This window comes from Ascidiella aspersa, chromosome 8 (genome assembly GCF_963924565.1).
Source record: "Ascidiella aspersa chromosome 8, kaAscAspe10.2, whole genome shotgun sequence".
In the NCBI taxonomy this organism is placed as follows: Eukaryota; Metazoa; Chordata; class Ascidiacea; order Phlebobranchia; family Ascidiidae; genus Ascidiella; species Ascidiella aspersa.
The window spans coordinates 4,036,171-4,180,349 of NC_139454.1; the positions used below are offsets into that span (position 1 = coordinate 4,036,171).

General features: G+C 35.7%; 6 protein-coding genes and 2 pseudogenes across 6 annotated transcripts; 7 read left to right on the top strand and 1 right to left on the bottom strand.

Moving 5' to 3' along the window:
* Positions 1 to 14,355: 14,355 nt before the first annotated feature.
* Positions 14,356 to 30,236, bottom strand: LOC146135237 (DBH-like monooxygenase protein 1 homolog; annotated as a pseudogene).
* A 7,091-nt stretch (positions 30,237 to 37,327) lies between these two features.
* LOC146135238 (peptidyl-prolyl cis-trans isomerase FKBP1B-like) lies at positions 37,328 to 37,654 on the top strand. Its single transcript, XM_083395314.1, has one exon. The coding sequence runs from the start codon at positions 37,328 to 37,330 to the stop codon at positions 37,652 to 37,654; it is 327 nt and encodes a 108-aa protein (XP_083251440.1).
* A 2,525-nt stretch (positions 37,655 to 40,179) lies between these two features.
* On the top strand, positions 40,180 to 40,506 carry LOC146135239 (peptidyl-prolyl cis-trans isomerase Fkbp12-like). Its single transcript, XM_083395467.1, has one exon. The coding sequence runs from the start codon at positions 40,180 to 40,182 to the stop codon at positions 40,504 to 40,506; it is 327 nt and encodes a 108-aa protein (XP_083251593.1).
* A 13,314-nt stretch (positions 40,507 to 53,820) lies between these two features.
* LOC146135240 (sodium-coupled monocarboxylate transporter 2-like) lies at positions 53,821 to 61,108 on the top strand (annotated as a pseudogene).
* A 4,826-nt stretch (positions 61,109 to 65,934) lies between these two features.
* On the top strand, positions 65,935 to 74,943 carry LOC146135241 (sodium-coupled monocarboxylate transporter 2-like). The gene is made up of 11 exons (XM_083395718.1): positions 65,935 to 66,142; positions 66,435 to 66,574; positions 68,094 to 68,211; positions 69,058 to 69,280; positions 69,819 to 69,959; positions 70,164 to 70,382; positions 71,194 to 71,296; positions 72,155 to 72,316; positions 73,541 to 73,709; positions 74,279 to 74,416; positions 74,663 to 74,943. The coding sequence occupies exons 1-11, from the start codon at positions 65,935 to 65,937 to the stop codon at positions 74,941 to 74,943; spliced, it is 1,902 nt and encodes a 633-aa protein (XP_083251844.1).
* A 2,494-nt stretch (positions 74,944 to 77,437) lies between these two features.
* On the top strand, positions 77,438 to 86,004 carry LOC146135242 (sodium-coupled monocarboxylate transporter 1-like). The gene is made up of 11 exons (XM_083395719.1): positions 77,438 to 77,645; positions 78,006 to 78,145; positions 78,649 to 78,766; positions 79,378 to 79,600; positions 79,913 to 80,053; positions 80,358 to 80,576; positions 81,990 to 82,092; positions 82,645 to 82,806; positions 84,040 to 84,208; positions 84,552 to 84,695; positions 85,724 to 86,004. The coding sequence occupies exons 1-11, from the start codon at positions 77,438 to 77,440 to the stop codon at positions 86,002 to 86,004; spliced, it is 1,908 nt and encodes a 635-aa protein (XP_083251845.1).
* Positions 86,005 to 89,228: 3,224 nt separating this feature from the next.
* LOC146135243 (uncharacterized) lies at positions 89,229 to 108,072 on the top strand. The gene is made up of 16 exons (XM_083395720.1): positions 89,229 to 89,325; positions 89,597 to 89,685; positions 90,004 to 90,295; positions 93,934 to 94,111; positions 94,907 to 95,026; positions 95,199 to 95,349; positions 95,820 to 95,937; positions 96,797 to 96,947; positions 97,603 to 97,695; positions 99,928 to 100,073; positions 101,140 to 101,266; positions 102,468 to 102,656; positions 103,576 to 103,828; positions 104,044 to 104,191; positions 104,985 to 105,077; positions 108,044 to 108,072. The coding sequence occupies exons 1-16, from the start codon at positions 89,229 to 89,231 to the stop codon at positions 108,070 to 108,072; spliced, it is 2,274 nt and encodes a 757-aa protein (XP_083251846.1).
* Positions 108,073 to 127,824: 19,752 nt separating this feature from the next.
* Positions 127,825 to 139,456, top strand: LOC146135244 (uncharacterized). Its single transcript, XM_083395459.1, has 14 exons — positions 127,825 to 128,421; positions 129,998 to 130,131; positions 130,526 to 130,660; positions 131,299 to 131,446; positions 131,833 to 131,978; positions 133,394 to 133,499; positions 133,731 to 133,876; positions 134,213 to 134,295; positions 134,831 to 134,929; positions 135,416 to 135,660; positions 136,291 to 136,449; positions 136,914 to 137,020; positions 138,057 to 138,182; positions 138,920 to 139,456. Exons 1-14 carry the CDS (start codon positions 128,283 to 128,285, stop codon positions 139,154 to 139,156), a joined length of 2,010 nt encoding a protein of 669 aa, XP_083251585.1. The 5' UTR covers positions 127,825 to 128,282; the 3' UTR covers positions 139,157 to 139,456.
* Positions 139,457 to 144,179: the final 4,723 nt, after the last annotated feature.

Genomic DNA, 144,179 nt, shown 5'->3' on the forward strand with positions numbered 1-144,179 from the left:
TGTTCTTAAGACGCATATTTGCGCACGAGTTCGTTTAAATACAACAGGCTCGTTTCAGTTTAATCGTTTTACGACGCCACGTAATAACGTAGGTTTATGACGTCATCGCTAAAAAAATCTCATGAACCCCTAAATAAACTCCCTGAATCCGATCCTGATCGTCGGTAATAGTTCAGAGAGAAACAAGACCGGTCGATTAGCACGTTAAAAAAGCAACACGGTTAGAAATAACGAACTGCACTGACGCAAAGTTTCAAGGAAATTTGCAAGCACTAGCAACGTGTGAGATCCCAATCAACGTTGATAGCCAAATAAAGTAACACTTAATAAAGCATTAGGCGGAAGTGGCTGTATGACGCTTTGCTTGCTTGCGTATATGCGTTAATGACCTTTTATTTACGCGCATTTTCTGTTGTGCCTTATGATATGTTGATAGGCGAATATCTGTTGTCAACCATTTATGGCAATCCTAAAAATAGAGTTAGCTCCACCAGGCAACATATCAATAGTTAAAAATTGCTCTTGTGGTGTACACAAAGTATAAACTGATGTTTTGGTAGCAGATACCAGCTGACCACGATTTTTGGCTAACGCATTCTCGTTTTAATTATTAACCCTAAGGTGGTCTTAACACAAAGAAAAACAACATTTGGTAAAAATGCAAGGAGCGAAATAGGTAAACTACAAAGCACGTTCAGCGTAAAGAAGTGTTTAGGAACAAGCCACGTCCAGTCGTCCATGAATTGATGTCAACAGTTCACGCCAAAATGTATGGTTAAAAAATAGAAATCCCACTCAACATAATTGTTTTCTTATAGTTATAAACGAGACAACGGCAAAAATGAATTGCAACTTACCGCAAAATGTGTTTAAAATTCGACTAGAAATCTTTGCCTTAAAAATAACCAAGTCTAACATAATGCAAAAACGAAGGATTCATCAGTAACTCGTCCGTTATGTACAATAATTTAACTAAAAATAGCAAAAAAATCAAAATGCAGCAATTGAATCGCTTTACGTGCTTTAGATAAATAGCTAAGTTTTATAATAACATGTTAAATGAAAACACTTCATTTCAAGTCATTTGACTCAATGACTAAGACAAAACAGTGATTTAATTGCAATTACTTGACTTAAATCATTACAACACAGTCGCAAACTGCGACGTCACACTTTGTCGTTTGGTGTCTAAATGTGTCTTAATTGAAAAAAATAAAATTAGTTTAAATGCTTAGGTGCTATAAGCCTTAGTTTATGCTCGTTTAGGCAACGGTATTATATATCCGTTACGCTACTTAGAATTTTGAAGCTGTTCTGAGCTATATGTATTTGACTATTACTGTTGTTAAACACGAGCCTTTTTTAAGAACACAGTTCCACAGATGATTGATCATTTCTTCTCTTCAAACCGCAATCAATACAATATTATAGCACCTATTTTTGCAGAATGTCCTAACCCATGCTGTAGTAATTCGTGGTATAAAACGCAAACTATAATTTTAAAACAGTCGAACAGGTAACTAAACTTTATTACTTTTCAACAAGACACCTCTAACAACGAACTATTCTTACTTCAAATTAATAACTATTCTTGCAAAATGAAATTTTTATGCTGTTTTAATTGTAAGCTACTTTTCTAAAACACAAATTAGTTTTAAAAGCCGGTAGAACAGGTTTTCCAATAGACTGACTTCACGTATTGATTTGTAAACACGGTCAAATAGGTATTTTAACGTTATTTCTTCCAAGGAAAGAATCACCAGTTATTCTCTGCAAAATGGTCTATTCTACATGCTGTATGCATTTGTTGTTTACTTTTCTGAAACACACGCCATTGGTTTTATAACATAGTCGAAAATGTAATTGAACCTTAAAGCTTTCCATGAATCCACTATAAGTAAAGCATCAATTAATTTTTATTGAACAGACATATCTTACTGTCGCACAGGACCTAACTAAACGTTATTTCTGCAAACAGTTTTAGTAAGACAAAATTTAGACTTGCAAACCTACTGACGCTCTTTAGGCAACCGTGCTTATATCTAGGAGTTAAAGGCGAGGAAATTTGACGTGTTACACCAAAAACAAAACACCATTGAGTTACGCGAAGCGTCTCGATACTTTTGTAAATGTCTTGCGGCAAAACAGCAGAAATACCGAAAGTCGATGCCCTGTGGCAATATTTCTAAGCCGAAAATAACATAGTAAAACATAAAAACACACGCCTCCTATGACGACGCTTGGGAGTGCTGCGGCCTATAACATTTTGCAGACGATTGCAATCGAAAAAACGCGGTTTACGCCCGAGATCGGTTTCAAGTACGTTATTAGATAGGGCTTAATTTGGCCAACACGCGGCTCGCGAACGGCATGCGGCTCTTTCATAGGATTTATGCGGCTCTTTGGTTCAAGTTGTATTTCTTTTATCTTGTTCAGCACCGGTTAAGTCGCCAATTTACTGCCACTGACTTTCACAAGCATGCCTCTAATTCTAAAGAATATCATAACTGAGCGCTAAGTAAGGGGTATTACACACCTGACAAATAATACAGTGTTTCACAGCCTTTTATGGCTGGCGGCACCCCTATAAGCCTTTTCCGTAGGTAATTCACTAAAATAATAAACCATAAACGGAACTGGAACAACACACATCATCTCTACACAACGTACGAAGTTATGGTTGGTTTTAAGAGTTGAGCAACATAAGTTTTTCAAAGATTTTAAAATATATTTTGGCACCGTTTAGCATTCAGAAGGCACGTTTTAAAACCACTGGTATCACTCTTGTAATTTTTTTTCACTTCATTAAGGTAGTTAACATTAATATAAAGCAGGTTCAAGAATCTGCATTTTTTCAATTGATTTCTGCCAATGTGAATCTTGTGACTCTTCCGTTAACACTGCAAAAATGTGGCTCTTTGGTCGATGACTGGTTTGCAACGCCTGGGCTAGCAGTTTGGCCCACTTGGCTTATTGTAGTCTGTCACGTAATTTGAGAGTACCTCTGCTGAGAGGATAGTTTGCATTTAATTCATTTAGGCCATGCCTTCGTATTGCCTCTCAATTTTAGGGGAAATCTTGCTAAGAACTAATCCCAATGAATCTAATGATGTAAACTACTGTAGTCGGTGAACCAACTAAATAAAACCTGGGCTAGCAGTTTACGCCACTTGGAATAGTCTGTCATGTAATTTGAAAGTACTTCTGCTGAGAGGACAGTTTGCATTGACCCGCGTTATATGACAACCGTTGTGAATGTTTCTGCATACAGGCGACCGCGACCACGATATTGAGAAATTTAAATTCTGCAATAATTCGTCATGAAATGTCATAAGGGTGGCCTCAAATACAGGCAAAAAGGAAATTACAAAGAAGCGCTTTAGCCGTCAGTTTTGGCATTCTGCACAGAACTTAAATCAGTGGTTCTCAAATTGAGGCAAAAAGTCACACCTGTGTGAAAGATGAGAGACTACCTGCAATTTTAGATTTTCGCCCTATATATTAGATAACAGATGATAATATGTTCTCTACCTATCCCCTTACCCGCTTACCAGTGTAGTCAATATATTATAACCAGACAAACCCGTTGCGTTAAAATTGACAAAACAATGTTTAAAGCGTCTTGTAAACAGTGTTTCTCAGCCATTTTTTCCGTTGACCCGAAAAACTAAAGCGTACCTTAAGAACAACTCGAAGCTTTGGCGACACGTTTCGCATTGCTAAACTTTTTTAAGCGAACAAAACATGGGAAACTATAGCATTAGTCGGTACGAATTTAGTTAATACTATACGAAATCCCCGGCGTTTCCAAGGTTAAATAGAATAAATATGCTGTTGCTACCAAGCATAATATATTTAAAATAGGTTCTTCTGGCATATATTTCTTCAACCAACGTTTCGGCTTACTATACGGCAAGCCTTCGTCAGGGACTGACACACATGGCCGACAGGCGAATAAAATGACACAAAGAAAAAGGAGATAAAAATGTGTGAGACAACGTTCAAAATACAAAGCGATAAGACAACGCACAACTCGGCGTTTATCTTTTAGCACCTGTAGGTACGGTGGTGAAAACAAAAATAGAATATTTACCAGTTATTCTAACTTACACCTCCAATAACCACCATAATTTACGAAGTCTACATGAATTTTGATAATAAATTGCAAAGCCAAAAAGGTCTAGTAGATCGACAGCATCTTGATTAAGACGTTTCGATACGAGCTTGTATCATCTCAGTTAATGTGACTGAGAAGCACATTAAGCATCACTTATAAGAGATGGGACGCAATTGTTATCAAGCTACATTACAGATCCGTGCATAGTGTACCCAAGTATATGAATTTTGTCTGGGTAAACAAAATGAAGCAATCCATCATACTGTGGGCTCTTTATCACTATTGCACATTACATAACATGTTATGTTGTTGTTTTTTTTGTAGAATACCAAATCGCTGGTATCTTGACTTATAAGGATTGAAATTAAATTACTCTTTTCACACGTTTTTTTATACACTGCAACAAAATATGTAGCGACATTTATCGATCCAGAATTGCTAACCAACGCCTTGAAAAAACAAATTGCTCAACCGTGACCGGTATGCGACGGCGCTCGCTTGAGATGCGCGACTTTCTCTCATGGAAAGAAACAATTTTTTTTGTCTGGGAGCACACGAGTTTCTTTTTATTTTACCCACTCTCCAGGTGACTCGCTTAAGAGGGAGCAATATGAGCGACGTTGCTCTGTCAGTCGGCCTAAAACGCGAACGTGTTGACCACAGCCGGCAAGCCGACAACATTCCATGTTCTATATATAAGATAAGCTATGCCTTCGTATTGCTTCCACAATGTTCTAAAATTTGGATAACATTTTCCAAGGACATCATCATATGTCTAACCATTTACAGCTACTGCAGTTGGCGACCAAACCAATACAGACAACGACTGAATTTTAAGTCGCCACCCATAGGTTGAGAAGCACTGTAATGTAAAAAATGCGACTATTTGGCTTTTTTAGAGTTACGAAAGCTGCAAAAGTTTAAGAAGCACCGACCTACTCAAGATAAATACAGAACGTGGGGTCAGATCAAAGTCTAACGATATGTTTCATTTGCGTAACGTAACATATCCACATTGCGCTTTGTTGCTGCAAGGCTACAAAATCTACTTGGGATGTTAACGCAATTATTCAGCAAAATATTAATTGTGAACAAGATTATAGCGTACGGTGAACACGGTTAAGCTTATTATTCGGCCTTATGGTTGATGAAAATAAATTACTTTTGAAGGCTGGCTCTGGCGTTTTCCATAAACGTACACTTCTCAAATACAGATACGGAGGACTATATACAGTGACATACTGCACTGCACCAAAGTGATATGCAAACTTTTGTTATAGGTAGTAACAAAACGCAAATCATTACCAACAGCTTTCGAGCCTAACGGCTGAAGATTATAGTTAGATATTGAATCAAAATCAAGCTCATTCAAAGTAGGTAACATTTTTGACATTTCGATTAAGTCTTAATACAATGGCTGAAGGTTGTAGGTACATGTACTATAAATATTAAAGCCCATACAGAAGTAGGTAGCATTTAGTGAAGTTTTTGAATAAATCTTAATATAATGGCTGAAGGTTGTAGTTAGACGAAGAATGAATATTCAAGCCAATACATAAGACTCAATGCTTGATGAAAATGTAACATTAAAACGCAACCTTAAAACATTAAAACGAAAGCGCATTTAGCAATAGAGGTTGACGTGAACTTTTCAACGGTTTTCCGCGTTAACCTCAGCGGTACAAACTGGCTGCTTCGCTGCAAAACTTTAGAAACGTGCTCGGAAATTTTCAAGTCTAGACGCATCTCCAGGCTAAACTAATCGAGCGTGAAAGCAAATCATAAAAGCAAGACACTTGTCACATGTTTGTATTGGACTTAAGGGCGTCGTCGGTTGAATTGAACACATTTCGATGGTTGACCAACACAATAGCTACCTAAATCCTTGTGGTAAGGCGCAAAATGACAAGACAAGCAAGACCCGGCCCATAGAAAAAATAATAATTATTTTTTCATATCTGACTTCATTGTTGGTCTATTTACTGCCCCACCAAAAGGGGCACATTTAGCCACCTACAGTTTAAAAAAAGTTACCTAACGTATTTCTTGAAAGGTTGTCCGAATTTCAAGGAGCCCGTATCCAATTAAAAGCACCTAACCTAAACCGTTTGGGAAAGGTTATATTTGAACGACGGGTTAAACTGACTTTTAATAAACAACGTTTAAAGCGAGTAGGTCGTCCATGGTGGCCATAGATGTAGAACTGGCTTGTTACTCAAAATTTGTACACGACTAGACGCAAAAAATGACATATCCAATGATTTTAAATCGAATGAAAGCAATTAAAATCCACCAAGTAAAGGCACAAATCGCGACTTCTACTTTGACCTGATGAAGCACGCTTCTGCGAAAGCTTGTCGAGAATACAATACAATTTGTCTTATATAGTACTAGACGAAATACCCGGCGTTGCCCAGGTTAAATAGAATGTTTGCCAGTTATTCTAACTGGTTAAAAAATAATTACATCTACAATAACCACGATAATGTACGAAGTCTACCTGGATTTTATCTGGTTAAAGAAAATGAAACAATCCACCATACTTTGGGCTCGTTATCACTATTTTACATTACGTTGTTACATGTTAAACTGATAGCCTCGTGTTATAGCCCCTAATTATGGAAGCTAAATTAGGTAATCAGCATACAACCCGAAAGTAATGTTACGGATGGCGTAGGATCTTCACAAGAGGCATAAATAATACAAACATTTATTTTTTAATGTAAATTCATTTTTTTAAATGTAAATTTTCTTATGCCTAAACGTTTGCACTGCGCGTCACTGAATAGGAATTTTAAATAATGTGACGTGTTTCAATTACGTCATATCGTGCGTCTAAAATCGGTTAACCTAATGCTTCACCACCATCAGAATAATACCCCACAGCCTGTGTAAAGTGGCATTAATTTTAAAACAAATGAAGTATTTAACATCAAACCAAATTGCAACGTTGTGTGTGCGAAATTTTGCTAACTCAGACCAAATGTTGCGTAATTTATGCTCACCCGTGACCGGTATGCGACGGCGCTCGCTTGAGATGCGCGACTTTCTCTCATAGAAAGAAACAACTTTTTTCTGTCTGGGAGCACATGAGTTTCTTTCTATTTTACCCACTTGCCCGGCGACTCGCTTAAGAGGAAGCAATATGAGCCACGTTGCTCTGTCTATGTCGCCCTGAAACGCGAACATGCTGACGACTGACGACGCATAAACTTTCATTTTATATATATATATAAGATATAATGCCACTTAATAACCCTTTTTTTAACAAGGTGATCTTAGTTGGCCTTTGTCAGGGGTATAGCAATATCGGAGCGTGTTCTGTATTCGTCACAAACCACTTATCAACGTTTAGTAGACTATAACAACATCTTACATGCGGTAAAATCAAGGTAGTAAGTGTTGTTTTAAACAACCATCGACTGTTGTAATTCGTTCTACCTCTGGTTGAAACCTTCTAACCCTGCCGTAGCATGCAGATAACTTTTAATCCACTCCATACAAAACAAACCTACCTACCGTCTCGAAAAAATATCGCATAAAGTCTGACTTGTAGCTAAAGTTGTTAGAATGACTGCAAATAGCTACACAGCTTCTATACAACTTATCAGCCCTACTAACAACATTTCTGTGGAAGCGGTGATGCAGCAAGCAACAAGCGTTTGATTAGGCAACCATTTACCAAGTAAACATTAACGAAATTAATTATTTACTACGTTTGGCCAATACCAGGTATTCGATTGCAAGTAAATGAAACGAATTACTCGACAAATTGCAAGCCTGGGTTGGTAAAAACTCTGCTTTCGAAGCGAAATTCAGGCACAAAATAAAGGCAAAAACAAATTTTAGAAATCAAAACTTAATGAGATTCTGTTGAAAGATGGGTTCGATGCGATCAACTTTAACAACCGAAGTTTGCGATGTCACTCCAGGAGCACTGTATACGATCTTCACCTAAGCATAGGACGTCATGCAAATATTTGCCAAGCTGACAACAAAAACCCTGTTTTCCTGGTAAAAACGATGTCCCCCTGCCAATGTAATGGTAATACTTAAAATGTCTGGTCAAACCGGACTCTAAAGCATATGAACTTCAACATCCCTTTCCATAAAAAATGTAGATTCAATCGGATTATATGGTTTGAAAAGTTCGTGCAAATATATAAAAAATACAGATGAAAGTACTGTGGAAATGTTTTATATTAGTTGTGGCAAGCAGGCCTTACATCATATACTGGGAAGGCTATATTGACACTTTCAACCTAGTTTTGAACAAAACGCGCTCTTTTTTAGAAACACTACGTTTTATGTATAATTTAACTGAAATTAGTATTTTTAGTCAAGCATTTTGCTATGTTTACCGCGTAATTTCTAACTTCCGCATGGTATTTTATATTTAAAGTTATGCTGTGTTTTGAATTTAAAAAATCCAAACATGGCGTTTTTCTGAATTCACACGCCAGTTTTTCCAACAATATTTAAAATAGATGAGCTTACATGGAAAAAAAATCTTCCTCCGCGATCCGGAATTATATTAAAGAACGTTGCAAAGTAAATAAATCAATTCCTTATTTTCGATTTGTTAAATGATTATTATTGCCTTATTTTCAAAAATCGTAAATTTTGCTATATAAATTAAATTTGATCAAACTCTATTCCATGGCTGCACTTAAAGAAACGTTATTATTTTGAATAAGCTGAATCTTTTGTTTTGGTTGTAAATGGCAAAGTGTCCGTTTGCGCAGTTTAACTTCTCCCGAAATGAAATTCTTAAATGCACTATAGACACGATTTACACATGGCTGTTTAAAAATTTCAAACACTTAACCAAGTAAGAACATTTCTTGTTGTTTGCAAGATTGTTTAAGTTATCAGAACACAGTGATTGAAATCAGACACTAAGTAAGATATACCTTCTGTTTGTAAATCGTATATCTGTATGTTTATTATTATGTCTTTTCGGGTCCCACGTGAGTATGAGCTTTATAGAGTGAGCGATAAAGCTATATGTTTACAGTAGGCCTATAACTGAAACGCATATAACCATTTGTTTTGCCAATTGAAGGGAACGTTTTCCTTGGTGAATTGACCTTGGTTTCATTTGCAAGGATCTCAATTTCATGACGGCGACTCTCCGATCTATTTAAGTCACCCTATTGTTTCCGATCGTTTTGCTTCCCTTTTTGGCGCAATAGGCATGGGCCAGCTTGAATGCCTTGACAATGCAGTCTCGGTGTAACATTAGCTTTTATACTTGCCTAAATACCTACATACTTCTTTGGAGCATAATGGTTTGGGGTTGTAGTAAGAATATCAAAGCTCATACAGAAATAGGTAACATTGGGTAAACTTCTCAAATAACAGATAACAGATGTTAAAAATAAATAAAGATTTATTCGAAACATTAAAAATGATACCTATACTCCTGTGTGGGCTTCAATATTCTTATTACGTCATGCACTTCGATTTAAACGTTGAAATTCTGTAGGTGAAATTTGTTTATATTTTTATATTTTTTATGCTTGAACCAAGGAGCTGGTTTGCACTTTCTACAAGAAAATATTCAAATATCTGCTCCTCTTATTGCATTGAAGGTTTCTCAGACACGCAACAAATAATCTCTTTAGGTGTGTTGCCCAAAGTTTAGCCTGTTAAAAATAGATGAGACCGGGCAGTCTCAAAATGTTCCCAAATGCCTATGGTAGTTTATAAGCTGTGCTTTCCAGGGAAAATTCTGTTACGATGCCACAACCTATTCGTCTTACAAAAAAACATTCAGTATTTGAATGAACGCTAACTACAGCAATACAATATGGCGTTAAGCTATTTCCTTGCCGTGTTAAAATAGGATAATTGTCGATATTGGTTCGCAAAAGTTTTCCGCAAATACTTTTAATTTCTTAGCGCTCCGCATACTGAAAAAGTTTAAGAACCCCTCACATAAAAGTATATTCGCTTTGCAGGCCTCACAAATATTTTTTTTTAAATACTGCTATAACATAACCATCGTGTACTGACTAATATGGCCTATATTATCACGCCTCTCACAACGTAGTGATATTAAAACTTTCCTACAGCTTAAATCATTCGTTTCTTTCTTACGAAGAGCTGTACAACATCAGCAGCTTGACCGCAGCAAGCCTCGATAAAATCTGACTGGAAGTTGCTGTTTGGAATCTTGACACAAAACACTCTCTCGCTTTCTCAAGAGCTCTATAAGTGGTCCTCGATGACGGTCAACCATTCCGTCTGTTTTTAGGGCATTGGAAAAGAGAAAATAATTTCTTCATGATGAAGTTTAAATTTTATTACCTTTTAAGATAGGTCTACTACCCTTGAAGTTAACAGTAAAACTCAAAGTTTAAAAACCTGATTAAAATCACCTCACCAGACAATTTTCATAGGAAAATATATTACTCCTATGCTGGCATCCTTAGTTCCTATAAGTAAGGTAAAATACGTATATGGCCTGAATAGAAAAATTATTGCTAAAAGTAATTTGGATTCCTTAAAGAAACGCCCTTTTATAACCTTGCAGTTAGGTACACAAAATTGATTTTAAACCCTTAAATATATGCATAGTTCATCTGTAGAAGCCCGAGCCTATTGGTTCTAGTTCAATCTCATTGAAATCAGTGTCGTCACAAATTCCATGTTTAGCTTTATCTACTCCGATTGGAGTATTAGGCTATCTAGTAAAATCCACGTCTGTTTTAAGCCAAACCGAGCAGTGAGTATCGAGTGCGTAATACTAAATTTACATGTGACCGGCTTAGAAAATGACAATCAGGAAACAGACTATGACGACTATGATTATTTTACCTGCATCATTCAGTTAAAGGGGCCTTAATGATTAAACAGTGTTATAACACCATGGCAATCTAAAAATAACTTAAATCATTGTTACAAACAGTTAATAATCTCAAAATAATCTCCAGATAAATCAGGGTTTTAAGCAATATGATAACTTCAAAATAAATTGAAGCTCATGGTAAACCATTTTAAACAGACTCTAATACCTCTATAATAACATAATTATAAACAGGGAATTCCATTTTTCTTATATTATCTGTTTGAACGCTCGCGAATGGATATTTCCGATTTAAATTTGTTGCCAAATTTAAATACTGGACGCTTAAGGTTCTTGAATGAGATAAATTTTTTTGCGTTACAAATAAATGGTCAGTGATAAACTAAGAAATATACAAAGATTAAAACAAAAAGAAGCATGTTTGAGAGAAAAAGGCAAGTGTAAGTGCAACTTGTTTTGTCGTGCTATTGCGAGTTTTAACATTCGTAAACACAATATCTAGACGGGAATTTTTCCCAGTGAACGCTGTTTGTGCGTTTGAAGTTTAAAATTATGATTCTAAAACTTATTTAGCTTGCGGCGGGATGAGAAAAAAATGAATGTTCCGTTACATTCAGTGTGACGTCAACGTTCTATCACGCTTATAGCTAAGCATAACAATATTTGAGATGTTACCTAATAAATATTAGGGTTATAAGGTAGCACTATGTAAATAAAATTTAAATTGATTCTCGGCAAGGTGTTCTTCATCAGGCCAAAGTCTGACTTTGGGGTTGTGCCATAGCTTGTCGAGAATTCAATACAATATGTCTTTATATAACACCACCTGATTAGGGGAATGATTGAAACATATATTTGATAAATAGATATTACGTAGATAAAACGTACGGCCATGTTATTCAATTTTGGCCAGCTAACATTTTCAAAAAGCAATTATAATCATTCTCTTAAAATAATTTAACGTCTATGGTTTGCTAAACTTTTGCCAATTTTACTCGGTAAATTTTTACCATGCCTTGGTCTGAGCAATCACTGTTGAAACAGACTTTGAATCTGTTGTTTCAAAAAATATGCAAAACACTTTTGTGCCTAATATGCTACTTATTAAATGGGAAATTTTGCGAATTTAAACCAAACAAACGCAGTGAATTTGAAAAAATTATTTTGTATGAAGCCATATGTTATGACGCAGCTTAACGTCGTCGCTAAAAATGCATTCTAATTTAGCATTTTGCTTTCTGTGGCCCTTGTAGAATTTGTTATTTGTTTAGGCCTGGTGTTGATATGTTGGTTTGACCAACATGCACAACAGTTGCTAACAAAGAGGTGAACGCCTTCTGATTTTGCATTTAAATTGGCGGCGGAGGGGGCCGAACGTTTTTAGCATTTTTCACCACATAATACTGCTTCACATTCACCCAAGTGGAACAACTGTATGACTGCTAAACACCAACTATACATAACGATGTGGTACTACATTGTAGCAGATATAATTCAGCTGTGTGTTGTGATTTAAAACCTCCTTCTATCTTATACGGCTGAAATAATGCAAAACATATTCAAAAGCAACAAACGTCATCATCTGATCTATTTGTAATTAACGATAATGTTTACCAGAAAATTGAACTTGAACAAAGTTGGGCTAAAAATGAATTATTTCACCTTTATTCACATCTCTCTGTCGGTTCACCCTTAAAAAAATCCTTGGGTGAATAAATTGATTTTAAGAAACACTGGGCCAGTCTCTGTATATTTGTTTAAGGCTGTTACAAGTTGAAACATTGCTTCTTTATGCTACTATTTTAAAATTGGAGTTTCAAAATCTGGTTTGAGCTAGAATCCCAAACTAATAATTAATTAAAAGGTTAATGTTGATTTATTAAAAATAATCGCCTAGATTTCTCTTTGTTATTTAGTCAACAACGTTTAGTAATTCTAGATTTTACTATGATGTAAGTTGGATGACGTTTTTCCATGAAAAATTTCCTGTTATGAGAAAACTTGCCGAAACGCTGACACCAGACAAGCGATTTCTAACTATCATCCGTAATATGACAATTACAAAAAGTTAGCTCCAAAAGCAACACTTTCAAGGCTGGCTTTTCGTAAGTAAAGTTATATTTTAAAAAGCTACGCTTCGCATTTGTTTAAACGAGAATAAATAAACAATGGAATCTGCTCGAACAAGCGTAAATATTTACTTGACGTTTGCCATTGCTGGTCAGCAACTATAAGTTGTCGATTTAAGGTTTAGTGGGTTCTCAGCTTGATAGACAACAACATTTAAAAATGCTAAAATTACGTTTAAATTAATCTAATTGAATTAAATGTTTTGTCCAAACTTATTGGTCGAAGCACACCTGTAAATCAAAATTAAGCTTTTCCCGAACGATTTTTTTGTTTTAGTGCGCGTTCGTAAATTCCATTTAAAATCTATATAACTGTTTGGCACTGGCCAGTTTATATCGAGTTGACTTCAGTTACCGCTAGGCAATTTTTGTTCGCATTTGCTAAAAATAACGCTGTTTATGGGTCAGTAAAAATAGCCATATTTTTATAAGTATTGTTGTATTTTGTAGACATTAGAAAAATTTAAGAGACCGTTACCGCCGGTCAAAATCGCCTTTAAATAAATACTGCGAAATCCGATTTTATGGTGGTTTTGATGCTAATATTTAAAAATTTTAATTTAAAAAAAAATGTTGCTTAAACATCATTCGCGACACTTGGGAGAAACACCTGGAATATTTTTCTGAAAATTTATTTTTCTGTACGGTCGGTAGACCCGAAAAGTATTTTTAACAAATTTTTTTTCTAAAGTTATATACAACCAAGAAAACAAAACAGGATTCTTGGATTCTTTGAAATGCTTTTTGTGCGTCGTTTTAGTAGCTTGGTATTGTGGTAAGGTTAAAATTTATTCAACAAATCAAGTGTCGTAAATAAAGTGTCGACAAAGATTTAAACTTAGTGAACATACAGCTGCAATCATGCCCATATAGGAAACTTATTTGTTTTACTGGCCTGAGATGGTTGCTCTTATACGACCACTAGCGGAAACTGGTAATTTATGTATTTTAAACTTGATACAGTTTGATAGTTTTTGTCGGTTGTGCCTCTGAATAGTAAAACCTAAAGTTTTTTTTGTTTTATTTTGCGAAATGCAGTATTAGTGAAATTTGTGCTATATCAGTTAGAGTTCTATTTAGAACTGGTTTATGCCGAGTATAGACATCGCTAAGCGTGCTAGTTACTTTTTAAGAAAACATTTCATGCATAAAAGTGGCAACTTACAATTGCGAACTAAATGTAATTGTGTTTTGTTGGTCAATACAATGATATCCTATGGTCAATTAGTTATGCAAACTTTCAGGAAAACTTATATTAGTTACGATAATAATTTTCGTCTCGCCTTAATGTAAGCGAATCAGTAATAAGCAAGACTTGCCAAAGCCATAACCACAACAAAAAACGTTTGACAATCAACAATTGAGGCATCACTGGTGGTTTCAATTTGACCAATGGTGCTGGTTTTTTCTGGTTGGAAGCAATTTGCTGGTTGGTCAACATAGGGATGGTCGATTACCAGTGCAGGGTGGTGATAGTCAACCTGCTCACAGAAATAAAACCAACGTTTACAACTTTGGTTCAGAAAATATATAATTTGTAAAGTTCCGAAAATTTTATCTCGAGCTACATCTCGTTATGGAGAAATTCTTTTTTAGGTTGGTTTAGTTTGCACTAGTGCAGTTCTTTCTAAACTTTTTTACTGCGACCCCTTAAATATTTTTGCTTCAAGTGGACCGCGGTAGGAATAAAAATTTCATAGATGACGTCACAAATTGAGGTCAAAATACAAATAGAATTTATAAATCTGCTGATTTCAGGCCGAAATTTGAAAATTAGTCTAAATACATCCAGTGCAAAATCGTTTTATTTTAAATCAAACTCTTTTCTTTAAAAATTGATTACTTTTCAAATATAAAACTTCATCTAGGCCTTCATGGACCCCTAAAACTAGTTCACGGATCTCAAATTGGAAACCCTTGCCTTAGTGTGGTGTACTTTGTTTTGGCTTTTGTAGGAATATATTACGTTGGTACACCTCTTTGTCGCCACCTAGCTGTTGCCGTGTTTAGCTCCCTATCGCTTTAAGTTAGTGGTCGGCAAACGTTTTGGCTTATAGTTATAAAACAAAATAGTTCGCAACCCCTTGTTAGTATTTTCGCAAGATAGTTCACTGTAATGTCACAAGAAACAAAACTGGACACAGCACATCAACTTTTTTTCAATGCAAAAAATATTTTTAATTTGTCAAAAACTTTCCAAAGAAGCGAAAATTGAAACCTGATTATAAAACAGATATTCTAACTGGAAGAATTTTAAAAACAAGTTTTTACTACCTAAAAAAAAGGTAACTAGTAAAACTATTTTGACAAATATTAAATAATGTAAAAATCTATTGGTATTATATAAAACCTTACCATTTGAAGTTCGTTAGGTAAAAGTATTTTGACAAAACACAAAATAACTAAATAATTCATCCCTAACCTAGATCTCACATTTGAAATCTGTTAGATTTGGACCGTTAGTTTTGATGCAACGTATTTTGCCTGCAACGCTGTTACTTTACTTACCCCCGGCGGTTGTTTGAACGGAAGTTCCAGACAGTTTTGCATTCTTTTCATCATCTTCACATCGTCGCTGAATTGTTTACCGGTCACCTCGTTCCAAGTTCTCTGAAAAACACAAGTTAAAATCAGTGCTGCGGAGTTGGTTAGAAACAACCAAAGTCCGACTCCCTAATCCGACTCCGGCCAAAAAGGTACACCCGAGTCCGACTCCGGAGTCCCGACTCCGACTCCGGCCAAATGTAAGATTTTATCGAGTCCCGAGTCCAGCCCTGACTCTACAACCTGTATTTTACTCATTTACGCAACTAAATTACGGTTGATTTTTTGCAATCCACTCATATTGGTGTCATAATTGATCCACCCGCATTACATGGTTTAAAAATATTTTACCATTTGCTATTACACTTTTACAACTTACATTTTGCCGCCCCAACAGTTTTAAAATTGGATACTGCGCATGCGCACGTCGGACTTGGAACTCGGGTAGCTTTACGCGGTCTTACTCAAGTCCCGAGTCCGACTCCAGCAAAACAAACCGACTCCGTCGAGTCCCGAGTCCGACTCTGGCTCGGCAGCCCTGGTTAAAAATTAAGTGCTAATTGGGGATGGTTTGCTAGGCACACAGATGGCTTTAATCCTTTTATTTCTAGATAATCTCCAAATAGTATTGTATTGATTTCAGTCAACAATTTGACTTGAGTGCACTCAAGGAACTGTTTGTTTGTAAATAAGATGACTTGAATTACGCCTTTTGGACAAATGATTTTGGTTAAAATGAAGTAATTTCTTAAGCAATAGTTTGAAAATTGGATAGTTTATCTGAAGTTTTGCAAATAAAACAATTTACTTTTTATTTGTTGCTTTTCATAACCGGAAGAGTCAACGAATTTAAAGTGTTTAAATTTTAATTTTAAGGCAATACCTTGAATTGTGGCTGGGTCAGTTGTTACTTATTCAAAATAGTTTGACTTGTATTGGAACTCTGGTGCCAGGTAAACAAATAAGTAAAATCTAGGCCACGCACTTATAGAACATTTATATTAGTGGAATGTCGGCGTTGTTTTAGGTACTAGGTTGATGTTTAAAGTTAGGAAGTAAAAATAAAATATACCTCAAAAAAATGCGCACTAATTTGCCATTAGCCGAGCAGGTCTTATAAAACTTCAAATTAATCCTTTTAAATGTGTCTGCAATAACAAAAGAGACGTTTCCAGACATTTTTTCCAGTATTTTTTTTTATAGTTTCAAAAGGTTGTTAACCTCGTTTAGTATCTGCATTCCGGTTTTGTTTGCATATTCTTCCGGCTCCAAAACTAGAACATCGCTGATATCGTTGTAGATTGCACCGCTACTTACTCTACAATAAAAAATATAGCATACATTGAGAAACAGCAATGAAAGGCAAGCTTTCAAATTCTTTACGTGAGTTGTCGTTTTTTATTGTGCATTTTCAATTTCGGGAAATATTGTTGTACTGGTGCTCATAATTTACACATTTCCAAATTAGTAACATTTAGTGAGCTCGCTGCTCAAAACACAACCTTTCTCCACAAATATATTGTATTTTGTTGCATAAGGTCTTTCTGGTGATAAGTTTGAAACTTTCTGGTCAATTGATATTTTGTAATGGGTTATTATTATAAATTTGATTGTTGTTCTCTTAGTTTAAATTTTCAATACCGTGAATATTTTAACTTATTCTTCTAACCGATAAGACCAAAACAAAAGGTGTTTTTTTTTTGTAAAAAATCAAGGACGATGCTATGCACATTACACGAGCCGTACGACTACCATTCCAAAAATAATGTATTTTGCAACGGCAAAAAACATCATAAACAAAGTCAACTTTGTCAAAACAAGGATACAAACATTTAAATTTGCTCGTTAAATACTATTCAATGAAGTACTGTTAGGGTACTTAACAAACTGAAACGCTCTTGTGATCTCTTACATTATCTAAAGGTATCTGTGTTTGGCAACTATTGTTATTAGATCAGGGGTTCTCAAACTTTTTTTACCGCAGACCCCTAATTTTTTTTTCATCTCGCGTGGACCACTGTAGGCCAAAAAAAACTATAAAATGGCGTCATATGTTGACGTCACAAAAGAAATATACTTCATAAATTTGCTGATTTTGGGTCAAAAATGCGAAAGTGAAATGGAGTCGAAATACATTCAGTGCAATACCGTTTTATTTTTGATTAAAATGCTTTCTTTAATGATCTGATTACTTCTCAAATGTACACTAATATTTCAGTTAGATCTTCGTGGACCCCCTAAAACTTGTTCACGGACCCCAGTTTAAGAACCCCTGTATTAGATAGATAAAAAGTTGCGATCTTGTTCGGTTACTTGGCGGTCACCAAACGAAACCATTTAAGCGCATAATTATGATTAACTTACTCGTAGGAAATGAATCCAAGGTAGGCCATAAATGTTTGGAATTCTGGCGAAGTCTCGCAAATGCCAAGCGAAAGAGATGGATAATAATAGACGAATGCGTAGCACATCTCTTGTGTAGTGCTCAAGCCACCCTGCAAAGTACACAGTTTTAAAATAAATAAATAAAAAGTGATGCACAAGTAGTCTGTTAAGGTTTAGCTAAATAAAGTTGCGAAAATAAAGTAGTTAGAAGACTGTAAGAAAGAAAAATGGTTTACTCAAAAAACCTTCGCCATAGCATCTCAAACGCATCTTCGATGGTTCTGAATTTAGTTTGATCATAAAAGACAATTACAAGGGTAATTTAATTACAACAACACCCAAATCCTAATATGTAGTTAAAAAATACAAAAACCAAGGGGTGTCCTTTATTAGTTCTACATTTAGTTTTAACATATAGTTATACATAAATACATTTACCGAAAAAATTGACACTTGTAGTTTTAAAAATGAATAAAAATGCCAGAAATTGTAATCTTTTAACTTAAAAAAAAAACAATTCCACTTAATTTTTTATGTTAGGTCCATTTTCAAAGTTTAGCGAAACTTAAGGTTACCCAAATTTAGTTTTTTTATCTTTTTTATTTTACTGAAAAGCTTTTTCAACACCTTACGAAGGCAATTGGCTTATTTTTTCTGTGGACAACACTGGAAATTTACGAAGCTGGAGTTATTTAATTAGTTTCGTTATTTAATTTAAACGTAAGTTTTTTACACCCTTATATATTTTTTGTGGTTCTCATTTTCTCAACTTTAACAGGAAACATATTAAAATCTCAGAACAGCAATTTATTTTGTATTGGCTCCAGTGTTGTAAACAAGTCATTTTGAAATGACTCAAGTCCCAGTCAAGTCATTTGTGAAAGAAATTAAGTCCAAGTCAAGTCTTTAAAAACAACAACAACAAGTCATGTCCCAGTCATAATTAGAGCAAGTCATATTCAAGTCAAATTACTTATGTGATAATAAAACAATAAACCATTAAAATTGGTTAACTCTATCGAATAGGAGCAATAATTTAACTAAAATCTACAAAATGACATGTAACAATCTTATCGTTTTATGTGCAAAACTTCAAACAAATAGCTCAATTTTAGAATGAAATGTTAAATGAAAACAGTAAATTTCAACCCAAGTCATTTGCCCGAAACGACCTACATTAAGTCAAGCCATTGGAAACCAGGGACTAACTTTGTCGAAAATGTCTATACGTTTTACCACTATTGACTTCGGTTTTATTTAGTGAGTTGTTTCGGTTTATCTAGTGACTCATTAGCTCTCTACTTTTTAACTTTGTCGAAAGTTTATATACGTCTTACCACTGTGATTTCGCTTTTATCTAGTGAGTGGTAGTTGCACACAACTTGCATTGCGTCTCCTCTTTCCACTCTTCTTTCATCGCGCAGAGTCCGGGTTTCTTGATAGTTGAAGTCGTAACTCTGATCCTTGGCTAATGGAGCCAACTCGGTTCCGTTTCTGAAATAAGTAATGTCTTTGCAAAACCTTTAAGTTAGGTTTATTTCTAATCCAAGGGCATCCAAACTAAAAACTACCCTTTCGGGTCAATTAATTCGTCCAGCGGCATATTCGCTTAATGAAAATTAAAGTACAGTTGGAATGCTATTGAATGCATTTTCACTAAATTATGATAAAATTTGGAACTGTGCGCCTACGACAATTTATTAAAGCTAAGTTCTGTTACATAGCTTATAGTTTTTTTTGTTAAAAACTACATCTACAGCCGTTGAAAAATCGGTTTCCTAGATATTTAAATAAAAAAAACTCCACAGAATGATAAATGTATGGCAGAAACCTTTCTTGCTTTTTTCTAAGTGGTATGTTGTCCTAACTGTAGCATTGGACTTCCTTAAAAGGTTAATGTTCTGTTCTATTACCATAACTAAAATGCAGCACAAGGTTTCCCAAAAATTCTAATATTACGAATAAAAGGGAAAACTCAATATATAAGCTATTGTTGCCAGGCATAATATCAAGTTTGTAGAGCTCTGGCAAATGTAATTTTTATTCCGACGTTTCGACGTCCTATGCAGGTCGTCTTCATCAGGGTGAATAACACTGAAGTGACGTCGAAACGTCGGAATAAAAATTACATTTGCCAGCAGAACTCTACAAACTTAAAAAGGAAAAACTGTTTGGAACGCCATATGTTCTTCCCTGGACGGGCGTATGCATGAAACATATGGCAAAAATATATTCCGGTAAAAATGTGCATATTTTTGTATTTCGTTTCGTACGGTAACGAATTAAATTATTTTTCCTAAAACATTTCAGACATACCCAGGTTGAACATTAAATTATTTTTTCTTTTTGCCGCTTCTGCCAAAAAAACTTTATTTTCGCATCATGCACACCTTTTATGTAAAAGGCCAAAACAAACAGCTTTTTAAATACTCACCGAACGTGTTTCAAAGTGAGCCCCTTCCCGAGTAAATGGCTGTGCAGTAGAACAGCAAACACCGTGATGCCGTTGACTTGGTCCGAATCCATTCCCTGCAAAAGGAACGGTTTAAACAGAGGTTTGCTTGATTTAAACAACATAAAGTAAAATCCTTTAATGCCAGGTGTTGCATATATGCAACAAATTAATTAGGAAACAAACAATTACCTGGTGACGCTAATTTAACAAACTAAAATATTGCAATGCAAATCTATTGGGGATATTTACAGACCATCTGTGACAAATGTTGCACACATGCAACAAATTGTAAAACATAAGCCATTAGGGGGCAGAACAAATATTTACATTAAAAACACTCATTAGGCCGTATTTAATTTATATTTTGCAAAAAAAAATTTTTTTTCGGGTGTATTTCATAATGCTGTCCTTAAAGGGTTAAATTTTTTTTAAACTCCTGGCTTCGCCTATGGAGCAGGCATGGGTTATGCGAGTTTTGAGTGGAATTATGGAAAAACAGTTGGACAGGTTAAGCGGTAGTTATAAAAAGCCTTGTTTAAATGAATAAGATTGTGTGAGTGTGTCTTAAACTGTTATTGAGCAAATGGACAGAAAATACATTGAAGATTGCACGAAATTCTATTTTTTTGTGTTTAGTTAGAACATAAATGCCTGTTTTTTCAAACCTAACAAACGCGTTTCTTTCTTCAGACTGCATTTTGGTTTCATATTTCCCACGAGTTTTTAGACAACAAAACGTATTTATAAGAATAATTATGTTATGGCGTCACGATTTGACAACTTTCTTAGTCATCTCTAAAACACTCAACTGTCGGCCGTGGGAAAAATAAAACTGTCAAAGCGGCCGTCAAGAGTTGAAAGGTTGAACACCCCTGGTGAATGTGTATTTCTTAGATTTTTCTAGAGGCTGTAACTTTGAAGAAACAATTGACCTCCTAGACTATGGGCCTCAATACTAATCATTCAAGTTAAAGATTTTTTTGATGGGATATAACCGATGAAATAACTTTTTGATCTATTTTTCTCCCCAATTCCTTCCTGGAACAAATTTCCTTCCAAACTGTACAAATTCCTCCTAAAGAACAAAGTTGCTCTCTTTGAGAACCACTAGTTTAATCTTTTTGCACCAACTTACAGCAGTCAGGCACTGGGCCGAGCATTCGCCGTAATCAAGGAAGGTGTTAAGACCAGGTGGAATGATATCGGTGAAACCAGTTACCGCGTGACCAACCCCCATTACACCGGCATCGTATGTACGTAGATCTGGTGTATAGGTCAAGCGTAGACCCGAAGAGTCGATTATATCTGCAATAGTAGGTTACAGGTTAGAAAGTTTGTAAGTGGTAGGTTGTTGAAATTGATTGTTTTGAAGTCTCTGCTCAGGTTGTAAAGTCGATTGTATAAAGTTTAATTTAGGTGTTGTAAAATGAGAATTCCAAATCAAGTTCAAGTCCAGCTTATTAAAATAATAAAAAGTGAAGTACTTCGCTTTTAAGATAAAAGTTATGCAACGCAAATCGACAAATTTACTCGATTTTGTGTAAAACATTAACACATAACTTAACATCTTGATTGCAGACTTTTTTATGCCTCTATATTTTCGAAAAGATAGCTTTCTGAAAACAAACGTACCAGTAAATAGTTTTTTTCAAGATACCTACCAATAAAGCTTTTACCAAACTCGATTTTGTTTTATACTAAGGAGTTATGTTTCAATTCCTAAGGGGGTGGTTCTCAACCTTTTATGCTTTGTTGCCCCCTTTAATAAGTCCTCAACCCTTGTGGCCCCCTGCTTACAAAAACAAAAACTACCGTTGTATTTAACGTGTTTTCACTTGTTTTACTACTCTACGTTAATAACCAATACAGCTTTAAACTAAGTTCAACGACATATCAGTCATTTAACTTTAAATTAACTTAGTTTTTCACTGCAAAGCTTGTTCTTCTATTCCGCCAAGGTATGTTTATTGATTCGGCTCTGTTTTGTGTTTGAGTCATGGGAGTGTAATTACATTCGTCAAGACTTTATTTCTAAAATTCGTTTTATGCACGCAAAATCAGAAAAATATGCTTCGCAAAGATAGGTAGTTGCGACAAAAAAGCAAAATGCAAAGCTATCACTGTCAATTTTACTTGGCGATTACGCTGTGGCGTAGTAACTCGCGAAATATTGGCCTAAAGTTGACCTTGAGTAAACCTGTAGGGTACTTTGCGCGTTTTACGATGGAATGTTTCTTTTGCAACTTAACACCCTTCTCTACACATGGTATGTACGTGAGGTGCTCGCCCAACACCATGTTATGGACAATAAAACGGTAACGTCACACAATTGAGCTACAAGAATTGACACAGTAATTGTTTCGCCCCAGCTAAAGCCGGCGTAAATGCAAACTTGACACTCATTTTTTCAGTTGTTTTATCGGGTTTATTCAAAATTCACCATAATTTTTTCCCATTCCTAGCGTATTATCGAAATAGGAAATCGTATAATTGCAAATTACCACCGAAAAAAGACACAGCAAATACTGTTCAATGTTTATACTACTGTCCAAATCAACTTTACATAATTTTGACATATTTTGACGTAATATGCAAATTTGGACAAAAATACCCAGTCAAAAAATAATCGCCCTAGTATAAAAAGTTCCAAGAAAGGATTGCAGTCATAATAAATACCGCACATTTAGGTTAATTTAAAAATAATGACAGTTGGGTTTTGCAATACTACGACCTAGCTAGAGAGTTGTGCCTGTCCCCCCACCCCCCTCCCCAGGGGGGAGATGGCCACGGTTTAAAAGCCCTGACCTAAAGGATAGTAACAATGTTGTAGCTTAATATGAAACTTCAACAGATTCGATTTGTTTTAAAACTTTTTACTTTTTATTCGCTTCACGACAATGTTCTACCACAAGTTTCATTCAAAATCACAGGAGTAAAAATGTGGAAACTTACCCGGTTTAATCAATGGGTTGTCGTAGTGTGTTTCAAGGACAACGTACTTGGGCGAATTTGTCGTTCCAAGCGGCAAACCTACGTGGTTTGGGAAGTAGAATACCTGTTTGATGACAGACTGTTACGTAATAAATAGGAATTTCAAATATAAACATAAGCAAAAAACGTATTGGGCCGGGAAAGCCATCTACATTCATTGCCAAGGCACGTTAGACAGGAAATCTTATACGAAAAACTACCAGAGTACAAACCTTGTCGTTTAAGGGTAATATTTTTCAAACAAAATATATTTTTCGTCGAAATGAATAGCGTTATTGTTTTTTGTAATAATATTTCTTTAAAAAATACAAAAATTTTGTTTTTTTATGATTGGCAAGAAAAATACACCCCAACTTTGGAAACTACTGGTGTTTTCTTTTGGTTATCTATTTCGTAAGGTAATAAATATCGCAATCAATTTACAACGCGTTTTATACAACATATGTTGAAAAAATCGAATGCAGTCCCCAAAACTGGCCTTTTAAGTGCTGAATACCTTTTCAGCCAATACTCAATCCAACCAACCCCTCCCCTGACACACCCCTTCAGCCAAACCACAAACGTTTATTGTTCATGAAACGTTTTTGTTTAAATTGTTTTAAGGAAATTCGTTTGACTTACACCTCCTCCAACCGCCCAGGCGTGAATCGAAAAAGTACAAACAGCATCTGCGAAGCTCCCAGGCATATTGGAACCGTAGCACTCTGTTTCCGATCCGATAGCGGTGTCATTCTACGAAAAACATCTGATATTCCCTGCTTTTTAACCAATCAATTAAACGTTCGGGCAAAGAGTTTTCGGTTAAGGAAAATGATCGATTTTTTAACAAAAAAAAGTTTCCAAATTTTGCCATTGATTTACTTACAACTTTATCCGGGAAGCCGCACTGGTAGAGGAGCATGTGGTGAACTTGAAGTTCGTTTCCAGGCTGAATTACTGGCTCAATCTAAAAAGGGAAAAAGTGTGTTTATTTCGGAACTTTTTCTGTCAGATTGATATTTTATTTGTAAATTGTAACATACACTCTGACCTTCAGAAATTGCAGCTTACAGTAGCACACGATAAAATATACGAGGTTGAATATTTGTAATTTTCTTTTTTAGAATTTTTTGGCATCTTTTAAAATAATTATAAAACAAATGACTGCATGTGCTATATGAATCATTTCGTTTTTCCAAAAAAAGTAGTTTCAGTTAAATGGATTTGACTTGAAGTACTTTGGTTGAACAATTTAAATGTGACCATAGGCTAGGACGTGTGTATTAAACTCAGTATTCTAAAGTCTAAATATTCGCGAAAATTCGTGTGGTTCTAAGGCTTTAAACAAGTCCTACCTTAACGAGGTGGTGTTTTGTGTCCAGTTCTGGAATCTTGAACATCTTACAGTTGTAGTAGCTGTCTACAGCAGGTATTAGGAAGTTATCGTTCAGAAGATCGAAACTTGAGTTTCTCCAGGAGGTAAAACAGAATCATCTTTCCCGTTGGGATCGAGCAGAAGTAGCGGTTTGGTGCCTTTGAAAATCAATTTTTGTAACGAAAAAAGACCGTTTACACTATAGCTGCACTGAGCTGAGCAAAGCGTAATTTGCATTTAAATTCCATTGTTCGAGCTTTGAATGCTTTGCCAAATTCAAGTCCTTGCAGCCATAGAAAAACTTTACGTTTTGGAGCCATTCTTACGCCCAACTGAGCTCAGATTCTTCAAATTTAAAATAAAAAAAATCTGAAAAATCAATTTCACAACAGTAAATTTTTATTAAATTATTTCAAGACGGACGACTTCAAAATCTTTTAAAGGAAAAGTACGTAAAGTTAATGTACGTTGAAACAATTCGCTATTTTTTCGCCAAACACTATTTCCATTTACTTGCAAAGTTAATGCATCTCCTAAAATTTAAACTCTTTTGCTTAAAAAGTTGATGATAGTATTGTCGATCCAGGCAGAGACAATAATTATCACATGCAGTGCTAACAACCAGATAAAGTCGTAATTGTAAAAAAAAACCAAAATATGATAACTTTGCCAAAAATTGGGTGATTTATAGAAACACAAATGCTGTCCGGGCGATTCCTCAAGGATATGCTTATTATAGTGGTGACAGGAAAAGTAAAAACTAGTAGGCCAGACCCGGTAATGAAGTCTTGGTCAATGTGCAGTAATTTATTAATGACACAATGGCTTACTCATGTGGATTCATATCTGAATCAAGTGTAAGTTAAACATCGTTGCTAAACACACAAGTAATTAAAAAAGGCACGATCGTACCTCGAAAGGGTAGTAACTTGTAACACCAGTCAACAACTACGGCAAAGAAAACCACAATGTCAAGGCACCATTTGCTCCGTAACCTTCGACCGTAAGTAATATAATGCTTACACGGTTAAATAAGTAATAAATACACTAAAAAGGGTTTGGTTAACAGAAAGAATCCAATTTTGTATGGCTAGTCGATAACCAAGTGTTGGCCCTACCCATGTTAACTCATTGAACATTGACCGCTAGGTATAGAATGCTTACACGGTTAAATTACTAATAAACACTGACACTGAAAAAAGGCTTGGTTAACAGAAAGAATCCAATTTCAATGTCTAGTCGATTACCAAGTGTATGCCCTACCTGTTTTAATCCCATGATAACTCAGTGACCTTTGACGTTTGGATTATAGAATGCTTACACGATTAAATTAGTAATATTCACTTACACTGAAAAGGGCTTGGTTAACAGAAAAAATCCAATTTGAATATCTATAGTCTGTTACCAACTTTACCTCTGTTAAGCCCATGATAACCACTTAAATCGTCGCCTTCCGGATCTTGGTCGTTCCATGCATAAATAATAGACATCGTGTCGCCCTGGAAAGAAACAATAAATAGGTCAAACAGGAGTGAAACAAGAACTTTTTTCCACGTTAAAAAACCCAAACGCAGAAGCTTGTTTTGGTGACTTTTAAGAATTTATGAGTTTTAGTTTTGCAGTGAACACAATCGAAGAAAAAATAAAGTCACTGCTGAAAATTCTAGCTAAAAATAGCAAGTTAGATTGCATATCAAAAGCAACCCGTAATTATGGCGTTTAACAATTTGTAAATTTTGATTTTTACATCAGTTTTTCTTGTTTTCTTGTTTTGTTAACAAGCCTAATATCGAGTTTTGGTGATATTGTCCCCTCATAAAAATTAGTTCATCCTTCAGCTTGCATGGTCTGATCAAATTTTTTCCGGGGCCAAATTTTGTTTCAACGTATTCTAACTAAAGGATACACTAAATCCATACAAATAGAAAGTTGTCGATCTTAAAGCTGCTACCTGTGCAATAAGGTTTTAGTTTGGTGTCAAATACAAGTCGCACAAACAGTGCTGTTTCTGGGAGGTGGCCTGTGGTTGCATTTACTTGTTGTGTATATTGACCTTATTTGGCGCTTTACACGATTGCCTACACAAGCCACACATTGATCACATGGCTCTACGCAACACCACGTGATGTTTAGGTCACAGTGCAAACAGTTTTGTTGCAATCGGTCAAAGTTATCGCTTAAATTAGGCAATGATGACGTCTTTCAAGGTTAAATGCACGCGATCTTGTCCGATTTGGAAATAAAGCAAACCTCTAGGTTTTTTTCTTGACGTGACCTTGTTACGTCATAACGTGACAAAGTTGCACCTTAACATGACGTCATAAAAATCACCTTAAAGAGTTCGTTTACTTCAGGGGTGGGTAACCTTTTTAACACAAGGGCCAGATATAAAATGCAATGCTTACAGGAGGGTCAAATAAACACTAATAAATATTTTTACCTTTTAATAGAAAAATTAATAAACTACTAGAATGCAACTATGGCAGTTTTGTCAGTGCTGTGTACTTGTGGATTCGGAAATAACTTTTCCTACAATTCCATGTCGCCTTTCTCGTACGAATCGGCTCAGTACAATTTAACAATTGTAATTGTTGTAAAACAACTCTTTTTTAAAACAACGCGACACAAGTAAAACCTAATGAATGAAGATTGTTTTTTAATTCCCATTCGAGTTTAACAGCATTAGTGTAGCGGTGTAGCCTATGGGTTACATCGCACTTCAAACAGGAAACTCATAGAGCAAAAGTCATAACATGATGCACACTCATAGCCTTATTTAGGGAAAAATAGCTGGAAGAAGGTGAAGGGCCGCACAAAAATTGGAAAAGGGGGCCGCACGTTGCCCACCCCTGACTTGCGGCAAATTACCAAATCCCTCCTAAACAATGGTCGTTTCTATATCACCCCCAACTTATGATTAATTCACGGCGATTCACAAAATACACCCCAAGTTACAGTAGACCAAATTAACCACAACCAACGATTATTGCCCAAAACCACTCTACCTTACAAAATTTTTTCACAAATTAACCCCACTTGCGGTAATTTCCCGAATTTACCCCCGTCAACGGTAATTTACTTAAATCACCCCAAATCAACTGTAATTTCCCCGAAATGACCCCAAACATTGGGTTAACCCACGTGATTTACCAAAGCACTCACATCCAACTGTAATTTTTAATATCATCCTCAATTTAAGGTAATTTGACCAAATTATTTCTTTGAAGTACCCCCAACTTACGGTTATTTCTTTGAACCACCCATAACATACGGTTATTTCCTTAAACCACCCTTAACTCACGGTTATTTCTTTAAACCACCCCCAACTTCCGGTTATTTCTTTAAACCACCCCTAACTTACGGTCATTTCCTTAAACCACCCCTAACATACGGTTATTTCCTTATACCACCCTAACTTACGGTTATTTCCTTATACCACCCCTAACTTACGGTCATTTCCTTAAACCACCCCTAACATACGGTTATTTCCTTAAACCACCCCTAACTTACGGTAATTTCTTTAAAACCACCCCTAACTTACGGTTATTTCCTTAAACCACCCCTAACATACGGTTATTTCCTTAAACCACCCCTAACTTACGGTAATTTCCTTATACCACCCTAACTTACGGTTATTTCCTTATACCACCCCTAACTTACGGTAATTTCCTTAAACCACCCCTAACTTACAGTTATTTCCTTATCCATGCCTTCCTCGTCACAACCGGCCAGCAACCGTGAGAACCTAATGGTTGTTGTTCCGTTGTTTTCACTTCCACTCACGAGATCAACATTCTGTTCAACGTCGATCGGAGGAAACCCTTGATCCGATGAAGGACCGTGGCGATCCTAGAATGATACACAATATTTAGTCTTCATTTCTCATGTTGTTTAATGGGTTTATAAATACATTGCAGTATGAGCTGTAAATACGCAGCCGGGCATTGTATTTCAGCTATACTAAATATTCAGGATCTTGTTTTTCTAGGTTAAAATGCAATTATTTTTAAATAGGTATTAGAGAAGGTGCAAATCAATGAAAAATGCACACACATACGGGTGCAACAATTGTGATCTAGCTCGTTTTGATCAACGATAACGGCTTCTGAATCTTTCCACTCAATGACCGTGAGGTCCTAGTTCCGCTGTCCTTGTGCTATTTTTATGTTGATTTTTTTTTGGGGGGAGGGGGGGGATGAAAGTGTTTTAATCTAGCATTTTTTTTAAACTTAATTTATGCATAGAACAATAAGTTTGTTTTAGCTGTCGTTTTGTGTTATTTTTTTCCTAAGCTATTGCTTATAACCCGCGAAGTTACCAATTTTAGTAGTTTACCGTTTATTTTTATGTCAGGGCTTGAGTTAGACTTGACTTGTCATTCATTTAAAAAGACTTTTACAAACGACTTCAATGAAGCTTAAGTCCTTTTAAATTGACTTGTTTACAACATTAACTTACAGTTATAAAAGCTGTTCCGTCCTTGACCCACCCTGCGTAGATATCGGCATTTATCATTCCGCTGCCTTGCGAAAACCCGATACCGACCCATCCTGTTGTTTGTACTTCCATCTACAAAGCAAACTCTGAACTTCGCCGTTAACAAGATGCAAGCCAGGTTGAATATAGGTCGTTAATTTTAAAATGCACAATGTTTATTCCCACACCGAATGTGCGCCTCCAGCCGATTTTAAAATCTAGACGCCTCAGCTACAATTTATAAATGTTAGGTTTGCAACCAACAGTCACTTTATGTCATTTTTCAGTAAAAAACAAGTCCCCTTGTCACCCTTGTTAGTGCTTAGGTGTTCATTTAGTGGCAATTTAGGAAATGGAAAAAATATTGTGCTTTAGGCTACTCGTGATAAGTGACTCATGATAAATTTTGTATTGGAATTGCCCGATAATATGTGAATGGAGGCGATACCCGATACTAAGTGTTGGTATCAGTAATCGTCCGGTACTAGGCTGGTATCTGTGCCGAACCAATTAATAGAACTTAAGCTATGATTTGTGCACCAACGAAGCGACCGTCCCTCAAAAAGATTTTTTAAATAAGTAAGGTTAACTGAAGATAAATAGTCTTCTTATTCCCGGAGCAAATTTATTTGGAAACATTTTTCATTTTTTATATTACTTACTTTAGTTAGGTCCATATTCTTTTTGTCACGGCATATGTGCGAATGCGATTTTGTCAATTGGAAAAAAATTCGTTAACATAACTAACCGTTAAAAAATTCAACAAAGCAAAAACGAGACTTTTAAAACCAAAACTGTTTAATCTAAATATCACAAAAAATGGTATTTTTTTAAACATAAAAATCATTGACTTAAAACACAATATAGCACTTACTGGACATTTAAAAAGCCTAAAATTCCAAGCATTTGCTACCAACCTCAAAAGTGATGTGGGTTTCATCGAAGTCCCAAGACAACTGAAAGACACCATTTGGATCCAAGAAAGCTTTGTGCGGGAGATCTTGACTTCGCGCCATTGCAAGAACGCAAAGTAACAAAAACGCCAAGAAACCGCTTTTAAACATTTTATGCGTATTGCCTGTACCTGCTACACACAAGTAGGAAAATATTTACTTTCATTATTGCAAGGGTTCACCTTTAGTAAATTATTGACTTACCACAATAATAAGTCTAGGCATGCTTCTCACGAAAAATGGGTTGTCATTTTCTGTAAGATCGACTTAATGCGGGTAATCGTTTTGTTAAAGTTATTTGCCAGCACACGTTTTGTTTTTCTTTTCTTTTTCGCACCACTTTGAAATGCGCCCCAATACTTACGGTTCGCTTTTGGGTGTTTAATTTGAACAGAACAATTTGATTCGAACATTTCGTGTCAAATATGCACGGATCTGTAATGTAGCCTGAAAAAAGGTGTCAAAACTAAATATAGTAGGTCGCGTAAATCGTCATCATATTTATTGATAAAGCTACCGAAAACGTCATCTCAAGACGATGTCGATTTAATAGACATATTAAGCTTTGATAGTATTTTTCAAGTTTCGTCAAAACCCATAATGTAGTTTGTAGAATTATGTAAGCATTTCGAATTAATCTTAGGATAATGACTAGATTCTAGAGGTTATAATTAGACGTAGAATAAATATCATACCCCATGCAGAGGTATATGTAGAATTTTAGTAAACATTAGCTTTGATAGTAATTTTCAAATTTTAAGTCAGCATCAACAAATACTCAGTAATGCCTTAATCAAAATCACTGTCATGGTAAATTGTTTAATGAGGTCCAAGTTACCCATTCGTTAATATGAAGAATTATATAAAAATTGACGGACGTATTACACTCCGAGCACTATTCAACATCTCCACCACAAAAACAACTAGCAAGATAATTGTTTTACGCAGAATATATAATATATGCCACAATGGTTTCGGAAATGTATTCTACTAAAACATCAAGCTCAAAAACATTTAATTAAAAGACGTAATTAAGTTAGTGTTATTTTTAATATGTTAACAAATAAAGATACAATAACAAATACAGAAAGATTTGATTAGAGTTAGGTTATTTAGAAACGAATTTTGAAATCAATATTAGTAGAGACGGTGGTAGTATTAGGATATGCGTTCGTATAACATATACAGTACATAAAGGAAAAATGTTTTCCTTCTTTACTCGTATTTTTTCCAGAAGCTATACACAGCACAAAAGCCAGCACAAATAAATACAAAGGCAAAATAAACATACTTATGACAAAAATTGAAAAAAAAAATTATACCACAATACAAAGAATTGCCTATATATTATTAATTAAAAAAAAAGTTCTTGATAAATGACTTTAAATAACAAATTCGTGTTGCGCAAGGAAATACCTTTCCTTTGATATACAACTTGCTATAAGTTTAAGGGGGGAAAGCATTTAATAGCGTCGATAACCGATATTAATATTCATAACCGATCGCGGCCATGATACTGCTCCGGACGGCTCGATTCTAATCCTAATCGCGGCGATTTTTAAACGCCTCCAGAATAGTCAATTCGACTCGGAATCAAACAAGATTTTTACACGCTTCTTTTGCCCACTCTATCTTGCCAAAGAAAGAAATTTTAAAGAAAAAAATTAAAGTTTTAAAAATTGATATTTACAACTACAGGCGAAATATCGTGATTTTTCATCCTGGCAACATCCGGCCAAAACGACTCGATATTGCCAACTGCCCCAATAATGACCTATATTAAGAGAAGGACAGTGGCCACACCTTTCTCATGTTACTCCATTTGTCATAATTTTTGCTTTGATAAGTGGTTCAGTCGGCGATAGCCGATAATTTGATATTAATATTCATAACCAATCGCGGTTGGTATTTTTGAAGATAGTTCCCACAAATATTAAAGATATATTACACTTATTTCCAAATATAAACCGAAATAAGCAAACATACTTTTAAATTTGGGTTATTGCTATTGGTGTGAAACCAAATGAAATTTTGTTAATATTTTCAAACAATTGTTTTGAAATAATTTATAAAGAAGAATCTGACCAAATATTTTTACATTGTTTTCAAAACCAGGGTTCGTCGTTGTTATAAATTGCTCCTTGAGGAACGTGTGTTTGAACATATTCCCTGTGGAACCATTCCTTACAACTGCTGCGTTCTATTAAGAAAAACCCTCTGTTATCGGCTAATCTACAATTACAGTAAACGCTAGTCTGTATCGCCCAGGGATATCCAACCTTTTAGCAGTATGGGCCACATTGCCACCAAATTTTCGATGGTTCGCAAAATCTCTCAAATTAAAGGGGTGACGTCATCCGTTACGTCATATCATGAAGTCATAAAATAACTTAACTTACAAACACCCGCTCTCCAAGAGTGAAAATATGCAATTAATCTCGACGTTATTTATTATTTTTATTATGGCGAAGCACGTACATTTGTGTTTTTACATCTTTGGGCTGATACATTTCCTCAAAACGGTCCGGAAAAATACACATCTAGAAAAAAACACATCTTTCTTAGCAATGGTGGAGAGGTAACTCTCTCGCTCATCCAGCAAACCTTCAAGAGCTTGAATCAGCACTTTAAGAGAAGATGCGGCTCCACGCAACCTAAGGCTGTGACCAGGGTGAGATTCTAAACCTAAACTGCTCTGAGTATTTTAGGCGGATGAAGTTTTAATATGACTGTTACCTCAGTCAAAAGTCATCAGTGTTTATTTACATAGCATAATCAGCATAACAACGCAAACACTTCAAACGATCAACACGCTTTACTGCTCAACATGCGATGAGCAAGTGGCTAATAAATGCCATATTTTTCGTGATGCCATAGTTTACAAAGCAAAATGTTCCATGATCGTCGACGTTAGTTTGATGTTTCAATACGGCAAAGTGGGACAGGCCATTGGTAGTTAACATTTTCATAATTATACATGCCAATACTAGACCCCTTTGGTGGATTTGTTCCAATATGCCAAAAGACTGCTTGACCCGAACCTGATGGTTTTCCCGGATACCAACGCACGTAAACACTTCCACCAGTTGAACTTAGTAGAACTCCATTCTGTTTAGAAAAAATGTAGAATTTCGATATTTCTAACTTAATTGTGTTTCGTAAATTCAGTGTATTTTATGGCAGTGTTTTTTAATCAGGTGAATTGTTCACCCCAGGGTGAATACAATTTTTGCTGGGGTGAACCAACCAAAAGGGGTGAATAAGGGTGAACCGTCAGAAATGTGTTTTTGCCATTGGTAATAGTGAAGTTGTTTGCACTGAGTGTAAAACTATAAAAATTGGTGAAACTGCGTTTTGTGCTTTTGTAGCTTTATATCTCTGGACTCGAGAAATTGTATATTTGCAATGGTAAAACTTAGCTTGAGTTGATCTCAACGAAAATCAAAACAACCTAAGTCATTTCGTGCTGTTATATATAGACGAGGTAGTTTTATTATATCATAAGACAAGGGTGAATGAAATCTGGAAATATATGCTAGGGGTGAACAAAACTAAGAGTTTAAGAAGCACTGTTTTAGGGTACCGTAATTAAAACTGCTGTTTGCTTTAAATCGATGAAAAGCAAATGTATTACGGATACGTATTTTTCATTTAATTATAATGTAGGTTGCTTTTATTTACTGTCGATAACAAGGAAAAAGCCACCCACCTCGTATCTGGACGCCAACCAAACTTCTACGAAATTTTGATTTGGGTAGTCTATATACAAGTTCCATGCACGCTGAATGTAAAAATACAGCGCCTCGTACATTTTCTCACTTTCAATGTCAACCAGAGTTCCGTTGTGAAACTGACAAAGACGTTCTGCTGCAGCTTTGCCTTGTCCACCTTTCGTTGATGCAACTGTTTGTGGAAGCCAGAAGCAAGATCCGTTGAAAAGAACGCCAGGGCATCGCGACAATTCTAAACATTAAAAAATTGATGCACTGACTATATGTCAATTGAAATCACCTTAAACCTTGTACGATTAATTTGGCCCTCACTCTCTGGTCAGTAACAATAGATTATTTCAGCAAATCTAGTAGGCATAATCCCTAAAAACATAATATACTATAACCATGCGAAAGAATTAAACAATTACTTAGATTTAGGTCTCAACGATCACCCAAATAAATTTGGCGTAGGAATCTACCTTTAATTTTCTGGTCGATTTTCCGTTCAATCCTGTTCCAATCAACAGTTGGTTGTGGTCCTGTGGGGCCAATCGGGCCAGCTAAGCCCCTCGGGCCTCGCCGCCCTGGGGGGCCTTGAACTCCCCTCGTCGTTGTTGAGTTCCATCCGGTGCTGGATTGTTGCATCTCGAACAAGCTGCCAATTGGTTTGCACACCAAGAAGTCGTTGGACTGAACTTGCCCGTAAGCGAGAGAATTGCAAGCTTGCAGCAAAACTAGAAATTCGACGCAAACTTGAAACATTTTTCTCTTGTCGTGCTTTCTAATTTTCCTTGAGATACATTGAGAGTATGTGCAGATGGCTGTGATTTGCTGTTCTCTTTTATAGGCTTTGCAAAGACTCGTTTCGTTTGTATGTGCCGCCATATTTGGTGAACTGTATGTTTCGGTAATCCGCTTGGGCTTGGCAAGACTGTTCATCCCAGCTGAAGTTGTTTTTGCATGTCTTTTGACCCGGCTTTCTCTTATAAGGTTATGGAATGTTGAGTTGCGTAAGGTAAAGAGTCTTTTGCACTGTAAGTGCCACATAGGTTGAATCGTCTAGATTTTGTGACGTCAGCATAACCTGAGGCATTAATGCACTTTCTTACAGGGCTTCAACAAATCAATTTTTCCGGACTAGACAAAGCACTTCATTGTTCTGTAAAACTTCACCAGAACTAGAACTTTGGACCAAAATAAGTACTGCTTGGAAAATGTGTAATGTTTTCAACCATAGTTAACTAAATTTGCTCAATGTTATTTTTAAATACTTACAGAATGCTGATTCTGTATTTTTAAATATTATAGCCGTGTGCACATCAGCTTCAGCCAAACCTGCAAAAGATAGTGTTCGCAGCAAATTAACCTTACAAAAATAATGAATTCAGTGAAACCTGCACACACATACGCGTTCAACAACTGTGATCTAGCCTTTCTGAAGCTGCTTTTTGACCAACGATTACGGCTTACGTATCATTTGCTAACTATTCAGAACGCATTCACAAGGGAATAACACACATGGCCAACAAGACGCAAAGTAAATGACATCAAAAGAAAGAAAAAACGAGGATAAACAGCGAAACAACATTCAAAAATAAAATACGATAAAGTCTTGTGGGCCATGTATGTCATTCCCCGATGAAGGCTTTCTGAATAAACGTCGGACAAACAAACATCTACCAGAAGAACTTCATTTTAGTATGCTAAGCCTAGTAGCAGGAGCATATTTATTGAATATAACTGACTTTAAAATAATTCAAGTTCGCGCACCAAACAAAGGGGTGTCACTATTATTAGTAATAACGCCTGGCGACGGAACAACTTTTCCAAAGAAAGACCAAATAGTATTACACACTACATTGGCACTCTGACGTGTTAAACGCAGTTCGATTCTTTAAGGGACAAAAAAATATATATATTATCACTAAACTAAACGTATAATATCACTAAATTAAATGTAGGGTTAAAATTATTAGGGGAGTTAGTGATGTACTTAGGGGTGAAGTTTGGGGTTAGGTAAAAAAATGTATAGGCCGGATTCTGGCAATTTAAGTCTTATTCCTACGGATTTATGACTTTTTTCAATTTAGACGTTATTACGACTATTTTGGTTATCACCGAACTGTGCCGTACTTCAACGTTGATGTTGTTCTTATTTCGGTCTTATGGCCGGAGTCCTAACCACATACTGATATTTTTTTAACAGATAATGTACACTTTAAGCTGAAATACCATCTATGCATTAAAAAAGTCGCTTATTTTGTCCGTTTTATGAGAAAAGCCTTTGCAACTTTACATTTTTCGAAGATTTTCAAAATGTTAATAGCACTGCGGAATCCATGCAATATTTCAATGCAGCCCGCGATTTAATAAGATTTGTTTCAAAGACAATACAGAGTCAAAGGCAGATTTAAAACGTTAAGGAAATATCAGGTTTGTAGAGCTCTTCTGGCAAATGTAATTTTTATTCCGACGTTTCGACGTCCTATACAGGTCGTCTTCATCAGGGTAAATAACACGGAATGCGACTAGTACAGTGCACGATAAACAAAAGAAAAAAGGAAAAAAGAATGGAACGCAAGCACGTTACAACGCAACAAAAACAAAACGCGATAACGAATGATTGGGCCTCTAAGTTAAGGAAATATCTTTATACATTTTGACAGACGTTATTTTGAAGACCTGTTCTTTGGCAATTTTGCTTGGCCGTCGAAGCATTCGTATTCGCGATTTGTGTCGGATATCGACGCAACTGTAGGCCTATGTGTCATATCCGCTGTGCCAGTTAAACGCGCTGTATTATGAGTATTTCGGCCAATTTTAAACAAACCCAAAAGCAGTTTGAAGAGTAGTGTTTGAATTGTCACAGTTTTATAAAAAGCCACTTTTATAACAAAAATAATTTGTCAGTACAGCAAACCTATAATGAGATTTTAAAATGTAGCTGGAACTTTAATGTTACAACAAAAACTATTTTCTTGGCACAGCAAAAAACTTATTAGGGCCTTTAAATTGTTGTTAAACTTTTGGATATCGTTTTAAGACACAATTAAATTTGTAAGAAAAGCAACCTATTAAGCCGTTATAGTTTAATAATTTTAATGCAATGGTTGATGGCATTTTTACGGCAAAACATAGTTTGTAAACACAGCAAATCTATAAGAACTTAAAAAATGTGGTTCAAATTTTCGATGTCGATTCAAAGCGAAATTTAATTTAAAAAAATAATAAAGCAAAAATACTAATAACGCGTTTCAAAAATTTAATGCAATCGGTAATGTGATATTTACTGCAGAATTTAAGTTTTAAGCACAGCAGACCTATAAGGAGGTTTCAACACTGCGTTTGCAATATTTGCTTTGTTTATTCAGCAAACTCTCATTTACAAAAAAACACAAAATGGGTGTCACAATAGAAGTACAAAGTCCTGGAGACGGAACAACTTTTCCGATCAAAGGACAAACTGTAGTTGTGCACTATACCGGGACTTTAACAAATGGGAAGAAGTTTGATTCTTCAAAAGACAGAGGAAGGCCGTTTAAATTCAAGATTGGAGCTGGTCAAGTCATAAGAGGATGGGATGAGGGTGTTGCGAAGATGTCTGTCGGGGAACGAGCAAAGTTGACCTGCACGCCTGATTATGCTTATGGCGAACGAGGTCACCCCGGTGTTATTCCGGGCAACGCCACTCTTATATTTGATGTAGAACTCATCGCTATAGAATAAAACTTTAAATAAAAAACAAAGCTGTACTTTGCTGCTTTTGTAAAGTTTTATCTTATTTAGAGTTTTCATTTTGTTAAAGATATATTCCTAAAGCGTTCACTCGAAATATAAATCTGTAATAAACTTGTTAATCAGTTAAATATTGTGAATGTTTTTGCCTGCCATCTGACGTAATATTCATTAACTCTATCATTTTTCACTTAGGGAATATATGAACCCTTGAGGGAGTAAAAATACATGACAATTAAAAATGGAAACCCACAGGTTTACGTTTTAGAACAAATAATTTTATTTCTAAAAAAACTCCATTTGATTTATTAAAAATCTAACATGGTACAAAAACCGCCAAGGTAATAAAAGTTCACTGAAAAGTTAGCAAACGCAACTACAAAATCTTGAAATCTATATATGTGGCTGTGTGTGCATGTTTCATTGAACTTGTGAAACAACTAAGATATTTCGTGGATTTTAATGGATGTATTTAGCTTAATTTTAAGTCGAATGTAAAACATACTACACAACCAAGTATACGTGCGTAGCGCGAAAAAAATGTGCGTTAACTTTACATAGTTAAAGTTGGCTTTGATAGGCACTCACAGGGCCACATTTAGCACGCGGGCCACACGCTGAGACAACATAAAATTTCTTACCAGCTTTTAAAATACAATAATATATGTACAGCATTCACGCGGCCCACAACTACATTGATAAAACTCATAAGAGGATGGGATGAGGGTGTTGCGAAGATGTCTGTCGGGGAACGAGCAAAGTTGACCTACTCGCCTGATTATGCTTATGGCGAACGAGGTCATCCCGGTATTATTCCTGGCAATGCCACTCTTATATTTGATATAGAACTGATCGCTATAGAATAAAACTTTAACCAAAAAATACAAAAGATGATATGCATTTTAGGTGATGTAAAATAACTGCACTTTGCTGCTTCTGTAAAGTTTTTTTTATATTTTTAAAGTTGCAATTAAGATATTTTTTAAAGTATTGTAGTCCAAAGTTAACGACATATATTTTGCGTTAATTCGAAATATAAATCAGTAATAAACTTGTTAATCAGTTAAATATTGTGATCATTTCGCCGATCATCTGACGTAAAATTTACTAAGCCTATCTTTTTTCACTTAGGGAAAACATGAGCCCTTGAGGAAGTAAACAATGTAGAACAATTAAAAATGTAAACCCACAGGTTTACGTTTTAGAACAAATAATTTTATTTATAAAAACCTAAATTTTACCTCGTTTGCATTTTCTTATTTTGTAAATTAATTTGATTTATTAAAAATCTAACATGGTACAAAAACCTCCATGTTAGTAAACTGAAAAATTAGCAAACGCAATTACAAAATCTTGAAATCTAAATAACTTTATTGAACATTTAGAGTTATGCAGAATTTAACGATGGGACAAATTGTTGTTATTTTCATAACATGTAAACAATTAAGATATTTCGGGGATTTTAATGGATGTATTTAGCATAATTTTTGGTTGCATAATTGCACGGGATTGAAAACGAACGGTAAACAAAAATATTCAACTTTCACTGTTGAAAAAAAATCGCTAATGAGAACCCAGAAGGTTCTCCCAAAATTTGCGTTTAAATTTACACTGAATATCGTAAAATGAGTCTCTGGTGATCACAGAAATGTTACTGTTGCTATTTCTATTGGACAACACTCTTTGACTGAATATGTGCCTTGGCCAATGATTGAAAGCAAATGTAATGGTAGAGTTAATAGCTAAATAGTTCGCAATCACATTAATACAACATAGGTATTCGGCCCGCGAAAATGAGTTTAATTGTTGTGCCCATCTACCCTTATTTTCAGTAATGCATACCTGATTTTTGGCCATTCTGTTTGGCCGCCAAAATATCCGTAGATGCATTTTTTGTCGTACGTTGACGTAATGCGTCATATCCGCCGTGCCAGTTAAACGGCTGCTCTGTGAGTAATTCGGCAAACTTTAAACAGAGCAAACCCAAAGGCAGTTTTAAAAGTATTGTTTGAATGGTCGATGTTGTAGCATTATTTAAGTTGTAAGCACAGCAAATCTCTAATGATGAGTTTTCAAGTTTTAAAGTAATCTTTACAGCAAATTTAAAATTTTAGAAAAGCTAACCTACAGCGTTTTATATAGCTGATTTCAATCTTTCACGTTATTTTTAGGGCAAAATTAAATTTGTAAGCACAGCAAATCTATAAAGAATGTTTTAAACATGCTGTTTCAAGTTTTGATGTCATTTTCTCACAAAATATTCTGCAACCACAGCAAATCTATACGGACTTTTTGAAACTAGATTTTAAACATTGATTTTATCTTTAGGCACAATTAAATTTCTAAGCAAAGCAAACTAATTAGATGTTCTAAAAAATCTAATGCAGTTGTTAATATCATTTTCACATATATTAAATTGTATAGGCGTTTCAAAACTGTACGAAAGGTTCAACAGTGTGGTTGCAATTTTTGTTTTGTTTCTACAGCAAACCTCAATTTTCCAAAAAAAATACAAAATGGGTGTCACTGTTGACGTAGTTACAGCCGGAGACGGAACAACTTTTCCGACGAATGGACAAACTGTAGTTGTGCACTACACCGGGACTTTACAGAATGGGAGGAAGTTTGACTCATCACGAGACAAAGGAACGTTGTTTAAATTCAAGATTGGAGTTGGTAATGTCATTAGAGGATGGGATGAAGCTATTATGAAGATGTCTGTTGGGGAACGCGCTAACTTGACCATCACGCCTGATTATGCTTATGGCGGACGAGGCCACTCCGGTGTAATACCACCCAATTCCACTCTTCTGTTTGATGTAGAACTAATCGCTATACAATAAAATTTCAACCAAAAAAACAAAAGATGATATGAATTTAGCTGACATAAAATAACTGTGCTTTGCTGTTTAATGTTTTTATTATATTTGAAGTTGCAAGTTTGTAGGATCGTTTTTAGAGTATTGTAGTCGAAATTTAACAACATATTTTATGCCTTTATTTAAAATATAAATCTGTAATAAAACTTAATAATCAGTTAAGTAGTGAGATTATATTTGCTTAGTAAAAAAGTTAGTAAAAGTTTACTGAAAAGTTAGCAAATGTAATTGCAAAATCTTGGAATCTAATTTTATTGAGAATTTAAAGTGATACAGAACTTACGACGGGGCAAAATGTTGTTATTGTCATGACATGTGAACAATTAAGATATTTATTAGGTTTTACTGGATGTATTTAGCATTATTTTTAGTTGCATATTTGCGCGGGATTAAAAACGAACGGTAAACAAAACGATTCAACCTTCACTCTTTCAACATTTTGCAAAACATATGTCGGATTTTTGTTTGTGGTGATTCAAAACGTTTTTTTAATGTTTTTTAGCAAATAAAATGTTGTGTGCGACCTTTTATTCTAAGGCAAATACTGTAAATATGAAATCTGGATGTCTCAATAAACGAAATTTTAGTAGACCAAGAAAGATGAATACACATACGTATAAGTACTAAGACCTAGCACTTCTGAAGAGGTTGTTTGATCGGCGATAACGGTTTACATACCATAGCACAAGGCTTCAACAGACGCAGCTAAATGGATCGACCAATTTAGTTTGTTGAAGATTTACTAGTGTTACGTTAAATATTCAGGACTCTCTACTTGACGGCCTGTCGGATGCCTGAGCACTACACGAGACGTCTACAATTATTGTATTAAATGTAGTTAGCGTAAATAAGAATTATTAAAGGCAAAAACGGTATGCGGTCAGCGGGACAAAGAGAGCTCTGACGCGGAAATAACGAAAGGTTCTCCCAGCCTGCCCAAACCTGAGTGTCATCATTCACCCAATCTTCACTAAAAGTCTAAGCAATAAGAAAGAGGTGTGTGTGTGAAGAAGGTGTCAACGATAAAAAGGTGTCAAAGTAAAACGTGAAAAGATAAGAAATAAACAGGTAAAATGCAAGGTGCCACAAGAGTGAAGATAAGTAGGAAAGCAAGTGAAAATGGACATAGTGAGACGGGGAGATTTACGACTGTTTTTAACGAAAATGGAACCAGATATCAAGAAGCTTATGCAATTACACCAATCTCATCCTTCACACTAGACTAGAGACTAGAATTAAATAAACATTAAGTTGTATCAATTTCATTAAGTTGTATCTGTTTACCTTATGGCAAAGGCTTCCCAAACTTTTTACTATATGTAACGTCTTTTAATATATTAAAACAGAATCCTCCCTAGGATCAGTGCTATATTTTGTTGAAGGAAACAATAGAACTGCTTTTGTGTTTTCTATTTGTATAATGAATAGGATAAAGTACAATCCTTGCAGATAAAACACAACAGTAAAATTACTGTAGCCCTAGCCCAGGGATCCCTCTCTTACTGTTAAAATCAAGAAAAATTATGTTCTGTGCACTGATGAAATATGCAGTGATTTTATACTTTAAATGTAACTAGAATATGTAAAGTGGACAACGAGTAATATAAATTAAATCTACTTTTTACTGTGTCTAATTTACTAAACAGAATGCTTGTGGAAACAGCGCTATATTTTGTTGAAGTAATCAAGAGAACTGTTTTTGTGTTTTCGTTTTGTAGTTTGAAAAGGAAAAAGCACAATCCTTATAATATAACATAATCAAAATTAATATAGGTTTAGTGGCGACAACAAAAAGTAGTTATGCGATTTCCAATTTGGGAAACATAATGTTAAACTGTAACATAGTAGACAATGCAGATCTGAATAACGTGAATTAAAACGCATTAAACAAGAGTTTGGATATGAAAACAACAACAAGAGTAAACTCAATTATTTCGTTATTATTGGGTTGAAATGCAGTTCTTGGGTAACTTTAGCTATCTAATTGTTTGATTCAGGAAATGAAGGAATTGATATTGAAATAGAAGTCTACAAGAATAATAATGTTAAGTCTTAAAAGAATTTGGTAGCCGAAGCCTAAACAAAAAGCAGACACTTCAAAATACTAGAGATCTGCTTAAGAATCCCTCTCAAACTGTTGAAATTAGGGAATATAATGGGTTTTTTTGTATGTAGTGTTGAAATATGTAGTGATTATATACTTCTAAAGTAATTTATATCTGACCAAACCTACTACGTCTAACTAAAGCCTCCAACGATTATGTTCAAACTTATTAGAAAATTGAATTGTTCTTCTGGCATTTAAATACATTAGTATAAATCATTTGTTACAAACAATGTGTACTAGAAAGCACATGGTTTGATCTTAATATTAACCACAATATAACTCACTAAAAGCTTACCATGGATTTTATTAGGCTTAAACAACATAAATTTTGAACAACATTGAAGTGATTTGTTGCACTAAACGCACATTTTCACTACAGCTGCCCTGAGCTGTGCAAAGCGTAATTCGCATTTAAATTCTATTGTGGCGAGCGTTTCACGCTTTGCTAAACTCAAGCCCCGTGCAGCGATAGAAAAACGTTACGTTTTGGAGCGATTTTTACGCCCAGCGCAGTGCAGTGCAGTGCAGCTGTGTAAAATTTTCACGTTTATACTCTCCTGGCGTAATTTTCTGACGTCAACTCTGAAAAGTTGATCAATCCGCTAAGAAGATTATCTTACCTTCACACCCGGGTGTTGGATATAGGGATTACCGAGACTAAACGTTTTATTCCGATATCGATATTCAATACTTCGACCAGAAAGTATAGCGATTCAATTCGATAGCCAATGACGTCATTACCATGCTTATACAACGTCACGGTCATAACCAAGTGTCTAAGTCATATTTTCCAGATTTTCAGAGTTTTGGCCTAAGTCACTCCTTGTTACCATCCCCATCCATAGAAACAATGCCGGAGTCATTTTTTTGCACATGCCATGCGCATGGAAAATGACCTAAAAAGACCTAAGCACTTTTTGTATGATTGGGGTTGGTAACAAGAATTGACTGAAGAAAAATTTGAAAATCAAAAAAGATGACTTTTTGGCTATAAGCGTGACGACAAGCTAAATAGACGAAACGTGCAAAGGAATTTGTTGTTGTTAGGCAATTTTGTCTTCCACGGCATCTTCCACAAATCACGGCCGAAATTCCTACTTAATTTGGTATCGTTTGGGCAACAACACCACTCTAGTATAGGAAGAGTACCAATACTAACATTTGGCATCGGGTGTGGGCTGCGATCCGATATTATCGGACATCCCTGGTTCGATACTTTTATATTTGGCAAAAAATAGGCCGAGCAAATATTAAGACGTTCCTAAAAATTCCCAAATAAAATCAGTCAGATTAAATGTGAACTGTTTTGCCCCGATGAAATTTAAACAACTGTCGATTAGCTCTTTGCGGCGCCACTTCTTGAAAACGTGTAGAACAATTATGACGAAAGCCATCTCCAAGCAACAGAAGCAAAACCATTTCAGAGCTTAGTAGCGCACGTCAGGAAATGAAGCGAAGTAAATTCATCGCGATCGAACGTCACAATGAACTGCTGACAACCTTTTAAAGATCACGATAATACGGTTGACGCCTCTGGCGCGCCCAAACATTAAGTCTGCGGAGCTGGTTGAGAATAACCCGTGTCCGACTTGGGCCAAAAAAATAAACTGGAGTCCGACTCCGACCAATTATAGCCATATATGAACTAAAATAGGGTGGATAATGGATATACAGTAGTCCAGCTAAAGGGTGTGCTTACTCATTCGCCCACAATGCGTGCGTCGGAAATATTCCACCCTATGCCATTTCATCTTTTTAATTGACAGTATGCAGTCTTATCGGTTTCGAATTTGGTAGTACGCATGCGCACGTCGGACTTGGGTAGTATTACGTAGTCTTACTCCTTTGACAACTCGTTTTTATGTAAAAAAAAAGGTTGTAGGATTCTACACCAGCGCCTATATTACTTCTCTAAAGTTTTGGCGATCTATTTCGCTTTTCAAGTTGAATGACGTCCAACGCTCTTAGTACAACTTATGGCCTATAGATCAGTTATCTATTCATTTTCCCGTAATTATTACTAAATCTTAAAAGATATAGAGAGGCCGAGGTGTTGTTTAACATCGCCTTCTTCCTCTATTATTATTTTATTGCTTTGTAAGCGTTAATTAATTTTAACTTCAATTTTTACACGGATGGATTTCTTGCCGAAACGTATGTGAAGAGCGAACTGTTAATTTTATTTAAAATTAGTGATCTGAGATTTTCATAAAAATTGTCGAGAAATCCCGTTTACTGTGTTCCAACATAACCAAAATTGTATAAAGTCATGAAAGGGCCATGATGAGAAATAATAAAACCAAACTAATTAAACTGTAATAAGTAAAGTTGTTTAGCGAACTCCATGAAATTATGAAACCCCATATTGCATATAAAGATAAAAAACAAATGTCATTCCCTTGTCGTTTCATGAGGCATGCATTAATGGTCGTCAAATCCTAATGACTTTGTCAGAGTGCAGCATTCTGCAGCCAGCAATTTATTATTATTTTTTTTTTTTTTTTGAACACGTTTGACACTTAACTGTGATAATGAGAATGGAAATTACGCCCGCTTCTTTGGCATTGCAATGTTTTGCGTGCGAGTAAAATGCGTGTTGGACAAACGTGATCATGGACGCAAACGCAAATTTATATTAAATAGCGAAGCAAGTTCAATCTGTTGCCATTTGTTTTGAGGTCTCAGCAGGAGTCAAGTTGAACTTTCTGGATAGCAAGATGTTGAAAAGGTTTATAATAAAATCTGAAAGATATTTACACATGTGTGTACAACAACTGTGTTCTATTCGTCTTTAGCTGCTTTTTGAACAACGATTGCGGCTTACGTATCAATAGACAGATGTTGTTTACGAAAAATTATTTTGGTGTTAAACATCACAAATACGGAGAGTCGGAGATTGTTTTTGACTGCTTTACGAATCTCAATCTCTCGAACAATATGTTTAGTGAATATTTACAACTCTGGTTGCTATTTCGGCTGTTTAAAAAATAAGCGGCGCGTATCAAATAACACACTCATGTAAACATACTTGTGTAAGTTTGCTTTCCTTAGTCGGTTTCTACAACGTTGGTGTTATGAAGTAAAGCCTTTACGTTACATCCAGTTATATGAAATAACAATCTGGTTTGTTACATAGTTAATCCTCGCAGCTACTTTTAAATAGGTTGTTGTAGTTAAGATGAACAAACTAATATTTGTTGCTGTGGTCTGCGCTGCATTGTTGATACTGGCTCAACCGGCAAAGTCTAGGTGAATACATAACTTAAAATTGAGAAATTACAATGTGACATTTAGTGTCCAATGCATAACGTAAGATTGTATTTAAAAGCAGTTTGCATGTGGATGATTTTTAAATCGCATTCTAGGATTTTTAGCATGTTATTATTTTTGTTGAAAACAAATTAACGCCGTAAGATTTTAAATCCAAACCTTCACTTTATAAACATGGCATAATCTCGTTTCATGTATTGCCTAGTAATAGCTTTTAGGATAAATATAGCCAACATTCATCAAGATTTAATGATCAAACCGAGCATTAATAAATTACTTTTGTTTAGGTACTTCAAGAATGCACCAGGATATAGTAAGAAGTTGGGTAATATGGAGGTAAGCTTTTTTCTAGAAGTTACCTAATGTCTGTTAATGCCACTACAGATGTCGGTATAGGATATTTTTTTAAATATTGAGTGTAGTATTGCGTCACATGGGTAAAAATGTGTGTTTACCAACAATAATAGGCTACGTGGAATTTGGTCTAAATAAAATCGCTTTTGCGACATCATAAAATAATTTGAAAAGGTGTAAACATAAGCATAAAATCTCCTGGAAGAGTTACCCCTTTTAAGTTAAACCAAATTGGATAATTATAAGTAAGCTTAATTTACAAAAAATGGATTGGGACCGGTGCAGGTCCGCGAGGAGTTTGCCACTGGTGCGTGGCACAGTTGCACGATTAAAAGTTGATTTAAACCCGAACTATGCCTAAAAAGTCAAAAATTATTAAGCGGACTTTTATATTCGAAACACACTAATTTTTGTTTACATATAATCCACGGTTGATTGGTATGAAAAAAAAATCGCAAATAGTATCAAGCTCTAGTAAGGTTCAAAACAATTAGTGCGCTGTGGCCATAAAAAGTCCTTTTTTATGTTCAAAAAGTGCAACAGAATAAATTCATGCAAACAACGTTTCTAAAAAATGTCCCACGAAGAAATGATTTAATATTTTAATATTTAAGCAGAAAAGGTTTCGAAAAAACGTATGCAGTTTAATTAGTTTTAGCGAGTATTAGCCTCTATAATATTAGTTAAGCCCATATAAAAATAAAAGTGTCGTGTAGGGCCTGTCCAAGAAAGGGATCTGAAATACGTTATTATTAAGGCGATTATTTTTTGACCTAAATAATGAGAAATTTTGACCTAAATATATATTTTTTGACAAAATTTTGACCTTTTAGAAATACAACATAATTATTGTTATTTGATGTACTGCATTAGTGTTTTTGGCGTCGTCAACCACACAAATGTTTTTCTGAGCATTGGTCGACAAATCAGTATATTTTTTATTTTTTTTCGAGTGTATGCTTGTTTAGTAATTTTAACTGGATAAATAACATTTGCAAAGCATTCTCAACCATTTCCACTCTGATCAGTTTGTCAAGATAAGAATATTTACCGCTTCCTTTATAGCAGTGGTTCCTCCCCTTTTTTTAGCAGCGCCCCTGGTTTTTGAGTATTGCGTTAACACTCAGTTGCTGCTCGAAACGGTTTGCTTACATTGTTATTTGTGTTCGTTACGGCAGTTAATACAATGACAAAAGCAAAGAGCTCGCGTCCCCGGTTATAATAACCGCTGCAGTTTAAAGGAATTTTATGATATTGATATTCCAGATCCCCTTTGTGACACGTCCTACAAGATATTTTTGTTTCTCAAACGGCCCTCTGTCAAAAATAATTGCCCATCCCTGTTCTAAATACGACATACATTTTACAGATTCGTCATGCAAGCAAGAGAAGTTTAAATGATGCATTACGTTCAAATTGGTGCTGTGCTCTTCAACTTCAATGTTGTGCCGATTAATGGTTAATGTCATTTTGTTATATCGTGGAATCTATACCCATTAAACACCACATATAAAACATCAGATTTATATCTTGCAAAAAATTGTGTACATACTTATAACCTGTTGCTTTCATAAATCATGTGGCGAAAAATAAAATTGGAAATATTGTTGAAGGAATAAATCAACAAGGAACACAAAAACACGATTTGTTTAAGTAAACTAACCTGGCTGGAATAAATTTCCTGGAAAATAAACTAGACTGGAAAAAAATACCATGTGGTGTTAAATAATCTAAAAATAATTAGTCGTGGACCTAAATAACAAAAATAAGATAAAAATAAACTATACATTAGTCTTAGTCTGAAGCTAAATAAAGATTTTCAGCGAAGCGAAACATTTTTTGGCTAAGTCGAAGTTTTTTAGTCGAATTGCAATAATATCGGATGGGTTCAATACCCGATGCCAACTGGTATCAGTACTCGTCCTACACTAGGATGGTAGCGGACTAGCGGTGCCAAACCGATACAAAACTATACGAATTTCAGCCATGCATTATTTTTTAGCGCAGCGATTTCCAATTTCAACGGGTAATACAAAAAAATAGTAGATGAATAAAAGTAGGTAATCAAACTTCTATATATTAACGCCCAAGAAAATTTTGTCCTAAAAAACTGATAAATTAATTTTGAACTATTGATTTTTTTGTGTGCAATTTTAATGTTTTGCTTTTTTAAATTTATTTGGGAGGGGATTTGTAACGGATTGCGTCACTTTGTGTCCAAATTATCGGGTATCGGAATTAAATGCCAAGCACCGGACACCCTAATCTCAGTGACAAGGTTAAAAAAATAAGGTGCAAAAAAACATTGCTTTATAATAATGACTGGGGCGATTATTTTTCGACTTAAAAAATAGGAAATTTTTACCTGAAAAATTAAAATTTTGACAAATTTTAACCTAAAAATAATTTATTATGACAAAATTTTGACCTGCTAGAAATACCTTGATTTAAATGAGCTAGGCGTCGTTAATCACGTTTTTTACACCGTATATTGCTCTAATAAAGATATAATACGGTTAAAATGACTTTGAACACAAATCAAAACTAAATTTTTTTGATAAAATTGAACGATAAATTTCAAAACAATTAACGACGAATTTCAAAAAGCTGACTATATATTTTTTTTAATTTTGCAAACGATTTATGTGCATATTGATTCGATTTGGACTTAACAAATTTTTACCTAACGTGTAAATTTTGACAAAATTTTGACTTTTTTTGACAAGTCAAAAAATATTCGCCCTAATAATGACTGATTGTAATCTACAGATATAGCAATATTATAAGCTTAGCCTTGGAACTGCCATCAAAAGTTACAATTGTAGATAATTGGAATTCATTTCAAAATAGACATTTAATCAATTTGTTGCTTAGGTTAGATAACATCCCATTTAGTTTAATTCGGCGTTTGAATAAATGAATTATTTTTAACTCGTCTTGGCGATCGACAAATAGACAACATCAGTAAATATCCCAGACATCCAAGAGAAAACAGGAGGAATTTGTGATGAAATATGCCAAAGACTCCGACAACTTACGTATTACAGTACATTTTTTATCTTCTGACTTTGCGTTTTGTAGACTTCCGAAAATGTCCCGCACCTACGTTTTGTCCAACGGTAGATTTTAATAACCAGTAGACCGCCCGAACCATGTGTATCAAGGATGGCATTGTGCAATATTACAGGTGTAACTTTCTCAACATTCTAGAATATTCAACCTTTTCAGACTATGTTACGTTTCATCGCCGAAAGTCAAGCAATCCAAAAACACCTAATTATTGCTGCAAAATACCCTAGAAATGATTGTTTGCCTTTTTTCTTATTTTTGCAGCACTTGACCTTCCTCAGAATTAGAAAAAAATCATCAACATTTGATCCCAGCTTTATTTCAATTTACTTAATACTACGAAACATATTAAGGTCGTATATCGCCAAATCATGGTTTGCAAACTTCTATTTTATAGAAAATTTAAACAAGATATATTTTGAACAACACCGAAGTGATTTTTGCACTAAAATCCATAAAGTTACTTCTGTGGTGTCATAATGCATCATTTGTGTCTTCAAGTTACAAATTAATGCTATGTGTATAAGTTTAGATAACATATGTGCCACTCCTAATTTCCTACGATGCATAGGCAAAGTTGACGTGTTTATAAAAATTTTGTTGATGACGCCTTAACAACGTCATCACTTGACGTCATACAAGCGGTTTGGTAACAAATACGGATGATGTAGTTATGATATCTTAAACACGATATCTTTCCGGGGACAGTTTTTAGGGTTTTTTTGCACTTTTCTGTCCTGAATCAACAACAACAAATAAACTTTTGCTGCAATTTGTTTGATTACTTATACCTTGTTTAGCTTGTTGAAAGCTTACCATGGATATTATTAGGCTTAAACAACATAAATTTAAACAACATGAATTTTAAACATCATGGAAGTGATTTCACTAAAATCCTTAAAGTTACTATTGTAAGGAGGTTTCTGTTTTATACTTTCCGTTATGACGTAATTTTGTGACGTCATCCTTGAAAAGTTTGATCAATCCGCTAAGAAGATTATCTTACCTTCACACCCGGGTGTTGGATATAGGGATTACCGAGACTAAACGTTTTATTCCGATATCGATATTCAATACTTCGACCAGAAAGTATAGCGATTCAATTCGATAGCCAATGACGTCATTACCATGCTTATACAAGCTCAAAAAAACAAAAACAAATCGTACAAAGGCATTTTTTGTTGTTAGGCAATTTTATCTTCCAAGGTATCTTCCACAAATCATGGCCGAAATTCCTGCATTAATTTGGTGTTGGATGGGCAACAACACCACTCTAGTATAGGAAGAGTACCAATACTAACATTTGACAAGCTGGAATGAATTTCCGGGAAGCAAATTAGACTTAGGGAATTCCATTTGGTCTCAACTAATCTTAAAATAATTAGTCTTAAACCTAAATAAAAAAAATCGTATAAACTCACCATTGGTCTAAAGCTAAATTAGGTTTTTGGCGATGCGCAAAAAAATGTTATTTTTTAGGTTTTTTTTAGGTTAAGTCGAAAATGTTTAGCCGAATTGTAACCAAGGCCATGGTATTGTCCGATAATATCGGATCGGTTCAAGCTTACATTAATGCCCAAGCAGTATTTTTCCTAATAAACAAAAAAATAATTTTGAACCATTGATTTTTTGTGTGCTTTTTTACAGTTTGGTTAAAAAAAAATGAAAATGTCTAGTATAAAAAAAACGGGTGGCTTCACTTTGCGTCCAAATTATCGCGGATCGGAATAAAATGTCAAGTATCGGATACACTACGCTCCGTGATAAGGTTAAACTGTGAATACGTGAAAGGTGAGGCAAAGCGGCAAAAATTGCTTCTCAATTATAGTAGATTGTAATCCACAAATATAGCAATATTATAAGCTTAGACTTGGAATTGCCATCTAACGTTACAAATGTGTATAGTTTTGAATTTATTACAAAATATACCTTTAATCAATTTGTCATTTAGGTTTGACAACCCCATATAGTTTTATACGGCGTTTGAATGAATGTTGTTAAAAAATGGTATAGTTTTAATGCCAGTTGTTCAACATTGCAGATACCAAAATGTTCTTTGTCTGCTTTACGATGCTTAACCTCTCTACTTAGTTTACAACAATATTTAATAGTAGACCTATATGACAGACCATGTGTGTTTTTGAATAAAAACATAACTAAGGGTTTTATGTGACAAAAGGCAAATTCAAAGCAATAAAATATTATTTGTAGTTTTTTGTGTTCATCTCGACATAACGTACAGTTATTTATGTTTGAATTAACGCCATTTGCCGCCGTTCCTCACTCTATAGGCCTATTGGGGTCAACAAAGTTTTTAGTTGAAGGGCCGGATTACTGTATGGCCTGGCATTTGGGGCCGGATAACTGTTAAAATTTGCGATCGCCGGCCGGATATAAATGTTTTTTTAACTTTTTAACTTAATATCGTTAAACAAAAAAATGTAAATCACTGTGTAATAAAAACTATATTGATCCTCATTAAATTGCTGCACAGTTTGAAACTTCATTAAACTTTAGTTTTGAATGCATTCGAAATCGTTTCAACTCTAATTCATCTTCATTTAATATGCCGCTGCCAGAAATAATTAAACCGGGGGTCGGATCCGTATTTGAGCCTATCTTTGGGCCGTAGTTTGGTGAGTCCTGGTCTATAGCAATATTTTGCAACCGGTATATCAAGAGAACATGACAGGTGTGCCGCGGAGTTCCCAGAGGTTTTGCTCACGTTTCGTTCCAGGGTGCATTTTAATAACCACCGCAGTGTAGTCAGGTGGCACTGTATAAAGACAAATTGTATTTGATTCTCAACAAGCTTTCGCACAACCGTGCTACATCAGGTCAAAGTGGACGTGAAAGCAATTGAAATGCACTGAGTACAAACACAAGTGCGAGTTAAAGGCGATTTTAATAACCAGTGGACTTAAAACAAAACATGTATTTCAATGGAGGTATTGTAACATCTTGCAATATTACAGGTATTACTTGAACTTTCTGGCATTTTCGATCAACTTTTTTAACAGCTATGTTATATTTTATCGCCGGAAGTTAATCAATCAAAAACACCTAACTATTGATGGAAAATACCTTAGACTTCTTGTTTTTCTTATTATTGCAGCAATTAAGATTACACAGGATTTGGGAACGTTTATCAGCATTTAATCCCAAAATTAATTCAATTTAATTAGTAGCACGAAATATATAAATATGGTTGTGTATGCCAAATCACGCTCGCTACCAAATTTGAATAACAAGATCAATTTTAAACAACATCGAAGTGATTTTTGCATCAAAATCCATAAGGTTACTACTGTCAGATCATCATGCATTATTTCTCGTGTCTTCAAATTACAAATTAATATTATGTGTGATTATAATCTTGATTTTTTTAACACGATATCTTTGCGGTACATTTTTTGAGAGGAGTTTGTACCTTTCCGTCATGAATCAATAACAAGCAAACTTGTGCTGCAATTTGTTGGATTGTTTTCACCTTGTTCACTGGCCTAGGGAACTAATCGTCAAAGTTTTATGCCTAGTTTTATCAGGTTTTTGTCGGCCTTTTTGCAACTTTACCCAAGGGAAGTAAAAGTTCGTATTGGCGCCGACGCACGATTGCAATCTCGTGACCGCATTGCAAACTTAGGCAACTTGCTTGCGTATTTCCCTAACGACCACCTGCAGCAAAAACAAATGGCAGTTGCAAATATTAGCTCAGTTCTTTTGTTTGCATGAGCAGCCCCAGGATTTACCAAACAGTTGTTTAACTATTAGCGGTATTGTCTTTGTGCAGTCTGGTGAATCCAGCTATGCATCAGTTGGCATTATAAAACCTCAAACAGTGAACATATACTTTGGCAAATGCAGAAACGTCAGACAGAATTGGTTTAAGTTGATAGATTCAATTCAGATTTGAATAGTTTCTGAATCATGAAAGCAAAAACGTTTAAGAAGCAAAAAACATTTAACTTTTAAACATTTTTTAATCTTAGGCTTTCACCGATTTACCAGACGATTTTTCAAGACATTGCAATAGGGCTTGCCTCAATTTGCATTTGTAAAACTGTAGAGAGTGAACATCAACTGCAATGTATGCGATGTTTTCAAATAAATAGCTCGATTCAACTGTAAACGAACATATACCAGGCTTGATTCTGATTTAGAACATAGGTGAAAGCGATGTTGAAAATGAAAAAGAAATAATCAGACGCACAAAAAATGTTACCTACTTCTTCATGGGCTTACATATCCCTACCACGTTTAGAAGTAGGAAATAAATATAAAAGATTTGCTATTTCAGCAAATTAGGGCTTGCAGTAAAGCAAAAAATACAGTAATACAGAGAGATATTTTAAAAACTTAACTCAATACCAGTTTCATTGGGAGTCATTGATTCAAGTCCGTATAACAAGGTTGTTTCAGTTTGACAATATTTTTAGGTCAAAATATCATTTTGCTCAAGATATAAGACTTGGTTCAAAATGGAAGAAATCCAGAGGTCTTTCGGAGTTTGGGATTACGTTGTGTTCGGAGGACTCTTCCTGGTTTCCGCTTGCATTGGGATCTTTTTCGCCCTTAAAGCTCGCAGGAAAGCGGCGAGCAGTGATGATTACTTGATGGGTGGAAGGCAGATGCACGCCGTACCTGTCGCATTTTCACTTACTGCTGGATTCTTGTCAGCCATTACAAGTAAGTAATGTATTTAGATAGCATTACTACTGATTAATAGCTTTTGCTCCATCGCAATTCAAATACAAGTACAGACTGGTATGATCGATAAATTGAAACAGCACTTTAAGACTTAAACAATGTTTTGCACCTGTCGGCCATCTTAAGTTATCAAACCTTTAGAGCAGTGGTTCTTAACCAGGGTTCGACGCAGCTATTTCAAGGGTTCGTCGAGAACGTCATCTGGAACATAAATGCTGTTATTTCAAGCTAAATTTGAATCTCTTTTATGCGCCAAGGTGTCCTGTTACTCTATAGGTTGAAAGTTTGGCCAATTTAACTTATATAAATGCAAGTTTATATTTTGATTTATACCCAGTTTCAGCTGCTAGAAGGAAGAAAGGAATACTGAGCGAAAATTTTGGGTTTGACGAACGCTTGCAGAATAACATAAGGGGGTTCGACAGGTTGCCAAAGGTTAACAACCACTGCTTTAGAGCATAACAGTCACACACATGTCTATTTGCCTTTGTTTAGAATTTACGACTTAACGGGTTTTTTGTCTAAGCTAAATGTACAAAAGTGATTTATAAATTAACTTAGCACACTAAATCTTTTTCCGTTTCCGGAGTCTTAGTATAGGTAGTGCACGGATTTGTTTTAACTCTTAGTTATCGGAACACCTTCTGAGTTTTACATCTACGGCACAATGTACACTTGGTACATCATCTGCTACTTCATCACGTCAATTGTGGCTGCCGAGATTTACATTCCGCTCTTTTATAGACACGGAATCAGGAGCACTTACGAGGTTTGTGAGAAGAGTTATTTACCATTATGCAAGAACATAAACAAAAAACATTTATAATTTGGTTTTGCTTTTTTTTTGAATTAATTTATAAAATAAATATAAATAAAGTGTTTAAAATGATTAAGCATTGATTAGAAATTACCACATAAACGTTTCTTCCTTCGTTGGTGGGTTTCACATTTTTTATATCCTGCTATGCTATATCCTTCAATACACAGAGAAACAGCAAGAAAAAATCTAAAAGCAAATCTGATACCGGTACTGCAGAAAAACACTTACATAAAAACACAATCACAAATATACAAATGCGCCCGCAATTTTCTGAAATAAACGCCTGTAGACAAAGTGAACAAAGCCAAAAATTCTAATCAATCATCTGGCTGCATCATTTGACAATGTTTCTCAGTCTTTTATGGCTGGCTGCACCCCTCAGAAATAATAAATGAATTACGGCACCCCTACAAAATCTTTCCGTGAGTAATTTACTAGAATGTCACAATAAACAGAACTGGAGCAGCATAAATTAGTTATACACAACGTAAAGGTTACGATTGGATTTATTCCGATCTAATGTTACACAAAAAGTTGCATGAGTCGATAAAAATCTTAAAGATTCTCGAATATCTTCCGGCATCCTTGAGTATTAGAAAACGCACCCAAGGGTGCAGTGGCACCCCGGTTGACAACCACTGATTTGGGATTTCTAACCATAAACAAAAATAATTTTTCTGGACTGATACTTCGTCGCGTCCATATGCAGTCGTTACCTTCCTATGGTTGTTTTCTTTAGATGTTAATTCTTTGTCATTTAACTTCTAGTATTTGGAGATTCGCTTCAACAAATCGGTTCGAATCTTGGCTGCTGTAAGCTTCATTTGTGTGCAAGTCATTTACATTGGAATCGTGATATACGCACCAGCCTTGGCTCTTAACGAAGGTGGGTTACAGTTGAATGAATTGGCAGAAATACTGCATTATGATTCACCTTTCTATGCTTTCCCGATGAATCCCAAATAACTGCATCTTTATTAAAACTAAAGAGCTTAGAAAAAAGTTGTATCACCATGTCAATTACTTAAATTTATAACTACCAAGGTCATTCTGGAGGTTTTCCATTAAATTGATCAAGTTGTCTCACGTGTATAGAGACACTAAAACGGCCAAGAACCGCGGTGCAAAAAGTAAAATTACCATATCTTTTAGTCACTGGTCTTGACACCTGGACTTCTGTTGCCGTGACTGGAGTTGTGTGCACCTTCTACACTACATTGGGCGGTTTGAAGGCGGTCATATGGACTGATGTCTTCCAGTGCATAGTGATGGCCGTCGGGTTCGTGGCTGTGATCATACAAGGCTGCATAAAGATGGGAGGGATGAGTAATGTGTGGGCAATCGCTGAAGAACGTGGAAGGATTGACTTTCTACAGTAAGTTAGTGTAACATTTGAGGGTGTGCATACAAAAAGGGTGTTACATAATTAGGTTTGTTTATATCCCAGTTAAAATCCTTGATTTAAAGAAAAAATACTAGAAAATAAATAAATGCCGCAAGAAAAGCATACTGTGCCTGATAGCAAAATCACTATTTATTAAATACTTGATGTTGCCAAATTATTAAAGGCACGTCCATTAGAATAGGTTAGCACTGCATTCAGAATATACTCAACTTTGAAACTTACGATAACTGAAATTTACGCCTAATGGAATATTTAATCGTTGATTTTCAACTTAGTTTTCCAGGATCTTAATTGATGTTCAACTTTAATTTGTTGGAAATTCTAACTTTCTCTAAAAGTCGTTTTTATATCATATCCATTCAATGACGAGTAGAAACCATTCATAAATTAATTTGTAGGTATTTCGTCAGAAGAATTTCACATACCCATGTGGATTCAATAGAATGAAATGGTTAGCAATTAAAATTGTTTCAAGCTAAGTTCGCAATTAGATTGTCTTCTTGTTTTTTCGTAGTTTTGAAGCAGACCCACGCTACAGACACACATTCTGGACGATGATCAGCGGAGGGACGATCCTCTGGGTGGCATCGTACGGTACAACACACACCGTTGTTCAACGATACCTTTCGTGCAAGACGGAAAAACACGCACGAGTGTAAGAACAATATCTCGTTTAGTTTGCTTTCAAGTATTGTGGCATTACCGATTCGTATGCTACGTAACCAGTTTCAAAATTTTGTGTAGGAAGAAGACAATTTGGTAATCGGCGGTCTGACAGATTGAGTGTTTTTACATAACTTAAGATTATGTGATACGTTAGTGAAAAACACCATAACATAAAAGTGTTACACATTTATTAAAAATCAATGCTGCATTGGCATCAACCAACCTTTATAGGAAGTTTTAATTTACTTCAATTTTACATCAAGGAGTAGCTTTCATGTTATATCAATATACATAGCTTTGGTTTTTTAATAGGCCAAACCTTGAAGCAAGACTGTTTTTCCTTAGGGCGGTATACCTGAACGCTTTTGGGATGACCACTATCATGGTGCTGGCAGGCCTGTCTGGTCTTACAATGTTCGCCTATTAAGCCGACTGCGACCCTTATTCTGCGGGCTGGGTGTCAGCTACCGACCAACTCATGCCATACTTCGTCATGGACATCCTCTACTCCACGCCCGGGCTGCCTGGGGTCTATTTGTGCAGCGCCTTTAGCGGAACTTTGAGGTTTGATTTACAAGAAATTCAATATCAGAAGAGAAACTGCCACGTGCAGTCCCCATTCGGATGTGTTTGAAGGCGTTATAACGTTATGGATAGGAATAGCGTACGGCCCCTTCCTTAAAAGTGTCTCGAGACGCCTTCAGAAGAGAAACTGTGTGGATAAAGTCATACACCCGTCGTTGATGCGCAAATTGTGGTTTTACGAAACATTTGTTCAAGTTTTTAGGTGTTTAATCTGTAAGTGGTCTCGAAAATGGCAAATGATTAACGTTAACCTACCAAAGAAAGTCACTGATTACGTGGTTACAGACTCCATTGACACAAGCAATGCGAAAAATTCCTCTGCAAAAACAATCTGACATTGGTAAATCTGCAAGTTTGAGATTAAGGCTGCCCTTATATAGGAGAAACATTTTAAATATTTATTATGCCTTAATATCCTAGTAAAAGAAAAGTGAGCCATATATTAGATATATATATATATATATATATATTAAAACTATGTCTTAATTATCTCAACTTTTTCTCATTACAGCACTGTTTCGTCTGGCATAAACGCAATGGCCGCCGTTGTATTGGAGGATTTTATCAAACCACACAAGAAGTTATCACAACAGATGTCAGTCTGGATTTCAAAGGTAACTTAATGAAGATCATTTAGAAGCAAGAACAAAAGTATACGTTATTTAATTTGTTATCGTTCTTTAATTCTGTCAATCTGCGCTTAACAGTTATGATCTTAGATAGTTGATGCATATTTGATATGGGCTTCCAATATGGCATTTTTGTACAATTTGACACACACTATGTCAGTGTTTGCAACGTGCATAGATTTGACGTTCGTGGATTCTCAACCAACAAACCGCTTGCTTCAGTTGCTGTTCAGCTTGTACTGTTCTTTCACGAGTATTAATTCTTTCAGATTGTCGAATTAAACTTTTTTGAAAACTGCTATCCGGTTGTATAAAGCGTTGCAAGTTTCCAGTTCCAGATTATGGCTCTGTCCAAGTCATTTTTATGAAATTGTAGTTTATCTTGTACAGTTTGTCACAAATGTTCCCTTTAGATTTACAAAACTAGGTCGTTCTTGTGTATTGCTCTTTCGTTTTCTAATATATTGCAAGTCTCCAGGCCTAGATTCGTATTTTTTATTCGGCGTTTTTGGCCTTGTTGAGGCGGTCTGGGTTAAAAAATTTGGCAACACACCAGTTTGGAACAAAAATTCTTATCAATGAAGTTTCAATGTTTTGGCGGTCGATGGTTCGAATCTCACCAAAACCGATTTTTTAACTTTTTTTTTTTTTTTTTTTTAAGACTTTTTTGCGAAGCTGTTGATAAGCTCAACAATTACAAACTGAAGGTGTAAAACGAGAAGAAATCTAGCCTACGCATAATTGACGAGTATATTTGCTGTACAGTTTATTGTAGCGCAAATGTTCACTTTCTTCAGACTCTTGCTGTGTTGTTTGTGCCTGCTGCCTGGTTCTAGCGGTCGTGGGTTCGAATCTCACTCAGACTGTTTGTATAAAGCTATTCAGCTATCAAATGTACTACACATGTGACTTTAGATTCTCGTCATGTACTGAAATTGCTGTTTATCTGCACACTCTACAAATGTTTACTTGGTCAGATTCTTGTTGTTTTCTGTAGCGATTGCTTTCTTGGGTTCGAATCTCATCAAAGACCAGCTTTTCTAGCCAAGTATTTCTTGCAAATTTGTAGAAAAACTGTATAATGTTTTAAAACACTTACTTTCTTCAGATTCTGGTTGTGTTCTTTGGAGCCTGCTGCCTTGGTATGGCGGTCGTGGGTTCGAATCTCGGCGGAGTCCTTAATGCAGCTCTCAGCATCAACAGTATGGCGGCAGGTCCAGTGGTGGCCTTGTTCACAATGGGTTGGGCATTCCCCTGGTGCAATTCTTGGGTGTGTATTGGTTAACACAATAAATTTAGTAAATTCAGTGACACATTTTAAGGGCAAATTGTACTACACATTGACTTCATCGGGTCAAAGAAGTATAAATAAAACGACCATTCCTTGGTTATGCGAAAGCTTGACAATTTTATAATACAATTTGTCATTTAAAACTGTCACCTAATTTCCAAATTTATAATAAGAGAAATATCAACGGCTATCAACAAAGATTGTAATAAATTAACATAGTGTAAAAATAGGACTAATATGAAACACATTTAAAAGGAAAACGTTGGAATATAATTTGTTTGGGCTACAAATGCATATTACGTAATTAAAAATAAATTATTTTCAGGGAGCTTTCACCGGTACTGTGGCTGGTTTGGCAGTAGCGGTTTGGTGTTATATCGGCAGCACTATCTACCCTCCCCCTGCTGAATTTCGGAGGGTGCTTTCTCTAAGCACAGAACAGTGCATCTACGATAATTCAACGTCAGCCATGACGCCTTCTGCACTGACAACAGGTTGACGTTTATTTTGAAGTCACACTCTAATTGTACGGCATTTTTTGCCGAACAATCCAGATACAATTAATGTACTGTAGCTCAGAATACCCGCCTAGCGTCAAATTCCGATAATGACAAGGACATGACTTTAAAATGAAGCATATAATTTTATACTTTATCACAATCAAAATTAGTCATTTAAAGAAGATGAAGAGAAAAACAGGTTTTGTTTTTTACTTTGATTGTTAAACTTAAAAATGACTGAGTTTGCCTATGACAGAAAATTCAAAAGAATATGTGTGGCTTTGATTTGGATCATAACACCTGGCATTTTACTTTTGTGTACATATGTTTTCCATTAAAACACCTAACGTACCAACATAGTTTTTCAGTAGACAACAAGATAAATTAAAGAACACTAAATTAAACAATTAAATGTTTTTTGTACTATAAGGTATATTTAAATAAAAATTACTTTATTAAATCGTTTTTTGTTTTGTTATGATGTTGTTTTAGACGTATTTCAAAGCACAACTACACCAACACCTTACAGACCTCCAATTGCTGAATTTTATTCCGTTTCTTATCTCATGTATGCAATAATGGGTTTCGTTGTTACTCTAGTTGTTGGACACGTAGTCTCGTTCTTAACAGGTAAGCAAAAAAACTTACTTTCTTAGGGGCTTATTTTAAAATCTATTTTTTAAATTGAATTATTTACGTTTTGAATTTATTTTAAAATTGTTAGTAAGGTTGGCTTTCTTTAAATTTGGTTTTCTCTTAGTTCCGTTTACGAATGTCAAAAGAAAAGTAAATTGAAAGCCTATCTTATTAATCTTAGGGTTTAGACTAAAGGCGTTTTTCAAAGGCCACAGAATAGTAAATTTTGGTTCACGACAGGTTGCCAGCAGCCTAGCAAACTTCCACCAGGTGTCACCATTCCCTTCTTCGACCACGTGGTTTTCAAATGGATTCCCGCCAAAACGCGCCGCTTCCTTTGGTGCGGAGTTCCTTACGACAAATACGAGAGCGAGGTTCAACTGGGCGATGAAGAGAAGAAGGGAAAGTTTGAGATGGAGAAGTCTTTCAACGGGGAAAACAACTCGGGTTATGAAACTGACAAGGATGATGACAGTTCGTCTTTTAAAAGCGACAAGTCATTAACTCAAAAATCTACAGCCTTGTAGTTGTTAAGATTGCAAGTTCATTTAAGTTAGTTAATTATATGCTGAAGTTCAAATGTTTTACCGATTTGTTTTGTGTAATGTTCATTTGTTGTCATTTCGTACGTTTTTTTGTCGTTTTGCTATTTTAATATAATTGCCCGAAGTGGTCGGGCTGCACTTATAAACAACGAAGATGATATAGTTACGATATAAACTGAAAACATGTTAAAAATCAATTTGATGGCAAGAATGCCACCACTGTGAAAACAACGAAGTACATTAGGCAAGAAAACACGTTTTAAAAATGTACAATCACATAATTTTTTTTCTCAAAAAGTACATTGACCGTTTCACAACAAAACAACGTCCATACCTATTTAACATTTGTTTGCCTCAAGATAAACATCCTTAACAGAAAAAAAACTATAAGTTGTCTTGATTTTTGCTGTTCCCTGGATGGGTGTATAACAAATTGTAAAGTTAAATGTCCCGTTAATTTATTTTTAGTATGTTTTACCCACTTTTGGAAATAAATATGTTATGAGTAACACAATTTACCAATTTGAATCTTGGATCTCTCTTGATATTTGGTGCTGGATTTTTGTATCCACTCGGCCGCATACCAACATATTACAAAGGAAGTATACATAAATAAATAATAGATTAAAACCACTAACACCGCACTTCAACAAAAAAGTAAAACCACTAACAACGCATTCCAACAAATGCCTGATTTGCTGCAAATATTGTCTCAGCGCCCTATGTAGGTCAGCTCTTGCCATCAGTTGTTTGCTGACTAGTGTTTGTGTGCATTGACACAACCTGCAGACGTTACGGCTGTTACAAAATGCGTCATTTCTAGCTCATACTGTAGGTGCTACATTAGTACTTAATTTGCAGTTTTAGCGTGATATTGCTTTAATCTATGAATATTTTGGCAAATAATTCTAATTCATTGTAATATTCAGTTATTCAATACAGCGTCTTTTTTTAATATTTTTAGTAAAGTGTTTGAATAAGTTGGTAAATAAACAGCATAATAAAAATATGGAAAATAAAATATCAAGTGTCAAAAATCGAAGCTTGCTTCACCAAAGAAATTGTAAAGAGAATACAACCAATCTAACTAAACGTCACCAAATGACAACTAGTGGATTTTGCAAATTAGAATAACAGACAGTTCAAATCTACGTTTGTGACACGTCTGTTGGTAATGGTTTTATCAAATCATCTCTAATGTGTAATGATTTAACACTAAAACGGCCAAATTGTCGATTTCGACACTTTTAAAATTTTGATGTATATTTTTGGTTACTAAATAAGGTTACTACGATATAAAATTTTCAATAGCTTCCCAACTTTCTTCAAAGAGTATGAATAAGACATATTTGAACAAGTATATTTTTTATTTTAATGTTTATAACCTGTTATACCGCCAACGGCCGATGTGTCGAAATCGGCACCAGGCAAATTTTGGAAATATAACCATACGTTTGCACTCAGCCTTTATATTTGATTATCCTGGGGCCTTTATTCTGCCAAGTGATTGTTTATCTTATTAAGATACAACGTTTATGACGAGTTTAAGTCGTATTACAGGTACTTTAGGCATCTTTAATCTGTTGGCAGATGACACTAACTTTCTAAATTCTCACGGCTGGTTTTGCGCAATGTGCAGTTTGTACGTTATAAGACTAAGAGTCTAAGAGAGGTTACATATTTTTTTTCCGGGTAAAAACATACACTGCGGCCGAAGCCATAAAAATCATTCTAGAAGATTCTGAACTTGACCAGTCTGAAGATTAAGAACATATGCCTGAAGACGAGCTTCAAGCATGTGAGAGTGACTCTTCAAGTGATTTTGACGATTTGTTTGATGCTGCTGATTCTGGCAGTTCTTCTAACGATCACAGCGATAGTGGAAGCTCATTTTCAGTACAATACATAGCCAGAAATGAAGAGAAGTGGACCCCTTTACTGTGTGCAAGAGTAGTGCGTTTCAATTATTTAAACTTAGTGTGGATTAGATCAAGTTTCAATCCTAGTGTTCGCTGTAAAGCTCGTCGTAGTTGGTGGCCGATAAGTTTATTCACATTCGTATGGAAAACATTGGTCCCTAATTACATAAGAAACTTCAGGTGTCTTTACATTGTTTTTATGCCAACATATGAAGTTTTGGGTAATAGCTGAGGTGAGCTCCAAATACGTTTGTAATGTCTTGCCATGCCTTGGCGCCCTGCGACAAACTACATGCTTGTAAATTACCAGCTGTGCAAACAAAATAAAAAAGTCAATCTTTTATCGACAATGCACAACAGCCCAAGCACCAATGCAACAGAAAAAAAATACCTACTGTTACATAATTCTACAAACATAACAAGGTAGGCGTAGGGACGTTTTTGACCAAATGGCGAGAACATATACAACCAATGCAGCAAGTAGACGATGGCTTTTGGCTGTTTGGACAAACCTATTGGACATAGCAGCACTAAACTCTTGGACGCTGTACAGAAAACGTCCGGTAGGAATATCAGCTTGATACACCAGCTTATCGGAGGGTAGAGAGATGATTTGAAGCGGAAGGTAGTCCAGAGATATGTTGGCCCAGTGCAGAGAAGGCCATCTGGAAAGCTTAGGAAGTGTGCGGGACAAGGTTGCCAAAATAATACTCTTACAGCAACCTAGGCCAACTTACGGAGTGGGTGGTAACGGCGATTGGAAGCTTACAGAATGCCCAAAAGATTAACGTTGGTCCGGATATAAACTTTTAAGACATACCATTTTTATATAGGAAGTATATGATTTTTTTGCAGTAGTTAGCATTTTGCATAGGACCTGCCATAAGAACGTTGTTTTTTGTTTCTTGACGCTAATAATCTTAAAAATTAAGAGCCTTACTTTTGACAAACTATTTTTAAGGTTTTTGATTTAAAATTGTTGAGGAATGTTTGTATTTAAATTAGGAATTTCGTGTTTTTTGTAGCCATATAGGTAAGCATATTACGTTTTTAGTTAGATTATCACTTGGTGTGTTTGCTGAGCGATATAAGCCTTTTTAAGCATTTAAATAATAATTTAAGCCAAGCCTTTACATACGTCCCCCAAACATGATGTAATAAAGTTTCCTTGTTGTTGTTTTTTTTATTGTGAAAAATGTTTCTTTTATTTTTAGAAAGGTGATTTAAGATCATACAATTTTTTTTAATTTTTGTAGTTAGATATAAAGCAATTACTTCTATCATGTCCCTAAAGAAATTCCATAAATTGTGTATAAATTTTCCGTAAATTCTATAAATTCTAAAACGTTAGCCAACTAAAAGTATCAAAAACATATATTTTTATAGCCTTTAAATCGATAACGTATGACAACAACACTTTAGTTAAAGTCAAGTATCATTTGACTAAATAGAAAGACCAAATAAAAGTACATACATACGTTTCTCCTGAGTACCAGTTATTTATGTTCAAATAGAGTCTATTTAACCGGGTGTGGCTATAGAGTAAATTATTAGCATGTTACGTAAGTCAACAAATAAACACCATTACTGATCACAACCAAGCGGGGATTCGTTAATAATTAATTTCAAGTTCGACGAGAATTTGGCGGTAATTTAACGACCAGTGGCGTGACTTTTATGTTCATTCTAATGCAGTGCATTTTGAATCTCTTTGCAGTTTGTACGCGAGAAATTGGCTTTTGTAGCAGACAGGTTAGGTTTGTAGGAATATCTGACAATATCAGAGTGATTTCGAAAACAGTTTGACTCTAGAGCAGTGGTTCTCAACCGCCGGTCCGCGTCAACTTTCCAGCCGGTCCGCCAAATATTACAATTTTATATCTCAATTTCAAAATGTCAAATTTAGAACTTCGCCAGTTACGTAATCCGCAACATTGTTACGTAACATAGAGTTAATGGTCTACTTTTGACTTTATCGTACGTCACAATGCTGCAAATTTACAAACTCGTTCAAGTCTTAAACTTTAAGAACAGTTTTATGTGAAAAACTTTAATAGAACCACGTACAACACATATAATATTAAAAAGACAGTAGCAAATTGCTCCTTCAATTAAAGTTTCCATTCATGCTTTTAAGTTGCATACTTTTGTCGTAATTACATTTTGGGTAGATTTGGATTTTTGAAGGTCCACCGGTCGGCGAAATTTCTTTTGAAATTTTACCGGTCCGTAAGCTAAAAAAGGTTGACAACCACTGCTCTAGAGTTTGTTAACGAAATTATTATATTCGTAAAAATAATTTTGTGAGGTTTCATACTAATGCAGTGGATCCCAATCGGAGTGCCATTCCTAACTCTCAAGGGTGCCGAGAGATTTTTTAAAGTCTGATTAAAGTTAATGTTCCTTCCGTTGGCGAGCTTGTTGTGCCCGATTCTTTCAACAACAAAAAGAATATGTTTCCTACGTTTTGCACAGTTAGTGTGTGCTGTTGTTTTAATTTAGTTAATTCAGACATGATAGTTAACCACTTTACGAAAATTCGTGTACCGGTACCGCGAAATATTCTTATTTTATGAAGCTTTCGTAATTCCCCAATTCGGGGAACCATTGTGCTAATGTAATACACAATAACAATCTTTGCAGTTTGACTATAGGAACATTGAGAACTTGGCAGAGAAATTAGGTTTGTAGACCTGATCATTTGTAAGTTAACATAATATTGCGAGTATTTTGCAAATGAAATATGCCAGAATCCGAATAGGTAAAAATAAACGAATTTAATTGCACATGAATTAATTCGAGTTAAGCTACTGATGATGCTCATTTCATACTTTCGTACACAGCATGTCTTTTTTTGCTTTGCTATAACAGTTTTAAGACTAATCTGTAATGGAAGAAATCCAGCGATCATTCGGAGCATTGGATTACGTTGTGTTCGGAGGACTTTTCCTTATTTCCGCAGCCATTGGAGCATACTTTGCCTACAAATCTCGCAAGAAAGAAGCGAGCAGTGATGAATACTTGATGGGTGGAAGGCAGATGCACGCCGTACCTGTCGCTGTTTCACTCAGTGCTAGTTTTCTGTCTGCTATTACAGGTTTTGTAGTTCTATCGGTTCTAGTTCTACAGTCATTTTATCATATTAATAAGATACTTAATAAAATTATAAATTGTTTGGCCGGCCATAACCCGCTTACAGAACGTTGCTTTGTGCTAAATAATAACAAGACAAGTTTATATCTATCTACATTAGTTATTTTTGAGCTGACATAAATCACCTATAGTAATTTATCGTTGGCACCTGCTAGTTTTATCGTATCATCTCTTCTAATGGAAGACAGTAGGTCGTCAATTATTAGGAAGTTTTGATTTCTGTTTTCTTATAACAGTTATCGGAATCCCAGCGGAATTCTACATCTATGGTACAATGTACGCTTGGTACGCTGTCACATATTACTTCACTTCAATTGTGGTTGCTGAAATCTACATTCCGTTGTTCTATAGAAATGGATTTCGCAGTAGCTACGAGGTGAGCTGGTCAGAAGTGTATTTCTGATTTTGCACACACTCACACACTTACATACGTCAAAAATTGCACACACACTCACACAGGCACTCACACTTACACACACATACACACTTACACTGGCACTCACACTTACACACACATACACACTTACACTATTACAACTCCCAGTTATACTCACACTTACACACACTCACACTTATACACATACGCACTTACACTATTATAACTCCCAGTTATACTCACACTTACACACACTCACACTTATACACATACGCACTTACACTATTACAACTCCCAGTTATACTCACACTTACACACATACGCACTTCAATCATTACAAACTCACAGTTATACACACACTTACTTGACTAAACACCCACACTTTAACTATTACTCACAATTACACTTAACTTACACACACACACTTACACTCAAACATACAAACATGCACACACACACACACACACACACACACACACACACACACACACACACACACACACACACACACACACACACACACACACACACACACACACACACACACACACACACACACACACACACACACACACACACACACACACACACACACACACACACACACACACACACACACACACACACACACACACACACACACACACACACACACACACACACACACACACACACACACACACACACACACACACACACACACACACACACACACACACACACACACACACACACACACACACACACACACACACACACACACACACACACACACACACACACACACACACACACACACACACACACACACACACACACACACACACACACACACACACACACACACACACACACACACACACACACACACACACACACACACACACACACACACACACACACACACACACACACACACACACACACACACACACACACACACACACACACACACACACACACACACACACACACACACACACACACACACACACACACACACACACACACACACACACACACACACACACACACACACACACACACACACACACACACACACACACACACACACACACACACACACACACACACACACACACACACACACACACACACACACACACACACACACACACACACACACACACACACACACACACACACACACACACACACACACACACACACACACACACACACACACACACACACACACACACACACACACACACACACACACACACACACATACATTTTGTAGTAATTAAATCGGTCTAAAATATAACATAACCTTATTCAGATGAATAAGAAATTGTGGGTCAAAAGAGTCAAGTTTTGATCTTAAATGGGGTTTAAAATGAACACTCTCTCATAAAGCATTGTGTTATATTTATAGGCGTCTATTTAACTAATTTTTTTTTATTTTTTTTTTATTTTTATTTTTTTCTAATTAGTGGTCATGTTAATTTTCTGGTCTTATGCTTTCACCGTAAAGAATTACTCATTTCTTCTTAAGTATTTGGAGAAACGCTTTAACAGCGCGGTTCGTATCTTGGCTGCTACGATATTCACAATACAACAATTCATGTACATGGGAATTGCAGTCTACGCCCCTTCCTTGGCACTCAACGCAGGTATGTATACACTAACTACATTTCTATAAATATATATATATTTCCTATAAATATATATATATATATATATATACTTTATCATTTCTAAACTTCACAACATGTAATATGACTTGACGCAATTTACTATTTTTAAATGACTTGATCTGACTTAATCTTTTGGCCGAAAAGACTTGATTTGACTTAAGTATTTTGACAAATGACTTAACGTGGACTTTAATTTTTGATAGTTAAACTTTTACCTTTTTATGCCAATCACATGGCTTGAAGTTGACTTGCTCTCAACATGACTTGACTGGGACTTGAATTGGGAATCCAATAAATCGGACTTGACTTTTATTTTAGTTAAAGACCTGACTTGAACTTAAGTTATTATACTTACTTAAGTTTATATGACTTAAACTTAAGTTATTATACAAATGACTTGACTGGGACTTTTGTACTTATTTACAACACTACTATCACCAATGAATACCACAGTGAAGCAAGCAGTTTACCGTTTAGTATTACCGGAAGAAGTAATGACAAGTTGTTGTATCTGCATTTGTCCGACACTAGGGTGCTATCCCTCTCTATCCGAAACTAAAACAACTTGCGTTTCAGTAATGCTCTGTGATCAAAGGCCGTGAGTTACTGAGTTCTACACTGTTAGGTCAATTTTTAAAAAAATGTTTATAAAAAAATATAACAACTAGGGGTACTTTCTTCTTGCTAAAGCAAATTTAAGCCTAATAACCTCAAAAAAAGTTCCTTTAAACGTTTAATTTCGTCAGTATAGAATTAGATCGCTATACTTTCAGTTCAAAATTTGTTGTATGTTAGCAAAAAGTATGATGTACATGTTTTTAGTCACTGGTCTTGATACTTGGACCTCGGTAATTGTTACTTGTGCTGTGTGCACGTTCTACACTGTACTGGGCGGTTTGAAGGCGGTCATATGGACCGATGTCTTCCAGTGCATAGTGATGGTCGTTGGATTCGTGGCTGTGATAATACAAGGCTGCATAAAAATGGGAGGGATGAGTAATGTGTGGGGCATCGCTGAGCAACGCGGAAGGATTGACTTTGTGCAGTAAGATTATGAGTTTTGTTATTTTGAGGCCTAAAGAACAGTTGTAGTGTCATGGAGTTCGACCATTGTGCTTATTTCCTACCCTGTATTTTGTTGTCGCACTATATGAGTCTACTGCCATGCAGCATGCACGCTTCGTGCATGCGTTTCTCGCATTGGTATTTCGCTAGCGCCACTAAGGCGCAGTAGTTATTGGTTTACGTGGGAATGATGTTTGCATTCTGCGCCTATATAACCGTGTTTTGCGGTTTTTATATTACTTTACTCTGACGCCCTTGAGCAATAAGCCTTCTACGAATACAACATGTAGTTTAAGTTGTACATTTGTTAAAATGACAACATTAACCCTGTTAATAAACATTTAAGATAAATTAAACCAGTTAACCTTGGTGTAATGTGCTCAATACGTTCCCTCCAATATATCACTAACCATCAGTTAACGTGACATAAACTTAGCTATCTGTTAAGCAACAGAAGCGCGCAATTTTCCTGTTGCAACTTTAGGAATCTGTTGACGTGGACTTAAAATTGTTCCCAGTTTTGAGGCGGATCCTCGGTATCGACACACATTCTGGGTGATTATGAGTGGTGGAACTATGCTTCAGGTGGCATCCTTTGGAACCACACATACCGTGGTACAGCGATACCTTTCCTGCAGAACTGAAAAACATGCGAGATTGTAAGAACAGCAACTTTTCTTCATTTCTAATGTTAAAAATTGAAATTGATTCTTTTATTTTTGTGTTTCTATCATTGTATTAATTATAACCTCTCAAATAATGGTTGCGAAAAATTCTAGAGAGTCTACAAATTTAATTAAAAATTTTGATATATTTTTATAATGTTAGGCAACAGTTTTAACAGAAGAATAAATATTATTTAGGGCTGTTTACTTAAATGCCTTTGGAATGTCAGGCATAACTTTGCTGGCAGGCTTAGCTGGCCTTGTAATGTTCGCTTATTACGCCGACTGCGACCCTTATTCTGCGGGCTGGGTGTCAGCCACCGACCAACTCATGCCATACTTCGTCATGGACATCCTCTACTCCACGCCCGGGCTGCCTGGAGTCTATTTGTGCAGCGCCTTTAGCGGAACTTTAAGGTGGGTTAATTCAAAGTCAACTCTGTCCCTGAAAAACAAAACTCTCCGAATAATTGCGTAGCCTAAAATACGACCTTTTACGTTCACTGATTAAGGTTTATCATTTCGAGATGTAAATGAATGTCATAGTAATTTTCTTTAGTATGCTAAAAACACGGATTTTAAACAGTTAACAAATTCACATATGAGTAAACCTTCAAAACGTAATAATTTGAAATGAGTTGTTCGTAAAATAAAACTGTTTTTGGAGTTAACAAATTGCACTCAATGCATGGTTACGTCATTTTAAAATGGTTGTTATAAAAACACTCATAGAAAAAATGCAAACAGCTTTAAAATTACAGACAGCAATTTCTACAGCTGACTAAGTGCAGTAAATGCTTTGCACTTGAGTGTTTGTATTAAGGTCGTTAAAAGTTACCGGTTGTTGTTTCTAGTTTAACAATCTGTTCCCTTTGTGAGCTTTGGCTGTAAACTAGAGCTGCATATGCTTTGAACCACAGTAATTGTCTCATATCGCTAAATGTTTGCCTGTAAATTCCATTGACCAAAGAAACAGGCACTTAACATTGGAATTCAAATGTGAACACTGAACATGTATTGTGACGCAACAAACATCGTTTCAACAGCAGTTTTCAAAAAACAACAATGGATTGTATTTGAAGCCGCTTAGCCCTAATGGACCACTGTAAAGTAACCAATACTATATGGGTAGCAAAACCGGACAAAAGTCAACAGCAAATTTTAATACTTAAAGTTCAAAGGTTGACGAATGAATGGACAAGCAACGTTATAACTGTTTTCTTCACAGCACTGTTTCGTCTGGAATAAACGCAATGGCAGCGGTTACTTTGGAAGATTTCATCAAACCACACAAGAAGTTATCGCAAAAGATGTCGGTCCTGATTTCAAAGGTAAATCTACCTTTAAGACCAGTCTACTAACTTTGACTTCAAATATGCTTCTTTAATGCTTACATGCTAGGGTTTAGGTGCTTGTTTGGTAAGTACGATTTTCTATAATCATAACATACAGCTTATTCGGTTCAACTGTTAAATATCTCCAATGTGATGATTTTCGACTGAAGTCGTGTTTGTGTGCATTTCAGCCAAGATTTAACAAGATTTAACCTTGGTTTGAATATATTGAGCGATTAGCTTTCAAAGTAAACCTGCCTTACAAAGCTGATGCTATGCGTTATAACGGATCACTGTACCCAATTCCTTTAGTTTCTGGTAATAGTTTGAGACCCTGCTCCCTGAGTTTGACGTTGATCAAATCCGACCAAACAACAGTTTTTTAAACCAATGCTCTTTTCACATTACTGACCAAATGTAAAATATACCACATAAATAAGGTTATATATGCTGGTAGTGTTTTTCGGCGCCTATTGCAATAGTATGGCGGTCATTGATTCTAATATCACCAAGGATTAGTTTATAAAATCAAGCATTTAATGCAAAATTACTGTTCAGCTGCACACTATACACGAAAGTTTTTACTTTCTATAGATTCTGGTTGTAGTAATTGGCGCCTGCGCCCTCAGTATGGAGGTGGTGGGTTCGAATCTCACCAAAAAAAGTTTTTAAACCAAGTCTTCCTTTCACATCCTGTTTATCTGTGCAACATCGAGCATTTATTGTTCAGATTCTGGTCGTGTTCTTTAGGGCCTGCTGCCTGGCTACGGCGGTCTTGGGTTCGAATCCCACCAAAGACTAGTTTTGGCACAGCTATTAAAAAGCTAATGCATCACATGTGTTTACATTCTGTAGATTCTGGTTGTGTTCTTTGGAGTCTGCTGCCTTGGTATGGCGTTCTTGGGTTCGAAGCTCGGCGGAGTCCTCAATGCAGCGCTGAGTTTTACTGGTTGCACATCCGGCCCTATGCTGGCGCTTTTCACAATGGGCTGGGCTTTTCCTTGGTGCAACACCTGGGTAAGTTGCGGTTGCACATAACTATTTGGGACAATATAGCGTCAAAATTGTGTAAGAAAAACAAAATTATAAAACACAACAGACTCAGCTTGAGACGCGATAAAATTGAAAAAACGTTTTGAGTTGATTAACTAAGAATCTTTTTTTAATGAAATGAATTTAGAAACGAAAAGTAACAATTTGTTTTTATCCAGAGATGTGCTTATAGCAAAGCAATATTCTTTAAACTCACTTCAAACAGCTTAATATAGACGAAAAAAAAGACTAACTTGAGGTTGCTAATTTAAAACAGGGAGTCGAACCGTTTGACTTTTCCGGTTCAGGTTCGGTTCGGGTTCAAGGATTTTATTGGAATCCGGTTCACTTCCGGTTTCGGTTTTGAGCAATTTAAAAGTTCCGGTTCAACTCCGGTTCGACCATCGTTATTTCAAAACCGGTTCATAAAGTTCCGGTTCGGATATAATATAAGTTGCGTTAAATCTCAAAATGTGGGTCAATAAATGTAAAGAATAATATTGAATTGCAATTCGTATTAAATTTAAATTAGGTGACGTATTACAAAACAAGCTGCTGATTATTGAAATATCTGAAAAATGAAAAATCAACGTTTTATTTAATTAATAGTCATTGTTTTAACATTTTGAACATGACATAACTTTACTGTGCAAAATACTAGTTGTGACGTAATGATGGAGAGAACCGCTTTTCTTGACAAGTTCGGGTTTGGTTAAGGTTCTTTCAAAATATTCGGTTCAGTTCCGGTTCGGCTCCTTAAAATCTTACAGAAAGCGGTTCAGGTTCAGTAACGATTCGGAAAAATTTAGCCCAAAACCGGTTAATAAAGTTCCGGTTCGGTTCCGGTTTGATTCCCTGATTTAAAATGCCACCAAAACAGAATAAAAAATAAAAACGCACTTTTCCCAAAGTTTGAAAATATGTTGTTCAGTTTAGGGTCAAATTCAAATCAACATTGTTTTTGCTAGCAAAATAATTGTCGTTTATTACTATATTTAAAAAAAGGTTTTAGTCGTCTTCGGCAAAATAAAGAAAAAAAACATATTGTCATACAAATAAAAAATTTCAGTAAAAAAACACAGAAGAAAATTATAATTTATAGTAAAACTAATTGAAAACAAATTGGTCGTAAATAAATAAAAAAAAAATAACGTTGGTAGTAAAATAAAAAAATTGTCATTTATAGTAAAATTTCAAACTATTTTTAAGGGGGCTTTAGCCGGAACTGTGTGCGGTTTGGCGGCTGGACTTTGGTGTTACTTCGGCAGCACAGTATACCCTCCCCCAGCTGAATTTCTGAGGAAGCTTCCTCTAAGCACAGAGCAATGCATCTTTCCTAATTCAACAGTAACCGTCGTGTCTTCTATACCGACAACAGGTAATTGTATAAGTTTTATAGCATCGCCAACATATAGCGTGTATACAAAAAACCCTAACCTTATTTAAAAACCGAAAATGTTTACACATGGGTTTTCAAACTGTTGGTCGCGACGCCCTGGTGCGTCGTTTTAACTTTCCAAGGGCGTCGGGCAATGATTGAATTAAGTACCGGAAATCAATTGTGGTAAAAAAATGCTAAGTGTTTTCATCCCCTAACATGTAAACCTATTGTTACAAAAAAACTATTGTTACAAAACTGAAACGATTGGTTTGATTTTCTGTTTAAAACAAACAAGATATACAAATTAATAAAATTCCTATCGGTGGGTGTGTGCAACTCCTATAAAACATTTCCAAGAGTGTCGAAAAAAAAGTTTGACAATCACTGGCTTAACCCGACGTACTATTTGAAATTTTGCTGATTTACTTTAAATAATTACTTTATATATGAATTGTCCCGCATTTCTTAACCGCCAGTTCAAATCAGCCTTTCACCACTTTTTTGTATTATTATTGCTGCAATGGTAAAATATCCTTGTTAAAAACAATGTTTTGTTTTTTCTTCAGACTACCTTGAAAGCACGACTACCTCAAGCCCTTACAGACCCCCACTTGCTGAGTTCTATTCCTTATCTTATCTCACATACAGCATCACAGGCTTCGTTGTTGCTATAGTTGTCGGACACATCATAACATTTGCAACAGGTAAAAAAAAATGAATCAATTATATTTTGCTTTTAATCAAACGTACCTTTGAATTCGATACATTTTTTGGCAAGATCGAGATTGACAGTGATATGTGTATTATGTAGCATTTCACCCTTCAGCTTTTTAGCGGTTTATTAAATATTTTTAAATGAAGTACAAATTTCTTTTTTTTAGACAAATAGAGTACTAGACTAAAGGCGTGTTTTAAAAGCCATAGAATAGTAAACTATTGTTTCACGGCAGGTTACCAGCACCCGAGCAAACTTCCACGTGGTGTCACCATTCCCTTCTTCGACCACGTGGTTTTCAAATGGATTCCCGCCAAAACCCGGCGCTTCCTTTGGTGCGGAGTTCCTTACGACAAATACGAGAACGAGGCTCAACTGGGAGATGAAGAGAAGACGGGAAAGTTTGAGATGGAGAAGTCTTTAAACGGAAAAAGCAACTTGGCTTACGAAGCTGATAAGGATGATGACACTTGGTCATTTAAAAGTTCTGATTTATCGTTTACAACCGCTTTTTAGACATTTGTTTTTAATTTAAATTACTCGTTATGCACATTGTAAATTCTAGTAACTATTAAAGTATAAAATCACTGCATATTTCATCACTGCACAGAAAATAATTTTTCCTGATTTACACAGTTAGAGAGAGACTGGGCTAAGGCTTTACTACTTATACTGTTGTGTTTTATCTGTAAGGCTTCTACTTTCTCCTTTTCATTACACAAATAGAAAACACAAGAACATTACGCTTGATCACTTCAACAAAATATAACACCGATCCTATGTTGCACTGAATATGTGAATAATAGAAATCACCTTGACCCTTGCAAGATAAATGTCGACCTTATTTCCTGATCAGTAACAGCAAAATAATCTAGCAAAGCTAGCAATTCAGGTCAGACACATTAACCAGATCTTAAAAGATATATATATATTTCGCCAACTAAGGCATCGTCAGTGTGAACACTGATCCTAGGGAGGATTTTGTTTTAGTAAATAAAAGACGTCGAATTTAGTGAAAAGTTTAAGAAGCCTTGCCATAAGGTAAACAGAATCAGGGGCGAATTCATTTCTTCAGATGTAAATTTGGTAATTCCACTAAATCTTTAACAGACTAACCGAATCTGTAAAGATTTACTATAGTGTGCAAGGCGTTAAATTGATCAAACAATTACTTCAGAAGGGCTAGATCACAGTTGTTACACCTATTTGTATGCATCTTTCTTGATCTACTAAAGTTTTGTTTATTAAGACAACCAGCTGTGTCAAATTTTCAATCGCTGATTATATAAAAACCATGTAGTAGTTTTACAGAGAAAACATGTGAATGCACTTAGCAATATTTTGTACATTGCATTTCTAGTAAGATTGATATGTTCAACACAATTTTCAAACGTGCGATCCGATATAAATTGGGAATAACATGTTATCAAAATAATTGAGGCATAATTTGTTTCAGTGAACAAAAAGGTTCGGGCGCATTGAAACGTTATCTTTCTGTTTTCTGCTGTATATTATTCAAGTTAGAAAACTCTGCATGTAATGAACAGATATTAAAATTTTTTTTATATTAGAGGTTTAAAAAGATAAAATTCGGGATCAATTTTTTTTTACAAAAATGGCTTTTTTAGATTTAAAAAAGTATCATTTTTGACAAATTCAAGACAACTTAAACCCGCTTCAGTCCTAATTTGGTTTTGAATGAGTAAAATTCCCATTTTTCAGGAGGACCTATGCACTTTAAAACGGCTTTTTTATAATATAAAACGATTTATTTGAGAACATAAATATAACCCCCAAAATAGGATTAACGTTTTACTGCAAACGGTTGCAACGCAGCAAAACATACGATCAAAGATTTTACACAGCAATAAAAATTAAAAAAGGCCAACTGCAAATGTTAGCTTTGCGCTTGTTAAAACGAGAACTTGTCTGAAGTCATTAACGACCAGTCGTCTATTTTTGTGGCGCTCCTGTTAATGTAATGCACTTTGACTCTGTTTGAAGTCTGAGTTTTGGAGAGATAAAGGGAATTGCAGAGATCTCCGATCATTTAGACCGGATCCAACGGCTATTGATACGATCAGCGTTTGGAATAATGATCATGAACCAATGAAATATTGCTCTAGGTTTGATCGAAGTATATTTTATACTGACAGACTCGACAGTAAAAAATAAATGCTTATTATAACAAATCAGTTTTAAAAAGGATCAGCGTTTTTGGAACAATTCGTACAGTATTTTTTTTTGTCAGAATACATAGAAAACATAACGCCTTTTTTGCTTAATTTACCAAGATAAGAGATTTTGTTGGACATTTGAGAATCTGAACAGTTATCTGCATGCAACCAATGTTGTTGTTCACAAAATTATATTAATGGACTAACGAGTTTATTCTTTGATATTCAACAAATCTATTTTTTGCTTAATCGCAGTCTGTTTGAAAAATAGTTAGTAAAATAAGATTTGTTAATAGAGTTTTCGAATATTTATTCAGTTCTTTGCTGCAGGTATTAGGATTCTACAGTGGACTCGGGACCCGACATTATTTAGTAGGTCGGATTCGAAGATCGGACTCGAAATGTCTGTAGCTCCATACTTTACTATTAGTAGTAGTTCTCTTTACTTATCTGCTACAAGTACAACTACAGTACAAAACAATATAGATAAGTTATATTTTTTAAAGTTTCAGATGATAAACAAAATTATGAAAGCTTCCTGCTTTATAAAGGATTTAGTTAGTGTTTTTTTACGGGTAAATGAGAATCTGAGAATGTTGCACTAGTTCAGTTCATCGAGATTTTGTTTTTGGCACACTTAAAATGGTATCACTTTGTCTCAACATATTAAAAAAGTATTTCAAAGACTTTTTACCGATCAAAAATCGCTTCAAAATTATATTATAGTTAAAATCGTTGCAATAACTGTACCGTACGAGAATCTATCTCGTTTACCCCAAAATTTCGTTCTATAGTTTTGTAAGCTTAAAAAAGATTTTAAAAACTAATTTAAAATGGAGGAAATCCAGCGAACATTCGGAGCATTGGACTACGTTGTGTTCGGAGGACTCTTCCTTATTTCCGCTCTCATCGGAGCCTACTTTGCTTACAAGTCTCGCAACAAATTTGCTAGCAGTGATGATTACTTGAATGGTGGACGAAAGATGCACGCCATACCTGTCGCTTTCTCACTTACTGCTAGCTATGTATCAGCCATAACAGGTAGTTGATAACATTGCTGCTTTAATGATACCATTTAATCACCAAAAATGTGTTAAAATGTGTAGGCCTACTATAAAGCAATATAGTTTTTTTTTGCGATAATAAACAATCTGGCCATATTTAGCCTCACAAAGTCAAACTACTTTACAAGACAAAATACAAATAAATTGCAGCATGATATACAGTTTATAATACCCAAAACACTGATTGAAAGGAATTTGTTTATGTTTGATGATTGCGAAAATTGTTACGAATTTTAAGTACGTGTTTTAAAACTATAAACTTTTACTTCAAAAGCAGGCATCAAATATATTGTTTATAACTAGCCTACACATATAGACGATTTTGGTCAATTTTCAGTAATTGGAACTCCGTCGGAATTCTATATCTTCGGCACAATGTTCACTTGGTACATTTTGACAAATTTTACTTCGGCTATCGCTGTGGCTGAGATATATGTTCCGCTGTTCTATAGAAGCGAATTCAAAAGCAGCTACGAGGTAAGCTGTTTCAAGGCGTAATCCGATTTTGCGTAAACATATACTCGAATCTACAAATACGTACAACCTACACACAACAGACAAACGTGCTTAGTGGTGGATGCATATTTAAGGACACACGCACATTTGCAATGGAAGATGCTAACGCACTCACTCACATATCCACGCACTAACACAGTTACACATTCACGCGTTTACGCACTCACGCACTTACATACGCACGCAATCACGCACTCACGCGTTTACACACGCATTTACGCACTCACGCACATACCCACGCACTTACACACTTACACATTCACGCACTCACGCAATGACACATCCAATTACACACGGACTAACGTACTTACACACTCACGCACTTACACAAGCACTAACGTACTTACACACAAGCACGCACTCACGCGTGCATTCACGTACTCACGCACTCACCCACGTATTTACCTAAGTTCAACTTAAAACCAAACAAATGGTCATTTCTTTAGCAGTTTTTACATTTTAAGTATTTGGAGGCCCGCTTCAACAAAGGAGTTCGGATTATGTCTGCTTCGTTCTTCACGATTGGACATTTCGTCTACATGGGAATTGTTATTTACGCACCATCTTTGGCACTTAACGCAGGTAAGTGCACTTATTTATTCTCGGGTTTAACTGGATAAAAACAACCTCCTTGCTATACAACACGATTTTAGAATTTATTTTAGGATACATAAAAGGTAGTTATTTTTTCTCGAATTCAACTTAAGGAGTTATCTACGAGGACACAGCAGCGCAAACCAGTAATGCAAACATCCAAATTGGATTTAAATGTTACCCAAGACAGGTCCCAGTCCAAGTCATTTTTATACCAAGTCAACGCCATGTCACACAAATGCATTTAATACTTATTGTTAAAAAAATCAATACTTGACGCAAAGGAAACAATTCAATTAAAGCACGCTATTATTAGAATTTTTTTACGAAAATGACTTAAATCCAAGCCAAGTGATTTGTCGAAATTACTTAAGTCAAATCATTTTTGCACGAAATGCTAAGTCAAACCAATTCATTTACGAGCAAACGCTGAAGTAAAATTACGTTAAACTATTGACTAAAGTTAATACAGCACTTGCGCAAACTATTCATTTTGATTGTATTGACTTTGGTCAGTTGGGTGACCTGTGCTAGTCAATCTTACACGCCTAGGAATACACCAAAGTATAAAGCAATAATCGTGCTACTCATATTTCTAGTAACTGGTCTTGATACTTGGACTTCTGTGATTATTACTTGTGCTGTGTGCACGTTCTACACTGTACTGGGCGGTTTGAAGGCGGTCATATGGACCGATGTGTTCCAGTTTATAGTGATGGTCGTTGGATTTCTGGCTGTGATCATACAAGGCTGCATAAAGATGGGAGGGATGAGTAATGTGTGGGCCATCGCTGAAGAACGCGGAAGGATTGACTTTGTACAGTAAATATGATTGACTTTTGTGCTGTAAAATAAAATTTTAAACTAAGTTGATAAGAAAGATAAACACGCATACGTGTTTAACAACTGTAGTCTAGCACTTTTGAAGTTGCCATTTGGCCAACGATAACGGCCTACGTATCATAATACACCAAAAGCCATCACAGACTCACCGAATCAGTCGATCAATGATGCAAGCAAGGCAGGCTTGAAAAACAACTAGTCTACAGAGAGATTCGAACTCACGACCTCTGACTCTAATGGGACAGTAAGTTGGTACGACTCGCAATTAAGCGATCGATGTTTTACTTGAAGTTTTGAGTTCGATCCTCGATACCGGCACACCTTCTGGTTGATAGTGTGTGGAGGAACGATTCGAGGTGTAGCGACCAACGGGCAGTCACACGTCATGGTACAACGATACCTTTCCTGCAAGACAGAAAAACACGCCAAAGCGTAAGGAGGAATATATAGTATTTTTTTCGTTTCTAACATTACTTTAAATATAGGTGCTGGCGTTTCTGAAATACAATAAAAGCTTTTTATGTTCCAATATTTAGTTTTAAAAATAGGATATACTAAGGAATTGTAAATAAACTAAGCAACTATCGCCGACAATTAATTAAACAATAATTATTTAGCATACTCCGTTTGCATCAAAGTTCAATCTAACAAATTTAAGGTATATGGCAGTTCTGTTTAAAGCATGTTGTATTTTTTAAATTAACTTGTTTATTTAACGGTACATCTTTTGTCATAGGGCGGTTTACCTAACCGGTATTGGCAGGGCATTCACAACGATAGTGGCAGGCCTTTGTGGCCTTGTAATGTTCGCCTATTACGCCGACTGCGACCCTTTCTCTGCGGGCTGGGTGTCAGCCACCGACCAACTCACGCCATACTTCGTCATGGACATCCTCTACTCCACGCCCGGGCTGCCTGGAGTCTATTTGTGCAGCGCCTTTAGCGGAACTTTGAGGTGGGTCAACTCAAGGTCAATTTGGGAGTTAACATAACTCTTTAAATAAAAGACTTTAATGAATCACAAGCATTATAGGTTTCCTGTTATCAAATACTTAATAACATGTTTTATCATGCCTTGCAGTAACTGGACAATCACAATGTCGCCCACTGACTTAAGGTCTTTGTATTTTTATTTTATTTTGTTTAAGTTGAAATTTTAAAAATTTTACTCGATTTAATGCTGAGATAACTTTTTGCAACAGTTTTTTTTTGAAGGGTTGGCTTGACCGACAGGAAAATTGAAGAAAATAACATTTACTTGCTTCTAGTGTGTTAAAATAACCACATGCCAAACTAAAGCTAAGCGTTAATAAAGAGACCTATATAAAAATTTAAGAGACAATTTGAGTCACTCAAAACAACTTACAAAACGTCGAGACGAATGCCGAGCCGATCCAATAAACTTTGCATTGCAAGCCACTTTAAAATTCGTTTATTGTATACTATAAAACAGGCGTGCACCCGTTTAAACCGACGATCGTAATGTGTGTGTAGGTGGAGTGACTGTAAACCAAATATGTGGCCACGGGCTGGACAAATTTCGGGAGTTTTAAGAGGCCATATACTGAAGAAATCCCAAGTAAACGTCAGCATATCAAACACAATTATTTCTGTCATTCGGTAGATTTGCAGATAAAATTGACCATGCATTTAACGCGCCTTTTTTTAATGGAACATAAAACTATTGTCAGAGTGTTCGTGTCGCGGGCGTAAAACTAAAGCCCATTAAGCGCCACAGGTTGCAGTTGGACCAACCCTACTTGAAAACATTTTAAAGTGACCCGCAATGTTACCCGATTCACCTGTAAAAGTATTCAACGAAAGGGCTTTTAATTAATTTGTCCGAATGATTTAAGCCAAATTCAATTAATTTGTTCCAAATTATTTTAAAAAAGTCAAGTCATTTGGCTAAATTATTGAAGTCAAAGTCAAGTCAATTGTCCAAATGACTAAAGTCAATATCAGGTTACGGTCCAAATGATTTAAGTCAAAATAAAGTTATTGTTCAGCTTACTAAAGTTAACGTCAAGTATTTATTTTTCAAATGCTTCATCACTTATCATTGTGTCACAGAAACTTGGTAAGCGCTGAATTTCGTTCCGTAGAGTTTGCTAATAGTTAACGTTTCATTTAAAGAGCTGTAAGCTACAAGGCAATTATAAAACGACTAAGATGATCTCCTACTGAGTGCATATGTACATTTTCTGATTATTTGTGTCATTGATTTATATTATAATGCTGTAGTTTTTCAAACATTGTTCTTTTAGAGAGGGTGTTACCCGTTTTACTTTCTCTCCCAGCATATCTTTAACAGATTTTTATTTAAAAATTGCGATACTGTAACATTGCCATGTTTTTAATCCCACAGTACTGTTTCGTCTGGTATAAACGCAATGGCCGCGGTTATTTTGGAGGACTTCATTAAACCACACAAGAAGTTATCGCCAAAGGTGTCACTCATAATCTCAAAGGTAATCCCCTAAACCTAAAGATTAGTAAATATTTTAACTCTGTATCTTTATCTGGCTTCAGCAGAATTTTCTTAAGACTTTCGGTATACTGTTTATATACAGGTATGTCCTGCGAGACATTAATGCAGTGTTTTTGAACCTTTTTAATGTCGTACCCTTTGAGCTTTCATGAAATTTTCTTGTACCCCTGTCTACGATGTCCGACAGAAGTAAATAAAATTGTAATAATACGATTAAATGCAGTGTAATTATACCTTATGTGTTGAATGCATGCAGTAAAAAACAGTCTTGTAAGTTCAACAATATTTAAAACACACAAACAATCAGTCAATTTACAAATGGCTTTTTTGTTGCTTTTTGTAAATTACGCATTCTTCACAAATATGCCAAAATAGCGCATAATTTTACACAGCATTTCATAGCCCCTGCTTTGGTGCTTCGTACCATCAAGGGGTATACGTACCCCTGGTTAAGAACCCCTCATTATAGCATAAAACTAACTTGTTCAAAAAAGTTTAACTGTTCCGTTAATGCACTTGTTAACCTTTTCAGCTATTAATCATATTCTTCGGCGCCTGCTGCCTTGGTATGGCGGTCGTGGGTTCGAAGCTCGGCGGAGTCCTAAATGCTATACTAAGCCTTAGTAGTACGACATCTGGCCCAATGGCGGCACTCTTCATGATGGGCTGGGCATTCCCCTGGTGCAATTCGTGGGTGAGTTGAGGAAATAGATGCCCAATAATAACGAGCCGATATACGATAACAAAAGGAATTATCGGTGCCGATTCGATACCGTATTAATTAATACACTGAAAGCCATTGCAGATTCACCGCATCTGTCGATCAATGATGCAAGCAGGGCAGACTAGAAAAACAACTAGCCTGCAGTGAGGTTCGAACTCACTACCTCCGGTCAAGCCGAGAACGTCGCTCTACCAACTGAGCTATGCAGGCTCAGAGAAGAGCGAATCGAGAAACAACCATTCGCCAATGGTTGCTCAATCTGTTAGTACAAGCAACTTTATATTGATTTCTTTCCGTATTAATTAATGAATTTTAACCGTGATTTGTGATTCATCGCAGCTATTTCTTCCAATATAATTTAATAAAAATAGTAGTAGGTTAAAAACTGGAGGTACTTCAACTTTTCATCGATAATGCAAATGGTAAAGTATTCTGAAGGGGTTTATCTTTGTAATTTCCAACTCAATCTATTTCGCTTGTTCGATCATAGTTATGACGTCAATTGTTATCGAATTGGATTGCAAAACTTTGGTCCCAGGGTTAAGTTGTCGGAATAAAATTTAAATTATTGGATATTCACAGTTTTAATCAAACAGAAATCAAGAATCCGGATATAATGCTGTGACAAAAAAGAGAACAAAACACACAGTTTACAATGGTATGAAAAATGGACGTTTTCTATCTTATCTAATAGCAAAGACGCTGCGTTTCTTTATTACATAGTTTGAAGTGAATCATATGGAACTTCCTTCTTTATCTTCATAAAAACTGTGATTTATCATTGGCCAACCTAAAGTAAGTTAATAAATGGAATTTTCTTTGAGTTACTTGACTATCAGTAACAACTGGTAGTACACCTAAAGCCATTGCAGACTCGGTTATTTTAAAATTCCGTGGAAGTTGCTAAAAAATTTTAAAAAAATTTGTCGAAGAAATACTTAACTAACTAACTCAAACTAAACTATTCAAACGCTATCCTTGTGAAACATGTGTTGCTGCGCTAAGAAACGTGGTCATTAAAATCGAAGTTATTCTAAAATTTCGTATGTAAAAACAATTCGCAAACTGTTGTATTGCCTTTTAGAATGCGTGACAATTTGTTTAGTTTAGTTTTAATGACTGTTGATGAAACGGTGGTCAATGTTCCCCACTGTAGAATTATACAAAGTTTCGTAAAATTGAAAAAAAACAATGTATTTTCAGGGAGCATTTGCTGGCACAATAAGCGGTATGGCAGTTGGAGTTTGGTGTTACATCGGCAGCACCGTTTACCCTCCCCCTGTACATTTCTTGAGGGTGCTTCCTCTAAGCACAGAGCAATGCGTATCTCCTAATTCTACTACAACCATGGCACCTTCTACATTGACAACAGGTTGACGTTTGAATTAAACTATAGAAGTATGATTTTTTTTTGATTTTTTTAAACCCAGTAATCAACCTGATTAGAATCAGTTCATGATTTGCAGGCAACTTACATGTAAAACGCACAGCGTATAATAACTATTTGTTATGTAAACAATAATAACGGACCCCATAACTTGCGATAGTGGGGTTTTACTATTAGGCAGTGGATACTAGCATCAAAAATAAAGGTTTGGTTCTTTTGTTTGCAGCCCGTAACGAAATCATAACAAATTTTTAACCTGTGTTTTCAGATTGCTTGGATGCAATATTTCAAATCCGAAAGCAACTCAGAATTACAATACATTTTACAGACTTATTTCCAAGCACTACCAGCCCGACCCCTTACAGACCTCCAGTTGCTGAATTCTATGCTCTATCTTATCTCCTGTACAGCATCGTTGGCTTTACTGTTTGTATAGTTGTTGGAAACATCGTATCATTATTGACCGGTAAATAAAATAAAAAGTAATAAGCAAGAACTAATTTTACATTGCAGTCGCTTAACTTGGTCAATGTAACTTAAATGTTTGCTCAATTTTCTAAGGGATTTACATCAATCAGTTTATTTTACCCTATGAACGATAACACACATATGTGTGTTAACAAGTTTCTGAAGCTCCTTTTTGATCAACGATTAAAGCTTAGGGATTTGTAGGAATCCGAAACCGGCTTTCAGTCGAGGTTTATTTAGTGGTGGGATTCAATTTTTTTGTCAACCGGTTCTATCACATAAGTAAAACTTTTCATCCGGTTCTGTTACAAAACGTCATAATTTTCGGTTCATAATTAAAGTAGTTGCAATAACAGGATGCAACACAACAATGCAATTTTCAGACAAACTATCACAAAGGAAAATTACAATAATTATAAAAATTAACACTATGTTACGTGAAAACCTGACCATTGTACATTTTGAAAAAAACACGTGAACTTATTGGATCTTAAAAATTGGTGTATCAGATAAGATGCAAAAATCCGTTGACAGTAACCAGTAATGCTAACCGGTTCGCTGATCTTATAAAATTTCGTGAGACGGTTCTATAGAACCGGTGCCAACCCGCTGAATCCCACCACTGGGTTTATTTATATTTTAGGTGAACAGGTTTTTTTTTCCTACTTATAAATGCTAGTTAATGATTCTCAAAACTATATGACGCGACACAGTAGTGAGCCTTTGAAAAAATCACGCCTAAATTTAAAGGTACGTGGACTAGTTTTCGGAGGTCCATAAATGCCTAATTGAAATATTTGTGCAACATATAAAAACATGGAAGAACAAATACGTTACTTAAAAATGTTTTAGCGCCTTCTCCTTTAATATATTTAAACTACAAGACAATTTCACATTTTTATATATATTTTAGTTTTGTGAAATCAAATACAGTAATAAAGTGAAATATAGTTTTATCGCCTTAGAAAGCTCAAAATATGGCATATAAATTATTTGCAACCAAAATATATTTTCCCTAATATTTGGCGACAGGTCGTCAGGACCCGAACAAACTTCCACGTGGTGTCACCATTCCCTTCTTCGACCACGTGGTTTTTAAATGGATTCCCGCCAAAACGCGGCGCTTCCTTTGGTGCGGAGTTCCTTACGACAAATACGAGAGCGAGGTTCAACAGGGAGATAAAGAAAAAAATGGACAGTTTAGGCTGGAAAAGTCTTGTAACGGAAAAAGCAACTTGGCTTACGAAGCTAATACGAATGATGAAACTTGGTTAAAGACAAGGGGCCATTTACCTTTTACTACAACTTTGTAGTTATTCTGTAGAAAAAAGAGGTTTAAATAATAGTTTGTGTGTTACTGTTACTGTGTAAATTTCTTTTAATTAACAATAAAATAAACAGCACTTTAACATTGCCAAAAATCCAACCATATGACGGCAGGAAGATTTATTAAAATCAATTAAAAATGTGCTTTTTTAGTTGCATTGTCCTGTTATATTAATATTTGTATTGATTTATTTTAATGATTACTCTCATGACCTTCTAAAAGTTGATTTATTAGTAAAAAGATATAATTTCATTTGCTTCCCAAATATATTATTGTTTGATTTTTGTTTGTTACTCGTATAGCATACAATTCTTACAATAAATACCAGAATAAAAAATCAATATCAAAAGAAAAAACGAAATGGACATCCCCTTTCATTTAAAGAACTTAAAGACTTTTCCGTTAAATTTGATTCGGAACGTTAAAGGCAAAATTAAAAAAATGATAGCATTACACAGCTACGTAAAACAGGGTTCTGAGTTCCCGGGGAGCAGTGAAAGACCGTTAATTATACCAAGTCATCTGCTCCAAATAACATCGAGTCAGCTGCTAATGTTCTTCTAAAATTTCAAGACGTACCTTGCGTGACCAATGTTTAAACTTTAATTAGCGCTCTTACGCCTTCATCCCTTACAATCGTTGCCGAAATGCTCAAAGACGAAAAATTGTGTCGAGGTCCGTGGATTGTTCTAAAAAATCCATCTTATTCATTAAAAGTTTGCACACTTATCAGTTTCAAACTTGCTACTGCAGGTTCTGTCCACCGATGCCAATAGATAAGTAATTCTTCCAACCGATCAATTTTCTCAGGCGTATTACAGCCGAGGAAATTGGGTAAAGTTTGCGTAAAAATGTTACCGTTGGTAAAAGTAAATAAAAAAGCATATTCGCACAAACTAACTACTTTAGCGGTACTAAAATGAACAAATTAAAATTAAAATATTTTTGGCCGAAAACGCACAAGTAATATGTTTCTAGAATTTAATTTTAATAAATGACTATAGAAAAATCATTTTGCCCTCAGGATTAAAATTATTTTCTCGTATTTTACTATTTGGTGCTTTATTTAAAACTCACTTCAGTTTTTGTTGCATAGTTATTTATATTTCTACGTTTAAGGACAATCAAGTTGATACAGACATATTTATACTCGACCCGCGATCGTTATGCCTTCCTGCTCTTTAAGAAATAAATTTGGCGACACCTGGTTTTAAGCAATTCGATTCTGATTTTTAGCGTCAAACTTGTCATTTGTGAAATAACTTGAGCTTAAGTCAGGTCTTTTCATAATATAAGAAGTGGATTTCCAGTCCAAGTCATCATATCACACTTTGTCGCATAGACACCACAAGGTTTTTTTGGTTTTTTTTCTAATAAAAAAGTATTAGTTACAGGAAATGACCGATTTAACAAAATAGGGCGATCACTTTGGGTTGTCTGCGGAGTCTCTAAATGTAAAAAGATTCTGAATCCGTTATATTTACGGTACATAGTGGAAAACCAGGCAGAAACCACACATTTCAAAACCAATTTAAATTCGAACAACTCTAATTTACGGTCACGTAATATGTTTGCTCTCCAATTCCATAGCGTTGATACGAGGCAAAACGAAGCCAATATTTTGCGTAACGTTGTTGTGATGACAAGTTAAGCTCAAATCTGGATCGTTTAATTAAGAGGTCAGCTTCCTCCAAATTAAACTACAATAGGCCTACTGAACTGCATACTTCAACAATTTAAGTCGATGGTGATAACCAAATAACTAATATCTAAAACAAAGTTACTCAGCTACGCGATAGTATTTTTTTTTATAAGTCTTATAAAAAAATGCAAATTTAGTAGGCTACCCTATCGGGTAATATTTCTGTGCTTTTCACAGACGATTGAGCTGTCTTCAATATAAAAAAAGCTTATTTTTATGTGATTTTGTTCCCCAGGATTGCAATAATATAACCTGGTGTATTGTTACGTCATTGTAACGTGACAAACAACATACAACACAGACAAACTTTCGCAAAAACTTTTCTATTTTTATAGAAGATATAACTAAATATGGATAAAAAATATTTCCTTACAGTTAGCAAATCAGAATTTTGTTTACGCTCAATGCTAATTGTGACGTAATAATAGACAATGAAAACAATTAAGGTATGTTAACAAACTGTATATAAATATCCGAAATGAAGGTTTTAAAACAGAAATGTCAATCAAAAAGATGTTTGTTCATAGCGGTGCTCATATTTGTCTCAACACACCTTTCAGGTAAGGTTCGTATATTTGATTTCATAAAGTATTTACTACCTATGTAAAAACAAACTAAGAATTATCTTGAAAGCTTTTAAAATTTAATAAAATATGATTTTGTGTTTTTAAAAACATATTTGCATTTTTAGTTATGCGTCGATAAATAGTAATAAAATACTTCTCTAAAAATAGGAGAAGCTATACATGTTGTTTGAATTGTAGCAAATAATAAACATGTGGAAACATTAGAGGATAAATTATCAATTAAAGAAATATGATTTATAAACATTCTTCTTTTTAGTAGCCTACAAAATTAAATTTAGGCCAAACAGTTTCTTTAAAATTGTCTTGTATATCAGTAAAAATGAAGTTTGGAAATGGGCCATGGCAGTGTGCAGTTTTATTAAAATCATGCTTGAATCATAGCTTAGAATTATCTTCGAGCAAGATTCCTTTATCAAAAGAGCCACAGATTCCCGACCCGCAACCAGAAAAAAATTAGAACAACTTATTCATCAAACTTTCATAAAGGGACGGATAACTGATTTATATTTAGCTTGGATTTGAGCATTTCCGTTAATGATCTGTTATAGACTGCGTTCATAAAGATTTTGACGTCATCATGTGACGTCAAAAAATGATCTTAAAAACATAATTTGTTCCCAAACAAACTGGTGCGCAAATATGCAACTGCAATTAAGTCTAATCGCACAAAGCTTAACAAAAAATAGCGTCTATTTGGTTTAAATTAGCAATATGTTTATGTTAAACGAAATAGAATTTAGGCAAATAAAAATAATCGCCAATTGAAAAACAATACCGGCATTTATATTCTAATTTACCTGGAATGGGTCTTTATAGATGTTGTAACTTTATAAGACACGCAGCGCAACATTTTATATACGGTACACACCTCCTATGATATGAACAGATTTACTAAAATGGACAACATCATAAATCATAATAATGGCAGGCAAAATCAGAGTAACCCAGGACCCGCCCGTGCTCACAATGCTCCTAACCAATCTGAAGGCCAGCAATTGGAAACTGATTGCTGCCCGGCGTAACATAAACACCCTGCCTAATTTAAGACCAACTTTAAAATTTTTATTTGCTCATCAAGCAAACGCAAGTTTGTATCAAGGTTTGGCCGCCAACACTTGTATTTGCCAAAACACGTGCACGCCGCAAAATATATAATCAAAGACCGCATATGATCGTACGGCCACAGGTTATGCACCTCTGAACTCCATTATAACCTATATGTTTATGGTATATCTGCCGCCACAAACCATGAGCGCTAAACGTTTTACCGTATTTTCCTTGAAACGCAGTGCTCGAAGCAAAAGAAAAGCCTCCCAAAGAAACGGACTACGCCAACAACCCAGATGTTGTGTTTGTCGTGCAAAGAGCAGGGGCTACCGTAAGTCGCTTGATGCAAGAATGTAAACACTTATTTGTACAATGGGTTAAGTAACTTCGAGTTATTTTATTGAAACTTATTTTCAATTACACCCAAAACCTATGTTTTTTACCAGTAACTCCCTGACCAAATTTGCCTAAAATTTACAAAAATTGCTTTTATTTCACTACAACCTTATGTTTTTTAACCACCTTTCCGTTTGTCACAAACTTCCAGCTATTTTTGTACAAACACGTTTTACAAAAAATGAGTTTTTTAACCTAAACTTAACACCTTTTACTCGGCGCTTTTCTAAACTCGTACTCGCTTTTTGTTTAGAATCGCGACCTCGGGTTCGTTCGCAAGTTTCTCGGACTCGGAGTCCACGTTCTCGGCGACATCGGGTCGAGTAGGGAGTCGAGTAGACTCGCCCTTACAACGTTTACGGCTCGAAAGCACCATTTGATCGAGTACGACTCTTGCTGCCAGGGCGGCAGGGCTGCGCTTCTCGAGTTGATTGACAGGCAGGTGTTTCTTCACAACGGTTCAGTCCCCAACCCCTTGAAGGGAAACCACAACGAGCTTTCGCAAGACGCAATCGATGTGAGGAATGCGATTCAGGCAGTTAAAGGTAAACTTGAACGCTCGTGAGAAATTAAGGGAAATGTTAAATTACAATAAACAGCATTATATACGGATCTGTTCATAGGTTTAATGGTGGAAATAACGGTTTCGTCAAACGCACACTCGCAGGTGGCTTACACCTCGCTTCGGCGCACCTTTTTATCTATCGTTTTTGCGATGATTGTTTTGCACCTTTTTATCATTCCTTTGTGCGACTAAAGTGTATATAAACGGATGTAACTGATGTAGCCTTCATATCACTGATGAGCATTTGCCGAAACTTTTGAACAATAAAGCATGTCGCTTTTTACGTCTATTTGGGCTGTTATTTTTACCATTAAATAAATAGCATATTTTCCAAAAACTAAAAAACGGTCATACACACCAGGTGTTCTAAACAATCGTTAGAAACAGCAAAATACTCCAGCAAAGCTAGCAATTGATGTCAGACACAATTAACAGATCTTAAAACATTTATATATATTTCGCCAACGAAGACATCGTCAGTATACCTAATTTCGAATTAAGATATTGCTAGCTTTTAGTCAGTTAAAGCAAAATGTAAACGTTCGTGAGAAAACCGCAAAATACTCCAGCGAAGCTAGCAATACAGGTCAGACACAGTTAACAGATCCTAAAAGATACATATATATTTCGCCACCAAAGGCATCGTCAGTAGCCTATCTCTTAATTCAAATAAGATATTGCTAGCTATGCTAGAGTATTTCGCTGTTACTGATCAGGAATTATATGGGCCGAAAATTTATTTTCGGGACATATCTTGTTTTTGCCGTTATTATATGGGCCGAAAATTTATTTTCGGGACAGTATTTCGCTGTTACTGATCAGGAATTATATGGGCCGAAAATTTATTTTCGGGACATATCTTGTTTTTGCCGTTATTCTTTTTTGGTTTCCTATGGTTTCCTATGGTTTCCTATGGTTTGTTTCAGACCGAGTTTTGTCCGAAGCTTTATAGAAAAAGTAGACATCGTAGAACCTTCAAATTTTCAGACATGGCGTAGAGTGGTATGTAGGTGCTTTGTAAAAGTTTATGAGGCTGCACTCCCAGGGGCCTTTGCTTGGGGGGTAAAAACCTGAAATATTGCGTTTTAGCACTTTGTAGCTAACGACAGCCATCTAGCAGCAGAAAAACTTTCATACAGAATTCGTTCATATTCGCTTGCTTTGTCCAGCTCGCGTCGCGACGAGGCGGCTGCTGGCATCCCTGCTGCGCCCTATTGTCCCGCGCGTGCAACATTTGTGTTGGAAGTGGCTTGCCTAGTAAAACTATGCACATGCGACTTGCCTTTCATAAAGAGGCCTCTCTAAGTAAAAAAACCTATTGCTCTTACAACACAAAATATTTTACCACCGCAAATTTAAATGCGAATCCTACAGGCAGTGTACACATCTCTGTTAGCACATGTTGTAATTGTTGCACCATTCAAACATATCAACACCAGGTCTAAGCAAATATAATTATACAAGGGCCGCAACAACAAAAAGCTTAAGTTTAACGCATTCTTAACGACGACGTTACAAAGCTACGTCATAACATGGCGTCATAAATAAATAAATCTTGCGTTTATTGGATTTAAATTGGCAAAACTTTCAATATAAAACGTGGCTTATTAGGCACATAAACGTGTTTGCATATTGCTCAAAACTACAGATTTAAACTCTGTTTCAACAGTGATTGCTCAGACCAAGGCATGGTAAAAATTTACACAGTAAAAGTTGGAAAAAGTATAGCAAACCATAGACGTTAAATCATTTAGAGAGAATGAAAATATTGACTTTTTAAACATGCTAGCTGACCAAAATGTAATAACATGGCCGTAAGCATTATCTACGTAAATTTTTATTGATCAAATGTATGTTTCGATCATTTGCCAAAATCTACGCCATATTTGAACCCCCTTCGCTTCAAAGCCATAAGTTATTATATTATTATACACAACTTATAATTGTGTGTAGATATGTTGGATTGGAGTAACATACAGAACAGGTGCAAATAGCAAATATTCTCCAAATACGATGTTTCCAATATTCTCCAAATCGTATTTCATCGTATTGTCGCGGTAATACACAAAGAGGTAAGGCCGTGAATAAAGTTTCACCCACCGTACAATTAACGGAGGGAAGCATTTCGAGTAGGGATGTTCAAGGCAGAATATCGGCGACACATTTATAATGCTTGCTTTAAATGCGGCGTCAGCATTTTTTGGGGCGACCAATTACTTCGCGATAAGCTTCGCCTAATAATTAAGTGTCAATAGGGTGTATTTACCGCCGCAAGTTTAAATGCGAAATCTTAAGGCAGTCTACGCCTCTCTGTTAGCACCTGTTGTGCATCTTGCTCCAACCAGCATACCAACATCAGGCCTAAACTTATCTAGCAAAACTTTCGATTTAATAGTTTGCGTATTAGGCACGTAATAGTGTTTTTCATATTGTTTGAAACGACAGATTTAAAGCCTGTTTTAACAGTGATTGCTCGGACCAAGCTATGGTAAAAAATTACCTAGTGAAAGTTTGCAAAAGTATAGCAAACCATAGGCGTTAAACCATTTTTAGTCTTTAAGAGAATGATAATATTTGATTTTCAAACACGTAAGCTGGTCAAAATGTAATAAAATGGCCATACACATTATCTACGTAAATTCTATTTATCAAATATATGTTTCGACCATTCCCAAAAATCTACGCCATATTTGAACCCCTTTCGCATCAAAGGCATAAGTTAAATGGGGAAGTTTTCGGCCCATATCTGTTTTTGCTTGCAGAAACAAGTTAAGGAAAATGAAACACAAAATATATAATATAAAGTACACAATACAGATATTAAAAAAAAAATTAAAAAAAAAAAAATTAAAATAAAGTAAAAATTGAAAGTAAACACTAAGCCCTGAAAATACACCCCCTGACAAAATATACAACAACCGCACCCCCGTCTAGTTAAGGTTGACTTTATCTTGCAAGGGTCAAGGTGATTTTCATTATCACATATTCAATGCAACATCGACGGTGAGAAATTAAGGAAAAAGTTTTTCGCAGTAGAGTTTTACTAAATGGCATTTTTTCGAAAACTGACTAAAACAGTCAAATACACCAGAAGTTACAAAGAGTCCATGGAACCCTTGGTTTTAGTATTTAAGGTCGACCCAAAACAGCAGGTTTCCTCGATCTACTTGCAATGGGATATTATTTCTTAACAAACTCATTTCCACCCTGGTCGGATCAACCCAAAAATTGTTTTTAGGGGTCAGCGCTACAAAAGGTTTAATAACTCTTGGTGTACACATTGTGTATTCTCTGACAAGGCCCTTCTAGGGTCGTACTGCCCAGTGTTGTATTCAAGTCATTTTGAAATGACTTCAGACCCAGCCAAGGCATTCGTAGAATAACTTAAGTACAAGTCAAGTCTTTTTCAATAAATCACAAGTTAAAGTCCCAGTTAAACCATAATTATAGCAGGTCAAGTCAGTTGTCAAAAAAACTTAAGTAAAGTCAAGTCATTTTTGTTGCCTGCTACATCTTATTAGTAAAATAAAAAAATGGTGACCCCTGGCCAAATATTATCACGGGCCCATAAGAAAGGGGCTTTTATATTAGTAAGCTTAGACCGTCACTTTCGTACAGAGAAGTATCTCGTGGACGGATTCGCCCGCTTGAAGCCGACCCTTATCGTGTTGGTGCTAAACTTCAAATCTCCATACGCGAGCTTTCGTCTACTGGAAGATGCTGTTCCCGACGTAAAAGGTATCAAGGAAGCCGGGGCTTGGATTGCAACCATCCTAATTGACTCGCAACCCAACAGGTAAGATCACTACTTGTCCGAGGTTGCTCACCTCGTGGACTATTTTGTGTGATGGCAAAACTAACACAAAGAATCAGCGCTGTATAATTTGTAGAGAACACGTTATTTTAGAGCACTTAAACCACTGTTATTTAAAGACTCGATTTGACTTGAGTCTTTGATAAACAAAATGACTTGCCTTGACTCTATTCTTTGTGAAAAACTCTGCTGGGTTTAACCTAAGACATTTTGATAAATATCTTTACTTGTTTTTTCAACATAGCTATAGAGTTGTTCGAAACGTTGAAAATGATATCTACTTCAGTGTGGGCTTTGATATTCTTATTACGTCTTACTACAACCTCCAACCATTATGCTCTAAAACTTTAATTGGATCTACTAGGTTCACGCAAAATATTGTACTTAAATTGAAGTGTTTTTAAAACCATTTTAATTAATGTGATGTATGTCATACAAATCTAAAGGTAAAATGTTGCTGTTTGTTTGATTTTGAGATTTTCTCTCGAAATATTGCCCGGAAGGCGCGTTTACCAACTTTTTTTAACATTTTTTTTTATTTTGATTTAAGTTATTTTGCTAACCGCATGACTAGCACTTAAATTATGATAAATTGATTTGTTAACAACACTGCACTAAGAACAAGTACGAGTCCTTGGTCGGCTATGTCTGTCAAGTCCTTCCGTGCTTGTTTCATTATGCAGCCGAGATTTAAGGGTAGCGAGAAAACTGTGTGAATTTAAGACGGCTTCCTGTTGATTAAAGAACTTGATATAAATTCATATTCTTATTTTTCAGGCAACCTAAGCTAAGGGATATGGGTGAATTATTGACACAGCTAGCAGATCAACAACCAGCCGTTGTGAAGAAAGGAACAAAAACACAAAATTATCTGCGAAAGTTCCGCAATTTCCTGCAGTAAATATATGAAATTGAATAAAAATGTTTAATAAAAACGACCCAGAATGCGCGAAGCAAAACTGATTTGTCCATAATGTATAAGTCCATTTTTGCAGTTTTTGACTGAATATTAATACACATGAAATATTATTTCCGTGTTATGGGGATTGTCAAGTTTTTACACTTCTAGTTTTCACAAAGAAAAGGACAAAGTGAACGAAGTGCGGTTTCGAAGCAACGTGATTCTGAAAGAAAGTGAGGAACTTGAAAAAGAAGAAAATCTCAACAAACTCCCAACTGCCAAGCGGTACTACGAGGGGCTTTCCCTTCTATATGCGCAGGTGTTAATTCTCACCTATAAATAAAGTATATTCAGGGGTTAAAGTAGAATAAGTAGAATAATTTTGTTTATTGGTTAAAACCTCTCTCTGCTCATGTTTAAGGCAGAGTTACCGATAAAATACAACAAAATTGCAAGTGCGTAGATTATGTTATGTTTGTTTGCAGATTCGGAAATTAATTCAAAATTATTTATGCAAAATTGTTTTAATTCAAATTAACAAACTCTATATGGTTTACAGAAATTTGGTCTAAAAATGCATAAAAATATTGCGTCATTTACACCAAAAAAATAATTTACCAAGCAAAGAAAAAAAATGAATTACAATATCACGTTATTGTGTTAAAAATCAATAAAGAGAATTTCAAAACGTTTAAAATTTTACCTCATTCTCTATACTACGTCTAACCAAAACCTCCAACCATGATGCATAATTCTCAAAAAATTCAAACGACCGTTGTTGTTTTACAGACGATGTCTGCGCGCATCACAGATGGGATTGTCATACGTTCCTTCGCTGATTTAGTCGAAGAAAAAGCAAAAAAACTGATCGAGAGATTGCTGCTCAACCCAATGTCGTGGTTTGGAGGTAATATGAGTTTACGCTCGTCAAAATTACGTCACATTTACGTAAAATAGCCTTACTTAAACGAAAAGTGAATTAAACAACGTAACGTATGTGTGCGAAAAAACGTTTGGCAGAAGTGAAAATAATGCAACTTACTTTAGGATTATGAAACGTACTTTCATTACGTAACTTATATTGAAGACGTTTTGAACGTTGACGTACACGCTTAACGTAATTATGTAGCCTATCATGTTTATGTAACGTTAATGTACAAACGTAACGCAATTAAGGAACGTACCGTGTTTATGTATGTAACGGATTTGCTTGACACTTTTCAACACATACGTAGAACGTTTGTGTAATCTAGCGGTTTTTTTTCTAACGTAAATTTATGAGTAACATAACGTATTTGGGTAATATAATGTCTAAGTAATGCGCCTGCATAGTTTTTGGCATAACATGTTTAACCAAGCTAAGCAGATCCATTACCAAAATGTAAATTGAACCTTTTGTGGTGATTTTTAAGTTTTTAAGTAGTTTGTACGCTACAGTTCGCATTTCGGGCGATGATGCTTTAATTTTCTTCCAAAAGTAAATAAAACACAAAATTAAAGAAAAGTAATTAAAGGACAGTCCTGGAGTAGTGTAACCAGGGATTTAGGTAACCTATAGCCTAATAATTAAAAATATGCGAAACGAACAAGGGAGCATAATGGCTGGAGGTTGTAGTAAGACATATTAAGAATATCAAAGCCCATACAGAAGTAGGTATCATTTTGAACGTTTGAATTAAGAGTTATTCTAAACGTTCAAAATGATATATCTGCTTCTGTATGGGCTTTGCTATAAGTACGAAACGAACATACTATCTTGTTTTCAGAGGCTGAAGTACATACAAGCTGCGATCGAACGAAGCATTTACTTGAAAGGGCGATTTGGAGCCCAGGGTTTTACATTGACGGGAAATACCCGCACGGTAGCGATTGCAAATATCAGATCACTGCAAGACAAGGATACTTCCTTAATCTGGAGTAGGTTTGTCGTTACAACAGAGTTATATAGGTTTTTGCACTAAACTTGGAATTTTGTTCTTAACATTTGCACAACGTTGCCTATTTAGTTTAATTTAGTTGATCTGTTAGGCAAATACGTTGTATCAAGTTAGTTATTTTACATGCTTTATACCAGGGATGTCCAACATTTTATTACAGTGGGCCGCATTGACAGTTGAAATAATTTAATGGGCCGCAGAACTATTAAGTTTCAAAATTAGGTATTGTTCTTTAGAGTTATAACGGGCCTTTATAGTTATATATATATATTTTTTACCCATACTATACTATTAGTGCGCCCCTAAAGGCTGACTAGTACATTTAAATTAGGCTAATATTGAACGTTTAAAATACACTTGGGAGTGAAAATGACTAGCGGGCCGCACAAAAATTTCAGACGGGCCGCAATGTGGCCCGCGGGCCGCAGGTTGGACATCCCTGCTTTATACTTTCGGAAATCTCCTTAACCTTGAAAAAAATTTTTTTTTAGAAAAATGTCCGAAATGACTTAACATTTACAGTTAGTTTAACTTAGTTGGTGTATTACACAAATGTTACGGTGTTTCAAGTTAAATATATAATTATAGTTGCCAGACAAAAAAGTTTCTTGTAAATGCAAACCATATATTTTTAGATTTGATTCGTTTTCAACTGAGGACATTTTTGATCCCGTTTATGTTTACGATGGCACAGAAGTTGACCTGGATCAATTGCTCGTTTCGTTCAGGTAATATAACATGGTAACATTACACAAGGCCAAAAAATAACCCTATTGACAAAAACTTCGTAATTTAAATGAATAATTTTAGGTGGAGCTAATAAAATTGACGAAATCCCAAGTTTTTACCGAACTGTGAGTCTGTTTTGGGCTAGGGCAGGGTTTCTCAACCGTGGCCCTCGGTCCCCCTGGGGGGCCACGGAGCGGTCATTGGGGGCCACGAGCATAAGTCTGTACCAATGTTGTGGTATGGCAAACCCGTGTCACTAATATTAATTTTTTTAGTTAAACTAAAACTTGTAGTGTTAAACCTTCTTTGACCTATTGTAACGCATTTTTTATTATACGTCAAGCTTGCAATTCTTGATCTGCTCGCCTAATTGTCAAACATTGTTACGTTACATACACCCAACATTTGTTTTTTTTAGTTAACTCAGTTCTTCTTTGGAACGTTTAGCCGGCATTTTATTAATTTGTAAACGGCAAGTTGAAATCATAGCAAAACTAATAGAAGGATGTTAATTTTTTTCACAAAATGGTTGTTGTTGTTCTATTGATTAAATTTTTTGTTAATTGCGTTAAGTAGTCAAAGCAAGCTCAACAGAGCTAAGGTAGTTGAATTGCACATACTTCTAGAGAAGTTTACTATTGAAAATACGTTTTAACACGCAGCATAAACAAGGTTTTGTGTTATCAAATGTCGAAAATTCGCAAGTGGTGTGAGAGTTACGTCTTTTTTGGCTTCACAAAAGTTAGACGAGACGGCCATAATTGTCCGCGGTGTCTGCACTGCTCGGTGGTGAACTAGCGATGTCAAATGCATCATTACTACCCTCAAAACTTAGAAATCATTGCGATAAAAACATCCCGAAGAAGGAATGATGATGCCAATATTATTTCTGCCAAAAGAATACGATTCGACCAGAAAGCTACGTTACCTGATTTTGGATTTTAAGTGTATTTATTCATCGGAAAAACACAATTCTATTTTTTTATCGAGGGGGGCCACGGAATTAAAAGCCTTTCGAAGGGGGCCACGAGGCATGAAAGGTTGAGAACCACTGGGCTAGGGGATGTGGATTTCATGAAATAGTAGGAGCGGTAATCATTTGATACTAAGGTCCTGTTGATGTTGGCTCAATACCACTTCATTAATTTTGTCAGAAAAGTCTAGTAGTAATTCCATTCCTTTTAACATGGCTATTGATGTGATTTCGCAAACTGAGTCGCGCGATACGTGTTTTAGGGGTAGCTTATAGTTATTATTATCAACTTCACTAAAAGCGCTACATACACATAAATTGTAGTTGTATGAAATTTTCGATATGCAAATACCAAAACCAATGTTGCAGAATTGCCGAGTGAGTTGTGCGTTATTTTATCAACGTATTTATTGGACATGTGTACCTCAGTTGGTAAACCGACGGTCCCGGTATGGTCGTAGGTCGTGAGTTTAAACCTTACTGCAGGCTATGTGTTTTTTCTGGCCTGCTTTGCTTGCATCATTGATAGACAGATTCGATGAGTCTGTGATAGTATTTGGTGTTTGTGTTTATGGGGTGTGCAATTTGCAGTCCGAATAGCCAAAAAATGTGGCTGCGGCAGGCTTTAGTTTAAGTCCCGTGACACGAATACACAAAGGAGTAGTTTTTGACATACTTAAATAAGACATGATAATCGCAGAGTGAATTCGTCACGGACTCATGTAAATCTACCGGAAATAACAACACTATTTATAGTTGATATGTTGGTTTTAAATTGCTTCCAAACTTGGTCTTAGAAACTTCCATGACGATACAACTAACATTTGTTAAACGTTCAATCGCTCAAATTTAAAATACTTACAATTTCAGAAAGCTTATATTTCCGAATCCAGCCCTACAAATCAGCAGTTCAGACCATCTCTCTGACATTATTAAGTTGTTCCGGTTTGAAGTGATTCATCCATTTTGTTTGAGTTGTAGATTACAATTGACAATCTTAAAATAGCAAAATCTCGGACACATTTATGACACTAAAAGCCCGTTTACAATACAGCTTCACTGAGCTGCACTGGGCGTAAGAATCGCTCCAAAACGTATGGTTTTTCTATAGCTGCACTGGGCTTGAGTTTAGTAAAGCGTGAAACGCTCGCCATAATTGATTTGAAATGCAAATTACGCTTTGTTCAGCTCAGTGCAGCTGTAGTGTAAACGGGCCTTAATTATGTTTTTCTAAACTTTAACCTTGCCCTTTTTACAGCGGAAACCTGCAAAACCAACAGCCGCCACCTCAAGTGAACAGCACCGAAGAAACGATGCTGGTCGTATTCATGTCGGATGGAGGTAACAACGAGCTTGGTTTCCACGCGACTTGGACGCCCATGCTCATGTACGACCGACTAGGGGGTAAGTGTGCGTTTGTTATTAGTGGTTTGTAGTTGAACAACTGAAACGGCTTATATACATAATGTGTCTTTTAAGATCAACCTTTTTGGGAATCATACTGACAAACGATAACAAAACACATTGCATATCCCAATGTGCCGGTATGGCAAAGGTCGTTGGTTCGATTCTCACTATAGGCTAGTTTCACTAACAGGATGCAGCAGGCAACGGTGATTTTAACTTAGTTGGTAGAGGTACAGCCCTGATATGGCAAAGGTCGTTGGTTCGATCCTCACTATAGGCTAGTTTCACTAACAGGATGCAGCAGGCAACGGTGATTTTAACTTAGTTGGTAGAGGTACAGCCCTGATATGACAAAGGTCGTTGGTTCGATCCTCACTATAGGCTAGTTTCACTAACAGGATGCAGCAGGCAACGGTGATTTTAACTTAGTTGGTAGAGGTACAGCCCTGATATGACTGAGGTCGTGAGTTCCAACCTCACCACAGGCCAGTTTTACAAACAGGATGCCGCCAGCAACGTTGCTATGGTTGCTTCTCGACTTTCTCCTCTCGGAGCCTGTGTAGCTCTCACTTGGTAGATCGACGGTCCCGGTATGACCAAGGTCGTGAGTTCGAACCCCCAAGCAGGCTAGTTTTACGAACAGAATGCAGCAGGCAATGGTTCTTTTTGGGTTGTTTCTTGACTTATTTCTCTCTGAGTCTGATTAGATCAGTTGGTAGAGCGACGGTCCTCGTATTGCCGAGGTCGTGAGTTCGAACCTCACCGCTAATGCTTGTTTTTTTGCCTGACATTGATTAAAATATAATCCTAATCAGTCTGAATCATTTAGATAAGCCTTTCCTAATTAAATGAGCCTTTTCCGGTTGTTTGTAGTTGGTCTGCATTTTTAAATCGCCCTAATGACAGTTCTTTTTTCTGCCAAATATGTTAAAACTGCATATTTAGTGACAGGATAGCCTGATGATATCGGATTGGTGCAGATTCATACCAAATTAATTTCATCATAAAAAATCCGCAATAAAAGGTTGAGGAGCACAGAGTTAAAATCACAAGTTACTTTCAGATGCAGACGTTGTTTTCCTGGTCGATGTTTCGGGAAGTATCAACAAGGACGATATCCAGGAGGCTTCGAGATGGGTGAAGCAGATGACAAAGTTCTTCTACTTTAATACGGGCGAAGACACGCCAAGGTACAGTGCTGTAAACAGGGCATTTTAAAATGTAGTTTGTCTTCAGTAATCAATCAAAGTCAATAAATAAAAATAACCATTATGGTGTATTTAAAGGTAAAATCGTTTTATACCTCTAGACGAGTGTTGCAATGATTTAAGGCAATCACTTTACTTAAGCACACTTAACTTACTGTTTTCAAACGACTTGACTGTACTTAACTGGAGACTTGACAAGTTGGATTTGTTATTTTTTAGACTTGACTTGGACATCTTACAAATGACATAACCGTGACTTAAAAGTCTTTATTCACTGATGTGTGTGTGGAATTTTGTCTTCAGATGCCACCATAATTTAATTGACTGGAATATCGAAATACTTTTGTATAAAATGTCGGTATCGGAATAAAATGACGTATCGGAAATCATTTGTGTTGACGTATTTGTGTCTCCACCTGCAAAAAATATATACCTGGCAATTTAATAATAAGTCAAGTACTTTACAGCGCACATCTGGAACAAGCGTAACCACCACCGTGAAAAGGAACGGGATATTACGCTTCTTACAGATGTACGCTTCAACGTTACGAAACTTCCATTTGTCGGACATGTTTTTAGCACATAAGACGATAACTTTAATGTTTTAAACCAGTAAAGATATTTAAAAATGACGTAAGCCCAATTCATTTGAGAAAGTCAAGTCGCAGTTCAAGACATTTGTAATTAATTGTAAAAAAGTTTAAAGTAGTCACCTTGTGCAATCCGGAGAGATAATTTAAATCATCAATGGTAACATAGAGCAAGAAAAATGTTTTACGAGAAGAAACTGAGGTAAAAGCTTACCAAACATATTAATAAAAACAGTTTAGTCCAATTTAAGCATTTGTCTGAAGGACTTTAAGTCAAGTCAATCTAATTGGCATAAAATACTTTAGTCACTCTAGTCAATAAAAAACAGTGACTTTGGTATTGATTTCACGTCTAACTGCAACCTTCAGCCTTTATAACGTTCGAAAGGCTACGTACTTCTATATGGACTTTCATATTGATTCTACTTCTTATTAGAGCTTTCATTCAATATCTTAGGATTTCTGATTTATTAGAAGCGTTTAAAATGATACCTACTTCTGTATAGGCTTCAATATTCCGTTTAGGGCCTACGTCTTACTACAACCTCGATTACAATTTTGTTTGTCGATTTCAATTTTGTTTAATTTTTTAGGGCGCCTGACACGGAACCTTCCGACTTTGGGATTCTCAGTTTCGACACAGATCCGAAAATCCTCAGTGACATCACAGACACCGAGAAGTCACGTGACGAGTTTTTCGCGTCGGTTTCCAAGCTCAACACCACCATGAGATCAACTTACATCGGCAAGGCAATGGACTTCGCTAGGCTACAGCAGTTCTAGTTAAGAAACGATTTCGTGAAGTATTTTGTAGATTTTTCAGTAGATTGTAGACAAATCGTAAAACCGTTGTGGAGTTTATTTTAGTCACGGAATTATGCGAGACTATACGGAAAGCTATTTATCCCTAAAATGAAGAATTGATTCCCTTTAGACTTTTTATTACTGAAGATATATAATTTTTTTGCGATTCTAGTCGATAACTCAATGCTAAATCAGCTAAAAATTTCAGACCAGTTGTGATTGTAAAAGCCAACAAAATTTAAGAAATGGTTTTCACATCTTTCCTTAGCAATTTGTCATTCGAATTGCAAAGGAAAACCAACTGCTTTTTTTGTAACCAAGTAGCCTACTATTAAAGCCCATACCAGTACTTAATTATGCCTTTATGCTTCAAATTTTACTAATTAACGGTGGGTGTAGCCTACTTTCTCTGGTTTCACGATGAAGATAATGCATTCAAGAAAATCATCCTTTTTTAAAAGCTGTTTGCCAAATATTATTTTGTTGTAATTGTCTTATAAAGTTGGTATTAGATCAGCTGCGAAACCAACCTAGTACAACCACCACTGGCATCGAGTATATCGGCTTCCATTCGGCCCTATAGCTGAAACTAACAAAATTTGCTGAATATATATTTGGTTGAAAAGGTCTCCTTAATTTATTATGAAATTAGCTGCGAAACCCCCCTTATACAAGTGCTGATTAAACTAATTATCAATTATACTTTTTGTAAATGGCTTTATAAAGTTGGTATGATATTAGCAATGAAACCACCCTAGTAGGCTATCGAAAAGTACCGATAACTATCCATTGGCATCGGGTATATCAGCTTTAAGCCATTTTTGTCGATGATCTCAATTACGAGTTCGAGCCTCGCCCCATCGTTAAAGCTAAAAAACTAATTACATTTCACCGCAGCAAAATGCGATCGGAAAACGAAGAAGACATAGAGGACAATGAAATCCCGCGAAAGGTCCTCTTCGTCTTGAGCGACGGCAACTCAGTGGATGACCCGAGCTTCCCTGCAAAGAGGAATTGTGAACAAGGGATCATCAACGTCTTCATCGGCTTCGGAAATCCCAGCATCCGAGCACATAAGGAGGTGGCTGGATACTGTGGGCTATCGTTTGATATCACCACTCCTAAAACTGAGATCATTGCGGCTCTTAAGGTGAGATTTCTGGCTGTTTATTAGAGACGCGGGTATAGGCATATGTGTCTGTATTTCTTTTGTCAGCAATTTTCGTTTGATAGAGTTATCTAGTAAAACGTTTCCAGGGTGAATTTGGACCCTTTTTCAGTTGTCAGGCCAAAATATCCAATTTTTTTTTTTGAAACCTAATGTGCTTATAACGTCTTTATTTTCGACACGTTATTTTGCTTCAGAAAGTGTTTGGTGTGACACCAACGGAAACAACCACCTCTGGTCCACACAAATTACCAGAAACACCAGCATTGCCAACCCGCGCACCTACAACTACAACCCGTCGAACCACAACAACCACACCACCAACCACCACGACCACTACTACAAGTAACGATGTCCTATTCCTAATGTTTTATTGCAATACCTCATATGTTGGACAACAATAATTACGATCCGATGTCAAGTGGCTTTATGTTTTAAACCAGTGTTTCTCAACCTTTTATGGCTTGCGGCACCCCTTAAAAATAATAAATAGATTGCGGCACCCCTACAAGATCTGTCCGTAGGTAATTCACTAGGATGTCACAATAAATGGAACTGGAACAACACACATCAACTCTACACAACGCCGGAAGTTATAGTTGGATTTATTCCACTTTAATCTTATCCAAAAAGTTATAAGAGTTGAGCAAAAATCAGATTCGTAAAGATTCTCTAATATCTCTCGGCACCCTTGAGCGTTAGAAATGGCACCCCGGTTGAGAACCACTGGCTTAAACAAACGAAATTGAAGCGTTCGAAGGCATTCAAGTCTTGTGAAGCTATGCAATTTGAAAACAGTGACTTCAGTGCATTAAAGTCAAGGCGCTAACTTTAAGTCATTACTACACTGGCGATAAAACAAAACCAAATAACGTAATCAAAATTAACAATTTATTACTCACAGTACACTGAAAAGCCATTGACTCACCGAATCTGTCAATCAATAATGCAAACAAGGCAGGCTAAAAAAAGCTATCCTGCAGTGAGGTTTGAACTCACGACCTCCGGTCATACTGGACTGTCGCTCTACCAACTGAGCTCAGAGATTATTACGCATATATAGCAATTAGTTGCAATTAAAATTAAATGTTTACTTTGCTTAAAATCCTCTCTTATTTTAAACGAATTTGTGATCCAGCTGTTTCGACAACAACAGTTGACAACAGGCTGAAAATAGTTCCACCGCCGAAGTTCAACTATGCCGGACTGGCTATTCTGCTCATCGTTATAGGTAAGAGAAATAAACGCTTTACAGCATAGGTCAGTTATAGTATTTGCAAAGAACGTATATCTTAAGTTGAAAAAAATATTGAATCCCTCAAAACAGTGCTTGTCAACCCTAAGTTGGGTCGACGACTGCTGGAGTTTATATGATTAAATTTGTTAAGAATTGGTCTGAGAAAAATTCTCCAATATTTTAAAAATTACAAAACCAATACGAATACAGGCAAACAATATTCGAATGCGAACTTATTTTGATAATTTCTTATGTTTTGTTGAGTTACAAAAAGTCAGTGTTCGAATGACTTAAGTCAATTACTTGACTTAAGTCATTGTTTCTAAATAACTTGACTTGACTTAAGTCATTTGGGCAAAATGACTTGACTTGACTTAAGTCTTTTGAACAAATGACTTGGGTTGAAATAAAGCTTTTCTTTAAGTATTTTTTTTATAAAATTGAGCTATTTGTCCACATTTTTGCACAAAAAACAAATTGCTTGCTATATGTTCCGTTTTCCTTATTTTTTAGTTCAGATATTGTTCATAATCATGCGAGTTTAAAAATTCTAATAGTTTACGTTTTATTTTTATGACAAGGACATGACTTGAAGTTGACTTGCTCTAATTATGACTTAACTGGGACTTGACTTGCGCAACTGATGACTTGGACTGGGACTTGTTATTTATTCGAAAAGACTTGACTTGGACTTAAGTTATTTTGCAAATAACTTGACTGGGACTTACGTCATTTTAAAATGACTTGTTTACAACACTGCAAAAAGTTAACGGGGTCACCAAAGCTTCACTGTTTGGGTCGCCGCGTGAAAAAGGTTGAGAAACATTTTCTTAAAGCAACAAAGCCAATCAATATGGGTATATAGTAATACTGTGGTCTAGAACTACTGAAGAAGTATACCGACCAGCGATTACGACTTATTGATATTAGTATACCAAGTGCTGGTATGACCGAGATTATAATTTTGACTTTCACTACGGGTTTGGTTGTTTTAGCCTGGCCATGCTTGCACTACAAGTTCTGATTACCTGATTTCGGTAATGGCCTTTCAATGCACCTATAGGATACTAATAAAAAGAATAGTATAAATAAATGTTTAAACGCCTGGAGTTGACTTAAAGTTTGCATAAATGACCGTATACGCGAGGAGTTTTCTCGTCAATTTATGCCAAGTTAAGTGAATTAAACAACTAAATGAAGTCATTGACCGTTTACGTTGAAAAGAATGGGTTTATTTCACCCCAGGTTTCATCGAGGTTTGTTGTCTAATTGCTCTGGTTTGGATTTACTTGGAAGACCAACGTCAAATCGGCACGAGGCCTTCGGATTCGGCTTACGTAAGTAAAACTATTTCTCAAAATTACTGAAAAAAATGAACAAGAACTTAATTTTGTAAAGGCTCTTTGCGAATTTAAACTAATTAATCATAAAATCATCATTTCACGGCTGTAAAATATTCAAGTATATAAAATTGTTCGTCCGAAACACGATCGTGTTCTTCTTTAGGTTTCTCTATATTGTTTGACTGTTGTATGGATTTTTCGCGAAATTGCAAATTCATTGACGAAGATTAGTTGAATAGGTCATAGAAGCGTTAGCATATATAAACAAATATTTGTCCGACGAATAATTTTATATTTAACACGTTTTCAGGCAGCAAGAGTAGGTCTATATGCAAAATTTTGTGAATCACATAAATAAAAAGTTCAAAATTTCAAAAAAATGTCTCAACGTGATTTTTGATATCTTTGTACAGGTTTTTCTAAATTAAAGAACAATAATTATCTACAGAACAATACTAACTCCATTATAAACCATAACATTTTACCCCTTGAAATTCCTGAACAACTAAAACCTTAAAAGCAATCTGCCCAAGCCGCTATTTCTTGCTGGGTGTCATTCGCTACATTTTAATTAATTTGAATCGTTGTGACCGTTTAGAAGTGCCATCATTTGAACTTTATCCAGTTAAACTACTGCCGGATGTCGTAATTAACTTACCAAAAAGTAATGTAGTTTAATGCGAGTAAGGTAGATTTAATGTAATCGTCATTGGCCTAAAAGCCAATATATCATAGTTTCTCAACTCAAAATTGGATTGCTGTTTAATTTGGTTGGGTCTGCAGTAGTTCAGTAGTTTAGTAGTGTAAAGATCTGTTCTGAGCTAAAATGGTAAAAAATAAAAAAAATACTGTATTCGTAAGAAAAGTACGAATACAAGTCATGGTCAATCTTAATAAGAATGATGTCTTAATTTTTTTTCACTTACAAAAAGTTCAAGAACACAATTGGGCCGCCAAGGCTTCTCTGTTATAAAGCTTTGTTACTTACGCATAGTATTTGGGCCGCCGCAGAACAAGGTTGACAACACTGCCTTACATTTCATCAACTTAATGGAAGACATTTGTTGCAGAACTTTTACGAGAAGCGGGAGAACATTTTCGATTTGCCAACAGCGAAAAACAGCTTCTTCACAAGAAAGAGGAAAGAAATGACAGATTTTAATGATATGTAATTTAATAAATACATGATTATTTAATTTCATTGGGAGTTGACTGTTATATTGGGGATAAGGTGTTCTTGTAGGAACAACGCCAAGCAAATAAATTTGTACTACAAACTTTTAAGAACTAGTTGTAATAAAAACTTATATACAATCTAGAAAATAAACTATAAAGATAAATCAATAGGTGTACAAACCTAGAGAAATGCGTCAAATAACATGAAAGTGGTAATTAAAGCTAATAAGTTTAAAAATCCAGACATTTAGCATAACACACACACACACAAAAAAGCTTTCACAAGAAAAAGGGAAATGAAAATCATATTTTCCGAAAATTATTTATTTTTATAAGTTGTGCAAGGGTATATCTGTAACTTCCATAGGTGACTTGCTTTTTGTGGCATTCTTACAGATAAGTAATCTAGGTTCCAATCTTTTTTTTCCTTTTTTTATCTAGGTTCCAATCTCAAGTTTGCTCCAATGTGAAAATTCTTAGCCGACATCTAACGGAAAAGTAATAAGTTTTTAACAGCTTCTTGAAGCGCTGTTATCGAGAAACATTCCCTGTATTTGCCTGCTAAGAACTTGCAGGACCCTAAAATGAAGTCACTAATCTAAAAATCAATGTAAAATCATTAGAAATCCACCGATTCACTTTGTTTATTTTGAAGACGGCGAATTCGAACATTTTTCATTTCGTGGCTATTTCGGTAATAGTTTAACGCAACATGTCAAACTGCTGAATCATGCAGCTAACCAAGTCGTTGCACACTATTTATCGTTTGGAACAACCTTAAAATGACGGGAATTTTCCAGTAACAAGATCCGCTCACGGAGCTTGAAGGTGCTTTTCGCCAAAAATTCCCAAATCGTGATTTTTTAATGCACCACCGCTGGTGGGCGCTTGAGCGCAGTCTGTTAAAGCTCGCGAAATTGTCGTTTTATCACATTTAAAAACACACACTTAATTCAGTAATTATTCAACAATATACTTGTTTAGGTTCATAGCACCCTCTATTACTTGTATTTTATCACAATATATACAGTTATACATATGCAAAAACCACAAAAGTTTACCGATCCTGTTTTTGTTTTTTTATTATTATTGATTTAACGACAATCAGGTGGCAGTCTTACGACTGAAGAAAACCGATCCTTATGATCCCTACAAATATTTTTTTATATACTAAAATCTAAGAGTATGTCGCATGTAAACTAAGCCAATACTTGGACAAGCATACCAAGAAATGGCGTGAACTTTTTGACTGTCGTTTTTCCCGCCGTTTATCTGTTTTTGTTTTTTATTGCCTTGGCTTTGTATCGCTTTATCGCCAATATAGTTCAAGCACAAAAAAACTTGTCGTTTTATTACATTTAAAAAGCACACATTTAATTGTACTTCTTACACGAGGCCAATTAAGCAGACGGGTGGCCTCCCACTATTAAGGATTAAATTCTGTTTAGATGCTTATTACCACAAAAATCGGAATATTTTCATACAATTTTTACGAATCTTTTTAAAATATTGGTTGCTATTGATTAGAAATTACCTGGTATATACAATATAGAATGCAGCATTGCATCAACATTTGTAACGCTATTTAAAACGAACCTACTTCTGTTTGGGCTATAGGTTTTTGTCTACCTACCACTAAGCCTCATATCAAAAACCTCCAAAATTTAAACTATTATTTGTCCAATTTCTATACCATATTGCCAATATATATATTTGATGTAAAATCCAATAATACTTTCAGTAGGCACATTCGCCCTAGCAAACTTGGAAGACACCAAATGACGTGTTTCATGCAGTCATGTAATGCGGTCACACACGTTTATTAGACCAAAGACGTACATATCTTGTCATGCTGCAGGGTATTTTTAAGCCAAAGACTGTTTTTGTAGGGCATATATTTTACTTGCAAATTATGTCAGTATATGGCCTATTTCATTTGCTTTAAAGTATGGTAAATTGTTTAATTTACCTTGGTTAACAATTTCAATAACTCTTGTATTAAAAAACGGGTTGCTTATCTAACAAATCGGTTCTTGTGTTGTCGAAATTCATTCGAGTTACAAGCACGAATTATTTAATGAAGTAGTTTTTAAACAATTGAAAACATGTAAACCTACAAAACGTTTACTAATTCCCATAAATCGAACCATAGCGTCTTATCGACATTTATTGGGCGCTGTACTTGTACTTTACACTGAATCAATTAACAAGGGAATTTAAATGAAATCATTTTTCCATTGTTTATTTCATAATAATTTGTCAAAATTGTCTTGTATGACTTGTAAATATTAGTGCACAAAGAGTGTAAGTACAAGGTCGGCATGTCTTACAAAGTGTACAGTTTGTTACAAGTGTGTAAATATATTAAAAAAATTAAAAAATAACTGAATGTATGATATTAGGCAAACTGTAAAGCAACAGAAACCCCCAATTAAAAGTTTGTTGTATTATTGCTACAAGTTTTTCTTGAAGCACGACTTGTGCGAAAGCTGGTCTAAAATTCAATACAATTTGTCTGCACATAGTGCCACCTGATTACCCTTCTTAAAAATAAGCTGAAGTTTTAAAATGCCTTAAGCTTCGATGCAGAACATTTTCATTACATACAAACCCGATGTTAAGCAGTGTAGTTTCACTAATCCCCGCAAATACCGAGTGTTAATGGTCCCAAATAAAAACAAACGAGAATTCGTTGAAAATGCCGAAAGACCCTCATCCATCGGAGACTACCAGATGTCCTGACTATGTTCAGCTTGTGCCAAGTCGTGATTTCGCCGCAAAATTCACGCGAACCTTAATCTTTTAATAGCTTCTCGCCGGAAAGAACCCGGCGGCTGAATAACGACAGGCCGGTTTAAAAGGCGATGTCAAAAAGCCAAGTTTTCCAGTAGAGCAACGCATTTGAGCCTTTTTTGCCTTATAATGCTTGCATGCCCGCTTAGGAACAAACTATGTTTTACTTTGCAGTCAGATAACCAATTAACTTTTAATTGTTAAATTGTTTCTACTGGCAAAAAAATAATTCTACAAATGAAATAATGCCTGACAGTAACAGTGCATTCGCTTAGTTTTAATCCAATGTTAAAACCCCTGGTTATCAAGACGTTTGAATTCTGTTTCTACGGAGATTTGAAATCCCTTCGTTTTCAGTAAGACTTTCAAACGTTATTTTAAGCCAGGTTTAAAACCCGTAAATACTCGGGTATTTAAACATTTTTTGGCATTTAATTTACCCCCCTCGTCACATTACAATGAATTCTAAATACGTTTGCCTTATATAACGCAATAAACACTTTATTTTGGCAACAACTATATTTACAGCAGACAATCATTTTTTACCTCAATTCGCAAGAAACAACTTGAAAATTTTAAATGTAGCTTCTGCTGCTTATCATTTTGCCTTGTAAACTAAAACAGGTCACATCAAAAGCTAGAAAAAGCGGTCAAAATGCGGGCGCTTTGTACAGTGGTATTGTAAACTGACCTGAAACACGACGCTTTTATTAGCGAATCAGGGAAGTTTGAAACGACCGTGCAGGAAATTATGTCGCATATCCGTGGTTCTTTGCCTATGCTTGGTAGGCTATTTCTAAAACCTTTTTTTTGTTTTTACTACCCGATTAAGGGAAGTGCCTTTTTCTTATAAGACGCTTAGGTAAGATTTTTAAATTAAGTATTCCGAACGTGTCCTAATTTAAACATAAAGCTCATGGTACGTTGGTTAAATTTGCTGTTCATCAAATATCGACTTAAACAACTGAATGTCCTAGATCTTGTTAGTGAGGATGTATTGCATTTATTTGTTTTAAAATTATAATATTTTGAATATTTAATTAGTTATTTCTATAGAAAAATTGATGATGCTTCTCACGCTATTAAATAACTAGATAATTCTAGTTGTCTAATTCGAGCATTATTGTGCTAATTATAATTCAAATTTTAATTCTAATCTAATTTGGAAAAAGCTTAAGAAAATACTAATTGTCTTCATTCAGTATGAAAGCATGTAGTTTTCACAAATTGTTTTCAAAAAAAATTAAGAAACCATTAAAACTTTAGTGCAAAATACGAGTTCATTCCAGTATGGTTTTGCACGGAATGTATTAAAATTTTGCTTCAATTGAGATTTTGAGGTGAAAATAGTTTCACTCTTAAGCTTAAATCGCGTGATAAATGGAACAAGAATGGATAGTCATAATGCGGCGCCTAAGGTCGTACACGTCCTAATTTCTGTTTGCGGTGAATTTACAAAAAATACCGACTTCTGGGAAGCAAATCATAGCTGCTTGCGAAAGAAGGCCAAAGGCAAGTTTAAAGAACAAAAAAAATACGTCAATCATGTTAATCATTGTCACAAGCCTTGATAAAAAAGCAATACAAAGTATTAGACACCCCTAGATAAAACATATAAAGTTTACAAGGGGAACACACAAAAAGACCTAAAAAGCAAAAATACCTAAAGCAGAATAATCTATAAAACCATAGTATTAAGACCAACAACATAATACAGCCAAATACGCAGTAATATCCCGGACAGCATAAGATCAAAATCGTCTGAATAAGACCTAAATCTTTCAGAATAAGGTCTAAATTCATCAGAATAAGGCCTAAATTCATCGGAATAAAGCCTAAATTCGTCGGAATTAGTCCTAAATTCATCGGAATAAGGCCTAAATTCATCGGAATAAAGCCTAAATTCGTCGGAATTAGTCCTAAATTCATCGGAATAAGACCTAAATTCATCGGAATAAGTCCTAAATTCATCGGAAGAAGACCTAAATGGCCATAATAACGCCAGAACCTGTGGGTAAAGGGTATGGGACGATCGGGGGCCATCTGTCTGGCATCGGACGTTTTGGTGCCAAGGTTTGGACGCCATAGTCTGACCGGCGCCGTCAGGGCGTCGCTGTTTTGGCAACGGATTTTTGGTCCTGTTTGGGGTTATTGGTGGGTAATGGGTGGGGTTAGAAAATGGGTTAGTGTTGAAATTATTAGGGGAGTTAGTGATGTACTTAGGGGTGGGGTTTGGGGTTAGTTAAAGTGTTGTTTAGGCCTGATTCTGACCATTTAGGTCTTATTCCGACGGATTTATGACTTATTCCGATTTAGACGGTAGCAATATCATTAGGTATTAGTCCTATTTTGGCCTTATTCCGAATTGTGTTTTATTCTGACGTTGGTGTTGTTCTTATCTCGGTCTTATGGCTGGAGTCCATTTACAAGATGTCAAAACATGTCAAGTGGATTTGTTGCTGTTGAATAGACACGAAAGCGATTCCAATGGGGTGAGTCGTGGATTATTTCTGGTGCACCACAAACGCCTTACCATTGATTGACGGGTTTTCGCGTCATGTAAACTTACATGGTTTAACTGGGAATCTCCATTACTTATTGTATTTCTCGAGAGAGAAATTATTTAACACATCTAAAGAAAAACATGAAAACAACTTTTCTGTTGTATGCCTTTTTATAATGTATGTATAGGTTTTTCGAGGAATAATGTTTAAGCGCCACACTATTCCACAATTACAATTAAATTAAATAGATAAACTTAATTAAATTAGCTAGATAAAGGCGCATTTCAACTTAAATACAAAAATAAAGAAAGTTTTCTCAAACATGAAAACTGAAGAAAATTTCAAGTTCCATAAAACCTCTCTTTTTTTTGACACACTAAGCAACAAATAAAGCATATCTGAGTTATTTTAAGTCAGCTATTGCAAGGGAGAATTTAGAAGAAACAAATTTTCGCTAGAACCGAGTTCAAATATATTCATCAAATATTTGTCAGTGGTGCAGTGATTTATACCCACCTGCCAATATTTCTGTATCCTAGAAAGACTAAACTGTACTTCATACTTAACTTACCGCCCTTTGATAAAAAGCATTCGAAAATAACGGCGAAAAACTCCCCATAGAACGCCTCGTCACCCTAGTTACACGTCAATACAAGCAACAAACAGAAGTTATCAAAATCGCGTGCACCGCCTTTCAACCTCCCTGCCTGCCCCCATTAGTGGAACGATCAGGCAATTCGCGGAAATGTTTGTGACGTCATAGAGCGATGTGGCGAGCGCAAAGCGCAGTGCAAGTGTGGTACAGAGCTTTCTTCGAGGTTTTCAAGTGTTTGGATCTTGTCAACGATACAAAATGCTAAGAGTTTTACATCAGAGTATGTAAACAAATTCGAAACAAAATTTGAGAGACAGCTGAGCAATTTTACGAGACCGCTAATTTCACCCTAATGTGCAAAAATAACCCCCTTATAGTTACAGAATTGTCTTACTTACAAAGGCAGTTGGAGAAATTTAGAAAACAGTTTCGGCACTTAAACGCCTTAAAACACACTTGAGTAAGAGAGAGTTAGAACAAGTTTAAAAAGATTAATTGTTATCGTTGTGATGCTGATGGTTTCTAGTTAGTATAGGATTATGCCTTGATAGCAGAAAACAACAAAACCGCAGAGATGATCGATTGTTGTTGCCTCTACTTTAACAGCGCGTGAGCAATTAGAGAAATAGCTGAGAAAAATTACCACGGTATGAATCAACGTGGATCTCGGACTTTTTTACCGAATGTGTTTCATAAGTAGTTGTTTGCTTACTGTTGTAAAGTTGTTTACTGATTCCGAAATATGATCTTATTTGGTGACCAAGTGTGGTTTAGTTTACATAAACTCAAGAAGTTAGTAGGAAACGTTCAAACATATATTCAAACATATAGTCAATCATAAACAGATACAAAGTGAAATTAGACGTTTTTCAAACAACCGCAGTAAAATCGAGGTTACAGACAAAGTTGCGAATCGTTTTCAATAATCTGTAGAGCATAATGGCTGGAGGTTGTAGTTAGATGTACAATTGATATTAAAGCGCATGCGTTAGTAGGTAGCATTTTAAATGTTTAAAAAAATCCTAAGATAATTAATCAAAGCCCCTGCAGAAGTTGGTAGCTTTTTGTATAATTTTCTAATAAACTCAAAATTATGGCTGGAAGTTGCAGTTAGATGTAGAATGAGTATCAAAGCCCATACAGAAGTAGGTAGCATTTTAGAACGATTCGAACAATTCTTTGTTTCAACATCATTTTTCGATGTTGCAAAAGGAATGAACAATTTCACTAATGTTTTAATCTTAATTTCGTGATCACGCAATTGCACAGATAAACCTGCCAGGTAAACACCAATAAACGCAGCAGCTTTTCGGGTTAAATTTGTGAATGGGTTGTGGCGGTTCGCACGCAACCTGGCTCACTTTGAATGACGTTTCCTTCCCGGTGTAACGCTAGTTGCGGTTTCTGCACACGTAAACAAGAAAAGTGTGAAGTCAGCGAAATGCGAAGTAGGTGCTTAACGCTTTTTATTTCGCTGATCTTGCAACATACAAATAGCAACTTTGGCCTGCTGCGCAACTGAAAATTAACATTTATTTCTTGAGCATTACCCCGGTAAGGATGTCCGATAATATCGGATCGGAGCCGATACCCGATACCAAAGTGGTAGTATCACTACTTGTCCGATACCAGGGTGTTTAATATCGTGATTTCAGCAATAATTTGCTATTATATAAAATAATTCTAACTTTGAAAGGTAAACTTAAAACAATTTACCCTTGAGCAAATTTTAGCCTAAAAACCTAAAAAAATTATACTTTTCAACTTTTCGATTTTATCTGTTTTTATTGTTTAATCATAGTTCAGACATCATTGGTATGATCGGGTTGCGCTATTCGTGTCCAAAATATCGAGTATCGCTGTCGGGTAAAATGTCAAGAACTGGGGTAAGGGTTTTTTTCAAGCAACGACTCCATGTTTCAAATTGCGTATTTTTCTTTAAAAACAATAGACCCACACAATAGCTCTAGATCAGCGGTTCCCAAACTGGGGTCCGCGGACCAAATGAAGTCCGTACAGCAGTTTCAGAGGGTCCGCAAGGAGAATTAGTCTTTTAAGTTTTTAAACATTAGTCTATGTTTTAAACATTATCTGTCATCTTTATTGTCTTTAGTTATGCTTTATTATTCGATCATATAGCGTGTTTTATGATGTCTATTGTGACATCATAAAGCATCTATTATGCTGTACTACCTGCTATCAGCGAATCGTTCGCATTAGTTAGAACAGGGTGGTCCAAACCCAGTTGCAATTTCAGCCAAATTGATCTGGTTAATTAAACCTTTTTGCGCGAAATGATAACGTCTTTGTAATTTAGCGATTGGGGGGTATGCAACATCTCTTTTACGCGAACATTCTACGCTTCTAAAATGCAGTCTTCTAATTAAAATTTTTGTCAAATACGCAAATTTTTCGGGCTTCGCGCACACCAGTTTTCCCGGTCTCACAACATTCGATTTTATTTGCGCACAAGTTCGACGACAGAAGCAAGTTTCTGGAGCGTATCTGTCTTTCAAATTTACTTTGTGACGTTATCTTTAAACATTTCATGCCTCAACCAAACGAAAAACGTTGATCCGCTCCTGGTACGCATTTAGCCTACTTTATGTGGCCCGCAAAGAATATGCAAGAAATATTGTGGCCCGCGATGCAGTCAACCGTGAACCACCGTGAGTTAGAAGGTTGTTACATTAGAAAGAATCGTGACTGCACTAGTGTACTACAAGGAATATGGGTCAACTGACCCTTGAAATTTTATAGGGCCGCGAAATATCAAAATAATTGCAACGGGTCCGCCAGGCAAAATTTTAAAGAAAAGTTTGGGAACCGCTGCTCTAAATAGTAGTTAGACGTCCGGTAGAATGTATATCAAAGCCCATGCAGAAGTGGGTGGCATTTTTGAATAGTTCAAATAATTCTCAATATACTTTCAACAACCATAGATGTTTTAACAGATGTTAAAAAAGAATAAAGAATTTATTCGAAACATTCAAAATATGCTACCTACAACTGTACGGGCTTTGTTATTCGTTTATTTTAGGCATCGTAGGAATAATGTTGGTGATAACTCTACATTGTAAGCCAAATTTCAAGGAATGATCGCAATTGTTAAACGAAAGGCAATAAATCACAGGGGATTTCCACAATTACTGTATTTCGGATTCCACCAGGTATCGATGCGACATTTCGAAATTATAAGCGTGGAAAAATCATGGTTTAATTGAACGGGGTACGATGAACAATCGCGCAGATCGCAAATATTCCCGGAGGCGCAGTTACATGAGGTACAACGATCGTGCGTCACTGTAAGTGTTTACGCGCGAACAGCAGTGATCACAATCGCCAGTGTTTACATGGCCATCTTGAATAGGCTACAGGCACCTTTTTCGGCCAATTTCTAGATTTTTTAAATCGTTTAACATATTTGTGTTTTTTAACCCTAAAATGTTTTTCAGTTCGCTTAGAGCAGGGTCACGATTTTAAGATCTGACGTTAAAAACTAACGTTATAAAGCAAGTGGAGAAAGAAACTTGCTCTTATTGGAACACATTTAACTAGAAGCCACTAAAGTGTTTTGTTTCTGATAACAAAAAGTTTTTCTGACTCTGTTCTTTTAACAAAATATTCCATTTTTACACACTTAATTTTAATTATAGGTCATAATTAACCCTCTTAAACTAGTTAACGTAGCCCCAAGGGTCCTCGGATTCAAGTTTAAGAGAGCCTAGCCCAGTGGTTCTCCACCGGGGTGCCATTTGTAATGCTCAAAGGTGCCGAGAGATATTTGAGAAATCTGCTCAACTCTTACATTTTTTTTGTAAAGATTAAAGTGGAATAAATGTGTAGAGTTGATGTGTGTTGTTCCAGTTCCGTTTATTGTGACATTCTAGTGATTTACCTACGGATAAATCTTGTAGGGGTGCCGCAATCTATTTGTTATTTCTGAGGGGTGCCGCTAGCCATAAAAGGTTGAGAAACACTGGCCTAGCCTATAGTTGCAGAAACGGCATAAAAACGGTGCTTTAATCATTAAGCTTGCTGAATTTTTAACGACTTAAAAATTGAAACCGACAAGTTGACAACATAAAAACATGTCTAACAATTACCATGACCGCCTACCAACATTCTGCTCGCTTTTTCAGCTTTGTTTTCGCCAAGTTGCAAAAACGGCTAAAAACATGGCTTTTAACAAGGAGCCGGCCGATTTTGAAGAAGCCTCATAAACCGGCCCGAGGCGTCTTCAGATTTAAGCCTTAAGGCGAGAAAACTTTATTCGTTGACGCGCATACAAACAACGCGTTTGCTGTGGCATTTAATCGTGCACTTTCTCGGTGAGTTGGTCTGCCTCGTCATCTGCTGATTGCCCTTCCAGTAATGACAGTGATATCCGCGCATTTCGCGAGTTCGCCGAACATTAGCTGAGCTGCGTCGAGGCAGAGAAGTTGCGTAATTTCACGAAGGCCTTTTGTAAGTAGCTTGTTGAATATTCATATTCCTGCTTGTGAAGCCTAGATAGTCATTTTGGAGATAGATGGATGGATGCTTATTAGAATATCGTAGTGTGTGAGTCACATTGGAAAGATCAACTTAAAAGAGTAACATTTAAAATTATACTTTTTTTCTAGTTTTATATACAATCCTGTAGGGGATCTACACGTGGTTGATTGTCAAGCCTAGATATTAACATCAGATATGATGGATGATTATTAGAGTGGTTGTTTGTGAGTTGTCACATCGGAAGGTTGGAAATAATTCAGCTGTTGGAAAATACGTTATGTTGTTGGAAATATGCCAATTTTTGGAAGCAGTGAGTACTTAAACCTACGAAGTTCAGCCAATTTGCTTAGACTGGAGTATTTTGTTTTGCGGTCGATGGTTTTACAAGTTCAGGCATGACAGGGCAAAATAAAACAGGTTCTGCGTTGTGTATTGTGCTGTGTTGTGAGTGAACCACTGGTGGTTGTTTATTAAATGACAAAAAAGGTTTTTTTTCTAACAAATGCGTGCTTTGTCCGGGAAAAAACTTTCGATTAGTTCGGGCTTAGAAATGCCAATTTAAGGTTTATTATTCCAAGAAACAATAACGTGTTGTTACGTCACAAGCGCACATCGCTAATTTGTCTATTTAAAGCAAAACAAGTCGTAAGATGTGCACGAAATTGTTTACATGGACGCGATTGACAGTTTTATTGACTTAAGGACATTCCGCTACATCGAGCTACTGTGTGAACAATAGCACGTACAAGACTTTGCGTCATTCATCAAATCATACGCGTTTTAACGACTCCCGGTCATCAAGCAACATTAGGCTCAGGCATGGGGCAATGCACGTAATTCTGCGCATACCTAGAGTTTATATAGGGTGGCTGGCAAAATCCGTTTTACCCCAGTTGATAAGATTCGGCGAAAGTAATCGTGAAAAAAAGAACAAAAAAAATAAGCCAAGATATATACGATCGAAATACATGACGCCTATGGCGTTACTTTAGATATTTATTGGGTTGGATTCCGTACAGATAGAAAGAGTAGTGTTTGAGGAAATCAGTAGTATTAGACGTTTGTGTAATAGTTGGCTAGTAATAGAACTATTTTTGTTGAACTTTAGGCCCAACCTGGATGTTTTTTGCTTCTTTATCATTCCACTGCAAGACAAATTAATCTGTTATATGAACGCTTTACAAAGTTTTTTGGGCTGCGAATATGGGTCGCGGTGTCCTATCGGCCCTTGAATAAGAAACAATTAGTAGGTTAACAGCGAATTACAGTGATCGAGGCGCTTCAAACTAAAGCAAAAAAGCTCTAGAAAAGAAACCGTTAGTCACAGTATAAGCTATAAAGCCGTGAAAACTTGTCCCATAAAATTCATAGGGGTTCGCCAAACATACTGGTTATGCGATAGGGTTAGTAAATTAAAGAGACATTAGTCATACTGCTGCTTTAAGCGTTTGGTTGAGCTGGAAATACCAAATCCCAATAAAATGTCAGCTTTGACGAAAGAAGCGTACGCACCGGCCGTGTATTTGGCCTTGGTAGTTTCGACTCCCTTCTATACAAGTTTCTAGTACAAGTTTCTATTGCAGCGCTCGTAGCGATCAGGTGACTGGTTGATGTGGTTTGCTGCCTGGCGATAAATAACATGACTCAAAATAACGTGAAGCTAGTTCAGGCAACGACATACGGTCACTAGCAATTTTATGAATTGTTGCTGAAAAGCGGCGCAAAACTATTTTTGAAACTAGTTCAGGCAACTACATACTGTCACTCGCAATTTTGTGATGTTTTATTGTATGTGCAGCGTAAAACAGAATTGTACCGTTACATGTTTATTGTTTATCGATAAGCTTGATTCATAAAACCGTAAACGAGAGCAACATAAAGTTAAAGTTAAAAAACACATTCCAAGGTACAACAAAACCCACGCGCTTTTGGGGACCTACCGCTACGTGTACGAAAACAGTCAGATTAGGACCGAACATTTTAGCTTTTTATTTAAAATAGTTATATTTCGGACTTGAATTGCGTTTAGACACGCCTAGTCATGATTCGGAAATAACAGATTTTTCGCTAAAATAACCAGGTATAACAGCAGAACAACCAAGTTTAGAGGTCAAGTCGAGGCCCATTAATTCTGATTAGAATATGATTGAGCAACAAGCACTTTTTAATGTACTGCAAGTTTAAAAATGTGTCTATAAAAATCGTGGTATCGAGGGTTGTTACAGTTTTCGGTGCAAACACGTTTTCGACGTGAACGACTGTGCTATAATGACGTCACTAAACCACGGACAATGGCGCTTCCCGATGGCAAGTTTGCGCTGAACGTGCTGGCAGTGTTTTTGTTGCTGCGTTGGACTAAATGTATTGTTTGTACGAGCTTTTGATCGCTATTTTTCAACAAACAAGCTTTTCACATAAATTGCGATCTCACAATTAATTCGGTTAAACATAGTTCTGCAATTGTCATGAAAACCACATTTCTTATACGTGTTAACAAAAAATACTCAGTTTTTTTTGTGGGTTTTATTTAAGGAATAAATGATGCAAAAAACACCTATAACCCTGCCAATTTTAGTTTGAAAATCAATATTAAAACCAATAGGTAGTGTAAATATTCGTCTTTTTAACCAAGACGTTTAGATACGCACTTGTTTCGTTAACCGTTAATAAAATTCAAATTTTAATATGTTACTTCGACATAATTTGCATATGCCACCAGTTCAGAATTAAGAAAACGTGTATCTAAATAAAGTGACATCACAATCGAATTATCGCGTCGAATTACGCCACAAAAGATTATAAAAAAACTTTAGGTATCAGAAACACTAAAAGGGTATGGAAACGCAGTTATCTAAGCATGGCTGCATAGAAATCGCAGTTGGAATTTCCCATCACCCAAGACCATTCATCAGACATCCTTAACAGGTACTTTAAGGAGCTGCTATCCCGACAATAGCTAGGAACGATGCAGCGATTGGCTGGCGCTAGTTTCACAAGGTAAGTCCTGTCTGCTTCTGGCTAGATTGGTAGTCCCTTATTAATGGGATAAAGTTTGCACTGGTTTGCTGGGTTGCTTGGTTCCATTGCAAAGTTGAGATAGACGTGATGCGGTAAAAATAATAAAAAAGCATAGACGAAAATTTATACCAAAACAGGAGTTTGGTAAAGTATATGTAAATGATAAAGCTTGCTTTGTCAAAGTATATTCTGGCATCTTTAAATTCTTAGAGTATATAGCGAATGTTAGGCCATTTAATATTGTACTGTTAAAATAGTTCTGATTTTTCGAGATTAGTTAACACGGTTATCAAGAACTGTTTGTTAACGTGCTTGTTTAAATTCGATACAAATTACAAACATGCGATTACAAAACTGTTTAAATATGCAGTGTAATAAAATTATAACGCAAATATTTGTTATTCAGGCAGAACCAGGGGTCAATGAATGTTGCTAGAAATAAGAAAATCTTTGCTACACGCAAAATTGTTCGGCACAAAATATTTGAAACAGAAAAAATCAATAGAGACAAAAACTCATAAAATGTATTTTTTTGAGCTCGCTAACAACAAGTTATATGTGTCCGCTAGAAAAGCATAAATTAAATTATCGGTCAGGTTTAAACTCGGTGTAGGTGACGCTTTACATGTTTGTTTTCCGGCGAGGATTGCGACCAGTTAAGCGATAGTGATACCACGTGTGCTACACAGAATAGAATCCCTTCTACGTAGCAGTTAGGTGTTTGCATTTCTGCGTAACTCGTGCGTAAAATGACGTTATTCCAGTTTGTTTTTGCCGGAAGCAACTTGACCCTTAATACGCCAAGCTTGCCCGCTTTAATCACCCTTTACCCCGCGCGTCCCAACCGTGCGTGAAACAACGCTTGGAAAATTAACTCAAACTATTTATTTAGGCGAGTAAACCCACTAATAGCGTTAGAAAGCATAATTATTTCTTTGCATTTAAACTATTGTGTGTATAGTTATGAAAAGCGACCTTTGCTATCCAGCCTTCGTGATTAATTGGTCAGCAATAGATCTGCATTGGTTACTGAGTAAATCTAAAACCAATACATAAGCTTGAGGCATAATGGCTGGACGTTGTAGTTAGGCTTAGAATTAAAGTCAAAGCCCATACAGAAGCAGGTGGTTGTCCATATAGAAAATGAAAGAAAAATATTCGAAACGTTTACAAAGGCTAACTTCTGTATGAGCGGCTTTGAGCCACCAATGATAAAACTCAAAAATTAAAATAACACAGACAAGAAAACATATTTATATTGCCTTGTAAACCTTACAGTCATTGAAATTCAGCTATTTAATGCGCACTATAACGACTGCAAAATATGTTTTGCGAATTAGCGTTTAAAACAACAGATATTATCCAGTGCGGCGTGATTTGATTTAAATACATAGGTCTGGGTTGTTCAGAATTGTCAAACATCTTGCATCCGACCAATTAAATGTCTCAGTAAAGCCAAATAACTTCTCAGAATCCGCTATCGAGGTCCCAGAACTGGTAAACACTTTCCGCTTGATTTGGAATTCGTCATTTGCGGTGAAAAGATAAATTTAAACACAGCGGGTTCGTTTGTGCACGATTCACAAAATATTGTTTTAATCGACCCTTACCATTAGCGGTACACGCATGCACGTCTGTCTGTACATATTTCCTTGTAGATTTTTTTTGGAATTTTTAAGGTGACAAAAATTAAAAGCGACTCATTTTAATGTGACACAGTTTAGATACGTATCCTGCGTCAAATAAGGATAGCAAGGATACCTGACACTTTTTTCGCCAAAAAATTTGCGCATTGACGCCATTTCTTTTATATTTGTTAACTGAATTTCAAGCGGGCGTAAAATCATATGTAAATTGGAAGTATATAGTATTTCGGTTTTATTTTAGCGTGTGATATTTTATTTGAATTGAATTCATAAGCTTTTAATGTATTGAAATCACAACACTGACAAGTTTCAGTGGTGAAAAAAAAATATTGACTATAAAATTCAATATAGAAATCGTGACATGTCAAGCTTGGCACAACCTTACTGACTAACGCAATGAACTGGAATAAGTTGCGCGGTAAAAAGCTGCAAGTTACATCCATCGAGCAATTACGGGCCTCACGTATCGATATTATTCATACCTCAGTGAGCAGACGCAAAGAAGTGCGCAATACGAGCTGTAAGGAGAAAAAACGTGAGCGCACGAGATACTTTCACGTTTGTGCCTCAAGGAAGCAAAGCACTCGTGGTTATTTTGCATTTCAGCTTGGTCAGCAAATGGAAGCGTTGGTGAGTAAGAGTTGAGGATATAGGCCTCAGTTCGTGATTACCAGCGAGTTTTAATTAGGGGTAGTCAGCTTTAAGGTGGTAACAACCTAAACCATAGCATGGATAGCATGGGGATTAAGTCTTAAATACTACAACATGCGTAGAAAGACATTAATTTTTGTTAATGGCTGTATTTGTCTGATTCTAAATATAGTAATCAGGTGGCGCCATATAAAGACAAATTGTATTGAAATCTAACAAGCTCTCGCAAAAACAGCGCGATACAATTTGTTTTTATATAGTGTCACCTGATTACCCTACTGAGCGGACAGAATTTTGAAAAGTTTAAGGATGTGATTGCTGGCATTAGGTTTTGCCGAAAAGGTTTTCGATTTTATCGAATATTATGGATTTAATATTTTTATTTAAATTACTAAGAAAACTTGTGTATTGTGTTTCAAGTTAAAGGATGTTATCAGTATAAATGTTGTTTGTTTTCCATTGTTTATTGGGATATAGTAGGACAACAAAATGCAATGATTTTTGGCTGTATATATTTGCAAGTTGGATAAAGCGTACGATATGTTTCGCGATTTCATTACGTCACGAAATGTTTCACAAAGTGATTCGTAAAAGTGAAAACTCAGTATTATCTGTTTTTACGAGGCTGAAATACGACGGGGTCTTCGTCTTTCGCCAAATATATATCTAAGCTAAAAAAAATAGAGGATCTAGTAAGACGTAGTAGAATATGAAAGACAGTACAGAAGTAGGCTAAATTTCCAAATGTATTTAAAGAGTGATATTGACGGGGGTAAACATGTTATGGAAAATCACCTCATTTAAAAAATCGAAAATCACCTCATTTGACCGGTGTGTATCTGTTAAACGGAGCTCTCAGTAGAAACTGACAGCTTCCACATCATTATAACATATCAGTGTCGATATCACGGCACAACAGCGTATAGCGTGACGTTAAACAGGTTTGCGGGTAAACATTGATGTCTAAGTGAACGGTATGTTGACATATTGATACACGAGCGAACATATCAACAGCGTTTTAACAGCGATTTTGTGGTTATAAAATGATGTCTGCATGCCAAGTACTGGTTTGGAGAAATGTTGATTCAACTAATACACGGGAGTTTATAAATTCTGTCCCCGGCGGAATTTTATTAGGTTGAACGTTCGCCTGGTTTTAAGAGTTATATTGTTATCAATACACTTTTAGAGCACAGGGGTTGTTAAACTAGGATCAGTGGACCCCTTTGGGGTACGTTAACTAGCTTAAATGGGTCCAAAATGCATAATATCAAAATACTGGTGTAATATTTGAAAAATGGAATGATTTCTTTTAAATAAAAGAGTTCAATTGAAAAATGATGCTACCCTTAAATATTTAGACTTTATTTCAGTTTCATATTTGTTGGACTGAACAAAGATGTTTTAAGTGCACGTGTTTTATGACGTCCCTGGTGTAAGCGAACCAAAAAAGGGGTAGGCCTACGCGTAAAAAAGCTTTTTTGACACTGAAATAGCATTAGAAGAACAGCTTATTTGCGATTATACGTTTACTATTGTTGGACTATAATGTTTAGCACGGTGTTGAAAAGAATAAATCTTGTGATCTAAAATAAAATATGCGATAATATCAGAACGGTACTTGTGCGATACCAGCAGGGCGATACAGCAAAGTGAATATTTTCACGCACTACGATCAGATAAGTGTGGTTTATTGAAATACCTCGAGGTAACCAACACCAAGTATTAGGAAAAATCTGAGTTCGGGAGTTAAATATTTCTGCCTAATATTCAAAGACTCGAAAGCAATAAATCGCTATTTGGTTAAGTTTCGTCTTAACTGTTGTCGCCGAAGTTCGTGGTAATAAAAGGAGACACATTTACGATCAAACATTGACGTAATAGTTAAGCATACATGCAACTAATAACGACTTCCAATTTCAGTTTGACTTCCGTTATTCCTTGAAATGCTATTCGACGTCCGATGGTAGTTAGGCAAACTCAGGGAATAAGAAGAATTGAAATAAGTCTATATTTGGTTTGGAAAGTAAATCAACGTTTCAGATACAGAGAAAAGTTGTGACAGCAAATAGGCGGTTTGATTAACGGTTTCAATGCAGCGTTAAACGAATTGGTTGTAAGCGTAGCACGATTAAAAATGAGACTTTGTTTGGTCGCAAAAGTGAAAAAAGAACATAAGAAAAAACGAACTTAATCAAAACTTTAGCTCTTTAATATATTGGAACACCCTATGCTGCAAACTATAATATTTTCAACGGAATAGCATTAGATAACCGAACATGTTTTTTTTTGCATAAAAAACCCAAGTGCAAATCATGATCAAATTGTGTAAATCCAATAACGACCAGGAGTTTAAAATGATGTGGTTTGTGAAAGGGTTGTGCTCTTTTAAAGTATGTATTCGAAAACTTATTTGAGCTTTGCAATAGAGTTTGTATAAGCTGGAACCACATACCATAAGTAAATATCCGAATTGTTACCATAGATATTCCGGTAAATGAAAAGCCCCGAGTTGTTAGTTTGGTATGAATCTGTTCTGCCCATCGGCAGTAATTTTGTTTTTAACTCAGTTTTTAGAGAGTCACGATTTCGTATTCGAACGGTGTGCGTAGCTATTTCAGCAACTCACTAATAAATTTTGTAAATTTTAAAATTAAAGCCTTGCGAAATGCTACACAAACTAGGGCGAAAAAGAGAAAAATCAACTAACACAACAATATTTGTGCTGCCTTTTGCGATAATTTGTTTATTTATGTAATTTTAAAGCGCATTTCTTTCCGAAAGCAACTAACTAAAACACCCAAGAAAAAGTCACACGTGTTAGGATTAAAAAAAATCGCACGCATTTGGAAGCGGCTTCCCTGGGCAGACGTTATAAGGTTACGAGGTGTCTGTCACGATTGGCGAAGGTGCTTTTCTCCCAACTATAGACCAACACTTAGCTACGTCACGGGATGTAACGCTCGAATGACTCGGTAAATATTTTTCAATGACAAGCAGGCAAGGCCAAGGAGGTCTAAATGTTTACGAGTCTATTAAAGGCAATTTCGGTCGCAACGTTAGTAAGGTATGACACACGTTTACAACCTAATTACATCGGATCGGCCGTGGTTTTCGCGAACGCTTAAGCCAAAATTGCTGAGTATTTCGAAAACATTTGGGCGCTATTTTTTAGACAAGGATTCTCTTGTGCTTTGCCAAACAACTAAACCAATTTACCTTGTCTTTTCGGTAATGTAAGGGTGTGTTTTTAATCATGCGTTCAACACTTAACAATCATTAACTTATGAAAATAACCACCTGAACAAAATTTACCCCTTTAATTAAACTAACGGCTTAAACGTTATCCCTTTGATAAAATTAGTGGCCCAAAAGTTACCCCTATGGCAAAATTACCAGCACAAAATTTACGTCTTTGATAAAATTACCTCTCAAACGTTATCCCTTGACAAATGTACTTGCCACTTTATCTTAAGACTAACTTTGTGTCTCAAAGTGGCCTATTGAATCCTTGCGATAATTACCATATCTTACCCTATTCACTCCAATCCCCGCAACTCTGTGGTCAACAAGCCTGATAAACAGGACAATCAAAGGAGCCGAATAAAGCGACAAATCGCCGCCAAGAAAAATAATGCTGTTAAATATTCAACGGGATATAGGAAATCAAATACCAGTCTGTTGTGTCACGGGTTCTCCGAGAATGGCATCGGTCTAACGGGAGTAGAGACATTTGTTTGACAACACCTCGCCATAAAAGTGTGACGTGCGTCATCATCGTATTCTGACGTCATAAAGGTTACGCGAAAACCAAGGAGTTTGTGAACGCTATTTCCACGCGTGCTAGTAACAAACGAGTACACCGGGGTTACGTAAAACATATTTAAGGTACATAAAAATAATGTAAATCCCATGCTACAAAACAAGAACATTCTTCAAATATAATTTCGGTAAAGCTTTGAAGCTATGCTTCGACATATACAAGTTTATTTAAATGTCACCCTGCTAATGGTTTCATTAATAATTTTCTTACCTAATCTAGGACCGTATTATACTTTAAAAACAGAGGTAATGTAAGCCTTAACGGCCCGAAACGGCGTTCCGTTAAAAAAATTGTTCAAATGTTCAACAAATGTGCTTTTACAGGGCCAACCGGGCATCTCCTTGAATGTATTTAAACTGAGTTTCAGTCGCATATTCGTGCACAACATAGAAAGATAATCTCCGGTGTCCTAAGGTTACTTGTTTTACACGTCGTGTTATGACTTTGTGACGTCATCGCTGAAAATTTTTTATGCCAAAATTATTCCACTTTCTCCCTTGTTCAGAACTGAAAAGCATTTATGCGTATCCGTTGTGCTTGCAATTTAGATATTCCTTTCCAATTAAACGACTTCAATCGCAAACGAAAAAATCACCAAATGTGTCAATATTGATCTTATTCGTCTAGGGCACTGACGAAACGCGGCAATAAAAGTTTACGTGTTGTTAGAAATTACATTTCTTTACTTGTTGGTTTGGAAGCGAACCCTTGTAAGTTTACAACACCTTCTGTTGACCGACGTCTACTAATAGGTATAGGAAGCGAATGATTCGTTTGCTGACTGATTCATGTGTAAGAAATGTTGTTTCATGTGGTATTCCTGAACACTTTGACTTCAGATTTTAGGATTTTGTGTTAAGAGCAGTAATATGGGTGATGTTCAATTATGCTGTTTGTTATACGAACGCGGAACCGAGCTATTTATTTTAGAGCATAATGGTTTGAGGGTTTGACTTAGTAGGAATAACAAGCCTATACGTAGAAGAAGGTAGCATTTTGGACGTTTCGAATATTTCTTTGTTTTTTAACTTTACTGAATAATTAGAAATTATAAACGTTCAAAATGTTGCCTACTTTTATATGGGCTTCAATATTATTTGTGTTACCAATACAACACTCTATTTACGTATCTAATTTTGTAGTTGCAGCTTAAATGTGTTACCTGTTGAATAACTTGCCTCTTACTTTCAGCCACTGTTTAGCTAAAGGCAAAATGTTGAATCTGTATTGTATCTGTGCAATTCTAGTAACGATAATTGTCGCAACATCAGGCTTGAACGTGTTGAATAAAGGTAAGGAAACCAAATTGTATAATTGATTCAATTTCTTAATTGTTTTGTCGTGTTGTGTGCGCATTTTTTTGTTTTTACCCTTGTATTTTTGTTATCTATTTTACCTTACGGCATACGGTGCATTTAAAGCTAAATGCATATTTTGGCATATAACATAGAAGTTCGTCAATTCCATTGAGCTAAGCCATTCTACTTTTTCATACAAAGCCAGATACAACAAACATTTTCGATACAAAATCCTGGTTTTGCCCGTACTTAAATTCAGGATCAAGTGATTTCTCTGAGAAACTATAATTACGTTAAAAATGCAGTTAAATCGCCGGTTTCACTTTATGCACAGCATAAGTGCTCGTAATAACCCGTGTTTTATTCGCTCGCATATAGTTTTTTTAAAGGTTCGCATTTGACGCACACATATTTTACAAGAGCAATCTAAATGCGATTTCGACAAAAAATATTGGACTTTTAAAATTCGCACCAAATTAAAAATTCAAATCTCTAGCTAAAGTGTTAAACTGTCAACCAAGAAAATAACAACATTTTCACGATTTATAAATACAAAGTATAAGGCAATTTTTAAATAATGTACTTAATTTAGCCCGAAATAAAACGTAATTTGGTTCACATTGATATATGGCAACTTACGTGTATGAAATTGGCCGATTTGGCAATGACAAGAATAGAAAGAAAGTAGGCCGGACAAGAGACTAATTTATTGATAATTAAATTGCTAACAAATTAGGTCATAATAAAACATTCAATGAAAGACACACGCACATACGTGCACAACAACTGTGATCTTTTTGACCAAAGATTACGGCATTTTAAGTACACCGAAAGCCATCAACAAAATTGTCGCAAACAAATGTTAAATGTCACGGTTGATTTAAAGTGATTTTCACGATGCCAGCAGTATGAAATTAGGCAGAGCCAAATGTAAATTAAAAGAAAAGGCTTTCATCACAGCTTGTTTAACGTGGTTTGTGCAATACAGGAGCCTTTCCCAACTGCGAATATACTATCACGAATATTTGATTTAATGCTACATAGTCATGTTAGCCACATTGCATAGATGATAATTTGCGGCTTTAAACGCTATAGCCATCGGCGTTTTAGATTGTACGATTTGCAACGCAGACTATTCGATCGCATGATTCAATTAACGTTTCCTTTAGATATAACCTAATAAGGATATCGGCCCTAAACGACCCTTAAAATTTCCGAGGATTAAAATTTACATTAACGCTTTGTTATTTGCTCTAAACTGTCACGGTCAAAAACAAAAAACAAGTATCCAGTTGCATAAAATGACGCCAACCGTTTGTCTCAAGAATCTTGGGATATACATACTTAAAATCACTGCCTTCTCCCCATGTTGAAAATGTGCCATCTATGAAAATACAGTCAACTTGGTTTTTAAAACAATTAGTTTTTTTAACACAGTAATGTGACAAAAGCCAAGTTGTTTTTGACACAAGCAGCAAATCAAGATTTTAACGAGTCATTTTATAGTGGTAATTTAGAGTGTTTTAGGCCAACATTAAACAGAATTACAACACATTTTTTTCTTGTTTAGGTTCATCATTGCCGAACTGCACCGAGCAGAACAACAAAACAATCCAGGTCTACAGGGGATGGCCCTTTCGCTTCGAGTTTCCCGAATTCGCGCTCAGATCCTCGCAAATACGTGGATTAAGCAGCACTTACACGGTGAGGGCCGCTAAGTGAGAGTATACTTAAGTGTTAAGCACATTAACAAACAGAAATCGCTTTTTCGAAGTAAACGAACTAAACTATTTAAACATCGGAAAATGTCGATGCATTTCCATCAGAGAATTTTATTCCTATTAAGCTTATAAACTGCTTTCATATTAGCGGATTAAAAAAACAAATTATTATTCGTTCAGATTTTTTAACATTTCTTTTCCGATTTTGTATTTAGAATAGTCGGAAAATGACACGCATTTTAGACGTTTATTTTGGCGGTAATTCATTTTCAATTTGAAATAGGCAGTTTTTTGTACATAATGATATATCCCTTAAAAAACAACGAAAAATATTTCAGTTTCTGCGCATTTTACGAAGTAACCTGCTTTTATTTCAGTTGACGATCCTTAGTGGAACAACAGGACGAGAGATTTACAATTTCACCGGCGACTCCAGAGCTCTAAGGAAGGCTTATTACGAAACAGAGGACCTTTCTGACAGCATAGATACCGAATACGTCATAGTGGCCGGGGTAAGTCGATAGTTTATGGTCGAAATAGTTGTAAACCCGACTTCATTAAAACATGTATTCATGCGCTAGAACAGCAAATGTTAAAAATTCATGGAAGTTTTTCAAACATAAGAGACGGGCCAAAGGTCCTGGCAAAACGCAATATGCGTTTAATCGTGTGGTATTACAGTTTCCGATTCTCATTTAATAATGAAAATAAATAAACATCATTTCACGGTGACGTTGATTTGATTTTAAAGTTTATTTTAATGTATTACCGTCTTTGCATGAGAAGCTATGCTACTAACTATCGATGTTCGATTTTAATAGACCGAGTCGAAACCCCAGTTTCTACAAGTGGTAGAGTATCGGTACTCGTCCGATAGTATACTGTTATCGGTGCCGAATACTAAATTTATACACAAATTTTAGCCACGTTTCGCTACTTAATGCACTGTTGTTTTTTTTCGAAGGGCAAATTATTAAATATCAGTAGGTTACCGCTTGAGTTAATAACCAATTAAATTTCTTAAGAAAATTTAAGTCTAATTTTCTGAAAAAAAAAACGTCTATTCTTTTAAAAGTTTCGAAAATGTCAAGTATCAGACACCACTGTAGCCACTAACTATATATAAAACCGTCTATTCTTTTTACAACAGGCTGTCAACGTTAGCTTTTGCAAGATGAGCTTCGTGAGTCTCAACTTGACCAACCTTCCAAATATAACTTGCAATCAATCCCTAGCTGAGGCAAACATCAATTGGGCGCAAACATTACCTGAAGTATCAAGAACAACACCGTGCTTCTGTGAGAAAACCCCTTGATTACATTTAATACTGTTACAATATTTAAGAAAATAAGTAACACGTTTTCAGAAGAAGGAAATGCCGGTGGCCTACTTTTCTTCTTACATTGAATTTTTTGGCCTTTTTATAAAATAGTAATAATTAAAACTCATACTTTTGTTATTTTGAAACAGAAAGTTTTGCCTACAGAACAATCTTTAGTCACTATCATTCCGTATAATATATTGTATAATCAAGACATTCATATGTTATTCAGTAAACTTTAAATAGTTTAACTAACTAAAAAAAAATAATATTCAAAATACAAGACACACCGAATTTAAAAATAAAAAGCTTCCGTTATGAAAAGATTGCTTGAAGCACTATTAACACGATATTTGTCTACAGCGCGTTCTGGAAGTCACAAAGTTCGTCTGGACCAAACCAAGCACAACTACACCATCCAGTGGTTGTACAACTGCTCAGCAAATCTGCCAGATGGCGCTACAGAGAAACCCTATACCTTGGCCACAACAAAATATCTAGCGGAGTCGGTAGGTTCAACAAAAGTAGTTCCAGGTTTTTTCTTCTATTACGACAGTTGTTACCTTAGATACACATATATTGAACTAACTAGCATACTACCAATTAAATGAAAGCAAACCACTACTACAAAAACTAAACTACTGCGTTTATTATGGGAGCGTTTGACCCTGATTGACTGCGTTATCAGATAAAATCAGCCGTGAAAAAGTATAAGCGTTGTTCAGATAAGTGTGTTTGGCTACAGCCTAATATATGAATTAAAAACACGCCAATTAAACTTAAATAATAATGTTGTAAATTATCCTTATTTTATACGTTCTACAAATGGGTGAAACACAGGTAAAAATACCTATAAAAGTTGTTCTGGAAGTCATAAAATGACTATTAACGCCGTGAGTGTTTCAAGTATATCTTATTCATTTTTAACATGTGATGTTTAACTGCAACCAGCCATTAACTTCAACTTATTCATTTTTTCACGCTTTAGTAAACGCGACTTACACGTGATAAACGTTGTGAAACGGCGTTTGCTGACGTTTTAGCACAAGCTTTACCAGCACAACTGCGCCGGCAATCAAAGCCACAAAAACTTTAATTGGCTTCAAGATGTAAAAGCTGCCCAAAAACAACATTCTACTTGGGTTTGGAATTTCCGAGAAATATTGGCATATTAAGGTGGCAATTTAATTGTAGTTTGGAATGAGCCGTACTTGGCATCAGGAAAAACCCAGGAAATGCAGCGACCAAAATTGCCTTTGTATGCCTAATTGCGTTCAAAGGTTGCAAATGGTACAAAATAAAAGCGCTTACAAATGCAAAGCTTAAACAAGCTTGTATGCTGGAAGCAATTAAGTTCTTGTAATTCAAGCAATTCAAAACTGCAAAGGTCTAATTTGAATGTCATTCCCGTAAATTGTACTGCATAGTCCTACGTTATTAAACCAGTGCTGTCATGATTTTAGTAAAGTGCGCCTAAACCATTATTTTCAAACGAATCGACTTGGTTTTGGTGGTTCAAGAAAGTGTTGTAAATAAACTAAATTTAGTAAAATTTGTAGATTCACTTTGATTTTGTTTCTTAATACAGTTAGCATACACATGTTGTTTTGTGAAGTACAATGTAATAAGTTGCTCGAGGTGGAAAAAGTCAACCACAAATTTTTTATTTATGTTATTTTTTAAGATTTATTTTTAAACTTTAAAGACTTGATTTGACTTGCTAGAATATAATATATAACCGTTACTGCTTAGGAGTCATATCAAAAAAATCAGTTTTTTTCTCGCATCAAACTAAAATGAATAAGAGAACGTGTAAAACTTTTGAGCAAACACTTCACTTAGGCCGAACGTAAACCTCATAGTACCTTGCTTCTTGTTCAAAAATAAAACGTTATTTACACGGAAATTGTTTCTTTTTCTGTAGCTTTACATTCCGAGAGTGGGACGGCAACATGCGGGAGTGTACACGTGTGCGGTGACGTACAATGGAATGACTCAATACGTCACAAACGTAGCAAAGTGCATCAAAAGTAAGCAGAAATATCATGTTCTTCGATTAAGGCGTATTTCAGAACTAATAATTGCGAATTTAATTATGATTTGGGTTGAAATAAGGTTATTTAGACTTTTGTGGTTAATCTTGCAAACTCAATAGTTTATTAGTTAAACATCTTGCTTTTATTTGATTTTATTAATTGAATTCACCTTGAAACATGTTTTCCGTTAGTCAGCAATGCAAATGTGATAATGTTTGTTTACAGTCAAAGACGCCACAGAAAAGCCGGAGATAAAATGCACCAAGAAAGTTTATTTGGTGAAGGGACTCGGCCAAAATGTGACCATCAATTGCTCTGTATTGACCGGATATGGACTTGTGTCCACTCTCAGCTCCGCAATGTGGAATAAGGTAAAATGCGAAACGAGCAAAACACGTCGAACTGCTAGTTCGGAGTTAAAGAATAACAGATGACCAGACTATAGTTACCAATTGGTTTTGGAACACAATGCATGGAACAATTCCACAATACCAAAGCCATATTAATAAGAAAACAAATCGACATGAAAAATCTACATCAAAATACCATAAAACATACCTGGTTAAAAATCTCGGATAAATTTGAACATAATAAAACGTAAACAGAACACTATTCATTACAAAATCTGGTGGTGACAAAATTGAGGTGGTTTACTAAGCTTTTCGTTTCATTGTTTCTATCTTACACACATTCTCTTATTGTTTTAGACTGACAACGATCGCTTCGAGTGCTATTCATTACTTCCTGGTCACAGAAACGCAGAAGGAAATACAACGCACTATTGCTCGAGGTAAGCGTGCTTTTGCAAGGCTGCAAAATTATAGCCTTTTGTATAGCAATTAATTAGTCATATATTGGGAAGGTTTACGAGGGGGTGCTTTGTTATTGTTTCACGAAGAGCTTTGCCCCAGCAGTTAACCAAATCACTGTTCTGCAAAACCTCAGTTTTACTCTAATATACTGCGACGAGCGATTAATTCAGGGATAAATACTAAAAATAACAAAATTAAGCTATTTAAAAAAATATATCGTTATCTAATAAGGTTTTGTGTTTTTAATTTGGTGTTTTTTTGTGATATATTGCAAGTTCAAAATGTGGGTAAATATATTTCAGGAATGAACTCTTGCTAAAGCTTAAATTTTAGAAGCTCGTTCTAAAAGTTTAATTAAATTTTACATCTGTGGTTTCAGAACGTCTTTCACCAATTCTATAAACGTAAACAATTACGGAAATTAAACCGCCGAAATTTTCAGCCTTTGTGACAAGAAAACTCATTTCAGACGTTAACCCACGGAATGTTAACCTTAAGCTTGTATATTGTTAGAGAGGACCGCAACCCGAAGTCCAGTTGCTTCAAGCGACCTCCAACTCAAGAACAACTACGACCTCTTGCCGCCTACTCCATTGTACAACTCTACCTCACGTGAGTTCAGCTTTGGTGGTTGCCTATCTAGTTCTTTTTTGTGTGCTTATGTCGGATGGCAACTTTTGTGAGTGTGTTTTCGTTATTGAGCGATCATGATTTAATGTTTACCTCATCTGGGTAAGATACAAGACGAAACGAAAACGGGACAAAATTGCGATATCGTTGCCTATCCGATACCAAATTAGTAAAGGAATCAGCAATACAACCTTGAAATGTAATTTTTTCAAATATTACTACATTAATAACTAAACGTCAACAAACTATGGCCTAACAGCCTTGAAGCAATACCTTTGAATATTCCCAATTTATTCTCACTTACTTGTTTGGGCAATGACGTAATTCGGTATCGGATCAAGATACTTTTTGTCCAAAACATTGGGTGTCCAGTATAGAACATCCCTATGCAATTTAGTATTTTAAAGTTGCGAATTAAAAGTGAGAGAACCGTTTAAACTAGTCTAACCTGCTTTGTGTGATTTACAGAAACATTCGGGATAATGACCTGGGCTTGTACACTCTGCAAGTTGTGTCGGCCAGCAACGTGCGGGTTTTCTACCACGTCAGGGTGGAGCTGGATCAAACGGAGCCCCTTAGGGGTAACGCCCTTGCCCTGGGGGTGGGTCTAGGGGTCTTGGGGGCTTTTATCCTCGTGTTCGCCACCCTGGGCTTTTTCTGCAGCTTCTACATTGGAGTTTTGTGGAAAAGATACTTCGCGCCGTTCGAATGTGGTAAGTACAGCCTTTGTATAACGAGCAATCGTACCTATATAACTGAAAACACTTGTACACAACGTGCTGAATATTCTTTACGTTGTGTTTACGAATGTTTCAGTTGCTGAATACGTTTTTTAGTTGAGGCAACCCGGTGTTCTAATGATCTCTGCCTTTAATTAACCACTGCGAATTCCGAATTGCCGGATCCACTTACAAACAAAGACTTGTTTGTTTCAAGTTTATTATTTTTTTGGTTGTAACTACGAAATATTCTAAACAACACAATATTAGGGCCTTTACCTTAACATATTTTCGCGATGAGCTTCGGTAAAAAGAATCTTAAGCGAAAACAAAATCGTAAAACAAATGTACAGCGTGATCTTTGCTCCCTTCGGTCATTTTTCTGTTCAAGTTACATTGACCTAAGCTTTAACTTACTGTACACTGTACGGCTCAAACCAAGGAACATAGGCTGGTAGAAGGCCAAACTGTGTTTTAACAATATGGCGTCATCGGAGTGGCAAAAGAAAGTAATTAAAACGATATCATGACAGCTGTAAGCTTTTTAACAGTTTTTCGTTTAACTAAATTAAACCTATAAATATTTGGGTAAAAAACGTCAACACTGCGCTGGTTTCGTTCTAGATGACAGGAGATTTGGCGCGTTTTTGTCGTACCATTATTCGAAGGAGATCGACACGTTCGCACAACGTCAGGTGGGAGAGGTGTGTGAAGCGGTGCGTGACCAACTGGAAAGCTCGGGTTTCTCGGTCTACGATGAGTACAGGGACGGAAATGCGGGATGTAAGTGCGCAGGGGTCGAAAGTTTCGTATTTTGATGGCGTGTTTAAGCTTTTTTTGATGGCGCGTTTAAGTGCGAATATTTAAAGAGTAACACTGTTTGGTGCTTACTACACCGTTGGCTGTTTTCTCCCATGAGGATTAAATTATTAAGTTTTGCGGTTTATTTGGGTTGTAACTGTATTTGTAAAACAACGCGAGAACAAAGTCAATTTAAAAAGCAACCCCCTAACAAAAAATACGACATACAAAATAACTATATGTTAAGTTTTACCCATATTCAATGTTAAATTTGTGGCTGTTATTAAAGTAGAATATAATGTTCATTGCATAAGGTTTGAACTTTCCTAAACCTACCAACTTTTTGTTAGTTTAATCCCGGCATTATAAATACAAAAAGAATTTACGCACAAAGCAGTTTAAAAAGCCGACTTTATTTAAAACTTGGTTTGTCTTAATTATTCCAGATCGCGCAGAAAGTTCCACTGCAATCATGGGGAATTCCCACCGGATTTTGGTGGTTCTTACCCCGGATTACGTTCGAGACAACTGGAGCGTTTTTCAACTACAACAGGTTAGTTTCTAATCGCTAGATGGCGGTACAAAAAACTTTAAATCACTAAATACGACATTCGCTAATGCTTATGGTGGAATTTCTGCTTGTAATGAAAGGGTTTGTTTTTTTTAGGATAAATCATATAGCGTTTTTCACTCCATGAAAAGCGTGATTACTCCATGACAAATCTAACCTCTCAAAATATTAATCTCTGTCTAACATTTGATGATGTAGGCCAGGGGCGTACAACTGTTTATCGCAACGGGCTATAATGTATAATTATGATGGTGCTGCGGGCCAGACAATCGAACAACATTTACAGTTTTTATTAAAAAACCGTGAAATATTAATATATATTCAAAACACTGCACCCATAAAGTAAGATCATGTCACTGAATCATTACCAGCAGAACAAGGCAGTTTTACTACAATGCACACTATGACGTAATAATGAAGGTTCCGTCAGTGTGACGTAATACAAATTGAAAAATGCTAACGATTCCGTTACAAAAATAACTTTTTAAACAGTGAAAAGTATAAAAAATCAATGCGCTACTTGACGGAGTCTGTGCGGGCCCCGTAAAAAAGTAGCGCGGGCCGTATGTTGCACGCCTCTGGTGTAGGCTAATGGTTGCAGACTGCAAAATTTAACAATCCTAAGTTGTTAATGCTACCGTCTTCTGCATTGGATTCAATATTCTTATACGTCCATCTCAAAGTCTTGGGTTTATTCCAAACGTTAACAAAATGCTACTTACTTCATTATGGTCTTTGACATTTTTACTATACGTCTAACTATAACCTCCAACCATTATGCTCCAAACTTGAGTAGTTTCATTGTGTTGTAGCTGTATATACCATTTAACTATACGTCTATAGAATATGGCAAAACATAAAGTTAAACCAAGTTTTTCATAATTCTAATCCAACTCTTTGGAGTAAACTTGTCTTACTAAACGTGGATAAATTTTAGCAAAACCTTGAACTAACCTTACGTTAGGTGGACAACGTTTTTAATATTAAAATAATTCAAATTTAAACTTACTTTTTGCAGGGTTTCAAAAAGATGATCGACTCCGGTTCAAAGATGATCTTTATCCTTACTCCAGGGATGAGGGAATACATTGTACAGCAGTCAGCACAAGACAGCACCTACACAATGATACGCAGAGCGATTAGGGTAAGATATTTTAAGGCATGAAATAAAGCACAATCTGACGCCAGGCGCCAATCTTACGTCATTACTTCCTAAAAAGAAAATAGTTTTTCCAAATTCTTTTATTAAAACTTGGCCCCTTGTATTAGTTTTAATTTCAGTCCCTCGAAAGGTAAACAAATATGAATTAGGTGGCATTTTGAGTTACAAAAAAAAAAAAACTGCTGGGAATTTCTATCGTTATTTTTACATTATGCCTGTTAAATGCGCGTTATTCAAAGTATTAAACTAACAAATAATATAACTTGGGGACACCAGACTTAACTTGCATGACTTGTAAAAATAGAGTACAGTAAGTTAATGGGTTTTGTTTTCAAATGGACACTAAAGGACCAGTTGAAACATAAATCATAAAGGCGAAATGCATTGGAGCATAATGATGGTTATATAATGGTTGGAGCTTGCAGTAAGACGTAGTAATAATATCAAAGCCCATACAGAAGTAGGTTGCATTTTATATGTTTCGAATAACTCTTGATTCATTTTCCTTGAAATTTCATAGAATTTTTTTTATAGAAATATTTTCATAGAAATGAATAAAGAGATGTTCGAAACGTTAAGATAATAACTATACTTTTGTATGTGGTTTGATATTCTTACTACGACAAAAGTCATTGTTTGACGATATATAATGACAATATTCATAACGAATTACTTTCATTGGGGGAACTATATACATTAAAACAGTCTCTTTTCCACAGACCAACCACGTAATCTCATGGCCATGCGAGGATCTATGTTGCCCGCGAAGGTTCAGTCTGGAGTTGGAGCGGTGTATGCCAAAGCTTGACAACAGCAGTAGCAGTGCTAGTGGCAAGTCTAGTCGCTCTTCGTCCAATTTTGATGTCGGTTATCATCCAGCAACTGTAGACCGTGTGCTCAGCACAACTACAACGACCACGGAGATCGGATCAGGTATGAAAAGTTTATTTTCGTAACAGTTTTTCTGCCTTTCTGTACCAAAAGCGAATAACTCTTTTTAGTTTAGCAGTTTTAAATTGTCCGTCATTCAAATAGTCCAACATAGCCTAATTTTTTTAATACGGCATTGAAATTTACTACATTTAAATGATTTTCAAGTGGTCAAACAACTGACTCAATACCTCGCTGGCTGATTTTTGGTTAAACTGTTGTGCTTCGCAAGCGTATTAAAACTTTAGAATGTTTATTGTCCAGATTATGTGTTTTGTTCGAGGTCAAGGTGTTGTTGAAAAACATACTAAGCTCATACAATTGAGTTGACTTTTAGGTTGCAAATTGGAAATCTGAAGGCTAAGGGTTTTCATTTAATAAAAAAAGTCTGGTTTAAATTTTAGAGTTTCAAATTTCCCCGCAAACTTCAATTGTACATCTTGCTTTATTGCAGAATTCCAGTTTGTGTTCAGCAGGGTTATAAAATATACGCCTTTCAACTTGTTACATAACTCCTCTTTTTCAGATGTCTTCTCCTTTACAAATGAAGTATGAAGACTTTTTTAGAAGTATGAAGACTTTTCGAGTTATCGATTTCGCGGTTGTGAGTTGAAATCTCACATCAGCATTGAACTACAGTCGAGAGCGTCGCCATTCAATGCGCGGAAGAATCGGATTCTTGATTAAACCGGAAAACTTGGGTTTAAGAAACAATGTTACCAAACAATGTTCCACTGAACGCGAAAGGATTCCGTTTTATACAAGTTCAAAATATGTTTCCTTAAAGCGTAAGTTCGAAACACACCAAAGACCAGTTTATTCCTGCACCCTTGCTTATACTTAAAACCTCCAAGGTCGAATTTTTTGTAAGTATAAGAAAAGTTCGCATTCTATTGGCTTTATCTTTGATAAGAGTGGCCAATAGCAGTTAGGATACACTTAGTGTGTGTAACAATAAAAATTTTAATTCGCATACAACTTCTTGCATTACATCGCTATTGATGTTTATTTAATTACGCTTTAATTTGGCTTTTATACAGAATAAAGTGTCAAGTTATTATTTAGCATAATTCTTCCCCAGACCTCTATATTTTTACACCTTGTTACATAATATCTATGATAAGAACAACAGTTATAAGTAATAATATACACATAGAGTGTGCAATAGTAAACATTTAATCTGCATAAAATTTATTGCAATTATATCGGTATATACGGATTTATTTTGCATATTTTATTGCTATAATTGTGCTCATATACAGAATTAACTCCAGCTATCATGTTGCGTAAATCCTCTACAAACCTCTATACCTTTTTACACTATGTCACATGATACAGACTCTCGCAACCGATTTGCCAAGCGTGTTTGAATATCCTATGTAAAATACACAGTGGTACGCAGCAGTATACCAAACGTATATAACGCCGTTTCAAACCACAAAAAAATTAAGGCATTTTTTTCACAAAACCAACGCAGTTAGTCGATAAAGTTTGCAACAATGTAATTTTAAAGAAAGACTCAAAACCTAGGTTATCCAAACGAAAAAATGACTAAATTTGTTATTTGTTAAAATATTTTGTGTAAGAAATATTATTATCGATATCGAAGAAACTATTTTGTTGTATTTGTCATTTTTTGTTGGGTTCTTCTCCAGAGATGCCATTATTTGTTACGAATCGAGCGTAAAGTGTCGTCTTATTATAAAAAAATAGGATAAAAATGCCTTTTTCGTTGTTTTAGCGTGATTTTGATTGATAAGTAATGCGAATTGTGCTTGAAAAAATACAATCCTTGTTTCAAGAGCAATGTCTCGATAAGATCCGATATTTACACTTACACTTACACAGGCCAAATGCTAATTCAAGGTGAATCACAATGGTAAATGCAAAGGTAAGCAGTCTTTGCTGAATCCCCGACCACCGCAATTTCCTACGTGGAAATAATCAATTCTGGCCAAAAGGTCGATGTGCTTTCATGTGGTAGGCTCAAGAATTTAACTGCTCAAACAAGGAGCAATGGTGTTACGTAGAAATCGCAGAACTGCACATTGTCGGTCTGTGGTCGCCTTGGCACATGCTCCACGATTATACGCAAATGTTTCGTTGAAATGAAATGTATGTAAAACATCGAAGACCCGGATAGAGATATTTAGTAGCAATCGTTTAAAAACCTGTTGTTAGCAAAAATGGTACAAAAATCTCAGAGCTAAGAAGGCATTTTAAGTAGTTGTGGTTTGCTAGAATATTACTTAATAAAATACGTACAGAAAAAGACACAAAAAAGGGATGTTTACCATAATAAAATGCGAAGGGTGGTGAAACTGATATTCCACCATGTCGAGACTAAAACACGCAGCCTTGCATTTAGGTAGAAATCGCTGAACTGCACATTGTCGGTCTGCAGTCGCCTGGGCACATGCTTCACGATAATACGCAAATGTTCAGTAAATATCAAAGCCCATACATGAGTAGGTATAATTTAAACCTTTCGACCAACTCTTTTATTCATTTTAAGACTATGTGAAAAATAAATAAAAAATTATTCGAAACGTTCAACATTTTACATTTTTTGTATGGACTTTAAATCTCTGTTTTAAAAAATGGTGCAAATACCGTAGAGCTAAGACGTCTTTCTATTTCCTACAATGGTATTTTAAGTAGTTGTGGTTTGCTAGAATATTACTTAAACAAATACGTTAAGAGATACAAGAAATGGCTTGTTTGTTTTCCTTTAAAAAACGTAAAGGTCCTGAAAGTGGTATTGCATCATGTCGAGACTAAAACATTTTGGATAGTCTAGTTTTAGCTAATTTACATATTACAACAGGAATCACTACGCAGTGATTTAACTTTTGTTCAAGGTTCTCCATAGAGTTTAACCTTTTTTTAGTCTGTTAAAGCAGGGGTCGGCGACCTTTTTGGCCCAGCGGACCGGTTTGAAACTAAAATTTTTCCGCGGACCGGCCTTAAAAAAACAACAAATGTTCAGTAAAGGTAATGTATTACAACTTTTTTTTTTCAATGATCCAATTAAAATGTATACGTTTGTTTCAAAAACTTTCCTACCTGAACATCAAAATAATAATTCATTTTGCAATGCAACTCATATGTCCACAGCACACAGTGCTTAATTCTAATAGAGGTTTTTATTATATTAATCAACCATGGAGTATGTTTAAACGAAAGTTAATGTGTTTTGAATAGAAAACTAAATTTAATTTTAATTTTGACTTATTTCATGTTTTTTCTTTAAATTAAAATTTTAATCTGGTAATCCTGCTACGGACCGGTAACCAACTCCTCGCGGACCGGCGGTTGCCGACCAGGGTGTTAAAGCATTTTATGTGGAAATATTTTTTTCTGATGTTTCTATGGAAAGATCTTAATCTAACGAACGTAAGAATTGGGGACATGTAAGTTATTAATAGCATGTTTTTCAGTGTGTGTGCTGTCTAACTCCAGCAACCATAGCCAATGTTAGGCAACGAATTATATGCTGGACAAAAGATGCCTATCTCAGAATAGGCTTTATGTTGTGCTATTTACAAAGGCAAAGAGACATATAGCTTCATTATTCGACTACTTTGAACAAAAGCAGTTTATATCCTAGAAACTTGGGGTTTTACTAGACATTAAGAACGACCGTGTGGCATTTGAATGTTCTAAAATAGTCCTAGTATACAAGTTTATTGGACGACCTTTAGTTTTTCAAACTTATTTATTCTATTTTTATAACGCTACATTGTGCAAGGAGGAAGGTTTAAATAGTTCACCATAATGATTTAAAGCTGGTTTGTAAATCAGACAAAAATACAAGTAGAAAATAGGGGAAAAAACAAAAAATGGGCTGTATTTGTTTGACAAGTTTGAGCTATTTTTTAGGCTGAGGTTTAAAAAGTACAGATAATTGCTTTCAAAGCGTCAGTCTGAACTATCTTACAGTTCGGAGCAAATTACCCACAAAAATCCGCGTTACTTGCCAAAACAATCACGCTTGATAGAGCTTCAAGCAATCTTTGTTTGTTTCGCATGTTTTGAAGGCATACATGAGCTGTATAGCAGGTGTAAAACGCTCGTCAGCAGCCTTAGACTATTTTTAAGGCCAGTATTTGAGATAGACATTGGCATAGTTTAGATCAGAAGATCAAACCGGTGTTGATTGACACGTTTATTGTGTTTGACGAAATTTGTTTCGCTACGATCTTTGCAATGTATAGATGAGTGTTCTCAATTTTGTTCCGCGGCGGCCCAAATGTTAGACGTAGGTGCAACAACGAAGCTTTGGCGACCCAATTCACTTTCACTGAAATTTTTGTAAGCTAACAAAACATAGCACATTAGCATAAATCAGTAATTATCTTTTTGGCTCGCGGCATACTTTCAACAGAACAACAATAGAGCAACTTTACAATCGCCCATAACACACGACAAACTGTATATATGTAAATGTCTCAAAATTATTAACACTAGGTAATGAATAGTGCGTATTTAAGTCTAAAATGCTTGCGTGTATGCCAATTGATAAGAGAAATACTCTCTTTTCCGAAATTACAATAAGTTTCGCGGCACACGTGACAATTTCACAGTTTTGGGAATCACTGGGATAAATAATGCTAATTAATATGAGTCACGTATTTGTATGCAGAGAAGAAATAAGACAGTATAGCATTAATCTTAATTAGTATGAAGCATGTTTGTTATTGCTTTTGTTAAGTATTGAAGAAATATTGCTCACAACCATTCTCAATAATAAAAAACAATCAAATCAAACGGCGGGAAAGTTTTAAGCCGCGACCGATAGGAAAAGAAACACTGACGTAAGACGATAAGGTTGACTTCAGTTACATGGTATTGCGGGTCATAACAACGGCTTGGGGTCAGGAACATGACGTAGGTTGGGTAGGTAAAATAACACAAAAAAACCCCAAACCACCCAGTAACAGTTTGCTGGCATTTTTAGCACGAAGGGTTTATTTAAATATTTCAAGTTTCAACTTTGTTTCATTGGCCTTTTCACGTCCTAATTATATATAAACCTGATTAAAAATT

Bases quoted from the DNA above. Each gene is read 5' to 3' on its own strand.
- LOC146135238 (XM_083395314.1), top strand. From the start codon at position 37,328: ATGGGTGTCACAATAGAAGTACAAAGTCCTGGAGACGGAACAACTTTT.
- LOC146135239 (XM_083395467.1), top strand. From the start codon at position 40,180: ATGGGTGTCACTGTTGACGTAGTTACAGCCGGAGACGGAACAACTTTT.
- LOC146135241 (XM_083395718.1), top strand. From the start codon at position 65,935: ATGGAAGAAATCCAGCGATCATTCGGAGCATTGGATTACGTTGTGTTC. The intron at 66,575-68,093 runs GTGAGCTGGTCA...TTTCTTCTTAAG, and splicing joins GATTTCGCAGTAGCTACGAG to TATTTGGAGAAACGCTTTAA. The intron at 69,960-70,163 runs GTAAGAACAGCA...AATATTATTTAG, and splicing joins ACTGAAAAACATGCGAGATT to GGCTGTTTACTTAAATGCCT.
- LOC146135242 (XM_083395719.1), top strand. From the start codon at position 77,438: ATGGAGGAAATCCAGCGAACATTCGGAGCATTGGACTACGTTGTGTTC. The intron at 80,577-81,989 runs GTGGGTCAACTC...TTAATCCCACAG, and splicing joins GCCTTTAGCGGAACTTTGAG to TACTGTTTCGTCTGGTATAA. The intron at 84,209-84,551 runs GTTGACGTTTGA...TACATTTTACAG, and splicing joins ACCTTCTACATTGACAACAG to ACTTATTTCCAAGCACTACC.
- LOC146135243 (XM_083395720.1), top strand. From the start codon at position 89,229: ATGGCAGGCAAAATCAGAGTAACCCAGGACCCGCCCGTGCTCACAATG. The intron at 95,350-95,819 runs GTGTTAATTCTC...GTTGTTTTACAG, and splicing joins TTTCCCTTCTATATGCGCAG to ACGATGTCTGCGCGCATCAC. The intron at 95,938-96,796 runs GTAATATGAGTT...TCTTGTTTTCAG, and splicing joins CCCAATGTCGTGGTTTGGAG to AGGCTGAAGTACATACAAGC.
- LOC146135244 (XM_083395459.1), top strand. From the start codon at position 128,283: ATGTGTTACCTGTTGAATAACTTGCCTCTTACTTTCAGCCACTGTTTA. The intron at 130,661-131,298 runs GTAAGTCGATAG...TTTTTACAACAG, and splicing joins AATACGTCATAGTGGCCGGG to GCTGTCAACGTTAGCTTTTG. The intron at 134,930-135,415 runs GTGAGTTCAGCT...TGTGATTTACAG, and splicing joins ATTGTACAACTCTACCTCAC to AAACATTCGGGATAATGACC.